Source organism: Pipistrellus kuhlii, unplaced genomic scaffold (genome assembly GCF_014108245.1).
Source record: "Pipistrellus kuhlii isolate mPipKuh1 unplaced genomic scaffold, mPipKuh1.p scaffold_m20_p_3, whole genome shotgun sequence".
In the NCBI taxonomy this organism is placed as follows: Eukaryota; Metazoa; Chordata; class Mammalia; order Chiroptera; family Vespertilionidae; genus Pipistrellus; species Pipistrellus kuhlii.
In genome coordinates this window covers 96,570,812-96,714,990 of record NW_023425529.1, presented here as the reverse complement: position 1 = coordinate 96,714,990, position 144,179 = coordinate 96,570,812, and the positions used below count along the sequence as shown (strand labels likewise).

Here is a 144,179-nt window from a genome sequence, read left to right as displayed (position 1 = left end):
GGCCCGGCTACTCCGGGCCTGGCAGCTCCCAAGCTGGCTGCTCAGGGCTTGGTTGCTGCTGCTCTGGACCTGGCAGCTCCCGACCCGGCTGCTCTGGGCCCAGCTGCTTCGGGCCTGGCTTCTTCGGGCCTGGCCGCTCCCAACCTGGCTGCTCCAAGCATGGTTGCCGCTGCTCTGGGCCTCGCTGCTCCTGACCCGGCTGCTCTGGGCCCGGCTGCTCCGGGCCCGGCCCCTCCGGGTCTGGCTGCTCCTGGCCTGGCAGCTGCTGCTCTGAGCCTGGCTGCTCCCAACCCGGCTGCTCCGGGCCCGGCCTCTTCGGGCCTGGCCGCTCCTGACCTGGCTGCTCCAAGCATGGTTGCCGCTGCTCTGGGCCTTACTGCTCCCGACCTGGCTGCTCTGGGCCCAACTTCTCCCTGCCCAGCCACTCCAGGCCTGGGTGCTCCTGGACTGGCCACCCTGGGCTTGGCCGCCTCCGCCTCAGGCCTGGCTGCCACTGCCCCAGGTCTGACTGCTCTAGGTCTGGCTGTTGCTGCTCTGGTTCTGTCTGCTGCTGCTCTGGGGCCTGGCTGTTGATGCTCTGGGCCCAGCTGCCACTGCCTTGTGCCTGGCCACTCTAGGCCTGGCTGCCACCGTTCCAACATTCTGTCCTTTTATTTTTTGAAACGCATTTATGTCGCAATGTTGGCTGGTGAATTGAGTTCTGACTTAGTCTTAGATTTTTCAAGATCTTCTTTGTATTCTTTCTTAAGTAATTTTACTATCTTTTGCTATCACTTGATTTCTTCACATTGAAAACTTCTTCTATTTCTTCCTCCTTGTCCTGGAAGCTCAGCAGGTTGGCCTGCGTGGGTACCCCTTTGTTCTCCGTGGGCTCCTGCACGGTTGCAGCCTGTTGCCGGGGTCGGTGCTGCCCAGGAAGCAGTCCCCGGCCTCGGCTCCGTGGCCCGCGCTCAGCGGTTGAAGGCCCAGGGGCACCCTCCCCCTGGGGGCCCCATTGCCCGGCTCCTTGCTGGAGCCCAGCTGGCCGGTGTCCGGCAGGGGCTCCTGCTCCTCGTCGCGTTCCTCCCAGTCTGGAGCTATTTTTCTCCTTCCCAAGAGGGCAGTCTAGCATCAGAGTCAACAGACTGTCCTCTACGCGCAATGTGCGCGACACTGGGGTTTCTGATTTTCGCCACTCCCCTGGGATTCTGCCTCACAGCCCCGTCTCCCCCTGCCTCAACCTGGGTCCCCAGGGTCTGGCTTAGAACTGGGGTTCAGAGCAGTTGAAACTGGGGCCCAGCACTGCCGGAGCTCCTGTTTCCTTCCCACCAGGGCAATCCAGCATCAGAGTCAATATTCCTTCCCTTGCGCCCAATGTGCGCAACTCCGGGGGCTCGACCTTTGGCCCCTCCCCCAGGACTCCACCTCACAGCTCCGTCTCCCTCTGCTTGATCCTGGGTCCCCAGGGATTGGCCTAGAACTGGGGTTCAGAGCAGTCGGGACTGGGGCTCAGCACCGCCGGAGGTTTTGTTTCTTCCTGCCAGGGCAATCCCGCATCAGAGTCAACATTCTGTCCTCTGCGTGCAATGTGCGTGACTCCGGGGGCTCTACTTTTCGCCGCTCCCCTGGGATTCCACCTCACAGCCCCATCTCCCCCTGCCCAAGCCTGGGTCCCCAGGGTCTGGCCCAGAACTGGGGCCTAGCGCTACAGGTTCTGGGGTTCAGCCCAGTCCAGAGCTTTTATTTCCTTCCTGCTAGGGAACGCCAGGCAGGCACCCAGCCTTCTCCTCCACTCCGGCTGTGTCCTCTCGGCGAACGCACGCGTGCGTGCGCGCAGCATGTCTCCGTACCTTAGGCTTTTTCAGCTCCTCTGATTTTCCTTCTGGTTTTCTCTTTCCTTCTTGTAGAATTTTCAGTCAGTCGACTACCTGTAGCTCTGGGCGATGTCCACTCTACATTTTAGTTGTATTCCCTTGAAATTGTTGTGTGCTGCTGCAGTTAGATGTCTACCTGAGCAGCCATCTTGAATCCTCTCTCATAAAGTCCCATTTAAAAAATTTTTTTTGCTTATGTTTCATTTGCACAAGTGTATATAACTAAAAGAGTATTACTAAGACTGGTGTCATACAGTTTGCTACCTATGTTTTCTTCTAGGAGTTTTATGGTTTTAGGTCTTACAGTTAAGTCTTAAATCTATTTTGAATTTATTTTTGTAGATGGTGTAAGAGAGTGGTACAATTTCATTTTTTCCCATGTAATTGTTTAGTTAATCAGCACCACATATTGAAGAGATTGTCTTTTCTCCATTGTATATTCCTGACTCCTTTAATTGACCACACAAGTGAGGGTTTATTTCTGGGCTTTATTCTTTTTTTTTTTTTTTCCATCTGTCTTTTTTTTTTTTTTTTTAATCAATCTTTATTGTTCATATTATTACAAAGGTTCCTCATTTCTTCCCCCCTCCACCAGGTTCCCACCCCACCCTCGGCCCCCTCCCCATCCCCCATTGTCCTCATCCATAGGTGCACAATTTATGTTCAGTCTCTTCCTCCCTCCCTTTCTCCGATAGTAAATCCCTTTTCAGATAGTGAATCAGTTACTTAGCATTTTCTCATAACAATAATACCTCCACATGCCCAATGATACACTTCACACAAAAGACATTTCCAAATAGGTCAACCAGCCTCATCTAGGCCCCACCCAAGGCACTCACAGATCAACACCCCAGCACTATACTAACTCAACACATCCAGATCTAAGCCTTCATCACTTGATTCAGCATACCCTCAAGTTACCACAAAAGTTTCCAGCCATGTCTGAGAGGCAGCCATGGGGCAGCTTTATTCTATTGCATTTATCTATTTGACTGTTTTAGTGTGAGTACCACACAGTTTTATTTTTAAAATATATATTTTATTGCTTTTTTACAGAGAGGAAGAGAGAGGGATAGAGAGCCAGAAATATCAATGAGAAAGAATCATCCACCAGCTGCCTCTTGCACACCCCCTACTGGGGATGTGCCCGCAACCAAGGTACATGCCCTTGATTGGAATTGAACCTGGGACCTCTTAGTCCGCAGGCCAACGCTCTATCCACTGAGCAAAATCAATTTCGGTGAGTACCACACAGTTTTAATTATAAGAACTTTGTAACATAGTTTGAAACCAGGGAGTGTTATATTTTCCACTTTGTTCTTTCTCAAGTTCACTTTGGCTATTTGTAGTACAATATACATTTTAGGATTTAGTGTCCTAGTTCTGAGAAGAATGTCATTCATAATTTAAAATTTTTTTATCCTCATGTGAGGATATGCTTATTAATTTCAGAGAGAGAGAGAGAGAGAGAGAAACATTTAGTGAAATAATTTAATCAATTAATTGCCTCCTGAACACTCCTCTACTAGGGAATTGAACCTGTAATCTAAATATGTGTCTATTCATATTTTGATAGGAATTTAATTAAATCTTTAGATTGCTTTGAATAATTATGGTCATTTAATACTATTAATTCTGCCAAGCCATGAGCATGATATATTCATTTATTTATTTGATTCTTCTTTGATTTCTTTCTTCCATATCTTATAGTTTTCAAAGTACAGGCCTTTTACCTTTTTGGTTAAATTTATTCTTAGGTATTTTAATCTTTTGATGCAATTTATATATATAAAAAGCCAGTCAGGGTTGGGGCCAGCCAGCCAATCGGCCCTGCCCCTGATTGCCCCCCAACCCCAATAGGGGTGGGGCTGGCTGGCCAACTTCCTGCAGCCCCTCCCCATAGCCAGCTGACCCCCATGGGCCCCCACCATCCCTCCCCATGCTATAGATCCTGGTTATGTTCTAGGAGACTGGATACTCCAGTCCTGTGGTGGAGCTGTCTCTATTTTCTTTCTTCTTTTGGCTTTGTCACCATCCCAAGAATTACTTCTCCTCTGACCTTATGCCATAAGGCCATCTCCTCTGATATGAGTGCATGTGTCTGTGTGTATCCCCAGAGGAAATGACCCCACATGAGGTTGGTGGTTGGGTGTCTCTCATCTCAAAACAAATACCATGTGCAGAGCGAAGCCCTGGTTTAGGAAAGCCAAACTCTCCCTTCATGTTAGCATTCTGCCTCTGAGTAGCCTGAGCCTATCCCTGCCCCTCTCTGGTCTTCAGTTTCACAATTGTGCATAAATGCATTGAGCAAGAAACTGCAGAAACTTGCACTCAGTGGATAGGCAGTCCAGACTACCAGATCTCTGGGAAAGGTGTTGTTGGGAGTGCCAGGAGCATCCTCTGACCTTCCTCAGAGGTTGGTGGTGCTCCAACAATTTTTTAGGCTCCCCTTCTTTGCAGCCATGAGAGGATTTTAGCATCACTTAACCTTGTAAACAAGAGAGGAGAGGTAGTTGCTCCAAGAGAAACTGAGGCTCAGCAATACTAGAAAGTGAAATGTATGTGGAATGGGTAAAGGTATGGGGTGTTTAGAATACTATGTGTGATGTCACCATTGCATCCACCATGGTGGATATGAGAATGTCCCCCAGGGATGGGAAGTTACTCATCTAAGTTCACAGAATTTGAAGGCAAAGCTAGAAATTTCCTTAAGATTGGATGATTCAGGTACAAAGAAGTGGTAGATTGCTGTCACTCTTGTTATGCCCAGATTTCATGATCCCAAAGGACCACCAGGGAGCTGAGTCTGATGCAATAACAGAAAGCCTTTATTCCATGCTAGCATGGGCTCTGTCCCACTTACACCAACAATGGCATGGCGGAAGATCCCGAGCTTCAACAGATCAAGGGGTTTATAGGAGTAGTGATGTCACTGCTTTGGCTGACCCTGATTGGTTGGGTGAGGGCTAGGGTGTAATGCCCAAGTGTCATAAACCCCAAAAACTACCAGGGAGCCGAATCCAATGCAATTGCAGAAAGCCTGTATTTATTTCGGACTAGTCCGAGCTCAGTCCCACTGACACCAGTGAGGGCATGGTGAGAAAGAGAAAGAACTTAACATATCAATGGGTTTTATAGGGAGGGTGGTGCCACTACGTTGGCTGACCTGATTGGTTGGGTTAGGGCTAGGGTCCAGTTACCGGGAACTGGCCCCGCCCCACCCTGCCCTCTCACCCCGCCCTGCCCTCTCATTCCCCCGTTGTCTTGAGACTTAACAGGCCCAATCATGGGACCGTTTGCACTTCTGAAGGGTGCATAAAGTTCCTCCTTCCCAGTGCCCTGATCTGACATTTTGGGGGAGTCCACAAGATGTGTCCAGTGGAGACACAAGACTACACAGCGGGGTCGGGAGTGTCCAGGGCAGAAGTGAGTCTTCCCCTGCCCCCCCCCCCGCCCCCAAACCAGTGTATGGGGTGTGGGGACTCCTGCAGCTAGAGTGGCCACAAACAAAATTTCCAGTATCAGGCAGGTTGAGTACGCCGTAACTTGAGCTTGAGGGGGTTATCTCGGTCTCGGTCGATGCTCCATCGGTTGGCGAAGTCTTCCCGGATCGCAGAGGAGTCAGCTGGCTGAACATGGGTGTGGTGGACCCAGGTCGCAATGCTGTGCACTTTGAGGGCGGTGGGCGTCGTCAGCACCACGATGTCCTTTCCAACGTGGCTCAAGCGTCTCTCGGCACTGTCTTTTGACAAAGACCCAGTCTCCCGGCAGGTATTGGTGGGGCGTCTGATCGGGCCAGCCCCGTAGATGGCCTGTAGGCATGGCCAAATGTCCTCATGCACCCTCTGGAGCAGGTGTCTTCAAACTACGGCCCGGGGGCCACATGCAGCCTGCAGAGGAGTCTGATACGGCCCGCCAGGTTTTTTGGGCAGTGAGCGCAGCCGAGGTGTTACAGTAGGAATTAGTTCATATAGTCCGGCCCTCCAGCTCTCTGAGGGACCATGATCTGGCCCCCACTTTGAAAAGTTTGAGGACGCCTGCTCTGGAGCCTTCTTAAAGAAAAAGATATTTCTTGGTTGTCAAATTCAGTTAGCAGTTCTGCCTTAAGATTGGGAATGATAGGCAGGGGCCTACCAAACATAATTTCATAGGGAGTGAAGCCTAGTGTATAAGGTGAATTCCTCACCCGGTAAAGAGCATAGGGAAGGAGAGCCACCCAGTCCTTGCCAGTCTCCATGGTTAGTTTAGAAAGGGTCTCTTTTAATGTTCTATTCATTCTTTCTACCTGTCCTGAGCTCTGGGGCCTATATGCACAATGTAATTTCCAATTTGCCCCTATAGCCTTGGCTACTGCCTGTGTTACCTGTGAGATGAAAGCCGGGCTGTTGTCCAATCCTATCATAGCTGGGAAACCGTACCTGGGTAGAATGTCCTCCAGTAGCTTCTTAGCAACCGTCTGGGCTGTTTCATGCTTAGTTGGGTATGCTTCTACCCATCCAGAAAAGGTGTCTACAAAAACTAGAAGATATTTATAGCCATACTTTTCCAGCCTTACCTCAGTGAAGTCAATCTCCCAGTGCACCCCGGGCTTTGTTCCTCTGAGCCGGGTTCCTTTTCCACTTGACCCGGCCCTTGCATTTGTAAGCTGGCAAGTTTTACAGGCTGATACAATTTGACTTATTTTGGCATCCAGTTGGTGAATTTTGATCTTAGCATGCCGGACCAAATCCTTTAGTTTCTGGGACCCTAGGTGAGTCGATTGGTGTATGTGTTTCAACATCGGGATCCCAAGCTAGTCTGGTAGCAGGAGCTTCCCGTCTGGAGCATACCACTAGCCTCTGACTTCCTTGTTCGTGGGGTGGCTTTTGATTTGCTCTAATTCTTCCTGGGAGTATCCGGGCTGATCCGGCAGAACTGGGTTCCCTGGGCCTGGCAATTGCAGGGCCAGTGCAGGGACTGCAATGAGGGCTACTTCTTTGGCCACCTGATCAGCCTTCTGGTTGCCCCTGGCTACAGGATTGTTGGCTTTCTGGTGTCCTGGGCAGTGGATGATGGCTAACTTGGCTGGGAGCCATAAGGCAGCCAGCAAGTCAAGTATTTCTTGTTTATTTTTTATAGTCTTTCCTTCTGCACTCAATAGCCCTCTCTCCTGATAGATTGCCCCATGGATGTGAGCTGTGGCAAACATGTATCAGCTATCTGTAAAGACATTGAGTCGTTTCCCGGCCCCTAGTGTCAATGCCTTTGTCAGAGTGATTAATTCTGCCCACTGGGCTGACGTTCCAGATGGCAGAGCCTCTGCCCATAAGGTGTCAGTCTCAGTTACTACTGCCGCCCCCGCGTACTTGTGCCCGCTTCTCATGAAGCTGCTTCCATTGGTGAACCATGTGGCCTCTGCATCTGAGAGGGGCTGGTCCATCAGGTCCTTCCGGAGTCCATGCACCTGTTCCAAGATCTCGGCGCAGTCATGTAGCTAGACATCTAGGTCGGGGTCAGGCAGGAGAGTTGCGGGGTTGAGGGCTGCACTGGGGCGGAACCGCACTCTGGGAGGATTTAGGTGGAGGCACTGGTAGTGAGTCATGCGTGCATTACTCATCCATCAGGTGGCTGCTTTAGAACTCCCTCAACCACATGGGGGGTTGTAATCCAGATTTCTTGCCCTAGAGTTAGCTTGTCAGCATCCTTCACTAGGAGTGCTGTTGCCGCAATAATCCTCAAGCACGGTGGCCAGCTGGCAGCCACTGGGTCTAGTTTCTTAGACAAGTAAGCTACTGGATGGCTCCAAGGCCCAAGGCTTGAGTTAAAATCCCCTTCGATACCCCTTTGCACTCATCTACAAAGAGGTAAAAGGGCTTTGTAATGTCTGGCAGTCCCAGAGCCGTGGCATGTAGGAGGACCTTTTTCAACTGATTAAAGGCAGCCTCCTCTTTCTCTGTCCATTCAAATGTTTTCCCCTCTCTGGTAGCTTCGTACAGGGACCTGGCAATCTCAGCAAAACTCAGAATCCAGAGACGGCAGTAGCCGGCCGACCCTAAGAATTCTCTCACTTCTCTTCGAGAGGTGGGTGTGGGGATCTTTAGGACAGTTTCTTTTCTGGCATCTGATAATCGCTACTGTCCGCCCTCTGAGATGTACCCTAGATAACTTACCCTCTCTCTGCATATCTGTGCCTTCTTCGCCGATGCCCGATACCCCAGCAATCAGGATGTCATCTACGTATTGTAGGAGGGTGAGGCCAGGGTGCTCCCTTCTGTACTCACCCAGGTCTTTGTGTGGTGCCTCATTAAAGATGGTGAGGCAGTCGTGTCCAGGTGAGTTGTCCGCTGTAGCCCTCCTCTGGATCATGCCACTTGAAAGCAAACAAGGGTTGGCTTCTGGGTGCTAGCGGCAGACTGAAGAAGGCATCCTTTAAATCTAATACAGTATACCAGATTATGGTGGGCACCAGGGAGCTCAAGAGAGTGTATGGATTGGGGACAGTTGCGTGTATGTCCATGACTCTTTTATTTACTTCCCGTAGGTCTTGCACCGGTCAGTAGTCATTTGGGTGAGGCTTCTTGACCGGCAGTAGGGGGGTGTTCCAGGCAGATTGGCAGGGAACCAGCACCTCTAGACTCCGCAGTCTCTGGATATGTAGCTGAATTCCCTCCTGGGCCTCCTGAGACATGGGGTACTGTTTGATCCTTACCGGACCTTCTCCCGGCTTTAGCTCCACTAGGACTGGGGTCCTATGAGCAGCTAGTCCTACCCCTCCTGTCTCAGCCCAGGCTGTGGGGAATTCTCGTAGCCATCTATCCATGTTATCCCCCCTTGGGAGCGCTTCCTGGTGGAGGTGGTACTCATCCTCTAGCCTCAGAGTCAGAACGTGGATGAGGTGGCCCTCGCCATCGGTGACCTGAGGCCCCCCTTGTCTGAAAGTTATCTGAGCTCCAATCTTGGTCAGTAAGTCCCGTCCTAACTGTGGGTAGAGGCATTCTGGTATTACCATGAAGGAATGGGTTACCCGGCCCATCCCTAAATCCACTGTTCTTCGGGTAGTCCATGAATACTGGTTCATACCAGTTGCCCATTGCACCCAGGACTTTTTTCTAGTTAGTTTTCCTTGTGGAGTGCAGAGGACCGAATGCTGCACTCCGGTGTCAACAAGGAAGTCAACAGGGGTCTCCTCCACAGTAAGAGTTACCCTGGGCTCAGGGAGGCGGTCCAAACCCTGACTCCCCTAATCAGTTCATCAAGCCCCAAGACCTTTACTCGGTCTGTCTTGCTTTCCTTCTCACTGCCTCTCTTAGGACATTCTTGAGCCCAATGCCCTATCATCTTGCAGTATGCACATTGATCCTTCTGCAGTTTCCACTTTCCTTCCCCGGAGGTCTCCTTACCCTTCTTTCGATCGTTTGCAAGCTGTCGGAGGTGGAGGTCCCGTTTCTCAGGGGAGTCCGTAGTGGTGGCCAACAGGATCCTAGCCAGGTCTAGGGTCTGCCTGTGAGCCTGTTTATCTTCTGGGGGCTCCCAGTTATTATACACCTTTTCAGCCACCACCACCAAGTCCTGCAGACTCTTCTCTTCCAGTCTATCTATTCTTTGCAAATTTCTCCTAATATCTGCAGCAGACTGGTTTTCAAAGGCTACAATAACAGCTGCCTTACTCTCAGGAGCCTCTGGATTCATGGGGTTATAGGAGCGGAATGCCTCCATGATCCGCTCTAAAAAGGCTGCTGGAGATTCATCTTTCTCCTGCTGAATGCTCCCTACCTTAGCCAGATTAGTCGGCTTTCTGGCAGCCGCCCGGAGACCCCCCATTAGAGCCTGGCGGTAGACCTGGAGCCTCTCCTTACCTTCTGCTGTGTTGAAATCCCATTCAGGCCTAGTCAGAGGAAAAGAGATATCTATCTGAGCCTGGTTGGTGGTAGGATTCCCATCCATGCCTGGAACCAGCTTCCAGGCCTCATTAAGGATCCTCTCCCTCTCCTCAGTGGTGAACAGGACCTGCAAGAGCTGCTGGCAGTCATCCCAGGTTGGCTGATGGGTAAAAATGATAGAATCCAACAGATTAATAAGTCCAGCTGGCTTCTCAGAAAACTCAGGATTTTGAGCTTTCCAATTATAAAGGTCGCTAGTGGCGAAAGGCCAGTAGTGATGGGGCTGATTGCCCCTCTCATCTCGGGGACCAGTGGCTCACAGGGGTAAAGTCTTAACAGTGGAGTTGGCGACAAAGGTGGATTGTTCCCTCTGGGCTCTTTGTCTGGTATACAGCGGGCTTCCCACTCTCCTTGTGGCGACTGCTTCCCTTAATGGGGGAGGGTCAGGTCTCTCCCCCGGCACCCTAGGGAACTGATACGGGGGAGGAAAAATTAATTCTTCTTCAGTTCCCCCCTGCAAGACAGAGTAGGGGGGAGCTGATGGCAGGGTGATTTTCTTCTCTGTCCTCTCGGTTCCCTGTGAGGCAAAAATAGGTTCTGGCTCTGAGGGGCACAGAGCCACGAAGGGCTTAAGCAAAAGGGTGGGTTCTCCACAAGGTCCTGCCCATTATAATGTATGGGAGCTGATCGGGGTAACCTGTCTTGGGTTGAGAGATGACACTCTGAACCCGGAGAATGGTAGGGAGATCGAATGTTCCCTCTGGTGGCCATCCAACATTGAAAGCTGGCCACTCACTTGAAAAACAAGTCTGCCATTTGTTCTTCCAGACCTCCATACTAAAATTGTTAGCTCTTTCCTCTACTTCCTGAAAATGATTAATCACAATGCTCAAAGGAGTAACCTGAGTCTGTCCCATAACATCCATACAGTGAGTCCATAAAATAACACATAAAATTACAACAGCCACCAGGAGAAGAACTCCCCACATCAACATTTTCAGTATTATAACAATTCAATACATTCAGATTTAAGTTTTTATAGCAAATTTACAAACAAGAGCAAACTGAAACCTTTCCCTTATACAAACAAACAAACAAACAAAGAACACAGGAACAGACGGGGACCCCCAAGAACAGCCTTCCAACTCCGTGGAAGCAGCGCCTAAAACTAAACAACGGCCTCATGCCAACTACCTCATCCTGAGAGGGAATTCTATGTCCCTCTTAAAGGAGGATCAAAACGTCTTTTGATCTCTCCGGCCCGTGGCCTTCAATAGTGAATCCACCAGACCTTTCGGGCACTTCCCACAGGGATCTCTTCACACACTTCTACCGCAGCCAGACAGGCTCTCCGGATTCAGAGTCCCTCAGTCTTGGAGATTCCGGACAAGGCCCCATATGTAATACCCAAGTGTCATAAACCCCAGAAACTATTAATACCAGGGAGCCAAATGCGATGCAATTGCAGAAAGCCTGTATTTATTTCGGATTAGTCCGAGCTCAGTCCCACTTATACCAGCGAGGGCATGGTGAAAAAGAGAAAGAATTTAACATATCAATGGGTTTTATAAGGAGGGTGGTGCCACTACCTTGGCTGACCTGATTGGTTGGGTTAGGGTTAGGGTCCAGTTACCGGGAGCTACCCTCCCCCCGCCCCGCCCTCTCACCCCGCCCTGCCCTCTCAAGGGTCCAGTTACAAAATGTAGGACCAGGAGTTCCACCCTGCCTTCTCATTCCGAGAAGTTAGCCCCGCCCTGCGCTTTCACTCTCACATAAGAGAAGCACCCTGTTTCCCCGAAAATAAGACAGTGTCTTATATTAATTTTTGCTCCCAAAGATGCGCTAATTCTTATTTTCAGGGGATGTCTTATTTTTCCATGAAGAAGAATACGGTACACATTTATTGTTAAATGAAAATAAAGGAAATTTATTACCTGTATATGGTACGGTAGTATGATAGTTGTCAATACAAACCAGACAAACTGAATCCTACAGTATCAAGAATTTACTCATTTATTCATTGACAATCATGTCATCATCTTCTGGAACATCATCATAACAATCCAATTCCTGAATTTCCTGGTAAATTTCTTGTGACTCCATTTCTTTCAGAATCACTGGACCAAATCTCTCATGTTTAGCCTAGGGGGGCCTTATTTTCAGGAGATGCCTTATATTTCACTCAGAAGGAAATCTGTCAGTAGGTCTTATTTTCGGAGGATGTCTTATTTTCGGGGAAACTCAGAATGTATGTGAACTGTTGGGAGTGATTATAGGGTTAAGCCTCAGACTGACCTGCTGGCAAAGTCACAAACAAGTCCCAACTTGGAGGGTACAGTCCTCTAAACATAATTAAGTTTGATCTTGTGACTGCTCTCTAGATCTTTCCTGGGTAGTTAATGGGCTGTGGGAGGTGCAGCAAGTGCTGCTAAAATAAGTGAAACTTACAAGAACATTGTAAATTACTGGGTTTACCTATGACTATAAAATAAACCATCAGCTTGCAGTCTGGATCTGTTCTGTGGCCTCAGCCAGGCACAGAAGATCCACTAGACCCAGCTTATTCTCTTTGTTTGTCTTCATCCTTCACCTGCCCTCCCTCAGGCTCACTGAATCCTTGGCTGTGCTGGTGCCCAAAACAGGGCTGAGTTCAGCCCAAGTGGCATTCAATGCAGACCTTGTTGTGGGGTCGAAATCTGGGTTCAAAATAAGACCACTGGAGGCTGATGATTAATTTAAAAAGCAGGCAAGGATTTATTGAAATAACTGGCCAGGACAGCCGTGAGAGCACCACATGCAGGTGGTCTCATACGACTGCATTGTTTCAGGGGTAGGCAGTCCCTTTTAAAGGTTCAAACCACAGGAATTTTCCTTTGTTCTAAATTCTAAATCCTAAAGACTAAATTCTAAAGACTGGGGATAGCCCACAGGGTTGGTTCCCAGTCACATTCTGCTGGACATTGGCATGTGGCCCTATCTTGCAATAGCCGATAACATAGAAGCAGAGCTCAGCGGTTAGTCTCTAAAGGTTATCTACAATTTCTATCCCTGAAGCTACTGAGTCAGTAGGAATAAATCTCCTGTGGTCCTGTTCCCAGGCAAGGGAAAATTGCCTTAGCCTCCAGGTCTCCATCCAGTGTTTTAATCAGATGCAAGAGCCAGACTTAGCAGGGTTAAAATTCAAACAACTGTTTTTACCAAAGTATGGTTGCCACTATATTTCATTCCCCACTGGTTTTATGTGCATAGTCAAATCAGTGACTCATCCTATTTCCTTTAAGGGCATTCTCTACTCTTTAGTTCTTTAGTTTCATAGCACATTTAGTCTTACTTAGCCCTGAACTTTCTCACTGGCTAGCAAAAAAATGTTCTTAAAGTTACCAAAACCCCTAGTACCACAGTTCCCATTAGTACTGTCCCACTGAAGTCCAATTCCCCTCCTGCAGGCATCAAGTCTCCTCCTGGCCTGTGTGGAGCCCAGGCTAGGGATCTCATGGGTGAGGCTTCTGGTTGCCAGGATCCAAGTTGTTTTCTGTGCAGGAGCTGGGAATGGTGTAGCCAGGTTTGAGTGCTGTTTACTTCAACAGCCGTGGGTGTGTTCAGGATAACAGTGTAGCATCCCTTTCAGGTTGGGGTGAGTCCTTGGGCAGTGAACTTCTTTACCCACACAGAGTCTCTGGGCTGGAAGGGGTGTACAGGGTCCACGGGAGCACTGGCAGTGTATCTGGAACAATGCATTTATGCGTGGCTCTCTGGGTAAACTGCAGAGCCTGTAAGGACTTGAGCAAGGGAATGGTTATGAATTCTAGCTTTTAGTTTCTTCCTGACCCCAGGAAGGATGGAGGGAGGTCTATCATACATGATCTCAAAAGGGGGGGAGGGGATCTCTCTGGGTAGAGTGTACACATGGCCCATAAGAGGGCGAAGGGTAGGGGGTTGGTCCAATTTTCACCAGTTTCCAGGATAAATTTAATTAAACTTTTTAGAGTACTGTCCATGTGTGTCCTAAGGCTTGAGCTATATTTTGATATACCTTGCTACAAAGGCCGGGCTGTTATTTGATCCTATGACTACTGGCAGCTTGAATCTAGGTATAATCTCCTGGAGTAATTTCTTGACTACTATAGAGGCAGTTTCTGCCCTATGCTTCAACCTAATCTGAGAAGGTGTCTATAAAAACTAGTATGTACTTGTACCTCAATGCTGGTGGCTTAATATCTGCGAAATCCACCTCCCAATGCTTTCCTGGGGAATTTCTTTGGGCCCGAATTCCCAGGGGGACCCTCTTAGCATTTACCTTGTTTAGCATTTACCTGTGCACAGACAGTACTTCTAGTGACTATACTTTTACCTTACCTAAGCTTTGTAGTATCTGCCTCACAGAAGTTCAAAAGTCTTGGTGACACCTAAGTGGGTAACCTGGTGTAACTGGGCAGCTAACGTCTGACCTAGAGCCTCTGGGACCAACAGTCTGCATCTGGTAGGGTCCACCAACCATCTGGTCCTTTGATGGCTTGCTTCTGTTCAGCCAATTCCTTCTCTTGTTTGGTGTAGGTCGGGGTCCAGCAGGGTTACTAAGACTTGTAAAGGCCCCACTGGTTTTGGGCATCTTTCTTAGCAGTTTGGTCTGTGACTCTAGATATTTCCTCTGGCTTCAGTTGTCTCCCCTTTCTGATGTCCTTTGCAGTATACTATTGCAACTGCTTTTGAAAGTCAGATGGCCTCAAATAAGGCTAAAATAATGTCTTTTCTGGCTGGAGTTGGTAACCCTCTTTCCCGGTGGATGGCACAGTGTCCCCATCAAAGGGCCTAGATTAAGGCCAAAAGTTTACTGATGTTTCTCTGTTCAGGAACTGTGCCCAAATGGTGTGGCCCATGGTGACTACTGCTGCCCCTGTATATCATATCCCATCCTGAACATAACTGCTCCCATCAGTGTACAGTACCTCATCTGGTGATGACGGCAGGACATCTGTCTGTACTGTGTCTGTTAGCTCTTTGCAATCATGAATGGGTTCCTCTGGATCATCTGGAAGCAGGCTGGCAGGGTTGATGGCCAGTGTCTTATGGAACTGGATGCAGGTCTGGTCCAGGAGGAGAGCTTGGCACTGAGTGATTCTGGTGTTTGACATCCATCTCTCTGGAGCACTTGAAGGAGGGCCTCAACGGCATGGGGTGTTGTTAGGGCTAGCTCCTGGCCCAGAGTCTGCTTATCTGCCTCCTTCACCAGCAATGCTGTGGTGGCCACTGCCCAGAGGCACACTGGCTACCCTGCTGCCACATGGTTTAGCCTCTTAGACAGATAGGCAACAGGTCTCTTCCAGGGACCTAGAGTCTGAGTGAGAACACCTTTGGCAATGCTCCTTACCTCACTCATGTAGAGGTGGAAGGGCTTTGCGACATCTGGCAAGGCTAGGGCAGGTGCTGAGACGATAGCCTTCTTTAGCTCCTCAAAGGCCCATTGTTCCACTTTGGTCCAGTTCAGCGGCTGTGTGCCTCCAGTACGTGTTCCTTCTTAGGTCCACAGTCCTTCTTGATATCCAAGGAAAACAGTCAGTTTGTCTGGTGGCTCCCTGGATTGATATCTTCCTAGAGGTCCCATCGGCTCTGTCAAGACTGAATAAACTGCCCCAGTGCTCACCAGGAAATTAATATGTTTGCCTCTCACTTGTAAGGTTACCCATGGGGGCTTAATGGAAAGGAGCCCTGGTCCTGTCAGTCCTCTTCCTCTAAGTTAGAAAAAAAAAAAAAAAACATTTGGAGTCTAAGTCTCCCTTCTTGCCTCTCCAGTTAACCTGCCAGGATGTCCTCCCTTCCAGTGCCTTATTGGCTGCTGGCTTTCTCTTCCTTTCAACCCTTTCCTATTTCCCTTCTCATCACATGCACAACTTTCACAAAAACCTTCACTATTTCAAATTAACCTTCAAACCTTCTTTCTATGTTCTTAAAAAATGCATAACCATGCCTCAAAAATCTCCTATTATTTTTAAATATTTAGAAAAGGCAGAGGGAGGAGGGAGCAGGCTCAGTACCCTGTTCCCAGGTCTCCAGCTGCTTGAAATTTAAAATGACACATTTTTTCTACAGATAAGGATCTCAGTTTCTGAAAAGGGGAACAGAAGAATTTCTAGCTGCGCCTTTAAGCCCCCTAACAGAACACGGTGAAAAGTGTCCAAGCAGTCACCAGGGGTTTTGGGGTCTCATTGGGGTACAGGGGGTCACAGGGGAATTTCTCCCTTCACCCACACACAGCGCAGCCGCTGCCTCCAGCTACTCTAAACACCCCCTGGAGGGAATAGACACCAGGTGGGCGGAGGCAGGGAGTGCAAGGGTCCCAGGTGGCGAAGGAGGTGCTCCACCTAGGCGAGGCATTTTCATCTGGCAGTCCTCTGGAAAAATCGCTTGCCTCCTGCCGATGCAGGACCTCTATACTGCAATCATACTCCCTGACCTTTCTGAAAAGCTCTTACTGATTTTAAAATTATAACTTAAGAGTTGACACACACACAAGGACCAAGTGGCCCACAAAATATTTTCCTTTTCTTTTAAAGATTTTACAATGTACTGTAATCATTAATTACATTAAACTTAAATGGCCAATTGAAACAAACAGTTCTGAGACCATTCCTCCACCACTGATCAAGACTGGGTGGCGGCAGAAATAAGAGTCATTTAGTTTTTTGAGCTTGCTGGGCAGACTTGGTGACTTTGCCAGCTCAAGCTTCCTTCTTGTAAATAGTTAACTTTAGAATTTGGCTTCTGCTTTTAACTTTTTGTACCACAATTATTACAACTTCATACCTTCAAATTAATAAACATATAAATCCTGTTAGGTGGGCCGATTCCCCTCTGACAGAAAGCAAAGCACCCCAGGGAAAAACGAATCCCAGTGGCCACTCGGGGCAGTTTGCTAGCCGTCAGAGCACTCAGCTTTAAACAAATTAAAGGTTTCTTTCTTTCTCTTTTTTTTTTCTTTTTTTTTTTTCACACATACATAAACAAATAATTATACCCAAGCAGACAAACAAAATATCAAACAAACGTTTGTACTTATACCCTTTCAATAAACAAGTAACATTACAATGTTTCAGCAAAACAGAAATGGCACTCATGTTGGACAAAGGAAATAAGACTAGGAACTGTGAGGGAAAGTTATCCTACAGACCCGCATTGACCTGGGAAAAAGAGTAGTTAAATCAAAAGCATTAACATTTGTCCACCCGTTTCTTGAAGACCTAAAAATTTTTCAAAAAACATTGTAGTGGGGAACACAGAGACATAAATGAACCTTGAACATTTTGACAGAGACCAAAACACAAAACAAATAGGCCTGACACAAACATGACAAAACACAAGACAACCCGTCCGGACACCTAGGGCCGAGGACACCACACCATAGTGTCCCCCCTGAGCCGAGGACACCATTGTGTCCTCCAACTAGAGTCTGGAGGGTAAGCTGTGTCCAGCCCTCCAAGGACCCTTACCCGTTTTGAGATCTCAACCATAACCTGGGTGCCTTACCTTATGAGACCAGTCTCCCCGATTTCAATAAATCCTTGCGGCTTCTGTCTCCAACTAAGGTCTCCAAAAGGAAGGAGAGCCTCCTGTGGAGGACAAGCCTCCTGCCCCTTCTGGGGGGTCCCTCTCTCCTCTCTTTCGGATATCTCGCTGGGGCCTCCAAATGTTGTGGGGTCGAAATCTGGGTTCAAAATAAGACCACTGGAGGCTGATGATTAATTTAAAAAGCAGGCAAGGATTTATTGAAATAACTGGCCAGGACAGCCATGAGAGCACCACACACAGGTGGTCTCACACGACTGCACCATTTCAGGGGTAGGCAATTCCTTTTAAAGGTTCAAACCACAGGAATTTTCCTTTGTTCTAAATTCTAAATCCTAAAGACTAAATTCTAAAGACTGGGGACAGCCCGCAGGGTTGGTTTCGTCACATCCTGCTGGAAATTAAAATGTGACCCTATCTTGCGATAGCCGATAACACAGAAGCAGAGCTCAGCGGTTAGTCTCTAAAGGTTATCTACAGTTTCTATCCTTGAATCTACTGAGTCAGTGGGAATTAATCTCCTGTGGTCCTGCTCCCAGGCAAGGGAAAATTGCCTTAGTCTCCAGGTCTCCACCTGGAAGCTGAGGAAAGTACCCAGTGTTTTAATCAGATGCAAGAGCCAGACTTAGCAGGGTTAAAATTCAAACAGCAGTTTTTTACCAAAGTATGGTTGCCACTATATTTCAACCTGAGTGTGAGGGAATTGCAAATGTCAGGTGAAAGGAGGCCCTAAGGCATGCACACGCATTAAATAAGGTAGGGGTGTAGTACTAGATAGGTTTAAAAGATGGGAAATTCCGAATCCAGTGAAAGAATGTATGCATATCCATGCTTAAGGCTATGCTCCAAGCAAGGGGCTGTTCTGTGAGGTATTAACAAATTTTCAAATTTTTGTATTTTGTGAGTAAAACCTGCACGTGGTTTTCTGAGGAAGAAAAGGTAAATATAGAGGCATGGGAGAAGGTAGGAAAATAACTTCATGATTATTATTAGCTGAAGGTTCAGAGGAAATGCCTGCCTCTACTTTCAGTCTGTGGTCCCTGATTCAGGACTGCCCAGAGTCCACTTTAGAAGGGGAGTGGAAGAATGTGGCAGGGAAGTGCACATCTTGGCCAAATTGAGTGATTAGTTATTACTTCAGAAAGCAAAAAAGAAAGAAAAAAAAGTAAGATCTGTCTTTATATATAATATTAAGCATGAAAAGAAATTTGGCCAGATCTGTTGCTTTAAACTTCCCCTGAAGTAAGCAGAATGTGGGGGAAGGGAAACATGTGGCGATTCAATATGGAAGCCCACTCTCTCAGTAGGCTAATTTAAAGTTTCCTTTTTCGCCATGAAAAATTCTTAAAAATTTAGAAATGTGTTTGGAATTTCTGTGCTCATGGGGAGAGAATCTAGCTGTAAGACAGAATGTGCATATGGTCTGATTTCAGACATTTAGATTGTCTTAAGCTGGAATCTCTCTGCAAAAGCTAAAGAAAATGAAATACCCAGAACTGGTTTATTTTTCTAAGAAAAAACGGTAAAAAAGTCTTCTCGAAAGAAATTCAAGCTAATTTCAGCAACAGGATTCACATTTACATAATAAAGACTAGTTTTCAAAATGCTAATGAAACTTGTTAAAATTTAACTTTTAAGGCCTTCAAGAAAACCAGTAAATTCTGTTATAGAATTTATCCAAAGTAGATGCCTTAAAATCATTGGAATTTGAATCTCAAAAAATTGCTGAAATATAAATACTGTAATGTATTAATTATAAAGATCTAAATAGCCCAGGTAACTGGCTGTGCTCTTTGTTAATGGAGAAAGTGGTAAACACCCTTCCCCCAGTAGACAGGTAATTCAATAGTTTCCTGCCAGGAACCATCTTTGAAAAATGTGGTAATTTACATTTGAATAAACCAAACTGAAATAAGACACTAAGAATATTCATCTCAGGTAAAAACTGCTATTTGAATTTTAACCCTGCTATTCTGGCTTCTGCACTTGCTTAAATAATAGGGTAGTTGCCTCAGCTTCCAGATTGAGACCTGGAAGCTAAGGCAATTTTTCTGTGCCTGTGGACCAGAACTACAGGAGATTGATTCCCATTGACTCAGTAGCTCCAGGAGTTGAAACTGCAGATAACCATTAGAGATTAATTTGGCTCAGTTCTGCTTCTGTACTATCTGGTTTCGCAAGATAGGTCCAAATTCCAGCCTTTAGAATTTAGAAATTAAAACAAAGGAAAATTTTTTGTGGTTTAGACCTTTAAAAGGACTGCCTACACCTGGAACTGTGCAGTCGTGAGTGTGAACTCTACCTACGTGTAGTGTTCTCGCAGCCATCCTGGCCAGTTCAATAAATCCTTGCTTGCTTTTTAAAAATCAATTAGCAGCCTCCAGTGGTCTTATTTTTGACTCCAGGGTTCTACCCCCACTGGCAAATAATAAGTAAAGTTTAAATTTGTCTCATAAAAAAACCTAGAGAACAGAATTGAAGCTACTGATAGATTAAATAGAGAAGGTAGACTGCAGATCGGGATAGCAGGACACACACAGGCTTTATTGGAGGGAAAGGTACCCCTGCAGGCTGCTTCCACAGAGAGGGGCAGAAGAGAGCAAGCGCCAGGTGTACAAGCACCTTTAAAGATAGGGGCGGGGCTTAGGGCACTCAGCACACGCTGATTGGTGATTAGGGACCTAGGGACTTAGGAATGGGGGGGGGGCTTAGAGTATTTGGCAGGTGCTGATTGGTGGTTCAGAGCTCAGGAATGTCTGGCCACAGGTGGGGTTTACGTCTGTCCATCAACTGGAGGAAGGGAGGATCTATTGTAAGGTTGAGTAAAGCCAGAATGTAATATTTTATGACAAACATTAAAGCAGGGCTAGGTCCCAGGGAGGGTTTCATCCTGTAGGTGCAACATCTCATGATACTCATCTTATGACGATCTACTTGACCGCTGTGGAATTCTCCTCCCGGGAACTGAACTGAGCTGACCACCACGGAATGCACCTCCCGGGAACAGACCAGCCTTACCTGTAATTACGAGAGATGACCACCCCGGAGTTGCCGAAATGGCAAAAGAGGACTTACACAAGAGAACGGGGAGGGAAGAGCCAAAGGGTGCTTGCTTGCATAGCTGGGCTAGAGTATAAAACAGAAAGAAACAGTGCGGGGTCCTAGTTTGGAACAGGTGAGTGCCGCTGCGCTGGTGCCCCGGCTCGGACCCTAACCCGGGTTAGCTTAATAAAGACTTTCTGCATTTGCATCGGACTTGGCTCCGTGGTGGTCTGTGGGTTCCAGAATTGACTGGCCAGATCACTATCATTCCAGGCTTCTGGTAATACCGTGTTTCCTCGAAAATAAGACATTCTCCGAAAATAAGACCTACTTCTAGGTTTCCTTCTGAGTGAAATATAAGGCATCTCCCGAAAATAAGGCCCCTCCTAGACTAAACATGAGAGATTTGGTCCAGTGATTCTGAAAGAAATGGAGTCACAAGAAATTCACCAGGAAATTCAGGAATTGGATTGTTATGATGATGTTCCAGAAGATGATGACATGATTATCATTGAATAAATGAGTAAATTCTTGATACTGTAGGATTCACAGTTTGTCTGGTTTGTCAAACTATCATACTACTGTACCATATACAGGTAATAAATTTCCTTTATTTTCATTTAGCAATAAATGTGTACCGTATTCTTCTTCATGGAAAAATAAGACATCCCCTGTAAATAAGACCTAGCACATCTTTGGGAGCAAAAATTAATATAAGACACTGTCTTATTTTCAGGGAAACAGGGTATTTAAAAAAAATTGAGAGTACAGGCAAGGTCAGAGGGCGAAGGTCAGTCTTCTATAGCTACTTCCAGCTGTGAGGGGGCGACGTCTTTTAGAGTGTCTACCCGGGGTGTCAAAGATTCTGGTGTTCGGTTCTGAATTCAGTGCCAGATAGATCTTTCCCACCTTCTGGTTGGTGAATGCCTTCATTCTGTTCTGCAAGAAACTAGTGAAATAACACATGAGACATGGACCAAGAGCAAGCTTAAGAATATAGATACCAGTGGGCCTATTGTAGGAGGAGCCATGGAGTAAGTGAGTGAAAAACAGGTAGTATTTCCTTGCTGGACCAAGGGTACAGCAGCATGATTTCCCAAGAGACTGGTTGGTGATGTCTTGAGAGTGATCCTGTTGAGTCACTGGGGAGGTAAAAGCTGGTCCTGAGGCTGTCATGGTATCACTTGTCTGGTTTTGCTGCTTTTCTGGGCCTGGAGCTAAAAGACAACCTGGGGGGTAAGATTCTTAGGGAGGTAAAAAGGTGGGGCTCCTTGGTGTAGCCCGGATTCCAGTCAGGACCATGGGCTAGGAGCTGCGAATTTCTAGAGAGAGAGAGTTTAGTTAGATGGTCTTTAAGAAAGCCATTGCTCTTCTGGATCTTACCCCCCACAGGGTGGTAGGATATGTGCAGTTTCCAGGAGATGCCACAGATTATATATGTTATCCTCAGCAGTTTCCTTGAAGGTAGGGAAGGCCTCTGCCACCCTGTCAGGGTGTCTACCATGGTGAGCAGATATTTGGTCTTCTTGTGGGGAAGGCATATAGGTAAAATCTACCTGCCAGTCCTGCCTTGGGAGGTGTCCCCTTCATTTTATGGGTAGGAAAGTTGCTGTGCATTCCTCCCTGGAGTGAGGCAGCTGCACAAGTGGAGCAGGAAGAGCAGGCACTCGTGACTGCCTCTCATAGTGTGGGCAAGGTGAAGAGGGATGAAGGCCATCTCCAGGGTCTGCTCAAGTATTACAATCACGTAGGAAGCTTTCTGATGTTCCTGGGGGTCTAGACAAAAGCTTCCATTCACAAACAGAGTTAAATCAGGATTAGAGAGAGGAATCTGAGAGTCCCGCCCGAGGTTGAGTGAGGGCCTTTGAAAACTTCGAGGCAGGAGTGCTTTGCTGCAGTTTGGGTAGAGGCAGCAGGAAGGAGAGTGGCTGGATTCAGGGCTGGGGTCTGGGTTAGGGAGATGTCAGAACTCTCGAGGAACATGCGAGAGGGGGTAAGGAGAGATCAGGATCGGTGTGACAGAAGATTGTATAGTCTATGGGTGGAGAAGACCCGTAAGGGTTGCCTCCTTGATGAGAACAGCAGCTGCAGCCAGAGCCCAGAGGCAGGGCTGCAGTCCCCAAACTATGGGATCAAGCTGTCAAGACAGGTAGGCTATTAGAGATGTCCGGGGGGGGGGGGAGAGAGAGAGAGAGAGAGAGAGAGAGAGAGAGAGAGAGAGAGGAAGAGAGAGAGAGACCGAGAGCAGAAGGGTGTCCTGGAGTTAGAAAAAGCTTGGCGAATGAAGGAGTGTGAGAAGTCCTGGTATAAGGGCTTAGCTAGGAGAGAAAATTTGAGAGCCAATGATGGAGAAATTCTACCAGTGGAGGCCAGCTGTATGCCTTTGAGACATGTAGTCCTGGGTTCTAACAAGCATTCTTGGAGGTCTCTGAGAAAGGCCTGGCCAAACAGATGACTGTCTCTGAACCCCAGGGGCAGGATTGTCCAGGTGAGTGGGAGAAGATCTGGAGCTGAAAGATAACTGAGACCTAGATGTTATTTTTAGGGGGGAAAGAGTAGGGGTCTTAATTGCCTCACTGGTGATATGAAAGGGGAGAATAGGTTACTGTTAAAAGTAGATTCTTGTTTTTCCATTTTTGTCCCTTGCTGGGCATCCACATGTTTCTTGTAGTTCCTGAGACAGGGTTTCATAGTAGATAGAGCAGTGGTTAAGCTCCCTTTGGCAGTTCCAACTCCTGCTGTGATGTTAAGGGTTAGAAGGAGAGGGATGATCTGGACTCCTCTTTTGTCAGATATGATGGATACGGGGACAGGTAAAGATTGATTATTGAGGCTGCATTTACATTGTTGAGAGATAGATGAGAGTACAGGTTCCTGTCCAGCTGATGGGGGACAGATGTATGAGTTTTCCCCACAGAGGAAGAAAAATACCTGATGATGGAGACAAACTAATAGATGTAAGGAGAAGAGGTGGACTAAAGGGTATGAGATTCCTTTTTCTAGTTCTGAACTTCAAGCTGAGAGAGTAGTCACCATGGCACTAAGAGGTGACAGATGAGTGATTGAGACTGTATTGCAGTGAAAGTGGGAGGGAAAAGGAAAGGAGAGGAGTAGTGAAAGCCAGGGACCTGGATCCTGGGTGGTTGGATAAGAGGTTAGATACTGAATATTCTGGTTTAGCTTAAGAAGTGTCCAGCAACCTTGTCCTATCAGGCTTGGAGACTGAAGCCTCACTTTCTTGCCGAGAGTACCTTCCTTATTCTTTCTTTCTTTCTTTCTTTCTTTCTTTCTTTCTTTCTTTCTTTCTTTCTTTCTATCTATCTTTCTTTCTTCCTTTCTTCCTTTCTTCCTTCCTTCCTTCCTTCCTTCCTTTCCTTCCTTTCCTTCCTTTCCTTCCTTTCCTTCCTTTCCTTCCTTCCTTCCTTCCTTCCTTCCTTCCTTCCTTTCTTTCTTTCTTCCTTTCTTTCTTTCTTTCTTTCTTCTTTCTTTCTTTCTTTCTTTCTTTCTTTCTTTCTTTCTTTCTTTCTTCTTTCTTTCTTTCTTTCTTTCTTTCTTTCTTTCTTTCTCCTTCTCTTCTCCATCTCATCACATGCACAAACTTTCACAAAAACCTTCACAATTTCAATTAGCCTTTAAACCTTCCTTCTATGTCCTTCAAAAAATGCATAACCATGCCTTAGACCTTCCATTAAATATTTCTAAAAGACAGGAGTTGAAGGGAGAGAGGGAACAGGCTCCACAGCCATTTCCAGGCTAGGCAGGCCTCTAGCCGCTAGAGTTTTTAAACCACCTGTATTCTTCCTAGAGATAGAAGAGATAAGAAGATTAGGGGCTTACAGTCACAGGAATGGTTTGGCCTTTTGGACTGAGAGTGAAACTGAGGTAGGTGACTGAGGTTTAGGAAAACTGGGTTTTATGAAGGGATGCATGATAGCCATGGAGGGGCACCGAGGTAGAATGAGAAAAGAGTGAATGGGGAAATTTGAGGTGGCTAATGACTGTGAGACTGATCTGTCAATCTCCATAATAGAGACTGAGGAGGGCACAAGGGTCCCAGCGAATTCAGAGAGGGCAGAATGAGTGGCCACAGTGTCAATGAAAAAGGAGATCAGCTTACCTGCCACCACAGTCATTACCTGAGGCTCTGTGCTGGTGATGTAAGTATGTGGGGCCCTGTCAGGACCTGGGCAGCTTCTTCGGCTGAATACAGAGAGTGGCCATGTTGGACTGGCTGAGGCCAGACTGGAGGGCCAGACAACAGTCTGATTTCCAGTGGCCTTCCCTCCGCACCTTGGCAAGGCCCAGGCAGCGATCTCAGGTTTGAGCAAAACTTGGCTCAATGTCCTTCCTTGCTCCATGTGAAGCATGGGCCTGGAGGAGGCTTAGCCCCTGAATTAACTGCAGTAGGACTGGCACTTTGTTTGGGGTTGGTGAGAATGGTGGCTAGGAGCTGGAAGGCCTCCTAATGGGCCTCAGCTTTGGCTTGATCTCGCCTTGTTGTTGGATTTGGGTGTTCTTGTTTCTATTATTAAAGACCTGGAAGGTCATGTTAACGAGGTCTTTTTGAGGGGCTTGGGGAACCTGAAGTTGTGGCATATGTTGGGGACTAAAGGTGGTCAGTCAGTGGAAAAAGAGCATGGAAGAGAGCACGAAGGAGGTGGCTGCGGTTAGAATTCTCAGGTAGGAATGCCCTACCCTACAAGGGCAGGACTTGGAGGGACTGCTTAGGGAGAGGCCTACAAACGCAGCTGCTTTCTGGCTCTGCTGCCACATGGCTGAAGATCAAAAAAAAAGTTAAAACTGCTCCCAGAGTACACGCCAAGGACTGCAGCACTCAGGGGCCTGCGTGACCTGGGAAAAAATGTTTAGTTAGAGAGGGACAGGTTTAAGGTTGTAGAGAAAGGGGTTTTAGAACAGATTTGAGAGTGCAGAGAGGATTTACAGCTGATAGAGGAACATGAGTGAAATACAATGTCAACCATACTTTGGTAAAAACTGCTGTTTGAATTTTAAACCTGCTGAGGCAAGTTTCCTGTGCCTGGGACCATAACCTTTGGAGATTAACCACTGAGATCTGCTTCTTCAAGATAGGGCCACATTCCAATGTCCAGCAGGATGTGACTGGGAAAGACCCTGCTGGCTGACCCCAGTTTTTAGAATATAGTCTTTAGGATTTAGAATTTAGAACAAAGGAAAATTCCTGTGGTTTGAACTGTTGCAGAGTTCCCGGTTGATGGTGCAGGGGGAGAGTTTGGAGAGACTTGCTTTGTTCATTGAGCGATGGGTTTAGGGAGGATGAATTCAAATTCTAAGCAAGGTTACAGGCAGAACTTCCTCCTTTTTTATTAAAAAGCCAGCCCTATGTGCACTTAGTGGTTATCTCAATGCTGGCCTTGAAAACAATACAGGTCTATCCAATTGAAAAAGTGCACCTGGCATGGTATTGAGATTGTGGGCATATCTGGTCTCTGGCCTACAAGGTCAGGCAGCTAAGTTTACCTTCATCATTCTTCAAACGGGCTAAAGCAAACTAGAAAGCAACATTTTGTCTAGGAAGAACAGCAGAAAATTCCAAACAACAGTTTGTTGCAAAATAGGGATTTTCCTTCTCAGAACCTTTAAAAAGAACTACATGCCCCTGAAGCAGTGCAGTCATGTGGAGTCCGCCTGTGTGTGGTGCTCTTGTAGCTGTCCTGGCCAGATATTTCAATAAATCTTTGCCTGCTTTTTTAAATAAATCATCAGCCTCCAGTGGTTTTATTTTGAACCCAGGGTTCGACCCCACGACAATGAGGAGTAAAATGAGGTGGGAGAGTGGGGGTAAGAGGGGAAGGAAAGCCTGTTTGTGGGGTCTGAGGCTTCCTTGTCTGGTGGCAAAATTATCTAGTTCAGAATACTGGAATGCCATTTTACGAGGCTGTTTGGCAGAGGATAGACCAAGGGTCGAGAGATTGGTGAAAAGACACCTTAGGGGCATCTGGATTGAGAGGTTCCCATGACTGAAGGGGAAGGGCCACCGAGAAGTTGGGGAGGGAATAAGAAGCATCTTTCTTTTCCCCCTAGTCAACCTGTAGATAAAGAGATGAGAAAAGGTCCCAAGGTTGTCACCCTAAAACCTTTCCCGTGGAGTAGAACAGAGTTTTCTCAGCCAGGCGCCTGGGCTTTCGTAGAACGTAGGATTTAGAATGTGAATGTAGAACATACAATGTTAGCCGAGTAGACGAGAAAACTCTGAGGCCCTTCCAGGTCAAGGGAACAGGAGTGGGGAGGTGGGGAGGTCCCTGAGGCCTACCGGTAAGAAAGCAACAAGATTCCCATGTGTCCTGGTACAGCAGGGTTCCAGAAGTGTTCTGAATGGGCCAATCAACTCAGGACCCTGCCACCGAGCATGGCCAGAGGATTTACCACATTCACCCGAGTCTGAGGCACCATCATGATAGATTAAATAGAGAAGGTAAATTGGAGATTGGGATGGCAGGACACACACAGGCTTTATTGGAGGGAAGGGTACCCCTGCAGGCTGCTTCCACAGAGAGAGGCAGAAGAGAGCAAGCTCCAGGAGTATAAGCACCTTTAAGGATAGGGGCGGGGCTTAGGGCACTCAGCACACCCTGATTGGTGATTCAGGACCTAGGGACTTAGGAATCAGGGGCTTAGGGTATTTGGCAGGTGCTGATTGGTGGTTCAGAGTTCAGGAATGTCTGTCTGCAGGTGGGGTTTACATCTGTCCATCAACTGGAGGAAGGGAGGATCTATCAGCTATAATTGATTATGTCTTGTATTTTTCTTAAAAAATGTAAAATGTTATTAATCTAAGAAATGCTAAATATATTTAACCTGCCAGCTTTAAAAATTCAAAGTGCAAATTAAATTGGGAGAAATTATAGTTGTGGATATTAAATTCCTAAAGTATGAAAACTTAATTTTGAGAAAATAAAATGTGTTTTCTCTAATAATTAGGAATTCAAAATAAGTTGCTTATTATTGGTCTAATTGAAAAAGAGGATTAATTCTGTGATCTCAACCAAAATTTTTCTACACAAAAACTAGTTTAAAATATAATTGACATCTTAAGATAATTAAATTGTAATATTTAAATCATATATAGATATTTGTTTGATGTTTTCTTCCATGTTAAAATTTCAATGCTTGGTGGAAGTAAAATGGCAGCAGAATAGATGGATATGTCCTGAGCCTTGTCCCAGAGCTAATAGAGGGAGCAGCTGAAATGAGTGGAAACCAGCCTGAATTGGCGAAGGAGACACAGCTGGTGAGACAGTTTGCAGCCAGGAAGGGCAGAGATCCCCTGGAAAAAGAAAAGGTAAAATCAAGGATCTGGGCAGTAGAATCTGTGGGACCTCTATGCCCAGAAGGTCAGGGAAAAACTACACAGCACCAAGCTGAGGACAGGCAAAGCATCTGTGAGAAAAAGGGTCCACAGGACTGTGGAGGTAGTGGATTTTAGACCTTGGAGTCTGGATTTGGGATCTGAACTCAAAGACAGCCCTGAAGGGCTAGCTGCGCAACCATGCAGTGCCGGCAAGAGAGGAGCTTGTAAAGACGCGTTTCCTCCTCACACTGGGTCCTGTGTCTTTCTCCACTAAACCTAGTTCATAGGACCTTTCGGAGACAGACACTTACCTGTGGCTGAGGTGCAGGAGAAGGGGTGGAGCTGTGGAATCTATGGAGTATAGGTGGTGGACAGTCCAGGAGAGGTGGAAGCAAGTCTGGTGCTGAGTCACATCTGGTTCCCTGGTCACCATTTTCTCCTGAGAGATAGCCTCTCCCTCCAGTCTCCAGGCAACCAATATAGTCACATCCAGATTCCACCCTGACGAACACCATGGAATCTGAATACTCCCTGAGGCCATAGGTACTGCACAAAAGAAAAATCTTTAGAAGCTAGGCACCTCAATTACACGGTTACACTGCCAGGGCCCTTCAGAGTGCTTCAGTGTGCCTTGCTGGCAAACTTACCGTGGGTGCTCCTGTGAACCAACACTGGGAATAAGTGCCTATCCACCACAGGTGAAGCAGCAAAAGTTGAGTCTGCTCACCCCACAACTACATAATTCTGGGCAACACAGTCATGCTTTTCCAAAGTTCAGGTGCCCTGAGTCACATCACCCCAACAGACAGTTTCTACGTGCCACTGTGAGTCCCCACTGGGCATGCGTGATTTCAATTTAGGGTGCAAGAGAGCAAAAATTGGGGTACTCCCCTCCACAATTGCTGACTTATAGACACTGTAGTTGTGCCTCTCAAGCTCGCAGGCCTACATAAAAAGTACCCAAATAGCTCAAGTAGGGAACTATACTAAATTACCGATTCCAGAAGAACTGAGAGATTACATCAAAAGCAGCACCATCAAAAGAAACTGGGTAGCAAAGCAATTGGATCTACAATTAAAACATTACTGGAAAATATGGGGAGACCAAAAAAAAAAAAAATCCAGAAAAAGAGGAATCAACAAAAAAGGAGTTAAATGAACTTGAGGCTAGCAGCTTAACAGAGAGAGAATTTAGAGTAATGGTTATAAGGATGCTTAAATGGGTGGATGACAAATACATATGACCCAATGAGAATTCTAAGGATCTGAATGAAAATGTCAACAACATGAAAAAACAACAACAACAACAAAAAAAAAAAAAAAAAAAAAAAACAAGAGCAAATGAAGAATGACATAGCTGTGGACCTCTTTCAGAGCTATGGACTCAGAGGGAAAACTACTCCATCTTACAAGGAAAAGTGGATCTTATCAGAAGCCTGAAAAATGCAAAACAGTGGAGACCACCAAACAGCTGTAACGCCCCAATCAACGCAAACATGTGGATTCAAGAGAGTTCTTCAATCACCCATGGAAAGGAGAGAGAGAACTACATAACCAGACATCCTGAAAAGATGGGGAGACAAAGAAATAGCACACATATGAAAGAAAAGCAGGAAACACCAGAAAAGGAAGTAAATGAATTAGAGACAAGAAACCTATCAGAGCAATAATTCATAGAAATGATCATAAGATGGCTAAAAAGAATAGAGGGCAAATTTGACATTATGAATAAGAAATAAGAGGAAATGAAGAAGAACCAAGAGAAAATGAAAATGAACCAAGAAGAAATGAAAAATGACATTACTACTGTAAAAAAAAAAAAAACTCAATAAGAAGCATCAAGAGTAGACTAGAAGAAGCAGAGTACCACATCAGTGAGCTAGAAGACAAGATGGGAAAAAATACCCAAATAGAGCAGCTTCTAGGAAAAAAAAATTAAAAATTAGGAGGAGAGCCTAAAGGAAATTTGGGACAAGACAAAACAGAACAATATTAAAATAATAGGGTATACAGAAGGAAAGGAATCTGAGGAAGACATAGAAAACCTGTTTCAAGAAATAATGACAGAAGAAAAAACCCACACAAATTCAGAGTCCCAAACAAAATGAATCAAAAAAGACTGATGCAAAGGCATATTATAGTTAAATTGGCAAACACCAACAACAAAGTAAGAATCTTAAAAGCAGACAGAGGGAGACAGAAAGTTACATATAAAGGAACCCCCATCAGGCTAGCAACTGATTTCTCAACAGAAACTCATCGGGCCAGAAGGGAATGGGATGAAATATACAAAGTCATGCAAAGGAAAGGTCTGAATCCAAGTATACTGTATTCAGCAAGGCTATCAATCAAAATTGAAGGTGAAATCAGGAGCTTCACAGACAAAAAAAGACTAAGAGACTTTATCACCACCAAACCAGCAATGCAAGAAATTTTAAAGGGTCTACTTTAAAAATAAAACAGAAATAGGAAGCGAAGAAGGAACACAGAGGTATAAAATCAAAATGGCAACAAATAAGTACTTATCAATAATAACTTTAAATGGAAATGAATTAAATGCTCCAATAAAAGACATAGGGTAACAGATTGAATAAGAAAATAACCCATATATCTGCTCTCTACAAGAAACTCATTTCAGGAAAAAAAAACATACACAGACTGAGAGTGAAGGGATGCAAAAAGGTTTTCCAGGTGAATGGAAATGAAATAAATAAATAAATAAATAAATAAATAAATAAATAAATAAAAGCTGTGGTAGCAATATTTATATTTGACAAATTAGATCTCAAAGTGAAGGACATGACAAGAGATAACAAAGGCCACTTCATAATACTAAAGGGAGCAATCCAACAAGAAGAAATAACCCTGGTAAACATATATATACACCCAATATGGGAGCACCCAAATACATTAAAAAAAACTGCTGGAGGACATTAACAGAGAGATTAATAGCAATACAATCATAGTAGGAGATTTTAATACCCCACTGTCACCTTTGGACAAATCATCTAAACAAAAAAATCAGCCAAGAAACATCAATCCTAAATGGCTCACTGATGGAATTATTGACATCTTCAGAACATTTCACCCCAAAGCCACACAATATACATTCTTCTCAAGTGCACATGGGTCATTTTCAAAGATATACCACATGTTGGGACATAGGCAAAGTCTCTTCAAATACAAGAAGACAGAAATCATATCAAGTATCTTCTCAGATCATAGTGGCATAAAACTGGAAATCAACTACAATAAAAATAATCTAAAGAAATCAAACACATGGAGACTAAACAGCATGCTATTAAACAAGGACTGGGTTACCAGAGAGATCAAAGAAGTAATAAAAAATCATCCTGGCAACAAATGACAATGAAAACACAACAATCCAAAATCTATGGGACAAAGCAAAAGCAGTCTTGAGAAGGAAGTCCATAGCTCTACAAGCCTACTGCAAACAAATAACAAAAAGGGTTAATAAATAATCTAACTCAACAACTCAAAGAATTAGAAAGAGAACAACAAGAAAAGCCCACAGTGAGCAGAAGGAAGGAAATAATAAAGATCAGAGCAGAAATGAATGACATAGAGACCAAAGAAACAATACAAAAGATCAAAGAAACCAAGAGCTGGTTCTGTGAAAGGATAAACAAGATTGATGAACCACTAGCCAGGCTAACCAAGAAACAAAGAGAGAGGACCCAAATAAACAAAATCAGAAATGAAAGAGGTGAAATAACAACAGACCCCAGAGAAATACAAAGGATTATTAAAAAATACTATGAACAACTCTGTTCTAAGAAACTAGACTACCTGGAGGAAATGGACACATTCCTAGAAAAATACAACCTTCCAAAACTTAATCAAGAAGATACTAAAAATCTCAATAGGCAGATAACTATGGATGAAATTGAAGCAGTCATCAAAAATCTTCCAGCAAAAAAAAGTCCAGGACCAGATGGCTTCCCAGAGGAGTTTTACCAGACATTCAAGGAAGAACTAAAACCTATCCTCTTCAGACTATTCCAAAAATTCAAGAGGAAGGAACACTTCCAAGCTCCTTCTATGAAGCCACATCATTCTAATACCAAAACCAGATAAAGACAACATAATGAAAGAGAATTTCAGGCCAATATCCCTCATGAACATAGATGCCAAAATCCTCAACTAAATTCTAGCTAATCAGATCCAACAGTACATCAGCAATATCATACACCAAACCAAGTAGGATTTATGCCAGGAATGCAAGGATAGTACAATATCCACAGATCAATAAATGTGATACACCATATAAACAAATTGAGAGATAAAAATCATAAAGTCATATCAATTGATGCAGAAAAAGCATTTGATAAAATCCAACACTCTTTCCTGATACAAATTCTCAACAAGGTGGGAATAGAAGGATCATACCTCAACATAATAAAAGCTATATATGATAAACCCACAGCAAACATCATAGTCAATAGGCAAAAACTAAAATCATTTCCTCTAAGAACAGGAACAAGACAGGGATGCCCACTCTTACTATTCCTGTTTGATATAGTACTGGAAATAATAGCCATTGCAATTAGACAAGAAGAAGAAATAAAAGGCATCCAAATTGGAAAATAAGAAGTAAAGTTGTCCTTATTTGCAGATGACATGATATTATACATAAAAAACAAAAGACTTCATCAAAATCTAATAAATGAATTCAGCAATGTAACAGGATATAAAATTAATGCCAAGAAATCTATGGCCTTTCTGTAGACCAATAGTGAACTTACAGAAACAGAAACTAATAAAGCAATCTCATTTACAATTGCACCAAAAAAATTAAGATACCTAGGAATAAACTTAACTAAGGAGGTAAAAGACCTATATGCAGAAAACAGAAGGACACTGAAAAAAGAGATAGAGGAAGATATAAACAGATGGAAGAACATACCATGTTTGTGGATTAGTGGAATCAACATCATTAAAATATTTATATTTTCCAAAGCAATTTATAAGCTCAGTGCAATCCCCATTAAAATACCAATGGCATATTTCACAGACCTAGAAAGAACTCTCCAAAAATTCATCTGGAACAAAAATAGACCCCAAATAGCCAAAGCAATCCTGAGAAAGGAGGGATCCCAATACCAGATTTCAAGCTGTATACAAAGCCACTGTTCTCAAAATAGCCTGGTACTGGCACAAGAACAGACATATAGATCAATGGAAAAGATGAGAGAATCCGGATACTGACCCAAATCTCTATACTCAATTAATATTTAACAAAGGAGGCAGGAACATACAATGGACTCAAGACCGTCTCTTCAATAAATGGTGCTGGGAAAATTGGACAGATACATGCAAAAAAATGAAACTAGATCACCAACTTACACCATTCACAAAAATAAACTCAAAATGGATACAGGACTTAAACATCAGACAGAAAACCATAAAAATACTAGAAGCATCCACAGGCAGCAAAATCTCAGACAAATGCCAAAAGAACTTCTTCACTGATACTACCCCTAGGGCAATGGAAGCTAAAGAGAAAATAAACAAATGGGACTACATCAAAATAAAAAGCTTTTTTACAGCAAAAGAAACCATCAACAAAACAACAAGAAAGCCCACAGTGTGGGAGAACATATTTGCAAATGTTTGCATGATAAAGGTTTAATCTCCAACATCTACAAACAGCTTATACAATTTAATAATAGGAAGATAAATAATCCAATTAAAAATGGGCAACAGACCTAAATAGAATATTTTCAAAAGAAGACAGAAGGAAGGCCAAAAGGCATATGAAAACATGCTCAAAGTCACTAATTATCCGAGAGATGCAAATCAAAACAACAATGCGGTACCATCTCACACCTGTCAGAATGGCCAACATCAACAAATGAACAAACGACAAGTGTTGACGAGGATGCAGAGAAAAAGGAACCCTCGTGCACTGCTGGTGGGAATGCAGACTGGTGCAACCACTGTCGAGAACAGTATGGAGCTTCCTCAAAAAAGTAAAAATGGAACTCCCATTTAACCCAGTAACCCCACTCCTAGGAATATATCCTGAGAAACTAGGAACACCAATCAGAAAGGATATATACACCCCTATGTTCACAGCAGCACAATTTACAATAGCTAAGATTTGGAAACAGCCTAGGTGCCCATCAGCAGATGATTGGATCAAAAAACTTGGTACATCTACACAATGAAATACTATGCTGCCATAAAAAAGAAGGAATTCTTATCATTTACAGCGATCTGGATGGAATTGGAGAACATTATGCTGAGTGAAATAAGCCAGTCAATGAAAGAAAAACACCACATGATCTCACTCATTTATGGATAATAAGAAACATTACAGACTGATGAACAAAAAGATAGATACAGAGACAGTAAAGAAACAAACAGACTGTCAAATTATAGTGGGGAGAGGAGGGAGATCTGGGGGAGATAATAGATCAACCGAAGGACTTGTATACATGCATAGAAGCATAACCAATGGACGAAAAAACTCTGGGAAGGGAGGGCATATATGGGAGTGGGAGGGGTGGGGATTGTTAAGATATATACACATACAATACCTTAATAAAAAAATGAGAAAGAAAAAAATGTTTTAGGATTAGGACATGGAGGTAGAGGGGGGCATGAAGGTCACTCCTCCATTTTTTCTTTCTGCTCCTCTTTAGAAGTGAAGAGCACAAAAGGAGAAGGTTTATCCTCTTTTGCCTCTCTAAAAGGTTCTAGAAAAATGTAATACCATGTTCTAAAAGGAGAAACAATTTGGAGGCAAGTTTTTTCCCTGATGATGAGCTTTTTTTCAACATTCAGCATCTAATGTATCCTCTTCAGTAAACCAAGGATTATGTTCTATAATAATATGCAGAAACTATAAGAGTATACCTTCTGACACTTTAATTTCTTTATCCTTGAGCATGCAAGCCAAGTCTACAATAAACTTTTCCCCCTTTACTTGAATTCTGCCCCATTATAGCCTGGCTAAAATAAAAGATGTTCCTGCCCAATTATGGATTGTGACTTCAGAAGCTGGAATGGGCTTTGTACACAGTAAATTTTCCCCACCTTTTTGGTTATTCTTCTCACTTTTCCAGTGAACTTCGTTTTTCACTCTGACAAATCTTCTTCTCCAGGTGTTGTTCTTCAAGGTGTCAGATGTGAAAGCCACAACCTACACTATTATGATTCAAGATCTGGAGAAGGGCCATGCACAAATTAATACACTAGACAAGAAATACAAATCATGGGGTTCAGGAGGAGAACCCTTCTTCACTAGGGCCTGGGCCCCGTTAGTTTTAATCCAATTTTAGAATACACATCTTGCTCTTAGTCAGGCAGGCAATTCCAGCAGCAGGAAGACTATCTTAAAGGTCAGTAAATATTAGTAAAGATTCACTTTGAGACTATTATGTCAGGAAGCTGCTGGAGCCACCATTGTCTCAACAGAACAATTGGTGCATAGCTTTTAGCCTTGCTAAAACTCAAGGTCCATCAGCCTTCCAGGTTTTCTATTGCACTTTCATGACAGTATAGAGTAGATGGATAGCTTCCAGCAGCCGGGAATCAAAGATGCAACTTAGGTACATGCCTTTGACCAAGAATTGAACCTGCAACCCTTTGAGGTTCAAGCCAATACTCTAACCACTTAGCAAAACCAGCCAGGGATGGTGTACAATCTTTTTAATATCTTGCCAGATCTGGTTTGCTAATATTTTGTTGAAAATTTTAGCATCTATGTTCATCATGATATTGGCCTATAATTTCTTTTTCTTTGTAGTGTCTTTATCTGGTTTTAAAATTATAATGGAGGCCTGAAATATTTCTGTTGATAAATCAGCTAACAGTCTTATGGGAGCTCCCATGTAGATAACTGTCTTTCTCTTGATGCTTTTGGGATTCTCTTTTGTATTTAACCTTTGCCATCTTAATTATGATGTGTCTTGGTATGGAACTCTTGGAATTCTCTGGACTTCCTGGACTTGTGTGTGTGTGTGTGTGTGTGTGTGTGTGTGTATGTGTGTTTCCTTCACCAAATGTCATGGGCAAGCTCCTCAGCCAGGGACTCGACCCTTCTGGGTGCAGAATATTGGAAGAACACTCAGATGCAAGCAAGCAAGTGGGACATGCTTTATTACAAACAAAACAGCCAACAACTGGCTGGTCAGTGGCAACTTAGGTACAAGCTCAAACAAAAGAGGCTTCTTGCCAAATAGTAACATCAGTATTTGGGTTATAAAATGGCATGCCTGTGCAGTGTATACAGTAATATTGCTGTGTCCTTGCTCATATTGGTCTTGAACATCCGTCGTATTCTGGACAGGGCCCACACACCACGTTAGGTAAGTTTTCAATCATTATTTCTTCAAATAGGTTTTCAATCCATTTCTCTCTTCTTCCTCCTTTTGGTTTCCCTGTGATGCAAATGTTATTCTTTATCTTGTTGTAGACATCCCCTTAACTAATCTCATTTTGTAAAATTCTTTTTTCTGTTTTGATTGGAAGTTTTCTGTTACCTCTTATTCTGAATTGCTGATTCAATCCTCTGCTTCATACAACCCACTGCTTATTCCTTCTGGCATATTCTTAATATGCTTTTTTTATCTCCCTTTTTTTAAGTTCTCAATGAGTCCATCCATTCTTTCTCTACATTCCTTTAGCATTCTTATAACCATTTTTTTAAAAAATTCTGTGTCTAGTATATTGCTTGCCTCCATTTTATTTAATTGTTTTTCTTGGGGGGAAATATCTCTTGTTATTTCAATTGAGGCATTTTTGTCTCCTAATTTTGGCTACCTCTCTGTAGTTGTTTCTCTGTGTTAGGTAAATCTTCTATGTCCCAGACTTGGTATAGTTTTTTATAGTAGGTGTCTTGTGGGACTCACTAGCATATTCTCCTTTATTACTCAAGCAAGGCACTACAGGAATGCCCTTTGTGTGGATTATGTGAACCTTCCTGTTGTAATCTTGATTACTATTTACCCATCCATGTGTGGGGTCAACCCTCAGATAGCTGACTGTGAGGATTGATTCGCAGCACAGTATACAAGCTGTTGCATGGGTGCTGACCACATGAAGTGAAATTTGCTCCAGTAAGGTCTGGTGCCTACCAAAATCTTCCTTGAGAATTAATTGGGTCCTGCTCTAATGTGGTTCTGGAACCTCATGGGAAGTATTCTGGTGCAAGTTAATGTCAGATGCTGCCTGTGTCACATCTTGAGCTACCTATTTGGAGCTATAAAGGGATACACAGTTTATGGGTGCCTCTGCTGGACCTTGGTGTGCATAGGAGTGGCTAAGGTGCCCACCAAGGCCAGCTTCCACCTGTACCAAGCCTAGAGAGTCAGATCAGCAAAAGGCCCACAGCAACCTGAGATCTGCCTCCACTTGCCTTTGCCTGCCAGCTGTCTGTTAGTCTCAATCACTGAAAGAGCCTCTGGCAGTATGTGAGTTTCATGGGGTAGTTTCTCAGCGAGTCACCAGGTAGGCAGAAGTTGTGTACACCAGATTGATAAAGATTCAAATTTGTTGCCACTTGTGGGACACAGCAAAAGTTCCAGGGTACACCAAGGCCAGCAGCTGCCTGCCAGGTGCCCAAAGACCTTTGTGATGGGGTAGTGGGGTCTCAGGGAGTTGTTGGCAGAGCTCATCAGGTCCAAACAGACCAAGATTTGGCCTTGTGCAAAGATGGCTCTGCACAGGAATGTGGCTTTAGTTGGGCAGGCAAGGGAAAAATGCCCCCTAACCTAGAGCTACACAATTCAGTCTGTCCCTGATTCTGGTCAGACATTCTCAAGAGCCCCAGCTCAGCAGGACAGGACAGCTAGGAGTCAAGGAGGTAGGGTTAGTGGATTTCTCATGGAAAGGCAGGATCAATCAGGCTCTCGGGGATAGTGGGGGCAAGGAACCCCAGAGCTACACAACTCAGTCTCTGATACCCTCTGATTACACCTGGACTTCTACACCACTGCTCTACCACAGAGTATGAGCTTGGCAGGATAGGGCCACAGGGAGTTGGGAGAATAGGGCTTGCTGGAAACCAAATCTTATTCAGCTGGGAAAGAGATGTTGACAGGAAGCCAGGAAGGCTGGTCAACAACCTCAATTGCTTTAAACCTTTAGTTGAGATTATGTTAAGTTGAAGCAGCTGTTAAGCCTCAATAAAAGGGGATGGCAGGGCCAGAGCAGTCGTAGTTCTCCCACTAGAGTTGGACTACCGCCTGGCCCCCCAAGTCGCCAAATTAAATTTCTTTAAGTCTCTTCATTTGTGTGCGGCCCTTCTCCAGAAGCTGAACCCTGAATTGGAACTCTTTCTATGCCGGCTGGGAAAGAGAGTCCTATATCTGGCGCCCGAACAGGGACTTCTGGAGGAGAAGGTATTTTTCGCCTAGAGCGAAGGAGGAAAAATACACCGAGAAAAGGTGTGGAAAATTCACCAGAAAAAAGGTGAGGGAAAATTCACCAGAAAAAAGGTGAGGGAAAATTCACCAGAAAAAGGTGAGGGAAAATTCACCAGAAAAAGGTGAGGGAAGATTCACCAGAAAAAAGGTGAAGGAAATTCACCGCACTCAAAGCCCACGGCCAGCTACAGAGTCGCGAACTGTAAGCAGGGTGGGAACGTCTTTTTTCAGCCAGGCTAATGGGGAAGAATTAGGTTATAAATATTAAGTAAACTTTATTATAGAATTTTGGTTTGTATGCTTAAAGAATGTGGTTTCTTGTTCAAATTAAAATCTTAGTCTGTATTTGGAATTTAAAATCTGTAATAATAAATGAGACTCCACTGCTGAAACTGCCTCTAGTGCGGAGAAATTCAAAGGTGGCAGGAGAGGGCAGAGCCATCTGCTCTCCGAAAATGAGATTACTTAATGCTTTGTTTAAAAGTTATAAAAGAACCTGCAAACTAGGTGTTATCTTGGCCAAATTGGGTGATAGTTATTACTTCAGAAAGCAAAAGAGAAAGAAAAAAAATTTTGAGATCTGTCTTTATCTATTAAGCATGAAAAAATGTGTGGCCAGATCTGTTGAAACTTCTCCCAAAGTAAGCTTGATGTGGGGGAAGGAAAGAGACACAAGGCAATCCTATAAGGAAGACCACTCTCTCAGTAAGCTAAGGAATGTGGTAACTTGCATTTGAATGGCTACAAACTTCCTCCAAACTCCTGTGGCAAAATTTTTGTGGAAGTTTGCTTAATTATAAAAATAAAAAAGTAAAGTTTAAATTTGCCTCATAAAAAATCTAGAGGACAGAATTGAAGCTCTTAATTGATTATGTCTTGTATTTTTCTTAGAAATGTAAAATGTCATTAATCTAGGTCATGCAATATATATTTGATTTGCCAGCTTTAAAAGTTCAAAGTGCAAATTAAAATTGGAAGAAATTATATAGTTGTGGTAATTAAAATACCTAAAGTATAACTTGTTTTTGAGAAAATAGAAAGTGTGTTTTCTCTAATAATTAGGAATTAAAATTAAGTTACTTATTGGTTTAATTAAAAAAGAGGATTAATTCTGTGATCTCAACCAAATATTTTCTATGCAAAAACTAGTCTAAATTTAATTGATATCTTAAGATAATAATAAAAGGTATTATAATATTTAAATCATATATGGATATAGATATTTGTTTGATGGTTTTTTCCATGTTAAAATTTCAAGGCCTTAATAGAGATGATTCTTGGAAAGCTCCAAGGGCCCGGAGAAATACAAGAAATTTATTCTCTTCTTAAATGATTTAAAACAGATTTAATAAACTTGAAATTGCATGGAAAGCCTTATCAAATAAAAATTAATAAATATAAATATTTTAGAAGGTTTATAGGTATGTATTGTTAATGGCAAAGGAAAGCAGTTAACTTTCCTGGCGCATGGTGAAGAAGACGGTACAGACGCCTGACACCTGAGAATGTCTTTCTTGCCATGTTAGCAGTAATCATCTGTACGGTAATATTACCTGGGACAAATGTGGAAGTGTTTAGAACTTATGTTCCTGGCCCTTCATGGGTAAAAGCCCTTATGTGGGCTGATCCCTTGCCCAATGTAGTCACCAATAATACTAAACACCTTGGTCATCCAGGAGGAAAATGGGTGGGGCAAGGAAGTATAATTACACAGGTATTGCCACCCAGCTTTCCTTTTTGTATAACACAAAATCAAACCAATGCTCCTTTGTGTATAAAACTAAAGAGAGGTTTCTGGCTTGCACCAAAGTAGAGGAATATCACTACTTGCTCCTGGGAGAGGTGCAGAGAATATAACTAAGACCTTGTCTATACAAAAAGAAATTGACAGCCAGTTTAAATTTGAATTGCCATTGGCTTAGAACAAAGAATATCCTTGCATGGTATTATTCTACAATGTCATTTATAATTTTTGATATTTTACAACGGCATATTGTACAATTATTCCAAACAAAATTAAAAATCTAATTTTTGAATGTTTGGCAGCAATTTAAAAAGATGTGAAAGGATTTAATCCCTTCCACTGTGTGGAAAGCCTCACTGGGAAGGTACTTGAGCATTCTATATTGGCCTTTCTTGCCTTATTTGCGAAGAGGGACCCTCTCGTCACAATAATTGCCCACAGCTGTTGCTTGAGTTTTCAGTTCATGCTGAGGTTAAAACCTCATGGTGGCTGGTACCATGGATCCGTCTCTCACACAATGGGGTGAGCTGGATCCTCCCTGGAGAAGAAACCTGGGTTCCCTAAGATCTGTGATCAATGCCGGGGCCCCGCCAGCAGGCGAGGGGATCCCAAGGCAGGTACTGGGCATGGAGGCCATAGGGGCATAGGCTACAAGGAGACAGAACTGAACCTCACATCACCCTGCTTGGCCCCGGAGGATGGCTGGTTAGCCAATGACGGGTAAGATTCCTCACGGGAGGGACAACCTAAGACAGGCACAGCCGCAGAGGGCCATCAGGAGAGGACCTGGGGGCCAACAGAGGTGGGGCACAGATCCTCACCCCCCCCCCACGCTGCAGAGGCTTGAACACTCGCCCTTTTGAGGGATGCCTCCTGCCCCATGGCTGCTTCATGCTTCCCATACCCAGCTCAGATTGGGACCCAGGCAACAAACAGAGTTGGTCCAGCTCAGATTGAGACCCAGCTACAAACAAGAGACTTGGCACGGCTCTTATTGAGACCTAAGCAACAGAAAAGTGGCTGATGGCGACTGTCCTAAATCTAGATCCAGCCTAAATCTACGAGTGCTCAGAGCTTTCTTAAGGATGCATATAATCTTTTCCATTAATATTTACAGAGTAAACTAAAAATGTTGTTAAAGTATTAAATTTGACAGTAAAATAGTCAAGTTTTCAAATTAATTTAAATTGGCTAAATGAAATGAGTTAATATTCAAGAAAATTTAATTGTACAACAGGCTGTTCCTAAAGTATTAACCAAAATTTCTATTGGTAGTCCATTTCATGGTAAAATTGTTTAACATACAATAAACCCTAAAGCAGTCATAGTTTTTGTACAAAAAATTAAAAGTTAAAAGTTATCAAAACAGCATTATAAAATTTTTCCAAAAGCCTCCTAATAATTAAATAGAAAAAAGGGGGATAGTGGAAAATACCATGTAAAAAAAAAATGTCCTGTAAGTAAATTACATTTAGAAAAATTTTTCTTCTTTTGAAAACCAGTTTTCATTTGTAATAACAGTAAGACAGCCATGAAAAACACATAGTACCAAAATAAGTCAAAAAAAAATAAGAAAAAAAAAATTGTTTGGGCAAAAAATTAAAAGTATCCCAAGTAAAATTTATAGAAAAGATTCCTTTATTAATTTTGGTCGAGATATGTTTGTATATTTTCAGAAAACAACTCCAAGACCATGTGGATTCCTGCAACAGAGAAGAATTTACAGGAATACTCCAGCCGTAAAGACAAGAGTAAAAACAGACCAGAGATGGAAGATGCTGACGACGCCTTGCCATACTAGCAGTCAGCAGATGTACGTCGCTGCAGGTTGTCCAGGACCAAATCAGAGGTCGGACCTGCATTGACACCATTTTTCCACCATCCGGATACCATTGCTGTCATGGACTCAGAACTCTTGGACATTAAAATTTGGACTCAAAAAACTGTGTGACACTGAATCTGGGATTCAAAAACTGTTGGCCCAGAAAGAAATGTACTGCAGACTGATTTCATTTGACTCTCAGCATAGCCATTGTTGCTTATTTCATTGTTTATTTGTAGTCTGCTTATGTAAAATTTTTTAGGGAAAGAAAACGGGGGAGATGCTGGAAACCAAATCTTATTCAGCTGGGAAAGAGATGTTGACAGGAAGCCAGGAAGGCTGGTCAACAACCTCAATTGCTTTAAACCTTTAGTTGAGATTATGTTAAGTTGAAGCAGCTGTTAAGCCTCAATAAAAGGGGATGGCAGGGCCAGAGCAGTCGTAGTTCTCCCACTAGAGTTGGACTACCGCCTGGCCCCCCAAGTCGCCAAATTAAATTTCTTTAAGTCTCTTCATTTGTGTGCGGCCCTTCTCCAGAAGCTGAACCCTGAATTGGAACTCTTTCTATGCCGGCTGGGAAAGAGAGTCCTATAAGGGCTATTACATTCCCCAGGCTTATACCATATGAAGGGAAGTGCTCAACCCAAGAAAGATGGTATCTGTGGGCAGTGTGGGAGAGGGACTCAGCATAGGTACTCTGGCAGTTGTCCCTTCAGCTCTCTTCCCAGAGCCACACAACCTGGTCTCTCTTCACACAATTCTAGTCCACTTCAAGCTGCCCTCCTTTTTCAGAACCTAATGAGGCTTCAAATGAGGTTTTATGCACTGGCCCCTTAAGACAGCAGGAGGGTTTCTAGCAGAATTTGTCTCTCCCTCTGGCAGATAGAATCCATGCTGATTTTCACAGCCAGATGTTATGTGAGCGCCTCCTCCAGGCTCTGATGTTCTGGGCTGGGGAGCCTGCTGTGGAGTTAAACCCCCAAGATTCTCAGGAGCAAACCTTTGCAGCTAAGCTATCCCTCCAGATTCTCAGCTGCTTCATGTGAGCCCTTCCTACCAGTCAAAATGTGACTTCTTCTATAAATCCTTGATGATAAAAGTACAACTCAGCTAGTCTTCATTTGACTATTCAGGTTAATTAGTCTATATTTCAGTTATAATGCCAGGTTAGTTTTGGAGGAGATAGGTGTAACTTCAACATATTCTGCTGCCATCTTGGATTCTCCCAAATGGCAGAGAATTTCATCCTCAGGCCTTGATATCTAATCAAGTTTGGCTAGAAAGACATTAAAACTACCTTGATCAGTTTTTCTCAGTGATTAGAGTGTCTGTAGACTCAAGGGTAATGATTCAATTTCAGTCAAAGGCACATACCTTGGTTGCAGGCTCAATCCCTGGCTCTGGGCGCATGCAGGAGGCAACCAATCAATATTTCTCTTTTAAATTGATGTTTCTGTGTGTGTGTGTGTGTGTGTGTGTGTGTGTGTGTGTATCCTATCCACTCTCTCTCAAAATCAATGGAAAAAATATCATTGGGTGAGGATTAACAAAAATAAAAAGAAAGACATTAAATCTTATTGTGGGGCAAAAGTCTAATAGCCTCCATAAAAAAAGTTGATGAAGATGAAGTTGTGTTCTTCATCTTCAAATCAAAAGATGAAGAACACAACTTCATATAAAATAACAGAATTATAAGGTAATTTACTTATAGGAAGATTGGGTCAGAGTGACTCAACATTTTTTCTTAAGTTATTATTCACTACCAGACTCTTGTTACACTACTTCTTTTATAGTATAACTCAGGTATAATGATTGACAAGACAAAAAATGCAATAGTGGCAGGGGGCATCTTTCCTGGTGGTCTTGTGATAAATGATTGCTTATATTTGATACTCTTACCAGTTTGATATTTATCTCAGTTGTCATGCCATTCTGGCTGTTGCTAACAAAAATATTTAAGGCCACATTTTAAGGAACACAGATGAACATTAACTAGAAGGTTTGCTAAGGACAGTGAAGTTGGTCAAAAGTCACAGCATGAATTTTGAAATAAAATCTTGTCACAGAGAGAGAATTAGTTTTGTTCATATGTACATGTACATACTTATGAACCATTAACTCCTTTTACTTTCCATCTAACACCACCCCTTTTTAAAACAGAAATGTCTGTGATCCATGCCTTGTCCCTCCACTGTGTGCTAGGAATGTTGGGTGGGTAGTTTCTTCAGTATCATGGGTCTATAGATGAGGAAGATATGTGCTTAAAAGCTGTATTTAAATAGTTATTGTCTTAGCTGGTTTGGTTCAGTAGATAGAGCATCATTGGCCTGCCAACTGAAGGGCCCCAGACTTGATTCTGGTCAAGGGCACATGCCTGTATTGCAGGGGGCATGCAGGTAGCAGATTCTCCCAAGTGGCAGAAAATTTCATCCCCAGGCCTTGAGATCTAATCAAGTTTGCCTAGAAAGATATTAAAATTGCCTTGGCCAGATCCTCACTCATCATTGATGTTTCTATCTCTCTCTCCCTCTCCCTTTCTATCTAAAATCAATAAAAAATATTTTTTTAAATAGTTATCACTAGGAAACTTATTCTCACCTGACTTTGAGAAGTTAGATTAAGAGATTTTGGACTTTGAGGTGATGAGATAATGATATTTAGATTTAGATGATGATGTTGGTTCACAAACCAGCCCCCATACATGGAGGGCAAGAAGAGATGGAAGAAATAAGCAGACTACTCCAGATAGGTAGGTGGCAAGTTTAATAAACAAGGCAACTCATTTGACAATCAGAAGACTCACTTCCACCTGCCAAAATCTATATAGAGGATATACCTAAGCTCAGTCAAATATACCATCTAGAATCTAGTCTAGATCGTCTCAACAATACCTATCTCTTTCACGGCTGCATCCTTGAAACAGCTTCCACTGTGGGAACAGTTGGCAGAGTGTACAGTCCAAGGTCAGGGGAGAGGTAAAGAACGTTCAATTGCTGAAGTCCAGCTCAGTGATCAACTGGAGATTATGTCCTATTGATGACCTCCACCAACAGATAAGAATTTGTATTTTGTGTTGATACTGTATAGGAAGAGACTCGGAAACCTTGGGATATAGTGAATAATCTTGCATTTAGGAAAGGTACCAGTTATTAGAGGACAGAGGTTGGACCCTGCTTCTCCTTGACCCATAATTTCCTGCTGCTGAGTTGAGGAGACACTTGATGAAGAGATATCCTCTCCTTGATTATGCCATGCTGTATTGCACTAGTGAGTTACAGAAAGAGATATTACCCTTAATATTCATAGAAGATGGTATAGATGACTATATCAGATCTTGAAAACAAGTTGGCAATATTTGGTGTTATTATGTAAACAACTGACCTCTGATGAACTAGTGCATATTCCTGGGTCTATCTCATAACTTCCTGACGACTCTGTCACCCAAATGGGAACCCATGGATAGAGGGAACTTATGTACCTTCTGCTTCCCCTATTAGCATGGGTGTTCTTTTCACCCCCCTCTTCATATTGTGGTAACATTTACCAAGATGGTGTAGTTGTTTCATCTACATTATTTTTAAGTAGCTAAGTGGAAATTGGTTCTAATTATGATTAGACTTCCAGTTCATACTGCCTTCTTGAACCTAACACCAGCTTCTGCAGCTCCCCATGTGGCGCAAGGCCGTCTGAATACGGATCAGTGCATTTCACCGACCCCCAGGAGGCGGTTTCCCAGCTGCCCCCGCGTGATGGCCAAGGTGCTGTCCGCTCCATCTGATGGCGAACGCTGGGGTGGGGGTTGCAGGTCCAAGCTGGCGGGCAGCCTACGCCCTGGCTGTGGCCCTTTTCTGGCTGTACCCACTACTGCTGCACACCCAATCTGCAGGGACCACCGCCCAGTCTGCTGGGACCAAAGCCCAGCCTGCGAGGACCACTCAGGCCTGGGCTGGTGAGTGGGCAGCCAGGGCAAGGGAGCCCAGGGAGCCCACTTTGACATGTCACACCCTCAATAGCAGCTGAGTGGGAGGAGGGGTTGGGCTCTAAGGTCCCTGGGTTTCTGCAAAATATAAGCGGTGGGGCCATGGAAAAAGAGGAAGGGGAGATCAAGGTATGCCTCTTCCCTGCAGCTCTTTCCCAGTAGATTTCAGTATTCTAGGCCAGGAATAGAGGTCCTGCACTAGCCTGTCTCTGTTGGCCCCCCAAACCCTCTTCATTTCAAGAATGGGAAGTGCTACATCAGGAGGGAGACTATCAAGCAAAGTATGTTTCATTTGGCCTCAGGGTCCCTAGAACATTGGACTGAGGTGGGAGGTGTGTAAATAAGTCATTATCAGTAGCCTTGAGCAAACATCATCCCTCTGTAAGCCCTCAGTTTCTGGGACTTCAAACAGTTATGTATTAGTAAGTGAAATAGGTCTGGGGAAGGGCCTGGGGAAATGCCACTGCCCAGCCCGGACCTCCTCATTTCTGTTCTGATCTGTACCTACCTGGCTGCCCCGCCCTCCTCCTTGGCCCCTTCTCCAGACTCACAGGCTGCTTCCTTAAAGCTCCAGTGAAGCCAGGTGACCTTTGTCACATATGCTATGTCACTTCCCTATGGGTTTATGGAGGCAGCAAGGCTGTGCCTCATGACTGGAACTGTCTACACAGTGTGTGGGAGGCCCGTGGTGACTGGGAAAATCTTCGGTGGCAAGAATGCACCTGACCAGCGGTGGCCATGGCAGGCCAGCCTGCTCTACCATGGCAAACACATCTGTGGAGCAGCTCTCATCGATGCCTTCTGGGTGATCTCAGCTGCCCACTGTTTCCAAAAGTGAGTCTTCTCACAGCGGTGCAGCTGCTGGGGTGTGAAAGGGAGTGAGCACAAAATGGCCAGAAAAGAATGGGACAAGGGAGGTTGCAGCTTTTTTTTCTTCTTCTTCTTCTTCTTCTTCTTCTTCTTCTTCTTCTTCTTCTTCTTCTTCTAGGCTTTGTTCTGGGATAGTTTCTGCCACCAGGTGTCTCTGGGTGTTGTTGCAGTCCTCTCTACCTGGAATACCATGACGGCTCACCACCTGACTCTGGTCTTTTGACTGTCTTGAGTCATTTCTTCTAGGACAGAGACTAATTCCTTCGTTTCTCCTAATGGAGATATTCTTTTCACCCCTTCTTCATATTGTGGTAATATATACCAAGATGGTGTGGTTGTCTCATCTGCATTATTTTTAAGTAGCTAAATGGAAATTGGCTCTAATTATGATTATAGTAAATACTGGAAAACAGACTTTATTTCCAAAATAATTGCCTCCAGTTCATTCTTTATTTTTTTGTAAACTTTAGGAATTGAAATCCTGTTCCAACTCAAGGTGAACTCTGGTTTCTATATGTTGCCCAGCTCTATATAGCCTCAAGATTCCAATGTACCTCAGTTTTCTTTTGTGCAGATGGTAGTTGATATGCAGTGTCCCTTGCCACATTCAGGCACAGGCTTCATGCTGTAAGTCAGAATGATAGTACCAAGGCTGGTGGTGGGGATCATCAGTCAGGGGCCATTGTGAACAGGTATTTTGCCCCCCTTCAGCCAAAATGTCTGAAGGATATTTCCAGCACAACTGCCTGAGGCTTCCCTGGGTCCTGACTACCTACACACTTAGCAGTTCTTCTCTATAGACATGCTGGGACTCTGCATACCTAACTAGAACTCAGCTCTTTCTTCACGTCTGTAGAACTGTGTACCTAAGAATAGCTGTTGTCACCACTGTCCTCACAGACTAGAGTGAGAAATAAAGAAAATGGTCTCTGTCCCAGGAGATGGGTGCAGATAGTAGAGTGGGTATCCTGGGCTTACTCTGTGCCCAGAGGGAATGGTAAAGACATCATGCTCCATGTAATGAAGACAAGGCTGCTTTGAGACCCCACTTCTGTTTATTTATTCAGTACCCATGGGTGCCAGGCCCCATGTGAAGTCCACTGTAGGTGATGTAGAGATGCAAGACTGCACTTGAAACTTCTCATCCTATAAGAAAAGTAAGACACAGTCCAACTACTGTGATACAGGATAGAGAGTCCATAATGTGTGAGAGGGTAGATGCTTAGCCAGTGTCAAGGGAGGTGCTGTAGGTCTCATCAGAGATTGGGGCTTGTGGAAGAAGGATTCAGGCATGGGGAATCTGGGTAAGGACAGCATAAGCAGGATACCACACACACCTCTATTGGCTCCACAAAGACTTGTTGAGTGCCTGTCACCAGATGGGGATCAGCCTTTAGAGAAGTTGGTGTGTCTGGACTTGGAAGGAAGAGGATGGATCATTCTAGGATGAGAAATGGGGTCTTTGAGAATCACTCATGGCTATGGGACCTTTCAAAGGTTCTGGTCAAAGTTGGGAATGAGCCAAGTATTCTCTCCTGTAAAAGAAGGGGTATAACTTCATGTCTCCAGCACTAAGATTCTCTGCTCCTTTCATTCTGGGGCATGCTGGGAAAGACATCAGTAACTTTCAAAGGATAAATGTACTGAGGCTATGGACAGCAATCAAACCACCTCAAGAGAATGTTAGGAAGGGAGGAGAAAGAGATCACTGGAATAATGGTGGAATCTAATTACTAACCAGGGGGTGGGGGAAGCAGTCAGAGTAAGGGTGCTGGTCCAGCACTCAGAAAAGATGGGTGATAATGGAGCCTCTCCATTATAGGTCCCATGAACCATCAGACTACAAGATCCTGCTAGGGTACCATAAGCTACAGCATCCCACTGAGCACAGCCTTCAGATGACGGTATACCGACTCATTGTCCACGATGATTTTAATAAGTTTCACATCATGGGGAGCGACATCGCATTATTGCAGCTTCATCGGTCTGTGAATTTTACTTCCCACGTCCTCCCTGCCTGCCTTCCAGAGCCTAATGCAACATTGCCACTTTCTACCTCCTGCTGGATAACTGGCTGGGGAATGATCACTGAGGAAGGTGAGCAGAATAGGGCAGATGAAGAGAATAAGGCTGAGGAGGAGGGAGGTGCAGTGGCCACCATGAGGCCCTGACAGCATGTCCTTCTAAAACTTAAAGTTTCCTTTAGTTCGTTGTTCAAAAAAAATCTGAGTATCTCTAACTTTTGGAATCAGAAATTTGGGCTGTTTGACTTGAGCCATTCAGGATTCCACCCTGACTCCCAGATCCTCCTTGGGTCAGGCTCCTTCAGAGCTTGCTTTGTCAAAACCTCTTGAAATCCTACTGCCACAGAAGGTACTTGGGCAGCAGTCAGGAAATGAAGCAGGCTTGCTCTCTGGTCTGGGTAGTGGAATTGCACATTTATAGCTTTTACCTCTGTTAAATTTACTTCCCTTTAATTCTAACTGAAGTAAAAGTTGCCCATTTTGCCTGCTTGATAATGGAGAAAAGAGAAATATTGGGCAAAGATTTTGTACAAGAATGAATGCTTTTGTTTTAAACATAACATTGAGTGAAAAAATAGGATATAAATTTGGCAAAGCATCCCAGTGAAGGCATTGGGGGCAGGACTTTCTTTTCTGTGCATGCTAGTGCCAATATCCTTGCTCCTGTCCACTGTCAGTCACACAACATTTCCAAAGACACTCTCCTGGGATGGACTCATTAAGAACCACTGGCATACCAAATAAGATTTTCCGAGCTGGTCAGAGGATGGGAGTTGGGGAATGAAGTGAAATGAGCTGCCAGCAGGACAGGGAGCAGCTGACATCAAAGAGGGACTCAGCTGTATTTCTTCCTTCACACCGCCCCCTCCCCTGGGGACTGCAGTTGCTGGTCTGGGTTTCCCCTAAGAACATGTGAGGGCTGTACACAACTGGTACTCCATAAGAGTGTGTGGTCACTGTAACTCTGTGCTGTTTCATGAGGACACCAAGTCAGATCTGTAAGCAGTATCTGGAAATAGAATCTTTAGGAAAGGTGTTCACAAACCAGATGCTCATTGAGGCTAGGCCATATTTTATTTTTCATACCACCTAACTCCATCTAGCATCTGATATGTATATTACTGCTACTCCTTGACTCATAGCTTCCACTCTCTGTGCCTCTAGTTCTGTCCCCACATAGCAGTCAGATTAATTGTTCTTAAACTTTAAGTAGAGCCTCCAGTAATTTCCCAGAATGATTAGAATGAAATCCAAACTTCACATCTTGGTGAGGAGGCCTTGCTTGTTCTGGATCCTGCTATGATTTTTTTTACCCCTATAACAACCACACTGACCTCCATCTTGGTCCTTCCAACAGTATTGTGCTCACTTTTGCTCTCTTGTCTGCCTTGAACATCTCCATGCCCCCCTCCCCGACCCCCCCCCCCCCTTTACACATCCTCTGAGAGGCTTCCTTAATCCTCTTAGCCAGAATGATGGCCTCTTCTTCAGCAGACAGGTTAGGGAGGCAGCTGGCTTTTAACCCAGGCTATACTTCATATCTGACCAAACTACCATTCCCCTGCAGAGTTCCTGCCTCCACCTTCACAACTGCAGGAGGGAGAGGTTGGCATCATGGACAATGAGATCTGTAAAATTTATTTCCAATCACCAACCAGTAAATACTCTCTACATGAGGATATGCTGTGTGCAGGGAACCTCATTACTGGAAAGTCCATCTGCAAAGTAAGTAAGACCAGCTCTATATATTCAGTCAGGGCTATCTCTCCTCTCCTGTGGCATCTGTTCTCTCTCTCTCTCTCTCTCTCTCTCTCTCTCTCTCTCTCTCTCTCTCTCTCTCTCTCTCTCTCTTCTCTACCCTCTCTCTCCTTCCTCAGCCTATGGTTTTTTATTTCTAACCCACCCCAGTTGCAAGTGTCAGAGCCAAAGGACAGAAACCACTATAGAGCCCACTCCATCTGTTTTCTTCATTTTTAAAAAAAAAAAGCTTTCTTGAAGTATAGCATTCATAGGAAAGGGCACCATTCACAAGTGTGCCATCTGATGCATTTTAGAAATTGATACATGCCTGGAACCAGCACCCAAAGGGTCCTCCTTATACCCCTATCTTGTCATTAACTTCCCCCAGCTATCCCTGATCCCTGGCCTGGCTTGTTAAACACCATGAAATAGTGTCAGGACTTCTATACATGGAATCATACAGGACACATTCTCATTGGGTCTCTTTTAGTCAATGTCATGTTTGTAAAACTTATCCATCTTGTGTGTGATTTATATTATCTTTTTATTCTTTATTGATAAAGGTATTATATATGTGTCCTTATCCCCCTATTGCTCTCCCACCATTCTACTCATGCACTCACCCCTCTGTTGTCTGTGACTTTTGATTAGGATTATATTCATGCATACAAGTCCTTTGGTTGATCTCTCCCCATCACCCCCACACTCCCCTACATTCCCCAGAGGTTTGACGGTCTTCTCATGCTTCCCTGTCTCTAGATCTGTTTTTGTTCATCAGTTTATGTTGTTCATTATATTCCATAAATGAGTGAGGTCATGTGATATTTATCTCTGACTGGCTTATTTCACTTAGCATAAGGCTCTCCAGGTCCATCTAAGCTGTTGCAAATTGTAAGAATTCCCTTTTTTTTTCTTCTTTTTCTTTTTTTCCTGCAGTGTAGATGTGTAGATGTACCACATCCATTGTGTAGATGTACCACAATTTTTTAATCCACTAATCTGCATATGGGCACTTAGGCTGTTTCCAAAATCTTAGCTATGGTGAATTGTGCCGCTATGAACATACAGATGCATATATTCTTTCTGATTGGTGTTTTTAGTTTCTTGGGATATATTCCTAGAAGTTGGATCACTGGGTCAAATGGGAGTTTCATTTTTAGTTTTGTGAGGAAAACTCCATAGTGGCTGCACCAGTCTGCACCAGCAGTGCACGAGGGTTCCTTTTTTTTGCATCCTTGCCAGCACTTGTTTCTTGATTTGTTGATAATAGCCATTCTGACAGGTGTGAGATGGTACTGCATTGACATTTTGATTTGCATCTCTCGATTGATTAGTGACTCTGAGCATGTCTCTTGGCCTTCGTTATGTTTTCTTTAGAAAAGTATGCACATTTTTTTATTGGATTGTTTATCTTCCTTTTATTAAGTTATATGAGTTCCCTGTAAATGTTGGAGATTAAAACCTTATTGGTAATAATATTGGGAAATATGGTCTTCATGCAGTGGGCATTCTTACTGTTTTGTTGATGGTTTCTTTTGCTGTATAAAAGCCTTCATTTTACTATAGTCCCATTTGTTTTCATTGCCCTAAGAGTGGCATTGGTGAAAAATTGCTTCAGTATATGTCTAAGATTTTGCAGTCTTTGAATTCCTCTAGTACATTTATGGTTTCCCATCTTATGTTTAAGTCCTTTATCCGTTTTGAGTTTATTTTTGTGTATGATGTAAGTTAGTGGTCTAGTTTCATTTCTTTGCAGGTATCTGTTCAATTTTTCCAGTACCATTTATTGAAGAGACTGTCTTGACTCCATAGTATGTTCTTGCCTCCATTGTTAAATATTAATTGAACATAATGGTTTGGGTCAATTTCTGGGTCCTCTATTCTATTTCATTTATATATATATATATATATATATATATATATATATATATATATATATATATATATATATAATCTGTTCTTGTGCCAGTACCATGCTATTTTGAGAACAGTGGCTTTATAATACAGCTTGATATCTGATATTGAGATCCCACCTACTTTGTTCATCTTTCTCAGGATTGCTTCAGCTATTTGGGGTCTTTTTTATTCCAGATGAATTTTGGGAAGTTCATTCTAAGTCTATGAAATAGGTCATTGGTATTTTAATGGGGAGTGCATTGGATCTATAGATTGCTTTGGGTAGTATGGATATTTTAATGATGTTGATTCTACCAATCCATGAACATGGTATGTTCTTCCATCTGTTTACATCTTCCTTTATTTCTTTTTTTCAGTGTCCTGTAGTTTTCTACGTATAGGTCTTTTACTTCCTTGGTTAAGTTTATTCTTAGGTATTTTAATTTTTTTGGTGTGATGATAAATGGGATTGCTTTTTTAGTCTCTCTTTCTGTAAGTTCACTATTAGTGCATAAAAATTCCATAGATTTCTTGGCATTAATTTTGTATATTGCTACATTGCCAAATTCATTTATTAAGTCTAATAATTTTTGATGGAGTCTTTAGGGTTTTTATGTACAGTATCAAGTCATCTGCAAATAAGGACAGTTTTACTTTTTTTTTTTTTAATTTGGATGCTTTTTATTTCTTCTTCTTTTCTGACTACAATGGCTAGTACTTCCAGTACTATGTCAAACAGGAGTGGTAAGAGTGGGCATCCCTTCCTTGTTCCTTTTTTAGAGGAAATGGTTTTAGTTTTTGACCGTTGAATATGATGTTGGCTGTGGGTTTGTCATATATGGCTTTTATTATGTTGAGGTATGATCCTTATATTCCCACCTTGTTGAGAGTTTTTATCAAGAAAGGGTACTGGATTTTGTGAAATGATTTTTCTCCATCAATTGATATGACTAAGTGATTTTTAGATCTCAATTTGTTCATGTGATTTATTATGTTTATTGATTAATGGATATTGTACTATCCTTGCACCCCTGGGATAAATCCTACTTGGTCATGATGTATGATCTTTCTGATGTATTGCTGGATCTCATTTGTTAGACTTTTATTGTAGATTTTAGTATCTATTTTTATTAGAAATATTGGCATGTAATTCTCTTTCATTGTGTTATCTTTATCTGGATTTATTATTAAGGTGATGCTGTCTTCATACAATGAGCTTGGAAGAGTTCCTTCCTCTTGAACTTTTTGAAATAGTCTGAGGAGGATAGGTTTTAGTTCTTCCTTGAATGTTTGGTAAAACTCCCCTGTGAAGCCATCTGGACACTGACTTTTTTTTGCTGGAGTTTTTGATGACTGGTTCAATTTCTTCCATAGTTATCGGCGTATTGAGATTTTTAGATTCCTCCTGATTGAGTTTGGAAAATTATATTTTTCTAGGAATTTGTCCATTTCCTCCAGGTTATCCAGTTTGTTGGAATCAAGTTGTTCATAGTATTTTGTAACAATCATTTGTATTTCTGTGGGGTCTGCTGTTATTTTGCCTCTTTCATTTCTGATTTTGTTTATTTGGGTCCTCTCTCTTTGTTCTTGGTGAGCATGGCTAGAGGTGGTTCATCGATCTGCTTTATCCTTTCAAAGAATCAGCTTTTGCCGAAACCGGTTTGGCTCAGTGGATAGAGCGTCGGTCTGCGGACTGAAAGGTCCCAGGTTCGATTCCGGTCAAGGGCATGTACATTGGTTGTGGGCACATCCCTGATAGGGGGTGTGCAGGAGGCAGCTGGTCGATGTTTCTTTCCCATCAACGTTTCTAGCTCTCTATCCCTCTCCCTTCCTCTCTGTGGAAAAATCAATAAAATATATATTTTAAAAAAAAGAATCAGCTCTTGGTTTCAAGGATATTTTGAATATATATATTCAATATATATATATTCAAACATATATATATATATTCAAACATATATATATATATTGGTTTTCATGTCATTTATTTCTTCTCTGATCTTTATTATCTCCTTCCTTCTGCTCATTCTGGGCTTTTATTGTTGCTTTTATCTATTTCTTTATGCTGTAGAGTTAGTTGATTTACTACAATTTTTTTTTGAGGTAGGCCTGTAGAGCTATATACTTCCCTCTCAGGTCTGCTTTCATTTTGTCCCATAGATTTTGGATAGATGTGTTTTGATTGTAAGTAGTTTCCAGGATGTTTTAAATATCTTCGTTGATTTCTTTATTTTATAGCAGGCTATTCAGCTTCCAAGTGATTGAATTTTTTGTATTATTTTTATTGTAGTTTATTTCTAATATTATGCCATTGTGATCTGAGAAGATGCTTGGTATGATTTCAATCTTGAATTTGGGGAGACTTTGCTTGTGACCCAATATGTGTGTCTATTTTTTAAAATGTCTCATGTGCACTTGAGAAGAAAGTATATTTCATCACTTTGGGGTGAAATGTTCTGAAGATGTCAATGAAGTCCATCTGATCTAGAGAGTCATTTAGGATTGCTGTTTCTTTGCTGATTTTATGTCTCACAGATTTATCCAATGATGTCAGTGGTGTATTAAAGTCCCCTACTATGATTGTATTGTTGTCGATCTCTCCCATGATATCTTCTAGGAGTTTTATTGTGTATTTGGGTACTCCTCTTTGGGTGCATATATGTTTATCAGGGTTATAATCTCTCTTTTTTGGGGGGGGTGTTTTGAGCAACAAGTTGGTATTTTATTTTATTATTACTACTTTTTCAAATCTTTATTGTTCAGATTATTACATATGTGTTCCTCTCCCCCCTCCCCGTCAATTGCACCCCTCCACCAGGTTCCCACCCCACCCTCTGTCCTTTCCCCATCCCCCATTGTCCTCATCCATAGGTGCACAATTATTGTTCAGTCTCTTCCCGCACCCCCACTCCCCTTTTCCTGAGAATCATCAGTCCACTCCCCTTCCAAACCTTTGATTCTATTATATTCACCAGTTAATATTGTTCATCATATTTTTTAATTCCCTTAATTTTTAGTTTCACTTGTTGATAGTTATGTATTTATTGTTCATAATTTTTATCTTTATCTTCTTCCTCTTCCTAAATAACCCCCTTCAGCAATTCATATAATTCTGGTTTGGCAGTGATGAACTCCTTTAGCTTTTTTTTATTTGTGAAGCTCTTTATCTGGCCTTCAATTCTGAGTGATAGCTTTGCTGGGTAGAGTAATTTTGGCTGTAGGTTCTTGCTATTCATCATCTTGAATATTTCTTGCCATTCCTGTCTGACCTGCATAGTTTCTGTTGAGAAATCAGCTGACAATCATATGGGTGCTCCTTTATAGGTAACTACCTGCTTTTCTCTTGCTACTTGTAAGATTCTCTCTTTGTCTTTTGCTCTTGGAATTTTAATTATGATGTGGTCCTCTTTGGGTTCCTTTTGTTTGGGGTTCTGCGGGCTTCCTGGACTTTTAAATCTATTTCTTTCCCCAGGTGGGGGAAGTTTTCTGTCACTATTTCTTCCAGTATTTTTTTGGTATCTTGCTCTCTCTCTCTTCTTCTGGGATCCCCATAATTCTGATGTTGGTTCACTTGAAATTGACCCAGAGGTTTCTTACACTATCTTCAACTTTCTGGATTCTTATCTTCTTGCTTCTGCAAAGGAGTGTCCTCTGGCTCTTTGTGTTCTAAATCTTTGACTTGATTCTTGTGATCTTCCAGTTTTTTCTTAGGACTCTGTGTAATATTTTTTTATTTCAGATAATGTTTGCTTCATTTCTAGTATTTCCCTTATTATTTCTAGTTGCTCCCTTTTCATATCCTCATAGGTCTCATTTATTTTATTGGCCTTTTTTAGGATATTCTTGAATAACCTTATAACTAGTTTTGAACTCAATGTCCAATCTTTTCTTTTCCTCCATCTCCTTCTTTTATGTCCTGCCTCTTGTCTGCATTTTAGTTGTTTCCCAGATTTGATGGAATAGTTTTGTGTGCTAAGTGTTCTGGTAGAACCCAGTAGCACAGCCTTCCCAGTTACATGCGGTGGACAGTCTTGGTGTAGCCCTTTGTGGGCTGTGTGCGCAGTCTTGTTGTTAAGCCTTGCTTATTGTTGGTATCACTGGGAAGCGTTGATCTCCAAGCCAATTGGCTGTGAGGATCAGCAGTGTCTCAGCTAGGAAGGCTTCTGTACTCCGCTTGAATGGAGTGGGATCTCAGGGTGACGCAGACAATCTTTGGTCCCCTGTCAGTCTTGCCTTAGAAAAGTCCTGTTCACAGTGAGTTTCAGAAGATTGGTTGCGGGCATGCGCACCTCTTTGGTAAAGGTACAGACAAGCTTTGGATTCTGGCCAGTCTCTCCTTAGAGAAAACAAGCCTCTGGGAGAGCTTCTGTGCTCAGCTTGGATGGGGCAGAGTTTCGGGTTGATACAGACAAGCTTTGTTTTCCAGTCGGCTCCTCGCCAAGTCCCACAGTAATGGCCTCTGGCTTCACACACTTCTGAGAAATGTCTGCCCGCTGCCTGACAGTCTGGCCGCTCCCTGACTGGGGCTGTCTATCAGAGCAATAGGGTGATTCTGTTTTCCTCTCGAACAAGAAAGCCAGCCGCATGTTAGCTGTCCGCCCTCTCTGCTCACCGGGAGTTGGCCAGCAGCAATCTCGGTCTGGCCCTACCTCTCCGCGTGCCGGGAGTAAGCCAGTGCCTTTTTGGGTGCACAGTTCTCTGTACCTTCACAGTTTCTGAGGATCAGCGTACCTTCTCTCTCCTTCTCAGATGGCAGAGCCTCCTCTCAGCTAGCCGTCCAGTGCTTCAGGGCAATGCCTCTCCTGTTTTCCAGTTCTAAATTCAAATTTGTTGTGGTAGGCTGCATTCGGGTGTCTACCCTATGCCGCCATCTTGGTTTCTCCGGTTATAATCTCTTATTGTATTATGAAGTTGCCTTCCTTGTCTCTTCTTATGGCCATCACTTTGACATCTATTTTGTCAAATATAAGTATTGCTACCCAAGCTATTTGTTTCATTTCCATTTGCCTGAAAGGTATTTTTCCATCCATTTACTTTCAGTCTGTGTGAGTCCCTTGTTCTGAGATGTATCTCTTGTAGACAGCATAAATATGGGTCATGTTTATTTATCCATTCAGGCACTCGATGTCTTTACATTGGAGCATCTTGTCCATTTATATTTAAAATTATTATTGATGGGTTTATAGGCATTTTTATTTTTTGTACATGTGTTCCTTCTTACCCTTTTATTTCTTTTTTTCTTTTACAACAATCCCTTTAGCATTTCTTGCATTGCTGGCTTGGTAGTGATAAACTTTCTTAGCCTTTTTTGTCTGTTTGAATCTCCTTATTTCCCCTTCAATTTTGAATGATAGCCTTGCTTGATAGAGTATTTTTGGATTTGCCATCATTCTCTTTTTAAACTTTCCCCTTTTGATGTCCTGTTTATCTTACCCCTTTCCTGCTTTTGATTTTCCCTATTCTTTCTGTTTATCCCCTGTTAAAATTTCACTCTACTTATATACCTAATTTCCAATCCCCTGGTCCAAATTCATACACACCTCTCTCCTTGCTGTTTTAACTATACAAAAAATTATTTTTCTCTCTGTCCTTTTGTTGTTGTTTGCTTGAATGTTGATTATATCTAATTTTTATGTTTTTTTTTGTGAGATTTTTTTTTGCTTATTTTTGTTTGTTTGTTTTTTATTTGCTTTTGTTTGTTTTTTGCTTCTTTTTTCCCTCACCTCGATTGATATTAGTTGGTGTTGTAGTTTGTATTAAACTCCAGGTACTTGTTTCTGACATTTGCTGTGATTAGTGGTTATTCTATTGGAGTTTTCTCCCCATATATAGTTTGTTCCCCTTTTCTTTCTTAGTTTCTTGCTTATCTCTCATACTTTCCTTTCGTTTCCCAATTTCATTTTGACACTACTTTTTTTCTTTCTCTCTTTTTCCTTTTCTTCTTTGTCTCCTATCCCCTAATTAGCCCTACTCTTGTGATCATCTTTATTGGAGGTTATTAATATAATGAATACATTTCTGTTCAGTGCCTTCTGTGTTGTACCTGGTTGTGTTGTATTTTGCGCCTTTAAAGAAATGCAAGAGAGAGAGGACTACATAACCAGACATCTGGAGACGAGAGACCATGGGGAGACCAAAAAAGCAGCCCGCATATGAAAGAAAAGCAGGCATCACCAGAAAAGGAAGTAGGTGAAATAGAGGCAAGCAACCTGTCAGAGGAAGAATTCAGAGAAATGGTCATAAGGTGAAAAGAATGAAAGACAAATTAGAGAATATAAGTAATAACCAAGAGGAAATGAAGAATCAAGAAGAAATGAAAAATGACATCACTGCTATAAAGAACTCAATAGAAAGCATCAAGAGTAGACTAGAAGAAGCAGATGACTACATCAGTGAGCTAGAAGACAAGATGGGAAAAAATACCCAAGTAGAGCAACTTCTAGAAAAAAAAAATTAAAAAGCAGGAGAGCCTAAAGGAATTTTGAGACTACACAAAGCAAACCAACATCTGCATAATAGGGGTGCCAGAAGGAGAGGAATCTTAGCAAGGAATAGAAAACCTGTTTGAAGAAATAATGAGAGAAAACTTCCCTGATATAGGGAAGAAAAAATCCGCAAAACTCCAAGAAACTCAGAGTCCCAAGCCAAATGAACCCCACAAGACCGATTTCAAGGCACTTTAAAATTAAATTGGCAAACACCAATTTAACAAAGTAAGAATCTTAAAAGAGGCCGAAACTGGTTTGGCTCATGAATAGAGCATCAGCCTTTAGATTGAAGAGTCCCAGGTTTGATTCTGGTCAGGGGCATATACTTTGGTTGCAGGCACATCCCCAGTGGGGGGGTGTGCAGGAGGCAGCTGATCAATGTTTATAGCTCTCTATGCTTTTTTCTTCCTCTCTGTGAAAAATCAATAAAATAAAATATTTTTAAAAAATAATCTTAAAAGTGACTAGAGAGAGACAGAAAGTTATATACAAAGGATTCCCCATTAGACTAGAAACTAATTTCTCAATAGAAACTGATCAGGCCAGAAGGGAATATACAAAGTCATGCAAAGGAAGGGTCTGAATCCAAGAATACTGTACCCAGCAAGGCTATCAATCAAAATTGAAGGTGAAATTAGGAGCTTCACAGACAAAAAAGGACTAAAGGAATTTATTACCACCAAACCAGCAATGCAAGAAATGCTAAAGGGTCTGTTGTAAAAAATAAATTATATATATATATATATATATATATATATATATATATACACACACACACAATATATATACACACATACACATATACATATACATATGAAGCGAAGAAAGAACACAGCGGTAAAGAATAAAGATGGCAACTAATAAATATCTATCAATAATAACTTTAAATGTAAATGGATTAAATGCTCCAAATGAAAAGACATGGGGTAATGAATTGCATAAGTAAACAAGACACATTTATTGGCTGTCTACAAGAGACCCACCTAAGAACAAGGGTCTCACACAGACTGAGGGTGAAGGGATGGAAAAAGTTTTCCAGGCGAATGGAAATGAAAAAACAAAACAGCTGAGGTAGCAATATGTATATCTGACAAATTAGATCTCAAAGTAAAGGACTTAACCAGAGATAAGGAAGGTCACTTCATAATACTAAAGGGAGCAATCCAACAAGAAGAAATAACTCTGGTAAATATATATGAGTCCAATACAGGAGCACCCAAATACATTAAAAAAAAAACAAAACCAATTCCTGAAGGATATCAAAGGAGAGATTAACAGCAATATAATCATACAGTAGTAGGAGATTTTGATACCTCACTATCACCATAGGACAAATCCTCTAAACAACAACAAAAAAATCAGCAAAGAAACATCGATCCTAAATTACTCACTAGACCAGATGAAATTAGTAGACATCTTCAGAATATTTCACACAAAGACACAGAATATACATTCTTCTCAAGGGCTCATGGTCATTTTTATAGATAGACCATATATCGAGACATAGGCAAAATCTCTTCACATTCAAGAAGATAGAAATCATATGCCACCACAGTGGCATAAAACTGGAAATCAACTACAATAAAACCAATCCAAAAAAATAAAACACATGGAGACTAAACAGCATGCTATTATACAATGACTAGGTTACCAGAGAGATCAAGGAATAAATTTAAAAATATCATGGCAACAAATGACAATGAAAACACAACAATCCAAAATCTATGGGACCCAACAAAAGCAGTTGTGAGAGGGAAGTTCATAGCTCTACAGGCATACTGCAAAAAGCAAAAAACAATGGTAATAAATTTCCTAACACTACAACTCAAAGAGTTAGTAAAAGAGTAACACAAAAAGCCCAGTGTAAGCAGAGGGAAGGAAATAATAAAGATTAGAGCAGAGATAAACGACATAGAGACCAAAGAAACAATACAAAGGATCAACAAAATCAAGAAAGGATAAACAGGATTGATGAAGCTCTAGCCAGGCTCACCAAGAGGCAAAGACAGAGTACCAAAATAAACAAAATCAGAAATGAAAGAGGTGAAGTAACAATAAACTCTGCTGAAATACAAAGGAATGTTAAAAAAAAAACAAAAAAAACAAAAAAAAACTATGAACAACTCTATTCCAACAAACTGGACAACCTGGAGGAAATGGATATATTCCTAGAAAAATATAACCTTCCAAAACTCAATCAGAAAAAATCTAAACAGCTCAATATGTCAGTAACTATGGAAGAAATTAAAGCAGTCAACAAAAAGCTTCCAGCAAACAAACGCCCTGGGCCAGACGACTTCACAGGGGAGTTTTACCAAACATTCAAAGAAGAACTAAAACTTATCCTCCTCAGACTATTTCAAAACATTCAAGAAGAAGGAACACTTCCAAGATCATTTTATGAAGCCAGCATCACCCTAATAACAAAACCAAGGTAAAGACAACACAATGAAAGAAAATTACAGGCCAATATCCCTCATGAACATAGATGACAAAATCCTCAACAAAATCCTAGCAAATAGGCTCCAGCAGTACATCAAAAAGATCATACTTGACCAAGTAGGATTTATCCCAGGAATGCAAGGATGGTACAATAACCACAAATCAATAAACATGACACATCACATAAACAAACTGAGAGCTAAAAATCACTTAGTCATATCAATTGATGGAGAAAAAGCATTTGACAAAATCCAACACTCTTTTCTGATAAAAACTCTCAACAAGGTGGGAATATAAGGATCATACCTCAACATAATAAAAGCTATATATGATAAACCCACAGCTAACATCATTCTCAATGGGCAAAAACTAAAACCATTTCTCCTAAAAAAAGGAACAAGACAGGGATGCCCACTCTCACCACTCCTGTTTGACATAGTACTAGGAATATTAGCCACTGCAATTAGAAAAGAAAAAGAAATAAAAGGCATCCAAATTGGAAAAGAAGTAAAGCTGTCCTTATTTGCAGATGACATGATATTGTACATAAAAATCCAGACAGTCTCCATCAAAATACTAATAGACTTAATAAAGGAATTCAACAATGTAGCAGGATACAAAATTAATGTCAAGAAATCTATGGCATTTCTATACTCCAATAGTGTACTTACAGAAGGAGAGAATAAAAAGCAATCCTATTTACCATTGCACCAAAAAAATTAAGATACCTTAACTAAGGATTAAACTTAACTAAGGAGGTAAAAGACTTATATGCGTAAAACTATAGGACACTGAAAAAAGAGGTAGAGGAAGATGTAAACAGATGGAAGAACATACTATGTTCATGGATTGGTAGAATCGACATAATTAAAATGTCCTTATTACCCAAAGCAATCTATAAATTCCATATACTCCCCATTAAAATACCAACAGCATATTTCATAGACTTAGAACGAACTCTCCAAAAATTCATCTGGAATAAAAAAGACCCCAAATAGCCACAGCAATCCTGATAAAGAAGAATAAAGTAGGAGGGATCTCAATACCACATTTCAAGCTGTATTACAAAGCTACAGTTCTCAAAACAGCATGGTACTGGCACAAGAACAGACAGATAGATCAATGGAATAGAACAGAGAATCCAGAAATCGACCCAAACCACTATGCTTAATTAGTATTTGACAAAGGAGGCATAAACATACAACGGAGTCAAGACAGTCTCTTCAATAAATGGTGCTGGGAAAATTGGACATATATATGCAAAAAAACAAAACAAAGCCATACACAAAAATAAACTCAACATGGATACAGGACTTAAACATAAGACAGAAAACCATAAAAATACAAGAGAAATCTATAGGCAGCAAAATCTCACACAAATGCCAAAAGAACTTCTTCACTGATACTGCCCCTAGAGCAATGGAAGCTAAAGAGAAAATAAACAAATGGGACTACATCAAAATAAAAAGCTTTTTTACAGCAAAAGAAACCATCAACAAAACAACAAGAAAGCCCACTGTATGGGAGAACATATTTGCAAATGTTATCACTGTTAAAGGCCTAATCTCCAACATCTATAGACAGCTTATACAACTCAATAAAAGAAAATGAATGATCCAATTAAAAAATGGGCAATGGACCTAAATAAAATCTTTTCAAAAGAAGACAGAAGGAAGGCTAAGAGGCACATGAAAACATGCTCAAGGTCACTAATTATCTGAGAGATGCAAATCAAAATGACAATGAGTTACCATCTTACACCTGTCAGAATAGTTATCATGAACAATCAACAAACGACAAGTGTTGGCGAGGATGTGGAGAAAAAGGAACCCTCGTGCACTGCTGGTGAGAATGCAGACTGGTGTAGCCACTGTGGAGAACAGTATGGAGTTTCCTCAAAAAACTGAAAATGGAACTTCTATTTGACCAAGTAATCCCACTCCTAGGAATATATCCTGAGAAACTAGAAACACAAATCAAAAAGGATATATGCACCTCTATGTTCATAGCAGCATAATTTACAATAGCTGAGGTTTGGAAACAGCCTAGGTGCTCATCAGCCGATGACTGGATCAGAAATACACAATGGAATACTATGCTGCCATAAAAAAAAGGAATTCTTACCATTTGCAGCAACCTGGATGGAACTGGAGAGTGTTATGCTAAGTAAAATAAGACAGTTTATGAAAGAAAAATACCCCATGATCTCACTCATTTGTGGATAAAAAAAAACAAACCATTATAAACTGATGAACAAAAAGGTATATACATAGGCAGTAAAGCATCAAACAGACTGTCAAATTAAAGCAGGAAGGTTAGGGAGAGGTGGGGGAGATAGATCAAATGAAGGATTTATATGCATGTATATAAGAATAACCAATGGATAAAAAACATTGCGGGAGGGGGGGAGTAAGGGCATGTATTGGAATGGGGTGCGGGGTGCAATTGTCAGATATGTACACATATAATACCTTAATAAAATAAATAAATAAAAGAAATAACAAATAAAATAAAATGATAGAAAAATAATGCAAAAATATAAAATAAAGAAACAAAGAAAAAAAAAGAAAAAAGAGATAACAAAATAATAATAAAATAAAATTGAAAAAGTGAAGTGTTGTTCCTTTGGCTGGCTTAAGATTCCAGTCTTCTGTACTCTGTGTGGTTTCTCAGTTTCCTGTTGCTGGAACCAAAGGCCTCTCTTTAAACCAATCCCTACGGACAGGGACTATTCAGATTTTTTTTTTAATCTTTTGTACCAGTCAGGGTATATTCTGTGTGTGGCTGTATTGGTTACCTGGAGACTGGACAGAGGGGCCATCTCTTCATGAGAAAATGGCTGCCCAGGTCCTGGGCTCAGGTATTAATCAGCTCCAGACTCACTGCCACTTCTCCTGGACCCTTTCCCCTTCCCAGCCTCTCCCCAGACTTCACAAGTCCGAACCTTCTCCTGCACCTCAGCCATGGGTGAGTGTCCTTATTCAGAAGGTCCAATGAACTGGTTCAGTGAAGAAAACAAAGGCGATAGAGAGGGCCTCTGTGAGCCCCTCTCCTGCCAGCACTGTGTGTTCTGATCAGCCCTTCAAGCTGCCCCCTCTGGGCTCAGTTTTTCATGACTGTGTCTGGGTCTGGGGTGTTATTGACCCTAGCCATCAGTAGTCTTGTGGACCTCCTTTCCACAGTCAGACACTGTACCTATTCCAAGGGAAATAAGTAGGTGTCATGCAGTTTCCTTCTGACCCTCTGGGCTTGGAGGTCTGGCAGATCTCTCCAGACCAGATCCTTGATTTTAACTTTCTCCAGGGGTCTTCTGCCCTTCCTTGCTGCAAATTGTCTTACCAGCTGAGTCTCCTTTGCCAATTTGGAGTGGGTGTTACTCATTTCAGCTGCTTGTTCTATCTGGTCCGGAACAAGGCTTGGTACACATCCATCTATTCCATCGTCATTTTGTACTCTCTCCTGGTTTATATTATCTTATTGCTGAATAGTGTTCCACTGTGTGAATATAGTATCATTTTATATATCCATTCTAGTGTTGGTGGCATTTAGGTAGTTTCCACATGAGACTATTACAAGTAGCAATTCTGTGAACATCCTAGTGTATGTATATTGGTGCACATGGGTTCACACTTTGGTTGGGAGCAGAATTACTGAGCCATATAATAGGTACATGTTCCTGCCATAAATACTGTAGGGCAGATTTACAACCTATGTGTTCCAATCTGACTCCTATATCAGGTAAAAGTTTAGGTTGCTCTACATTACCACCAGTACTTTATATGGTCCACAATTTTCTTTTTAAACATTGCATGTGATTTTTAATTCTCATTTTTCTGGTGAATGATGAAGATAAACACTTTTTTTTATATGTGTGTATTGCCTTTTTGTACAGTGTATATTCAAGTTTTTTGCCATTATTTCTATGGGACCTTCTGTCTTTCCTATTGAATTAGCTATTATGGATTTATGTATTATGAATGTCTTCTCTTACTCTGTGCAATCTTTCCATTTTATGGTGGAGAAACCGAGGCCCAGAGAGGGAAGTAGATAGTCCAATGCAAGGTAGTGAGACCACAGTCAAACTTGGAAAAGCCATGCCCTCCTTTGGAGCTGTGGCCACTACAAGATTCCTCCTACAGTCTTTTCTCCCTCTCTTGCACCTTCTTTCCAGCTTTCTCTCTCTCCCTAGCCATCTCCAAACAGCTCAGATATATACTGCCATGATTCCCACCTTAAAACACCTTATGTGCATCTTCTTTCCTCCCCTAACCCCCTGCCCATTGTCATGATTCTCAGGCCACTACCCCAGCAGGGCTCACCACAGGGCTGTCTGCACTTGCCCTCTCTTCCTTCCACATTTCTCCTTCTTACCTTAGCCCATCACATGAAGTTTTTGTGCCCTTCTCTGTCTCACAGGGCTGCCATCCAACATCAGACCTCCTTCCCCTGTGGTGCTCAGCAGCACACCTTAGTGCTTCCCTCAGACTCCAAGGGTGGCTCTTCCTGTATCTCATGCTTTCCTCCTCTTTCTGACCTCCAAACACCAAGGAGCCACCACTCAGCACTCATTCTGGCTTCTTGTGTTGCTCCTTTTTTTTTTTTTTTTTTTTCTTAGATGGAGATAAAGGGTTAGTTATTGCCAGTCCTGGGCCTAACCATTTCTTTTCTGTCTCCATAAACCTTTCTGCTACAGTAGCATCCTGACTGGTCTCCCTATGCTGATTCATGCCCTGCTACTGGTTGTATTTACCCAGTCTCAGAACCATCCTACCATTCTTTTAGAATCTGTATCAGGTCACATCACTTCCCTGCTGAGTGTCATTTAGTATACCCTACACACACACACACACACACACACACACACACACACCACTCATGAAGGCTGGTCTGTCCACTGCTCCGCCTTCTGCACACCAAGCACACTGGCTACCTCTGCCTGCATCTCACAGAGCCAGGCCTTGCTCATTTCTCCAATCTTAGTTCAGAGAAGCTCTCTGATGGCCCAGTTAGAGCAGCCCTTTTCCATCCACTAGATGCTTTTGTTCTACATCTTGCATCTGCATATATGTGATATATTGTCTGTGTCAGTATTATATGCCACCTCTCTATGTCCTGAACATACAGGGTGCTCCATCATGTTTATTCAACAGAAAGCTGGAGAGCTACTGTGTTCCTTTGGTTCCCACTTTATGGCCTGTAAAATAAAAGGATTACAAGTACCTTGCATTTGAGCCCCCAGAATTCTTCTAGAACTCTTGGGCTGTCCTGAAACTCCAACCAAGGCAATATCAGAGGTTCAGGTGGGTTCAGTAACTGGCTGAGTATTTAGCCAGAGGTCTGCAGGCCAGGCCCCCAGGCCTGCCACAAGTTGCCCCTTGGAATCTCAGATGATACCTTCTCCCACATAGAGTTGGGAGGACAAGAGGGTTTCCAGAGGTCTCCATGAGCTATATATTGATATATAAAATTTTTTATTGATTTCGGAGAGGAAGGGAGAGGGAAAGAGAGATGGAAACATCAATGATGAGAGAGAATCATTGATTAGCTGCCTCCTGCACACCCCACACTGGGGATTGAGCCCATAACCTGTGCATTTGGCCTGACCAGGAATTGAATCTTGACCTTCTGGTTCAGGTTGATGCTCAACCACTGAGCCATACCAGCTGGGATCCATGTGCATTCTTATAGGTTTATGACTGCCAATGTAGAGGGAAGCTCAGGGTCTCTTCCAAAACTTTGTGAAATAAGCTCCAGGCCTCACTCTAAATTTATTTATTTATTTATTATTTATTTACTTATTATCCAGGAGGTCTGCAGTGGGACCCTATATTTGGACTTTTCAAATCGCCCAAGTGATTCTGATTAGAACAACTTAAGTGTGAACCCATCTTGACACATGCCTCCTAAACTCCACTCTGGTGAAGGACAAGTATAGTCTCTTCACATGCCTAAACAATGTGTGTCTCTCTATGTCTTGTGCCCTTTTTTTCCTCAGGGAGATTCTGGAGGTCCCCTTGTCTGCAAGCTGAACAATACCTGGTTTCTGATGGGGCTGTCCAGCTGGAGCTTGGCTTGCTGCCAGCCCATAAGCCCCAGCGTCTTCACCAGACTCACCCACTTCTCCAGCTGGATCAGTAAGAAGCAGGAAGCCTCACCAAATCCTGATCCTTCTTCTGCTCCTCCTCAGAGCAAACCTCCTGCTTTGGATGACTTTAATTCTCTGGGCACTGTTCACAAGCCCAGGAGCTGCACAACCCTGGTGTTTTCACAGACTTTCCCTCTGCTGCTGATTTCCTTCAGGACTCTGTAACAGACCACATGGTGCTCCTTTCCAGTTGTCATCCACAAGCATGTTTGCTTTAGTGCCAATAGGCCCTTCATTCTCTTAAATCTGTCCATCTTTGAGCTCTCCTGCCCACCTGAGGCCTACTTTAGGATTGACAAAATAAAAATAATTTAACAGGCTCCTGCTCCTGTTTCTGATCTATCAGAGCTACACACTAACCCCACCCTATTGGGCTCGAAGCTCCTCAGTACAGGAAGGTCTCCCTTCTCTCTAGACTGAGGTGGAAAAATACATACTAAGACAATGGGTGGCTTACTGGCCATCTAGAGATGAGTCATTCTCCTCAGGAAGACTCCCAGAAGAGCTAGCAGTCTCTGGGGCCAAGGCCTCACCCTGTGAAGGAAATGACATTCCCTAAGACATATAGGGCACTGATGGCCAATATAATGGAAACAGAGTCCTCCTAGAGATGGACTCTGAGTTGGCAATGAAGAAGAATCTTCCAGGCCCAAAAGTCACAGAGGCTCCATTTGAGGTAGACTGTTCAGGATCCCAGCCAGCAGTTTTAAGAACTTTGCTCTAGGAACCAGGTCTTAGCCAATCCCTCTATACCAATAACCTTGTTCTCCACACGTCTCCAGAGACCAGGCCCACCATCTCCTGTGAATTTGCCATAGCCTGTAGTGGTTGAGGGTTATCTAACCCAGTACTTACTGATCCAGCACTGAATCCATAAGTCATTTCCTAAGCTTCCCCCTGCAAACATGTCTGGGTCACAGACTCTTAATTAGTTAGCAGAACTCTCATAAGGGCCTCATGAACATAGCCTCCATCCCCTTGACAATGTGGGAGCAGCCTCTAGTTACTTAGTGTCCAAAGTGCCATCAGGTATTCTGTGCAAATTCTTTCCAACCCTGTTGTCACTCAAATAGTCCAGACCCTTGCCAGTAGATGAGAACAGCTGAAGTCACATGCACACAATCACCAGAATCTTGCTGGCTCTAAGCCCTCTACCCCACATATAGATATTTTATTTCCAGCTCAGCAGTGTCTGGAAGTGGGAAGAAAAGCATTCCTTCTTTGATGGTAGCCTCAGTTATGAGGCTGGTCAACATTTGGTCAGTTCCGATTTGGAGCATTGGCCACTCACTCTCCCTAGAATGACCACTTTCCTTGGAAAGTGGTCATTCTAGGGAGAGTTGGTGGTAACCTTTATGCTGGATTCCTTTCATAGTTACCTCTGCCTGTTCATCAACAGCCATGCTTCTTTGTAGAGCATGGAGTGATGTGAGTGCTTGCCCCTTGATAGAATTACTTGGGCACCCCTAACTCAGTGAATGAAAATACATTTCCCATCCACTCTGCAAATATGCCAAATCACAGCTCTACTTCTCTGGTGCCGGAGACAAGCCTCAATGCTAGTACTTTTATATAGGTTTGGTCTCTTTATAGATCTGGACCCAAGGCCTAGCATGGTTAAGTAACTTGTCTGAGGTCACATGCATAGGAAACAGAAGAATAGGAATTTAACCCAAATCTCTTGAGAGAGCTCAGAGGTCTTTGTTCTTCCTTGTAATGCAGTCCATTCCCAGGTGCTTCAGGCCCATTCCCAGGTGCTCTTAGGCTATTTTTGAGAGGTTTGAGCTAACAAGTCCAAAGTGTGGCCAAGAATTTCTTCTGGTTCGTGGCAAGGAAAGACCTCAAATAATAAAACTGAGGTCAGAGTGCAGAGTGTATGGGAGCCAGCCCATTGGGAGTTCCTGATGAAACCCATTAACAGAGAAGGAAGGTAGGTGAGAAGGCCCACTCCCTATGCCCTGGTTCCTTCCCACCCCCAAATTATCATAATAAATGCTGCCTGATACTTCTCAGGTGCCATGTGCTAGCAGGGACGCCTAAGACCATCAGAAAACACAGATATTTACATTACTATTCATTGACAGTAGCAAAATTACAGTTATGAAGTGGCAACAAAAATAATTTTATGGTTGGGGGTCACCACAACATGAGGAACTGTATTATAGGGTCGCAGCATTAGAAAGGTTGAGAACCACTGCTAAGGCTTTAATGTTGAAGCCCAGGAGTTACCTGAGGGTGGAAGCATGGAGAAAAGATTTAGCGGCTCTTTTGTGTCTGAGGCCCTCTGCTCTCAGGTCATCATTCATTCTCCTTGAACCTACAAGGACTTCAGCTCTTCTCCAGTGCACTTTACCAGTGACAAATTAGCTGCTAACCCATAGGGAATATGAGCACACACACCAAAATAACTACACACCTAAGGAGTTTTATCACCATATGAGAAATACAACAGATTGAACACTATATATTATTTGACATAGAGTTATTGGAAGTGACAGACCAAAAAAAATTTAATAAGCACAATAAATATCCTTACAGGTTTAGGAAAATATTGTTATCAATAAAACCCAAGGCAAAGAAATCACAGAAAAGAACCAAATTAAAATATTACATATGAAAAATATAATAGTTGAATTAAAGATAACAATAGATTGGGTTAATGGTAAGATAAACACATGAAAAAAGAATGCAATTGCTAACTTTGTATGAACTTTACAAAATATGGGCTTTGGAATTGGCACAATTAGGTAAGGTAATTTATACACTGTTTATTTGTGAAAGAAACGAAAAAAAGAAAGAAAGAAAGAAAGAAAGAAAGAAAGAAAGAAAGAAAGAAAGAAAAAAAGAAAGAAAGAAAGAGAAAGAAAGAAAGAAAGAAAAATTGGAAGGATATTTGATGCATGTACAAAGTCTGAATCTTAAAATTTTATTTATTTTAGATAATGGGACCAAGGTCTTTCCCTAGTTGTTTAGGAAGGCAGCAAGTAGGACAGGTGGAGGGAGGAAACAGATTGTTGTTTAAATGTCACACACTCTTGCAGGTCTTGCTAAGACTTTGTAGGGGTTTTTGTGTGTGTGTGTTTTTCAGAGGGATTTTGTTTTTATTATGGAAATTTATTTTTAGTTTTCAAGAAGTTATTCAGAAATAAAATTATTTTAAAATATGGACATAATTGAACATAACAGCACCAAAATATATAAAGCAAATCTGATAGATATAAAGAGAAAGACCAACAGTAACAGAGTCTGCACTCTAAGGAAGTGCTTGCTTTCAACAATGAACCAGACCTGTGGCTATTCAACCTGAAAAAACAGATGAAAAATGTTAATCAGAAATAAAGGAGTGAGGAACATGGAGAAAGATGTGGGTGAGTCAAATATCATAGCTGCTCAGCATGTGTGAGAAACTGGAGGAAAGTTACCTCAGTGCAGTTCCTGTCCTCTGGGAGCATGGGGTCTCAGCTACAGGCAGATAGTCCCAAACCAGAGCAACAAGAAGCGCAGGGGAGCCCACATAGCATTGAACAATGGAAATCAGTGGTAATTCAATCCACAGGGGATAGTGTGGGGATGCTTAGACCACCTTATCCCAGGCAAAAAGTTCGTGCTTCTCAGGTAGACAACTGCAGTTTTAACTTTAACTTTAACTCTGCTATTTTTGGTTCTGTACTTATTTGCTTGTTAAAACATTAGAAAAGTTATTTTGATTTTCTGAAGTTATTTTGATTTATATTATCATAATCGATTGAATACTCCATGGATAGTGGTTTGAATATCCATTCATTGTGATCTTACTGGTTATTGAAGCACATTCTTCTGTGCCTGGGAACCAGGACAGCACAATTACCCTAAATTGTCTCAGTAGCTACAGATAATGCATTCTGGTTGACTCAGTGGTCCTGAGACCAGGACAGAACAATTATTCTAAATTGCCTCATTGGCTCCAGATAATGTGTTTCTATTGATTCAGTGATCCATAGACCCAAAACTATTCTTAATCTTTATAGATAACAAACTTGCTCAATTTTGATTCTATAACTGCTTTGTGCAAACCAGGTTCCTCATTCCAAACCCAAAGATGTAGTTGATACCTTTGTGATATTCTACCTACATAAGCCAGATGAAGCCAGCGTTTCAGGGTTGTGATATTTGGAGTGCTGTTGCCCCCTCATAAGCTGCTGGCTTTGAATAAATGACTCCATAATTCAGCTTCTTGATTGAGGTGTCTTTTATGAGATTCAGGGTACACTATAACAGTTACTGGAAAACTTCCCCATCAGTATCTGTGGAAGGGTCCATTCAGCAGAAATACTTATCAGCAGAGGAGTCTGAGGGGACCACCCAGCATTGAATCTTCTGAAATAACATTCAGTAGGAGCAGGATGAAGACCAGTCAGGGTATTCTGAAAAAGAAGCCAAATCCTTACCATTTCAAGTAGAAAGGAGGCACCCATTCTCCAACATGTTGAAGGGCTCTGGGCTGGGAATCTGCAACCAAGCAGCTGGGCCTCTGGCCTGATAGAAGCCTGGGCTGAAGCCCTACCCAGTGAGAACCAGCTATACTGAAAATTAGAGAGCCAAGCATAGCTGTTTTTCTTTCTTTCTTTCTTTTTTAATCTTCAACTACTATAGGTGGCAACAAAGGGGAGCCAGGCAGAGCAGAGGTATTGGAAGGAGAGGAAGCGCACCCCCCCCCCGCCCCCCGCCCATCCTACAAGCTACAGGCACTAGTTCCAATGTAAATGTGCTAAAACCACCTAAACCAGGGCAAAATACCCCAGAGATTCCAGTTCCACAGAGAAAGGGAAAGCAGCCCAGAACAAGTATATTCAAGGGACCAACCCTGAAGCGAAAAAAGCCTCTAAGCTAGGGAGGCCCTGCCCACTAGAATACTTGGGGTTCGGCCCTGCAAGGCTTCAGCCAGGCTTCCTAGAACCAGATAGAGATAGCAAGACACATTGGCCTGCACCAGAGAATTGTCTGGGAAAACTGGGACCCAGATACCAAAAGGCCAGAAACAACATCTAAGCAAAGTCCAGTGAGCTCCACAAATAATGATAACAAATTTTTGGACTGGAACCCAGATTCTTTGTCTGCTGGAATTGAAGAATGAATCCACAGACAGAAAGTGGTATAGCAAAGGTGGAAATTTATTGAGGAACAAGTACAGACACCCACATGGGAAGAGGGAAGAGTCCCACAGAACTGATTCCCAAGTAGGAAGGGGAAAAGGGTACCACTGGGTTTTTCTTCCCAACGGCTTATAAAGGCTGCAGATCCTGGTGCCTTGATATCCCCTCTGATTGGTCACTATTCCCTTAGCTCACATGGGACATTTGAAGTTCTCTTCCCACCTCTTACTCCTTCCTTATTGTTTTCCTATTTCCTTTGGGCTTTCTTCCTCTCCTTTTGAATGAAGGGCTTCCCTCTCTTTATTTTGTAAATATAGACCTTTCTTGGCTACTTATAGTTCCTTGTCTTATGTAAATACTGGAGGCCCAGTGCACAAAATTTGTACAGGGGGTCAGGATTGTCCCTCAGCCCAGCCTGCACCCTCTCTAATCTGGGACCCCTTGAGGGATGTCCGACTGCCTGTCTAAATGGGCAGTCAGACATCCCTCTCACAATCCAGGATTGCTGGCTCCCAACTACTTGCCCGCCTGCCTTCGTGATTACCCCTAACCACTCCCCTGCCAGCCTGATTGATGCCTAACTGCTCCCCTGCCAGACTATTTGCCCCTAACTGCCCTCCCCTGCAGGCCTGGTCACCCCTAACTGCCCTCCCCTGCGGGCTTGGTTACCCAAAACTACTCTCCCCTATAGGCCTGGGTCCCCCTCAACTGCCCTTCCCTGCAGACCTGGTCACCCCCAACTGCCCTCCCCTGCTGGCCTGATTGCCCACAACTACCCTCCCTTAAAGGCCTGATACCTCCCAACTGCCCTCCCCTGCTGGTCATCTTGTGGTGACCATCTTGTGTCCATATAGGGGCAAGATCTTTGATCACATGAAAGCAGCCATCTTGTGTGTTGGAGTGATAGTCAATCTGCATATTACTCTTTTATTAGATAGGAGAGAGGCCTGGTGCACAGGTGGGGGCCGGTTGGTTTTACCTTAAGGGTGTCCCAGATCAGGGTGGGGGTTCTCTTAGGATGTGGGGAAGCCTGGGCGAGGAGCCTGTGGTGGTTTGCAGGCTAGCCACACCCCCCAGCCACCTAAGCAGAGGCCCTGGTATCTGGGATTTATTTATCTTCTATAATTGAAACGTTGTAGCCTTAAGCAGAGGCCTGGGCTGGCTAGGATAGGTGGAAATCTTGGCTTCCTCCATCTCCAGAGGCAGTCCTAGCCTCTTGTTCTCTCCAGCTCCATGGCTGCCACCATTTTTGTTGGGATTTATTTATCTTCTATCATTGAAACTTTGTAGCATTGAGTAGAGGCCTGAGACAGCAAGGGCAGGCGTAAAGCTTGGCTTCCTCCATTGCTGGGAAAACCCAAGCCTCCCACCTGCTCTCTGGGGCTGCAGCCATTTTGGTTGGGTTTATTTGCCTATTTACTCCTGATTGGCTGCTGGGCATGGCTGGTGGGCATAGCTTGTGTGTATAGCAGAGGTACCACAATTTGCATATTACTCTTTTATTAGATAGGATACCTGTTGCTGCCTCATTATGTTATGGAAATGTAACTGCATCTGGCTTTTTGTATTATGGAAACGTACCTTCTTCTAGTCTGCAACCCCATGGTTTTCCTGGACCCCAATTCTAAAAAAATCCCTAAGCCTTCCTATGTTCCCCCAAAATTCCTGCTTCAATAACAAACCCAGGGAGATCCAAGATGGCGGCTTAGGTAAACACACCTAAACTGTTGCCGTGCACAACAATTTCAAAACTACAATTAAAAGACAAAATGTCTATCGTCCAGAACCATGGGAAAACTGGCTGAGTGGAAGCTCTACAACTAGACTGAAAGATAAAGGAGCATTCTGGGCATAAGCGCTAAAAAACTGAGGTACGAGGGCATGCACTCGATATGGGCTGGCAGTGGATTCTGGCTGGAGGAGGAAATTGCTTTCTTCAACCCGAAAAAAGATAAGCTCCCGATCTCTCTGAAATCCAGTTTCTGGAAAAAATCTGGACTGTCTGCCATTGGGTTGGAAAGTGAGGGTGGCTTGCTTGCTGTGCTGGGGCACGAGATACGGGGACATGGTCAGAGAGGCAGAGATGGCTGACTGGCAGCCATCACTGTTGGCCATGCCCTAGCCTAGTGACACCCTGAGACTCTGCCCTGAAACTCAGTCCTGCACAATCTGCAAACACACCCAAGCTCCAAACAATGGCTTTTGCATATGAATGGCCTTCTCTATTGCAGTTTAACCTAACAAACTTGCAACCTGGTGCAGACAGCTCCAAAGCCTCCAAGCTGCAAGCAAGGAGGAAAGGGCTGTGGTTCTCACTGTAGTTCCTACAGTGTGGCCTCAGACAGTAGCTGAACTGCACCCCATTGGAGATCCAGAAGCCAGTGTATCTAATGGTCAGTGTGAGACACCAGATTGCAAGTCCTCACATCCATAAGTGACACATTTGGGAGGCCGGCTCTGAGCATCAAAGCCCCACTGAAACAAGGCCTGTACTATAAGATTGTCTCCAGTGCAGCAGTTCGTCCATTATAAACACAGCGGGTCCTCACAGCCAGTTGGCCTGGAGGTCAATTTCTCCCAGTGTACCAACAGCAATCAAGGCTTAACTACACCAAGACATTGCACTCAGCCCACAAAGGGGTATACCAAGAGCAACCACCTCGGCTGATTGCGGAAACTTAGCTACTGGCCCCTATAGGTCACCTACCACACAAAGTTACTCCATCAACACAGGGAGGCAACCAAAATGTGGGACTCAGAAGCATGTCATGAATGGGAGAGATAGAGGAAAGTAAACTACTGGACAGCACAGAGTTCAAAATCACATTTTTAAGGTTACTCAAGAATATTCTAAAAACTTCTGAGAAACTTGAAGAGACCTCAAGGATCTTAAGGAGAGTACAAAAAAAAAAAAAAAAAAAAAAAAAAAAAAAAAAAAAAGGAAAAGGACCAGTCAGAAATTAAGCATACACTGTCTGAAATAAAGAATATACAGAAACTCAACTGTAGATCAATGTACCCCAAGAGTGAAACCAAGGATCTGGAGTATGAGGAAGCAAAAAACACCTAACCAGAGAGGCAAAAAGAAAGAAGAATCCAAAAGTGTGAGGATAGTGTAAGGAGCCTCTGGGACAGCTTAAAGCATACAAACATCCGAATTTTGGGGGTGACAGAAGAGAGCGAGCAGGATATTGAAGGCCTATTGAAAGAAATAATGACAGAAAACTTTCCTTACCTGGTAAAAGAAATAGATTTACAAGTCCAGGAAGCACATAGAACCCCAAACAAGAGGAATCCAAAGAGGACCACACCAAGACACATCATAATTAAAATGTCAAGGGCAAAAGACAAAGAGAGAATCTTGAAAGCAGCAGGAGAAAAACAGTTAGTTACCTACAAGGGAGTACCCATACGACTGTCAGCTGATTTCTTAACAGAAACTATGCAGGCCAAAAGGAAGTGGCAAGAAATATTCAAAGTGATGAACAGCAAGAACCTACAACCAAGATTACTCTACTCAACAAAGCTATCATTCAGTATTGAAGGTCAGATAAAGAGCTTCACAAAGAAGAAAAAGCTAAAGGAGTTCATAACCACCAAATCAGGTTTACATGAAATGCTGCAGGGTATTCTTTAAGATGAGGAAGAAGAAAAAGGTAAAGGTAAAAACTATGAACAACGAAAGGACATCAAATACATACCTACCAACAAGTGAATCTAAAAATCAAGTGAATAAAAAACCTGAAGAACAAAATGGACTGGTGAATATAATAGAATCAGGGACATAGAAAGGGCGTAGGCCACATGTGTCAAACACAAGGCCCGCGGGCCAAATCCGTCCCGCCAGGCCTTGCAATGTGGCCCGCACCGCGCTGTCATCACTGCACTCCGCTGCGTTTCCATCACAATGACAGTTTATGACTGTTCAGTAAACCATTCGGCCCGCAATTTAGGCTGGATTTTAGATTTTGGCCCCTTCTCTGATTGAGTTTGACACCCCTAGCGTAGACTGACAATTCTCAGGGGGAAGGAGTTCTGAGGGGTGCGGGAAGAGATTGGACAAAAATTTTACACCTATAGATGAAGACAGTGGCAGGGTGTAAGGGCCTGGGGTCGGATGGGGAATTACGTGGAGGAGATCGATGGGGGAGGGGAAAAAGAGGAACATCTGCAATAATCTGAACAATAAAGATTTATTATTTAAAAAAAAAAAGGCAAACCCAGAAGTTGATGTGTTTTTGTTGTTGTTGTTTTTGTGGTGTTTTTGCTTTTATTTGTTTTTGTTTGTTTATTCCTTTGTAAATTCTTTATTGTTGAAAATATTACATATGTCTTCTCCCCCTGCCTTTTTACCTCTCCCAGCCTGCTCCTGTCCCCATCCTAGACATTCATCACCCTGAAACATGGAAGCCACACTGAAATTCATGTTTTCTTCCTTGGGGAGGATGTAAAGATGGTTTCTTTCCTGGTTCTTGTCCAGGTGGATTCGAACAATGAAGCCATAGACAAAAGATGGTATATAGAAAGATGAAAATTTATTAGAAACAAGTACAGACCCCCACATGGGGAATAGGTTCCAAAGGGGTAGACTTTTTTTAAGGTTTATAAAGGTTGCAGTTCTTTGTGTCCTGATATCCTCTTTGATTGGTCACTATAGCAGCTTCAAAGCTCAAACCCCACAAGGGGTCCCTCTCTTTTCCTACCCTTCCTGTGGTAGATTTCCCTATTCCCTGTGAAAATCTCTTTTCCTTTTTCTCCATTTTATTTGTACACTCCCTGTGGTTTTAGCATGTCTTCTGTGAATGGATGTATTCCTCTCCCCTTATCCTGTGGCATCTCTTTTCTCTGTGAATGTATGCCTTTTGGGAGCTCCCAGCCCCCTAGCTTTGCAGTCTTCCCCCATGGACCTCTTTATTTCTAAAACTCCCTAAACCTGACTATTTTACCCCTAAAAACTCCTTTCAATCCTATTGTCTGCGTCCATCTGTTATCATATATGCATACAAGTTCATTGGCTGATCTCTGCTCATCTATCCATCCTCCTCTTCCTTCCCTCTGAGGATTGACAGTCTGTTCGATGCTTCTATGACTTTGTATCTATTTTTGTTCATCAGTTTATGTTGCTCATTAGATTCCACATATGGGTGAGATCATGCAATACTTAATCTTTCTCTGACTGGATTATTTCACTTATCATAATGCTCTCCAGGTCCATCAATGCAAATGTTAAGAGTTCATTCTTTTTTACAATTATATAGTACATTATATAGATGTATCACTGATTTTTTAACCAGTCATCTGCTTGATGGGCACTTAAGCTGTTTACAATCTTAGCTATTCTATATAATAAAGAGGGAATATGCAAATTGACTGTCACTCCACCACAAATATGGCTGCACCCACAGCGGAGACAGGATTTTCGTAACACAAGATGGCTGCACCCACAGTAGAGACCAAGTTCCCATAACCAGCCTTAACAAGCAATCAGCAGGGACCTGGGGCAGCACCTCCCATCCCCCCCAATCCTCTGTGGGGCTTGACAGAGGACCTCAGGCCACACCACTTTATTAGATAAGTTGCTTCTATAAACACTAGAGCCTAGTGCATGAAATTTGTGCACACAGGGGGTGTCCCTCAGCCAAGCCTACACCCTCTCTAATCTGGGACCTCTTGAGGGATGTCCAACTGCCCATTTAGGCCCACTGGGATCGGGCCTAAATGGGTGGTTGGACATCTCTCTCACAATATAGGCTGCTGGCTTCCAACTGCTCGCCTGCCTCTGCCTGATTGCACCTAAATGCTTCTGCCTGCCAGCCTGACCACCCGCTAACCACTCCCCTGCCAGCCTGATTGAGACCTAACTGCTCCCCAGCCATCCTGATTGCCCCCAACTGCACTCCCTTGCAGGCACGGTCCCCTCCAACTGCTCTCCTCTGCAGACCTGGTTTCCCCCCCCCCCCAACTCTCTTCCCCTGCAGGCCTGGGTCTCCCCCAACTACCCATAACTACCCCCCATTCAGGCCATCTTGTGATGATGACCATTGTGTCCAGATGGGGACAGCCATCTTTGACCACAAGGGGGTGGCCATCTTGTGTCTTGGAGTGATGGTCAGTTTTCATATTACTCTTTTATTAGCTAGGATAGGGTGTATATATTCTTTCTGATTGATTTAGGATATATGCTTAGACGTGTGATCACTGGGTCATATGAGAGTTTCATTTTTAATATTTTGAGGGAATTACATACTTTTTCCACAGAAGTTACATCAGTTTGGATTTACACAGTGTATGAAGGTTCCCTTATCTCCACATCTTTGACAACACTTGTCATTTGTTGATTTGTTAATGAAAGCCATTCTGACAAGTGTGAGGTGGTACCTCATTGTCATTTTCGTTTTCATCTTTCAGTGATTTTTGAGCACTTTTTAATATGCCTCTTGGCCTTCTGTATGTCCACTTTGGAGAAGTGTCTATTTAGGTACTTTGCCCATTTTTTTTAAATATATTTTTTATTGATTTTTTACAGAGAGGAAGGGAGATAGAAAGATAGAAACATCAATGAGAGAGAAACATTTACCAGCTGCCTCCTGCACACCCCCTACCGAGGATGTGCCTGCAACCAATGTACATGCCCTAGACAGGAATCGAACCTGGGACCTTTCAGTCCACAGGCCGACGCTCTATTACTGAGCCAAACCGGTTTTGGCTACTTTACCCATTTTTAAATTGTATTGTTTTCCTTCCTTTTGTTAAGTTGTATGAGTACTTTATATATTTTGAAAATTAACCCCTTATCTGATATATCATTGGCAAATATGTTCTCTCATACAATGGTTCCCTTTTCATTTCAATGTTGGTTTTCTTGCTATGCAGAAGCTTTTTATTTTGATGTTTATTTTTCTCTTTGTTTCTTTTGACCTAGGTGATATATCAGTGAAAATTCTGCTATGTGACATTTCTGAGGTTTTCCTGCCTATGTTTTCTTCTAAGATTTTTATGGTTACATGACTTACATTTAAGTCTTTTATCCATTTTGAGCTTATTCTTGTGTATGGTGTAAGTTGGAGGTCGAATGTTTTTCTTTTTTCTTTATGCACATATATGTCCAATTTTCCCAACACCATTTATTCAAGAGACTGTCATGATTCCATTGTATGCTCTTGCCTCCTTTGTCAAATATTAATTGAGCATAAAGGTTGGGTTGATTTTGGGTTCTCTCTTCCGTTCCATTGGTCTATATGCTTGTTCTTGTGTCATTACCAGACTGTTTTGAGTACAGTGGCTTTGCAGTGTAACTTGATATCTGGTTTTCTGGTCCCGCCAACTTTGTTTTTGTTTCTCAAGATTGCTGTGGCTATTCGAGGGTCTTTTTTTTTTCTTTTCCATATGAACTTTTGGAGAGTTTGTTCTATAATACATCTGTAAAATATGCCATTGGCATTTTAATAAGTATTGCATTGAATCTATAGATTTTTTGGGGGTAGTATGGACATTTTAATGATGTTTTACCTTTTGTTTTGTTCTTGTTGTTCAGTTTGTGCTTTTTCTTTGGTTTGGATTTTTTGTCTCTCTCTTCTCTCTTTTTTTCCATATTTTCCCTGTTATTTTAGTCTAATTTTGTTTCTTTCTCATTCTCTTTTTGTTAATTATTTTTAATACAATTTTTCTTCTTTTCTGTTCTTTTTTCCTTTTTTAAATAGTCTATATTTTATTTGTATTATTACTTTTAAAAATTATTATTTTATTTTTATTTTCTATCTTTCATTTTTATGCTTTCCCTACTTCTTTGCTTTTATATTTTCTTTCATTTATTTAATTTAGGTTTTTGTTTTTTTTCCCCTTTCCTCCCCTAAATCTCTGGTCTCATATCTTCTAGTATTTTTTTTTTTTTTTTGTCTGGTTTGTTTGGTTGTGTTTTTTTTGTTGTTGTTTTTTGTTTTTTTTAGGTTTTTGGTTGAGACTGTTATTTTTACTATTGTTGGTGTTTTCGGTTTTTATTTTGGTTTGTTATTGTTTGTGTGGGTTTTTTGCTTTTTTGTTTGGTTTTCTTTGTGTTCTTTTTATTTGGTCTGTTTTGTCCTGTTTTATTCCATTAGCACCTTTATAATCATGATGTAGTAGTCTGAGTGGAGATTCACAGTCAACAGGCCTGCCTCCTGAGCCCAATCACAAATGGGACACCAGCAATCAAGGCTCAATCTCCACAACAGGGCCCACATAACCTATACTAGGGTCATTCCTAGAGCACCCAGCTCAGACATTCAAGAAAACTACACCACTGAGTCCCACAAGAAGGCTACCCTACCAAGACTTGGAGGCATAGCAATTTTCCAACACACAGAAACAAACACAAAGAAACAGAAAAAATGGGGGTGGGAAACAGTCTCCAAATGAAAGAACAGGAGGGATATCAAGAAAAAGAGATAAATGAAATGGAAGGAAGAAAATTATCAGATATAGAATTCAAAGTAATGGTTATAAATATGTAGAAACAACTTAGTGAGAACTACAAGCAACTTAATGAGAAACATAAAAAATAGTGGAAATCGACATGAAAACAGAAATAGAAATCATGAATAAGAATTAATGGGACATGAGAGAAACCAAGATGGCAGCATAGGTAAATGCCTCACACAACAATTTCAAAAAACACAACTAAAATACAAATTGGACATTATCAGGAACTACAGGAAAGTTGATTGACTAGAAATTCTACAACTAGAAGGAAAGAGAAAACCAGAAGGAAAATCAAAGGAGCTGTAAAAGCCTAAGAGTCCTAAAAATAGAATGGAAGATCACAAGAATCAAGTCAAAGATTTGGAACATAAAGAGCCAGAAGACACTCCTCTGCAGAAGCAAGAAGACAAGAGAATCCAGAAAGTTGAAGATAATGTAAGAAACCTCTGGGACAACTTCAAGCAAACCAACATCAGAATTATGGGGGTCCCAGAAGAAGAGAGAGAGCAAAATACCAAAAACATATTGCAAAAAATAATGACAGAAAACTTCCCCCACCTGGTGAAAGAATTAGATTTACAAGTCCAGGAAGCACACAGAACCCCAAACAAAAGCAATCCAAAGAGGACCACACCAAGACACATCATAATTAAAATTCCAAGAGCAAAAGACAAGGAGAGAATATTAAAAGCAGCAAGAAAAAAGCAGGTAGTTACCTATAAAGGAGCACCCACACGATTGTCATTGATTTCTCAACAGAAACCATGCAGGCCAGATGGGAATGGCAAGAAATATTCAAGGTGATGAATAGTAAAAACCTACAGCCAAAAATACTCTACCAAGCAAAACTATCACTCAGAATTGAAGGACACAAATAAAGAAAAGCTAAAGGAGTTCATCACCGCCAAACCAGAATTATATGAATTGCTGAAGGGGGTTTTTTAGGAAGAAGAAGAAAATAAAGATAAAAGAGGCACTGGCTGTCAGAGATAAGGCGGAAACCCAAACACTGCCCTGAGCCGGGGGCGTTGGCCCCAGTCCTCTCATCTGTGCAGTTATTTTTGGGTTGCGGGGAGTTGTGGCCTGGGCAGGCACTGCTCCTGGGGCTGGAGGGGAGAGGCAAAAAAAAAAAAAAAGATAAAAATTATGAACAACAAATACATAACTATCAACAAGCTGAAACCCGGTCATGTTCCCTGACCAAGAATGGAACCAGCAAACCTTTGGTGCAGGAAACAATGCTCAACCAACTGAGCCTCACCAGCCAGGGTTTAGGCATTGTTATATATGTCAAGATACAAGAAAAATTTAGAAAGATCAGGAAAGGGTTGTTGGTTTTTCATTTGCATTTTAGATGTAGGGTGGGGTCAGACATTAAACACATAAACTATAGAATAACAAGAACACAACAAACAATTAGAGTACTTACTCTCTGAAGAGGCTTTACATATAACTATAATCCTGTCAACAACTGTGTGACAAAGATGGTATTGTTATCTCTACTTTATAATGGGAAACTAAGACACAGCGGGTAACCAACATCTAGTAAATGTTGGAGCTGGGATTTGAACCTAGGTAATCTGGTTGTGATAAATGCTATGAAGAATAGTCTGATTGGTTGGTTGATTCTCTATCCTCATATCCCATACCTATTTTCTTGTCCCCTGCCCTCATAGTCAACTATTTTCACATGGCATTATCCAGCTTCCTAGTAGTTGCCAGTATATTAGGGGTGAAGTAAAATCTCATTGTTTTAATTATAATTTGCATGTTTCAACTTATTAATAATTAAGCATCTTTTCATATGCTTGTTATCCTTTTTGATTCCTTCTTTTGTAAATTGCCCATTCATATATTCCTTTAGGGCTGATGTCTTAATCTTTTCTTTTTTTAAATATATTTTTATTGAGTTCAGAGAGGAAGGGAGAGGGAGATAGAAACATCAAGAATGAGAGAGAAGGGAGGATCCAAGATGGCTGCTCGGGTAGACACCTAACCGCAGCAGCACACAACAATTTCAATGGAATACAACTAAAATGTAGAGTGGACATCGCCCAGAGCTACAGGTAGTCGACTGACTGAAAATTCTACAACAAGAAGGAAAGAGAAAACCAGAAGGAAAATCAGAGGAGCTGAAAAAAAGCCTAAGGTACGGAGACATGCTGCACGCGCGGACGCACGCACACGCAGAGAGGTCGCAGCCGGAGAGGAGGAGAGGGCTGGGTGCTGCCTGGCGTTCCCTAGCAGGAAGGAAATAAAACCCCCAGCCTGGGCTAAACCCCCAAACCGGCAGCGCTGACCCCCAGTTATGAGCCAGACCCTGGGGATCCAGGCTCCGGCAGGGGAGACGGGGCTGTGAGGCAGAATCCCAAGCGAGCAGCGAAAAGCAGGGCCCCCGGAGTCGAGCGCACATTGCGCGCAGAGGACTGAATGTTGACTCTGATGCTGGATTACCCTAGTCGGAAGAAACAAAGCCTCCAGTGGCGCTGAGCCTCAGTCCGGACTGCTCTGAACCCCAGTCCTGGACCAGACCCTGGGGACCCAGGCTCGGGCAGGGGGAGACGGGGCTGTGAGGCGGAATCCCAGGGGAGTGGCGAAAAGCGGAGCCCCCAGAGTCGCACGCACTGCGCGCAGAGGACAGTCTGTTGACTCTGATCCTAGACTCCCCTAGCGGGAAGGAGAAAAAAAAGCTCCAGACTGGAGGAATGCGACAGGGAGCAGGAGCCCCTGCTGGACACCAGCCAGCCGGACACCGGCAGGGAGCCAGGCGACGGGGCCCCCGGGGGGAGGGAGGTGCCCCTGAGCCATCAACCTCTGAGCGCGGGCAACAGAGCCAAGGCCAGGGGCTGCTTCCTGGGCGGTGCCGACCCCGGCAACAGGCTGGAGCAGCGCAGGAGCCCGCGGAGAACAAAGGGGTGCCACAGGCCAACCTGCTGAGCTCCCAGGACAAGGAGGAAGAAACCAAAGTTCTCAATGTGAAGAAATCAAGTGAGAGCAAAAGATAGTAAAATTACTTAAGAAATAATACAAAGAAGGTCTTGAAAAATCAAAAACTAAGTCAGAACTCAACTCACCAGCCAACATTGTAACATATCATAAATGCGTTTAAAAAAAAAAAAAGGACAGAATGTAGGAACAGCAGTGGCCAGGCCTAGAGTGCCCAGGCACAAAGCAATGGCAACCGGGCCCGGAGCAGCAATGGCCAGGCCCCAGAGCAGCAGCAGCCAGAACCAGAGCAACAACAGTCAGCACTGGAGCAGCCAGACCTGGGGCAGTGGCAGCCAGGCCTGAGGCGGAGGCAGCCAAGCCCAGGTTGGCCAGTCCAGGAACACCCAGACCCGGAGTGGCCGGACCCGGAGAAGCTGGGCCCAGAGCAGCCGGGTTGGGAGCAGCCAGGCCCAGAACAGCAGTAGCCAAGCCCGGAGCATCCAGGCTGGGAGCGGCCAGACTCGAAGCGGCCGGGCCCGGGGCAGCCGGGCCCAGAGCAGCCGGGTCTGGTGCGGCCAGGCCCGGAGCAGTGGCTGCCAGGCTGAGAGCGGCCAGGCCTGGAGCAGCCAGGCCTGGAACAGCTTGCTCCTCGCCTGCCCCTGCCCCACGGCTGCCTCTCAGACATGGCTGGAAACTTTTGTGGGAACTTGAGGGTCTGCTGAATCAAGTGAGGAAGGCTTAGATCTGGATGTGTTGAGTTAGTATAGGGCTGGGGTGTTGATCTGTGAGTGACTTGGGTGGGGCCTGGATGAGGCTGGTTGACCTATTTGGAAATGTCTTTTGTGTGAAATGTATCATTGGGCATGTGGTGGTATTATTGATATGAGAAAATGCTAAGTAACTGATTTACTATTTGAAAAGGGATTTACTATCGGGGAAAGGGAGGGAGGAAGAGACTGAACATAAACTGCACCTATGGATGAGGACAATGGGGGATGGGGAGGGGGTGGAGGGTGGGGTGGGAACCTGGTGGAGGAGGGAAGAAATGAGGAACCTTTGTAACAATATGAACAATAAAGATTGATTAAAAAAAAAAGAAGAAAAAAAAGAAAGAAAGAATGAGAGAGAAACACTGATCAGCTGTCTCCTGCATGCTCTACACTAAAATGAAACCTGCATCCTGGACATGTGCCCTGACTGGGAATTGAACCATGACTTCCTGGTTCATAGATTAACACTCAACCACTGAAACACGCCAGTTGGGCCAACGTCTTATTCTTGTTGATATGTCAGAATTCTTTGTATGTTCTAAATGTCTGTCCTTTGTCCATCCTGAACATTGCAAAAATCTCCCATTTTACCATCTGTATTAACTGTGCCTATGATGTTTTTTGTTGTTATTTTCATATGATTAAACTTATCTCTCCCATTTTTGCTTTAGAGTTTGTTTTTGAAATTTTGTTTTAAAAAAATCCTTTCCTATCCTTCTCAGAAACTGGTCTTGTAGAACTTATTATAGAGGCCATAAAACTGAACAGTGCACTGCCCTGAAGGGAGTGTTATTAACGCTGGCACCAGGCCAGATCATCAGATATGTCCTGGAGACCCCCAACACTTGGGAGCCTTCTTGCAAGGCCCATGAAAAGGACCTTAATTCATATTTGCTGGGCAAAGACTCCAGGAGGATATAAAAGAGAAGCCCCCAGCATGTTACTTTACTCAGATTTGGAAAGTTATTTCCTGAGTCCACTGATGTAAATAAACAGTATCACTCCTTTTCTCCAGAAGCATTTCTTGTTTTTTCTTTGGTCTTCTGAAACAAACAGAGAGGGAGCTGAAACCATGTAGCTGAAAAAAATCCTGTGGCTTTCCCTGTTCCTTCTCTCAGTGTCTCTGTGTGGTTGGTTCCCTTAGTCACTAAGAGTTAGTGAGAGTTCACATATAAACAGTGCAGAATGGAAGAGCTTATTGTTTTCTTCAAAGGGAGGTTCTCTCATGCTCTGTCAGAGAGAGCAAAACCAGGGCTGTGAGAAAGCCTTGGAACAGGGCAGCTCTGAGATAGTGGCCTAGGAAGGCTGTCTTCATCTGTTCTCTTCAGCATCAGGGGACAAACAAGGTATATTACACATTTATTTAAATATGCAAACCATGAGCTCAAGGCCCTCTTTTGTCTCCTAAGAAGTTTCTACTTTTTTATGATCTTTCTAGACACCTGGGGTGTCATTTACAGAAAAAATACCCTTTATCCTCAGTTTCTCTAAGCACTACAGAAAAAGCTGGCAGATTACTTTTCCCAGTTCCTGGATGAGATTTTATGTTCTTTTAGAGCTAGGTAGGTGAAGCTTTCTTAGTTGGTTAATTAGTTAGTTAGTTAGTTAATTAGTTAGTTTCTCGTATAGGTGAATAGATAGATAGATTAGATAGACAGAAATAGATAGATAAAAGGGTTATTTTGTTTTATGTTTATAACCAGGAATCATTCTATTAGGAAGATCCATAATTCTGGTTCCTAATTATCTACTTAAAAAGTAAATGAGTATTTATATCTTATATAGTCACATGAATAATCAACCAACATGTGTTGGTTTTTCTTTTTCCCACAATTGTTGCCTCTCAAATGTGGAACAAATCTCTCGGTCCAGTTTCCTAAGTGCAGCCCTTGAAAATAAGATTATGTGTTTTTTTATCCACCTATGTTTTTCAGCACACTTCATCTTATATAATAAAACCCTAATATGCAAATTTACTGAATGGTGAAATGACCAGGTGTTATGATGCTCACTGACCACCAGGGGGAAGACATCAATGCAGAAGCTGCCCTTTGAGGGGTCTCGGACTGCAAGGGGGCACAGGCTGGACTGAGGGACTCCCCTCCAGTGCATGAATTTCATGCACTGGGCCTCTAGTATTGATATAAAAGTGTAGAAGATAGGCATTTTGTAAACATTCCACATATAGTATAAACATATTCATCAAGTTCTTCGAATAAATTTACTAAGTCCATTAGCTGTTTGTTACTATAATAATTATGCTGTAATAAATAGTACTGCTCAGAATGCACTTGAAACTATTTAAACACAACTTTGATATAAAAAATCATTATTGCCTAGAGATGTCTCAAAATTTGAATATTTTTCATGTTAACCCTTTACTAAAGTCTATCTCCTTTTTAAACACTTATTAATATTATACTGAATTCATAAATTCAGCCAAGTATTAAAAAGTTTAAAATGAAAATAAACTATTTTACAATATAGATTTTTTTTAAATAATTGTATTACAAAACTTATGAACTAAAGTGGATTTTTAAAAGCTGAAAAACTAAATGGAACTATCTATTTGAAGTGAATGCTTTCAAAGTAGACATTCTAAACATCGCAGCTTTACATGAACAGGCCTTTCTCATCATAACTGGAGTCTCCAGCATGTTGGGCCCCATTCTAAAGGACTTCAAGTTACTGAAAATTTTAGCATTATTTCACTTCTCTTTCTGTCTGTTTAAAGAGCTGTGCCACTAAGCACAGCTTATAGTGGGCTTCAAAATATATCTGTTAAACTGTGTGTGTGTGTGTGTGTGTGTGTGTGTGTATGCACATATGCTATACAGAGCATTAAGATAGCAAGTAGCTTATTTAATTCAACATGACTTCCTATCTCAATGGTCAAAGTGAGAAATCTCTATTAACCTATATTTGTAGTGTCATAGCAGCCATGTAGTCAAAACCATCCTTCTATGCAGCAAAAATCTCTCCAGTTCATACAGTTTTATATCACACTAATGATCCGGTGCACAGATTCATGCCCATTGAAAGGAAATTAATTAGAAAAAATATTTTAATATCACTATTTGCCCTTTCTCTATAATAGAAGTGTCAACCAAATTCACAATCGACAATGACAGATTGAAACACACGCAAGTGATTGGTACCAGTGAGAGCTTTATATTATGTATCAGACATGTGGGAGTCAACACAGCCTTTTATATATACTACTAGAGGTCTGGTGCATGAAATTTGTGCACTGGGGGAGTGAGGAGAGGGGTGTCCCTCAGCCCAGCCCAGCATATTCTCCAATCTGGGACCCCTTGGGGGATATCCAGCTGCTGGCTCCTATGCCTGCCTGCCTGATTTTCCCTAGCTACTTCTGCCTTCCAGACTGATGGCCCCCTAAATGCTCCCCTACTGGCCTGATTGAGATCTAACTGTTCCCCTGCCAGCCCAATCACCCCCAACTGCCCTCCCCTGCAGGCCTGTTTGCCCCCAACTGCCTTCCCCTGCAGGTCTGGTCCCTTCCAACTGCCCTCCCCTGCAGGCTTGGTCACCCCCAAATGCCCTCCCCTGCTGGCCATCTTGTGACAATGTGGGGGTGGCCATCTTGTGATGATGTGGTAATAGCTATCTTGTGGCAGCCATTTTGTGATAATGTGGGGGCAGAAATCTTTTGACAACATGGGGCAGCCATCTTTGTGGTGGCCATCTTGTGATGACATGGGACAGCCATCTTGTGACACGATAGTGTGAGGGTCAATTTGCATAATACCTCTTTATTATATAGGATATATAATAAACTTGCTTAATTAAATCTGCTTTCTGATTTAGCTAAACTTTTTCCAGCCCAGTGAAGCACCCCAACTTCTCTTTCAAGTAATGGTCAGCAACACAGAAGTAAATATCAACAAAAAGCAGATTATTATTGTAGATCACACAGGGAGAAGAAATGGTAAAATATTTAACTGCAGCAGTGTTTGACTATATTCTGCACAGTGAGAAAACTTAAAGTCATTTTCAAGGTCTACCATTTCTTACTTCTTTTCACTTGAGTCAAGTGTCTAAACTTTCTAAGTCTCCAATTTCTGGCTAAGGAAAAGTAAATAGGATTCCATCAAGTCTCCTATCTACCTACTCCAGGACTTCTGTGAGGATCAAATGAGATGAGGCATGGGAAAATGCTTCACAGACATTTGGTTAAAGTGTAAAATGTTTCCACCTGGCTATAAAGCAAGTCATGTTCCTGGGCTGAAAAAACTCCAAGGAGGCCAGTTGCTAGGGAGAGGAAGCTGGGCGTTGCTACATGATATCATTACCCGGCACGCATAGCCACTGTTTCTGGGATGGGATGGACTATGGGCTGCATTTTGCTCCATAAAGTCACAGCATTATTGTCTGCGATTTAGTAGGCTGTTGCTCCAGGGAGGCAGCAGGGCCTATGTCCCACTTTGGGGGAAGCTGAGTGTTGCTTTGTCTGTGCCAGGTCCGCGGTGCTGTTTCTTTCTAAATGGTCAGTGAATGTCATGGCATATCATGCATTGAGTATTTGATCCCTGGTGCTCAGTATGTGTCATAGCGACCAGTTGGAAGGTCAGAGGGACACATAGCATATTAACCTTTTATATATATAGATGGGCAATAAATCCTGTAATGGCATGTACACTGAATTCAGCTTTGAACATTATAAGGTTTATAAAAGATCATTTTTTTTATCAACTAATTTATTAATTCAGGCTGTATTAGCTATTTCAGAGTCATTTTCTCTCTCATATTTTATTCTTGTTTACCTAAATAATTAGTAATATTCTTGTCTTCATTCTTCTTCATTTCTAGTTGTGGTACCTTTCCAAACAGGACTATGACTGATAAGCAGAGAGCTAAGATACTTGACAGATCAAATTTAGAAATACCTGACTTCCAAATACAGTGTGATTGACAGGAAGACCAGTCATTAAGTCCCCCTTTATTTTCCCTGAGTTCTTTATAGGAATTTAGTTTCTTAGAGTTCAGGTTTGGTGGCTTGCCTGACTGGCTGTCAAGAGATGACTGAATCCTCTTACAGGTTATATAACTTATTTTGGCTAAATTATCTCCCTGCTTTGCCTTTATAATGGATTCTGCTTTGTAGACTCTTCCCCTTTTAAAGAGCTGTTGGTGATAATCTCAAGAAATGCTAATTGTCCTGAAAAGGTTGTTACAAAGAGAAAGAAGCAGGTCCCTACAGCCTGGCCTTCCTTCACCTATGGCAGCTTCTTATCAGACACAGAGCACAACAATATTGGGGACACACCTGTCCCCCAATGACTTAGAGGGTAGTGAGGAGATTGACAGTGAACAAAAAAACAAAAGACATGAGATGCTGCAGCATGTTATCAGACCAGTCACACAGTAGTCACCAGCCAAATAACTGTAAGATTTCATGAGAAGAAATGCAGTTTATAGCCAGCAGATAAGGACACACAAGGGGAAGTGAATGCCACTTCTCCCAAAGCAGCTGTCCCCAAACAAAGGATAGGATTTGTTTAGTAAACGGGGGGAAAAGGCCACATGCTAACCTGACTAGCTCAGGGAAGGCCTGCAAGGTAGTTTGGCAAACTCAAAGACCTAAAGAAACCAAATGATGGTCTGAAATTAAAAATTTAACTAAAAGCAGATTATAGTGGGTAGTCATGTCCTAAGCCAGTATTTTCCCTGACAAAGATCAACTTCAATCTTTACTGATCTAACGTCTTTTTGCATTTAATATAACATACCTGTGGAATGTCAGGATAACTTGTAATTTCCCTTTTTCTGGATCGCTCAGGGCACAACAAATGGTAGCAGGGTGGAAACCACAATTCCCTCATTGTTATTGTTATGCTGTTAGTTGTCAACTGCTAACTATCCTGTACCCATTTTGTAAAAGCAGCATGTATCCATCATTTCACTTTTTATCCAGTTCCAGAGGTAACCCCTTGCTTTCTCCCACCTCCTTAATCTATCACCAATGGATTTCACGTAACCCACTTACATCTCCTCCTTTGATTGTGATGTATAAAACAAGGTAAAGGGCCACCATTTTCTGGAGCATTATCCCAATCCGCTGAGATTTTGCTTCCCGGCAATTGGCAGTTTGACTCAAATAAACTCACAAAAATTCTTTATATGTTTGAATGTTTTTATATTAACAGTTTTTATTCAGGAAAGTCATGCATAAACATTGAGGAGAGCTTCCTCATTGCAGGTAGAGGTGGGGGCATTCCTGCTCATGTGTAGTTAGAAAACATGTTTATACATACATCACATGTTCATTCAAAAATGGCAGACAATCTCTACCTCTGGGAAGATATTTTAGTATTACAATGAGGATATAATGAGAAAAGTTCATGAAGGGGTCAGTACAGAGTCCTCCAGGCCACTTTGGCCAGATCAACCCCCTGGTTCTGCAAATCATCCTAAGCTTGTCTCTGAAAAGACAGCTCTGGCAATCGTCAATGTCAGGGATGGTATAGGTATGGAAAGAATTTTAACCAATTAAGACCCTTCTGTTAAACTCTTAGCAAATTACAGGATGTGGGTACACAAACCTTATAAAACCTAGGGTGTTCTTAGTGGGTTTACAGGTTAATCTAAGCAAAGAAATGCTTCTGAATTCTAAATAAAAGTTAGTCTGTGCTAGGCTGCCTGCATATATCAGCAATTTACAGCATCTATTTAGGTTAGGTTACAGCATCTCTAGTGCATCTACGCATGGGGGCTAGGGATGCTGGAGAGGAGTTGTTATTTGCCTGCTCAGTCTACTCTGAAATCACAGATGATGTAGGGTTGAAGAAGTCCCTGCCTCTAGTGTTTACTCATGTAAGCAAAATCATGTATCTAGAAATAAGGCTTAGGGAAGCAAAAAAGGCTCTTTCATGATAATGTTTATTAATAAAAATAATTATATAATACTTTGGTTTATACAAAATCAAGCAAATATATTACTTACAAACAGAAAACTAAAGAGGATGCACAAGACATGCTTTCCCAACAGATACAGGGACAGTAAGGTCCTGCTGGTGTATATTTTGAATCAGACCTTTGTAGGCCAGGCAGCAATCTTTCCTTCACTGATGATGTATTTCAGGAGGAAGCAGGGTAGGAGGCTAAGAAAGACCAGCAAGCACTGTGTGCTTAGTCTAGTCGAGTATGAGGTGAGAAATTCCTTCAGGTCTGAAAAAAAACAATACCAGAAAATGTAAGACATTCTGTTGCAGACTGAAACAGGGTTTTGTATATGCTCTGATAAAGGTCCTTCCCTGTTTGGTCTCCTAACTAGGCTTTGCCTGCATTAGGGCTGGATGGGAGTAAACCCAGAGCCCATAGCACAGGCTCACCAGAGGTCACTGCACTCGCAAAAGGAAGTCAGCCTTTGGGGGCACAGCTCAAGAAATAGGTGCTTGCCTTTAGCTTTTTTACTCTTTTTTTCTGTAGCCTAAAAAAAATGGGATTTTTTTGCCAAAACCGGTTTGGCTCAGTGGATAGAGCATCGGCCTGCGGACTGAGAGGTCCCGGGTTCGATTCTGGTCAGGGGCGTGTGCCTTGGTTGCGGGCACATCCCCAGTGGGGGGTGTGCAAGAGGCAGCTGATCGATGATTCTCTCTCATCGATGTTTCTAGCTCTCTGTCCCTCTCTCTTCCTCTCTGTAAAAATCAATAAAATATTTTTAAAAAATGGGATTTTTGTGAAACCTGGGATTTGTTGAAGAATTCACTGATTGTCATTAAGGCAACAAATAAGTGACTCTGCAGCCCCTCTCATTTAGCACATGAGCTGACCAAAGTGATCTTTCAGAGTTCCAAACCAAGTCATTTAGCAATTAGGGGCAAATATATCTGATTTAAAATATAACACTATTTTTTTTAAACTAGGGACAATTTAGTAAACAGAAGAAAAGTGCCCACCCCTAAAGAAATGGCAAAATACCACAAGAAGGTAACAACAATAAATAGCTCCATAGCATTGTGGCACCACACACTACAGTGCTCACCTCTCCTGCTGTCACAATGTGGATCCTTGACAGCAGACCTCACTCTGAGCTCTATGAGTCTGGCTTTCTGTATGGCTGAGCCTCCAGTCTAGAGGTGCTGATTAGAAAGAACTGTCAATTTCCCCTAGTCTGGGGTACTGAAGCTAGGCAGGGATCTTGGCTAAAGTCGCTGGTAGTGAGTGATTACCAAGTAAAGCTGGTAAGCCCCAGCTTTATGGTCACAGGCAGGGATGCCAACTCCACCAAAGCATTCTCACAAGCAAATTGGGGGTTGGATGTGGCCTTAGTAGAGGAACTTCTTCCTGGGCTAGCCAGCCCCCAACCACCTGCTGCTCCTGGAACAGGGCTGCCAGCCCCACACTCTATGATACCTCTAGGACAGTGGTCGGCAAACTGTAGCTTGCCAGCCACATATGGCTCTTTTGCCCCTTGAGTGTGGCTCTTCCACAAAATACCACTGCCTGGGTGAGTCTATTTTGAAGAAGTGGCATTAGAAGAAGTTTAAGTTTAAAAAATGTGGCTATCAAAAGAAAGTTCAATTGTTGTACTGTTGATATTTGGCTCTGTTGACTAATGACCACTGCTCTAGAAGATGCCCTATGAGAACCTGTGGTAAGCATGAGACAGTAGGATGATTAAGTAATAATAAATACAACCCACTGTAGAAGGGTCCCACTCTACTTGCTCACAGGTGAGCCACTGTGGGCAGTCTAGGAGGCCAGACTCAGGATGGGACCAAAGTCAGGCCCACTCTAAACCTAGTTGCCTTCCCCATACCACCTCACCTTGTGAGAGTGATGTTCCAGAGTACTATACCCCACAAAACAGGAACCCTAACATGTAGGCACAGTGAAGGCTCCAGAAGAGCTGGTGAAAGATAGGGGTTCCCAAAATAAGAAGCTATTCAGGTGATAAAAGGGTCAGTAAGTACTGAACTTGAGAGCTGATTTTCCCTTGAGAGAAGGAAACAGGCTGCCCAAAAAGAAGGATTCAGACCCCATGAATTGTCTTTTCTTGTATATAAACTTGAAGGTCATTGTTTCAGTCAGTTTTGTGAATTAGGTTAGATTGAGTTAGCCCCTCAGCAGGAGTCCCAAAACTGAGGCTGTGAGCACCATGTAGTATCCCTTCAAGGGAGCATAAGGTTACCCTTTGAGCTAAGAGAGAAAATATTAGAACTTCCATTACATATTTATAGAAGCATTACTAATGTTTACTGTGTATATTTAAATCTAGGAAATCAGTAGTTCTAAGCCCACCATTATTTTATGTTATGCCAAACACACACACACACACACACACACACACACACACACACACACACAACTCTGCTACTGATTATTTATTATAAGCTAGTAGGGGCCTGGTACACGAATTCGTACACTAGTGGGTCCCTCAGCCCAGCCTGTAGTGATCAGGCCAAAACCAGGTCTCCAACATCTCCTGAGGGGTCCCGATTGCAAGAGGGCACAGGCCAGACCAAGGGACCCCAGCAGTGCACGATTGGGATTGGGGAGGGACACCAGAGGATGGTGGGGCTCCAGGGTGTGTCTGACCAGTCTTGCTCAGTCCTAACCTACTGGTTGAAGCATCTGCCCCCTGGTGGTCAGTGCACATTATAGCAAGCAGTTGAGCAACCTTAGCATATCATTAGCATATTATGCTTCAATTGGTTGAAAGGCCAACCGGACACTTAGCATATTAGGCTTTTTGTTATATAGGATGATTTTTATTATATACTTATTGAATGGCGTTTTTTAGACTTTAGTCAGACATAGCATATTTTTATCATGTACACTAGCCTGTGCATACGTGAAAAGGAAGCTATAAGTGAAATCAAGTTTGTGCATGCTCAGCATGGCCACTGTGTCATCACCACTTAATGGGGAAATGGCTCAAATTTTTTTACTGGTGGGATGGGAGATTTAAAAAAAAAAAAAAAAAAAGTTTTGGCCTGCACCCTGGATGAGAATAACATCATGCTTCAATGTGAGGTCCAGAACCATAATTCTCAAAACACTCCTATTTGCAGATACTCACAGATGCCCTTGGGAGGCAAATGGCTTCCTATCCTATTGTGCAACCCATTGGACCAATACCTACCATGAGAAAACATTCTGGGAGGGCTTAACAAAGTGTCTGCTCTCTCCCAAGCAGCACACCATGGTCTCAGTGCTGGTTAGGGCCAAGACCTCTTTAGGTCATCCTCCCCACAGGTCACAGCCCCACAGATTGCAGCCTCACAAGCCACAGCCCCTCAACCCCCACAGTCCCACAGGCTGGCTCTGTCCCACAGATATTTATTTGCTTGTTGCTAGGTTGGTTGATTGTTTTATGTCAGAAATGTAATTTTAAAAATTGAGTTTGAAGTAAGAAGTGAGGCTTGACCTGATAGTATTCTGAAATTTGCATTTTTTGTTTGTCTTTGAAGGCATTTGAGTTTTCTACTTCATTTTGTCATTATTTAGAGCATTAAACTAGTTCTTGATACTAATAAAATATATTTAATTATTTCGGGCTATGTGTAAGAAGAACCAACCTCTGTATAAGGATATCTTGGGCTGGCTCAAGGACTAAGTAAAACCCCCTCCTAGCTGAAAGCATACCCTTATTTAACCCTATTTTACTTAATGTCCACCAACTATTAGAGGGTGTTGTTCATTTCACATTTCAGCAAATTTACAATTAATGCTAAATTATGAAGTAATTCTAACCTCAAGGTATTGATTAAAATACTTTGATGATGTTAATAAAGTAATAATAAGTTATTTTGTGCATAATATGTAACAGGTCCAGTGCCTTTGCATCTTAACAAACAATGGACAGTATTCAGCTCCAATTTTGCATCTGTGGTGTCTGAAGCACAAACAAGTCCTTTAACCTTTTATAAAGATTATAAATATTATAAAAAGTATTTTTGGAATTTGAACAAGTACTTTGGGGGATTTTTCATGCTATCTCTATTTTGCCACATTTTCTCTTTAAATGCAATATTAACAAGTGCAAATGAAGAAAATGGTAGAATTATAGTTACCTGGCTAAAGCATATTGTTTTTAGAACACCAAGAAAGGATTATTTGATCTGTAATATAGTAATAGATAATGGCTTATATGGTATTTATTCTTTGGAGCTATATTTGTAACTAAGAAGCCAATATTTATTTAGAATTATTATGCACAAAGCATTATTTAGATCCTAAAGCAGAAAAATTACAAAAATAGCCCACACCAATAAACAAAATTATTTTGCATAAATTTTATCCTTCAACATTTGTGTGAGGATGAAGGGCAGGGCTATCCTCATCTGACATGAGAAAATAAAAGAACAAATCATGTTCTTCTAAGTCAGAATGGAAAAGCATGCCTTGAAAAGGTATTATATGTGAGATTAGGAAAGCTTGTCATATTTGGACTCTATAGGGCCCTTGGAGATCCTTTGGTAATGGGGTCTCTGGAGGAGCCAGAGAGCCACAATTTCATAGTACACTGGGATTAAAAGAAGGCTGAATAAAGCAGAGGACCAAATCAGTGATATGGAAGACAAGGTAGAAATAAATACCCAATTAGAGCAGCAAACAGAAAAAAAATAATTAAAAAGCAGAAAGATCACTTAAGGGAGCTCTAGGACAACATGAAATGTAAAAACATTCACATTACAGGAATACCAGAAGGGGAAAAGGATGAGCAAGGAACAAAGAACCTGTTTAAAGAAATAATGACAGAAAACTTCCCCAACTCAGTGAAGGAAAATGCCATAGAAGTTCAGGAGGCAGTGAGTTCCATCAAGAGAAACCCAAAGAGATCCACACCTAGACACCTCATAATTAAAATAGCAAATGTTAAAGACAAAGAAAGAATCCTACGCTGAAACTGGTTTGGCTCAGTGGTAGAGCGTCGGCCTGCGGACTGAAAGGTCCCAAGTTCGATTCCGGTCAAAGGCATGTACCTTGGTTGTGGGCACATCCCCAGTGGGGGGCGTGCAAGAGGCAGCTGGTCGATGTTTCTCTCTCATCGACGTTTCTAACTCTCTATCCCTCTCAATTCCTCTCTGTGTAAAATCAATAAAATATATTAAAAAAGAAAAAAGAAAGAATCCTAAAGGCAGCAAGAGAGAGAGAATAAATTACATACAAAAGAGTTCACACTAGAATGGCAATTGATTTCTAAAACAAAACAAAACAAACAAACAAAAAAATGCTTCAAGCCAAAAGTGAATGGCCTGAAGTACTCCAAGTAATGAAAAACTGGTGACTAAATCCAAGACTACTGTACCTAGCAAGGCTATAATTTAAAATTGAAGGTAAAACAAAAAGTTTTGCAGACAAAAAGAGGTTAAAGCAGTACATTACCACCAAACCAGCAATGTAAGAAATGTTAAAGGGACTTCCTTAGGAAGAAGAAAAAGAGAGAGAGGATCATAGGCATAAAGAAACTAAAAATGGCAATAAATTAATATCTATTAATAATAACCTTACGACTCTTAGCGGTGGATCACTCGGCTCGTGCGTCGATGAAGAACGCAGCTAGCTGCGAGAATTAATGTGAATTGCAGGACACATTGATCATCGACACTTCGAACGCACTTGCGGCCCCGGGTTCCTCCCGGGGCTACGCCTGTCTGAGCGTCGCTTGACGATCAATCGCTCCCCCCGGGGTGTTGTGCACCCCGGGGTGTGTGCGCGGCTGGGGGTTTCCTCGCAGGGCCGCCCGTACCCGGGGGGCCCTCCGTCCCCCTAAGTGTAGACGAAACGGTGAAGGGAGAAAGACCCGAGGTCTGTCGGAAGGCCCGCCACGGCTTTCCCTCTCGGGGGGGGGCTTCCTCGCGCCGCACGCGGCCCATGGGGAAAGCGAAAAGGGGGTTTGGGGTCGCGGGGGCCGTCGTTAACCGGCGGGCCCCCCTTCCCCGACTTCCCGGCCCTGCCGGGGTTCCGTGGCTCGCGCCGAGGCCGAGTCGCGCGCGGGGTCGCGCCCCGGGGACGCGTGCCCCGGCGGTGGCCCGCGGGACGCCGCGAAAAAAAATAAAAATAAAATAATAATAATAATAATAATAACCTTAAATGTAAATGGACTAAATGCTCCAATCAAAAGATATAGGGTGACTAGATAAGAAAACATGACCCATATATAAGCTGTCTACAAGAGACTCACCTCAGAACAAAAGATACACACAGACTGAGAATGAAAGAATGGAAAAATATATGCCATACGAATGAAAAGTAAACAAATGCTGGAGTAGTAATATTCATATCAGACAAAATAGACTTCAAAATGAAGGCCATACCAGAGATAAGAAGGCCACTTCATAATACTAAAGGGAATGTTTCAATAAGAAAATATCTCTTGTAAACATATATGCATTCAATATAGGAGTACTCAAGTATATTAAAAAACTCTCGAAGGACATTAGGAGAGAGATTGACAGCAATACAGTTATAGTGTAGGACTTTAACACCCCACTGACATCACTGGATATATCTTCCAGACAAAAAAATTAACAAGAAAACAGAGGCCTTTTTGACACAGTAGATCAGATGGATCTAATTGATATTTACAGAACATTTCACACCAAAGTAACAGAATATACACCAAGTGGCCAGATTATTATGATCTCTAAACACATAGTAATCTGGCCACTCATTGTCGAAACCAGTTTGGCTCAGTGGATAGAGTGTTCGATTCTGGTCAAGGGCATGTACCTTGGTTATGGGCACATCCCCAGTGGGGGGTATGCAGGAGGCAGCTGATCAATGTTTCTCTCTATCCCTCTCCCTTCCTCTCTGTAAAAAATCAATAATCTGGCCACTCAGAGAATATCATATATATTTTAAAAGGCTAATATGCAAATTATCCCCTCCATCAGGACCAGGAGTTCGACCAGCAAGCAGGCCAGCCAACTGCCCACGTCCTCTCCCCCTGGCCAGGCTGGCCAGACCCCACCCATGCATGAATTCATGCACCAAGCGTTCAGATATCATAATAATCTGACCACTCAGTGTACATTCTTCTCAAGTGCACATGGAACATTCTCAAAAATAGACCGCATGTTAGGGCACAAAGCAAGCCTACACAAATTCAAAAAGATTGATGTAATACCAAACATCTTCTCGAATCACAATGGCATGAAATTAGAAATAAACTACAATAAAAAAAATACTCAAATACATGGAGACTAAATAGCATATTATTAAGCAATGACAGGATTACCAATGAAATCAAGCAAGAACTTAAAAACTTCCTGGAAACAAATGAAAACAAGCACACAACCACTCAAAACCTATGGGACACAGCGAATGCAGTTCTGAAAGGGAAGTTCATAGCACTACAGACCTAACTCAAATAAAAAAAGGACTAATACACTATCTAAACCTAAAATTAAGTTAATTAGAAAGAGAATAGCAATAAAAGCCCAGAGGAAGTAAAAGGAATGAAATAATAAAGATCAGAGCAGAAATAAATGACATAGAAACTAAAAAAAATAAAATAAGTGTACAAAAGATCAATAAATCCAAGAGCTGATTCTTTGAAAAGAATCACGCTGATCCCTCTGTTTGCTGACTCCCCATGACCCTAGCTAGACTCATCAAAAACAAAGAGAGAGTATTTATGGATAATAAAGAACATTATAAACTGATGAACCAAAAGATAGATATAGAGACAGTAAAGCAACAAGCAGACTGTCAAATTACAGCGGGGAGGGTAGGGAGATCTGAGGGAGATAAGAGATCAACCGAAGGACATGTATACTTGCATATAAGTACAACCAATGGACACAAAACTCTGGGGAGAGAGGGCATGTATGGGGGGGGGGGGGCGGCAGTGGTTAGATATGTACACAGATAATAATTTAATAAAAAATAAAATAATAATAATAAAACAAAGTGAGAGGATCCAAATAAATCAAACAAGAGATGAAAGAGCCAAGATAGCAACAGATAACACAGAAATACAAAGGATTGTAAACAAATACTATATGCCAACAAACTAGATGAACCTGGGTGAAATGGAAAAATTCCTAGAAATATGCAATCTTCCAAAACTCAATCAGGAAGAATCAGAAAACCTGAGTAGGCCAATAACAACTGATGAAATTGAAGCAGTAATTCAAAATAAATTGAAGCAGTAATTCCAGAAAATAAAAGTCCTAGATCAAATGGATTTACAGGTTAATTTTACAAAACATTCAAAGAAAAACTAACACCTTTCCTCCTCACACTATTCCAAAATATTCCAGAAGGCACACTTCCAAGTTTGTTCATTTTTTGAACAGATGAAGCCAGTATTTTTCTAACTCCAAAACCATATAAAGACACTACACAGAAAGAGAATTACAGGCCAATGCCCCTGTTGAATATATATGCTAAAATTCTCAACAAAACATTAGCATATCAGATCCAGCAATATATTAAAAAGATCATACGCCATGATCAAGTGGGATTTATTCCAGGGATGCAAGGCTGACACAATATTTGCAAATCAATAATTTGATATATAACATAAACAAATTGAAAGATAAAAACCACATAATCATATAAATAGATGCAGAAAAAGCAAAATACCGCATTCTTTTCTGATAAAAACTCTCAGAAAAGTGGGAATGGAGGGATCATATCTCAACATAATAAAGCCCATATATGACAAACCTACAGGAAACATAACACTCAATGACCAAAACTAAAAGGGTTTCGCTTAAAAACAGGAATAAGACAAGGATGTCTGCTTTCACCACCCTTATTTAACATAGTACTGGAAATCCTAGCTACAGCCAACAGATGAGAAGAAGAGATAAAAGGCATCTAAATTGGAAATGAGGAAGCAAAATTGTCATTATTTACAGATGACATGATATAGAAAAACCTAAAGATTCCACCAGAGAACTACTAGACTTAATAAATGAATTCAGCAAGATAGCAGATACAAAATCAACATGTAGAAATCAATGGAATCTTTATACACCAATAATGAACTCTCAGAGAAAAAAATTAAAAAACAATCCTATTTACCATTGCAACAACAACAACAACAAAAAAGATACCTAGGAATAAACTTAACCAAGGAAGTAAAAGACCTGTACTTGGGAAACTACAGGACATTGAAAAAAGAAATAGAGGAAGATAGAAACAAAAGGAAGTGTATACAATGTTTCTGGATTGGAAGAATTAACAACATTAAAATGTCTATACTATCCAATGCAATATATATTATAGATTCAACACAATCCCTACTAAAATCCAAAAGGAGAAAATAAACAATTGGGACTACATTAAAATAAAAATCTTCTGTATAGCAAAAGAAATAACCATCAAATTAAAAAGGGAACCCACTGAATGGAAGAGCATATTTGCCAATTATAGATTTGAAATGGATTAATATTCAAAATATGTAAAGTACTCATACAGCTCAACAAAAAGAAGACAAACAAACTAATTAAAAAATGGGCACAAGACCTGAATAGATATTTCTCTATAATCATCAGAGAAATGCAAATTAAAACCATAATGAGATATCACCTCACACCTGTCAGAAAGGCTATAATTAAAAAATCAACAAACAAGTGCTGGTGAGAATGTGGAGAAAAGGGAACACTAGTTCACTGCTTATGGGAATGCAGATTGGTACAGTTACTATGGAAAATAGTATGGAGTTTCCTAAAAAATTAAAAATGGAACTTCCATTTGATCCAGAGTTCCCATTTCTGGGAATATATTCTTAAAACACCAAAACTCCAATCAGAAAGAATATATGCACTCCTCTGTTCATATCATTATTTACAGTAGCTAAGATTTAGAAACAGCCCAAGTGTCTAGTTGTAGATGAATGGGAGGAAAAAAGCTGTGGGATATTTACACTATGGAATACGAGGCAGCTGTAAAAAAGAGTGATCTCTTACCCTTTGGGACAGCAAGGATGGACCTGGAAAATATTATGCTGAGTGAAATAAACCAATCTGAGAAAGGCAAATATCACATGATGTCATTTATTTGTGGAATCTAATGAACAAAATGAATTGACCAATAAAATAAGACCCAAAGCAGGGAGGCATGAAACAGACTGACAAACCTCACTGTGGGGTTGGGGAATGAGAAGAAATAAACCAAAGAACCTATATACTTATATGTATAGCCCACTGACACGGACAATAGGGTAGTGAAGAGTAAAGACTTCTAGAGTGGTTGGGGCTGGGAGGAGGGGGAGAAAGGAGGAAAAAATGGAAGATTTTCTGTAGTATCAACTATTAAAAAATTTTTAAAGCAAAAAATATCTTCTTTATTTTGTATCAATGCTTATTCTTTTTTAAAATATATTTTATTGATTTTTTTCTTTTACAGAGAGGAAGGGAGAGAGATAATTAGAAACATCAATCAGCTGCCTCCTGCACACCCCCTACTTGGGATGTGCCCACAACCAAGGTATGTGCCCTTGACAGGAATCGAACCTGGGACCTGTCAGTCTACAAACTGACACTCTATCCACTGAGCCAAACCAGTTTCAGCTCGATGATTATTCTTATAGGTAGAGTATAGAAATGGCACAGTGTTTGAGAATCAGATCCTGAACCCTTATGTACTGCTATTGGGAATGTAAACTGACACAACCATTATGGAAAACGGTATAAAGGTTCCACAAAACATTAAAAAGAGAACTTCCATACAAACCAGCAATCCCACTTTTGGATATTTGGAAATCCAAATCACTAATTCCAAAAGATATTTGCATCCCCATGTTCACTGCAGCATTATTTACAAATAGCCAAGATATATAAGTACACAGGTATACATCAGTGGATGACAGGATAAAGGGAATCTATATTAATAATAGAGGAATATGCAAATTGCCTGACAGTCACAACAACAGTAACAACAAAACAGCAGGCTGCCTGGACGACCAGGAAGGCAGGGGTGTTAGTAAGGGACGACCAAATGACTGAGCAGGCTGTATGGGGGTGACCATGCCAATGGGGGAGGGGGCGCAAGGTGGGGAGCAGTTGGGGTGATCAGGCAGGCAGGCAGATGAGCAGTTAGGAGCCAGAGATCCCAGATTGTGAGAGGAATGTCCGACTGCCAGTTTAGGCCAGATCCCAGAGATTGGGCATCCCCCAAGTGGTACCAGATTGCAGAAGGTGCAGGCTGGGCTGAGAGGGCCCTTCCCCTACCCTTCACCCCCAAGCGCAAACTTTATGCACTACTGGGCTTCTAGTATATATATGTAAAAGTATTCAGACATAAAAAATGGGAAACCTTACCATTTCTAATAGCATAGATGGACCTTGAGGGATTATGCTAAGTGAAATAAGTCAGACAGAGAAAGACAACTGCCATATGATGTCATATATGTTGAATATTAAACAGCAACCAAAAAAAATGGGGAACTTATAGACGCAGAAAACAGATTTGTGGTTGCCAAGTTGTGGGGGCAAGGTGAGAGGGGTGGTGAAATGGTTGACATACAAGCTTCCAGTTATAAAAATAACTCACAGGGATGGCCACTACAGTACATAATAATACTGCATTGTAAATTTTTAAATAATACACTATGTGATTCACAATAAATGTAACTTTCCTGAATAATGAATCAACCCAGTATCTGTGTCGCTCTATGGATTGTATATAAAGGAGCCATTGTTTGCATGTGTAGACTATGAGCACAGGATATGTATGCCCTTACCGCAGTGGCTGGGTGTCTGGCGAGGAAGGCAGTACAGTGCCCCGAAGACACACCTACAGAGCCGGCAACCGCAGAGGGTCCAGGATCCGTGCACCAGGTTGCCGCACTCGCTTAAGAGGCCGAGATCCCGCGTTAGTACAGCCAGCGTGTGCATCCCACCCCTCACCTCTCACCACGGTCCGCCATCCCGCTCATCTCTGCACTCACCTGTGCCTCAGGTCGTGCTCGCAGTAACGGCCGGTGAAATGGACGGAGCACACGCAGAAGCTGCCCAGCACACAGGTGCCGCCGTTCATACAGCAACGCTGGGGCGGGAATGCACCTAGGAGGGTCGCCAAGGCGTCAGCTAGGAGCTTAGTGAGCTGCCCGCCGGAAGAGGGCATGAGGAGATTGCCACAGGGAAGCAATAAAATTAGCTCCCAGATTAGTGTGTTTGCTCAGGTAAACCCTGCTTGTTAATTGAAGGATTAAAAACAAACTACCTTGGGTGAAGTTGGGTTAGGAACAAGTAGGATGACAGACGTGAAACCCTGCCCCCAGCAGTAGGGTTTTTAGGGTTTTCTTTCTCCCTTCTTCCCTACCTCTTAACATTCTTTCTTTCTTTCACATGTTAAATTCGGGATGTGACTTTCCTGACAATGATTGAAGACGGCCTCCCAGGCGAGGACCACCCACGGTGCAATGCTGCCTCCCTACCCCACCCCCCCCACAACCTCTCCCCTCACCCCCCCTACCTCCGCCAGAGGGCCCCCCCTGAGAACGTGGGATCTGGCGCCTGAGAGTCTGCAATAAGCGGAGCAAAGTCTTGGGTTTGGGATATTTGTTTTAAATACGTTTCAATCATCTTTCTGGACCTGAGAAAAATACCCACTTAAGAGCAAATGCACATGGACAGTAGGCCTGGGGTGGGGGAGAGGGAAGCGAGGTGGAAGGAGTCAATTAGGGAGGGGAGAGATAAACTTCAATAATACTTCAAACAATAAAGATAAAATTTTCAAGAGCAAATGCAACGTTTTACAATGAAATAGTAAAACGTTTTTTCCAGAGTAAAAGAACACTTCACTAGGAAAAAATTTATTTTATAGTGTATCTTCATTTGAAAATGATAAAATGTTCTCTATTGGGTTTCTTGTCTTATCTTTAATATATCTCAGGATTTTTCAGACCCTAAACTTGGAGTTCAATGACTGAGCTGATTGCAAAGGCTTTAAAACAGCCTGGGGACTTACGCTCTTGGAAAGCCCTGGAATGGGAAAATAAGTCCTGAGACCTCCAGCTCTCCAGGCTCCCATTCATCTCCCTAAAATTATTCAAAGTCCAGTTGAGTGTTTTCTGTTGGAGCTTCTGAACTGTAGCGTTGTTGACTTCTTCTCTACTGCCTTTATGTTTCTCTCTTTGATAGCCTTGTAAAAACATTGAAAATATGAAGCTGAAAATGATTGAGAAACAAATACACAATAAAAACTAAAAGACTGTAAATAAATGCTTACTGTTTCCCAAATGGATGATCTGTAACACTAAACTGATCATAAGCAGAAGCCTAGAATATTTAAAGAAAAGTATTGAAGTTTAAAATATAAAAAGTATAAACAGAAATGTACACATATTAAATGTAATACAATCATATTATAAAGTAATATTTAATGAATAAATATCATGCAATCATTTTGTAACTTGTAGATTTTGATTAATGTTGTAATCGCTAGAAAGATTTTGAGACCAAAAAAGCATAGAGTATCTTAATGAGAAGGAACAATCATGCCTGTGTTGCAATTTATTATGGAGGCTTTTAACAGCCCCTCTTGACTCTAAGATCTAGATGGTCTGTCCTTACCTAATAGGGTGGCTCCATGTCATTTTCTCACTGACAGGTCTGGTATGAGAGTATCCTTCTCTTATCAATATATTGAAGATCAATTTCCAAGGAAGTTGAATATGATGGTTTTTGTATTTGAAGGTCCTAGAGTAACTGCATCAGGATACAAATGGATAAGTACTGTAGACTCAGGTATTTCCTACCCTCTGCCAAGGCCACAGGAAACAACAATGAGATCTCTGAGTTCAGATGTGGAAGCTGTTAGGCAATTGCCTGTTGTGAAGCTGGGCCATACAGAGCCTCAAGGACTATCCTCTCAATGAGACTCAGCTGGGAGAAGGGGGGTGGAGACATGGCTGAATATCTCTCCGGGACAGTTTACAGTGCTGACAGCAGCAAGAGTAAACTAACCCCAATGTAAAACATTGATGACCAAGGCAACAAGTATTTCCCTCACTGGAAAAAAAAAAAGTTAAGACCCCAATGTGAACAAATTTGTTTTCATAGGAAAATTGAGTTTTTATATTGCTAACTCTATACTGGGAGATGAAAGGAGTCCAGCTAGAAAAGAGAGTTGTTATGTGGGGAATAACCAGCAGGCTTAGATCCCAAAATTCTTAAATGGGGAGCATGAATATAAAGGGAGACACTTCAACACCTGCTCTCTGAGGATTTGTCAATATTTTCACAGACTGAGCCTTTTCTCTGTGCCCAGCATAGTGGTAAATAAGTCATATGCATTATTCATTTCATATAGCCCTGCTCTGGGGAAGCACTATTATTAATCCCCCAGGTAAAAGATGAAGAAACTAAGGCTTAGTGTTTAAGACCCTTGTGGCAGCTAGATATTTGAAAAACATGAAATATATAGATAGTATGAGAAGAAGGTTTTACGGTGCTCAGCATGCAAATACCTGGGAACAGTGGAGTAATTGCTAACCACCATCATCTGAATCCAAGAAGGGAGTGATTTAGGAACCTCTTTTGAGACTTTGAGTCTCAGTTTTTCTAATTGCTAAAATAGTGATCCTCGGAGCTCTTTTATGAACACTACAGAGGACACCTTGCGAGTTTGGTGCAAATTGTTCTGTGATTTTGATATAAAAACTGCTTTCTAAAAATAGCATGCTTCTTTCAATGACGATTTTGTCTTTTTACTGATTTACATTTTTAAACCTTTAAATGTGAGGTTTATTGAAAAGGTTGTTAAGTAAACCAAAAGTGAGTCAGTGAGCCTGGCTGCAGTGAGGCCTCCCAACCACTGGTTCTGTGAGCTGCCAGGACCAGGTTGGGACCAGCAGATCCTAGTGGTCAGGACATGCTGAGGATGACACCTAGCACCTTTATGAAACATCTGTAATTGAAATCATGACAAACACATATTAAATTTGTTACTTCTTGTTAATTCCATAATTTAGTTCCACATAAAAGTAAGTACATTTAGCCGAAGCCAGTTTGGCTCAGTGGTAGAGTGTCGGTCTGTGGACTGGAAACGTCCCAGGTTCAATTCTGGTCAAGGACATGTACCTTGGTTGCGGGCACATCCCTGGTAGGGGGTGTGCAAGAGGCAGCTGGTCGATGTTTCTCTCTCATCGATGTTTCTAGCTCTCTATCTCTCTCCCTTTCTCTCTGTTAAAAAATCAATAAAATATATTTTAAAAAAAAGTAAGTACATTTATTACCTTAAATCAGTAGAAACTTCTATACAACCTAACTGGCTTATGTACTAAAATGAAACTGGGTATAAGCTAAAGGATTATATATACTTGAATAAGAAGTATAAAAACTGTTTCATCTACAGGATGACATTAAATCCAATCCTAATATTAAATATTAATATTTAGTATTAATATATTAAATTATCTAACATTAGCATTTTAAAAGTGGTAGCTGAAATCTAACTTTCCCCCACAGTTATTTTTAATTAAATTTATATTGTGGACTTCCAAATTTACACAAAAGCTAGGACAATGCTCCCATAAACCTGCCTAGGTTCAACAAATATCAACTTTTGCCAATCCTAGCAAATTTATTTCCCACATGCTTTTGCTTTAAGTTTTTAAAGCAAATCTCTGACATCATGATATTTCTTAAATCAAATAAGGTTTTGAAAATATGCACTTTATAAATGGAAATTATAGAAATAAGAAAGAAAATGTTTTGCCAGAAAGACAGAATTGAGAGGCTAGAAATAGCCATGGAATGTCCCACCTCTTAAGGTTGTTTGCTTAAGATCTAAAGTCAGCCCCTAAGGAGAGAAAGAGCTGATGGCCTAGAGGTGATAAAGTTGCTAAATCTCTTTTTTCAGCATTCTGTCACTTGCTCTTATTTACTTAAAGGTCTTATAAAAAGAACTTTGCATTTCACTGCAGAAGAACCCAGGTTTGCTTGGTTAATGAGTCCCAGCTGGAAGGAGTTGCTTAGGAGCAGCTGGAGATCAAGTGGTGGGCCCCCAGACTCCCAGGTCTTGTTATCAGTTATAAACAGATAAGATTTGGAGCCAACTCACTCATCAGACTTTCAGGGGAACTTCTGACTCATTTTGAGCTGCCATAAGGTGTGTGGGAATGGGGACACCCTATCTCAGGATTGGAGATTTCCTTAATACAGTGGTCGGCAAACTCATTAGTCAACAGAGCCAAATACCAACAGTACAATGACTGAAATTTATTTTCAGAGCCAAATTTTTTAAACTTAAACTTCTTCTAACGCCACTTCTTCAAAATAGAGTCGCCCAGGCCATGGTATTTTGTGGAAGAGCCACACTCAAGGAGCCAAAGAACCGCATGTGGCTCGCGAGCCGCAGTTTGCTGACCAGGGTCTTAATACATCAGTCAACAAATTAGGTGTGAAGGAATTTTCTGAAAATGACTGTAGAGCAATGTTGGTCAATGTGTGTTACTAGCTGGGTTTTCCTTTAAGCCGTACCTCAGACCTTTTTCACTCAGAAATCCCAGTCAAGGCTGAGAACAGCATCAAGATTTTTAAAAATTTTTTTCACCAGTCCAGGTGACACTGGTGTGCAGCAAGAACTGATTCTATGTCTATGTTCTGCTTGACTATATACTCCCAAGGATGGGATACTCCTTTCAAGCCTTTGCATTCCACCCTGAAGCACATTCCATTCTAATGCACCACGGGGTACCAGGCACCATACAATGAAGTGTTAATTGTGTAAATAAAAGAATAAGTGATTATACTTAGACTCACTTTTTAGTGAGGAAAGTGAAATCTAAGAAGAAACTGGCTTGTGGCTATATAATGTGGAAGAAGACAAACTGCTCTCTCCCCCAAGGTTCTTCTAGCTGGTCTAATAATAAGATAGACATGAAAGAGATGAGCAAGAGAAAAATAACCAAATGTAATACATACATATGTATGGGAACCTTGAATACATGGGACAGTCAGAGACCCCATATACAGGAGAGCTTCAGAGATAGAAAAATTTACTGAGGTATATAAAACAGTCTGAGCTTGGGATGAAGTACCTTGGAGGCTTCAAAGGGTCATTGCAAGATATAAGAAGAGCAGGTGTTTAGTAAATAGGAAATTTGTCCTGCTTTATAGATAGGTCAAAAGAGGTTATCTCTCATAATTACTTATTATGGGCAAGACACCTAACTCAAGTTATTATATGTACTTAAGGGAGGGGGGAAAAAGTTTCTCATAAGCCTGTAGCTGAAGTTGCCTTTAGGTCAAAATAATCTGCATACCACAGAGACACATCTTGGGGTGACTTATTCTGAATCCCCAAAATTTCCTCTTTGGAAATTCTCCTGGGAATTTCACATTTCAGAAGTTAGATTGGTAGAGTATTCTTTTTCTAAATATTTTTTTTTCAATTATAGTTGATACACAACATTATATTAGTTTTAGGCATAAGCATAGTGGTTAGATAATCATTTACTTTACAAAGTGAAGTTTCCCTGATGTTTCTAGTATTCATCTGGCATAATACATAGTTATAATTTTTGACTATATTCTCTATGTGGTGTTAGGTCTGATCAAATAATTGAATTGGCCTTTAGACCACTTCACCATGAACACTCCCTTTTGCTTAGATCACATTCCACTTGCTAAGACCACCTTCCATTTCCTGAGACCATTATTTCTTCCCTCTAGACTTGCCCAGATCCAGACCAGTCAGAGAATTCTCTGCCCAGAAAAAGCTTGCCTAGAGTCCTATAAAACCTCATGGCTCCCCATCCCTGAATGCAGATGCCATTTTGGAGCTCAGTCTATTTATTATCCATATGATCTAATGCTATGTAATAAAAGGGTAATATGTAAATTAACCATCACTCCATCACAAAGATGACAGTGCCCAGTCCCCTCAGCCCCACCACTGGAGGGTCTGATCCTATCAGCCCAACAGGGGGGGTGGGGGGAGTGAGGGCTGAGCGGTGAGGCTGGATCTACCACCTCAGACGGATCCAGCCTTTTGGCTCAGCTGCCACTAGAGTGTCTGGTCCTGTCAGCCCGGCCAGGGGGGCAGCTGGAGTTCCAAGTTCTTTTGGTTTCTGCAGCCCCTGGACTGGAAACAGAAACTAAGAGTGCAGGGAGCATCAAGAATTCTGGGAATCGTAGTTCTGCTGGCAGCTCCTGGACTGGAAGCAGAAGCCCAGAGCGTGGGGAATACCAGGAATGCTGGTGGCAGACACTTTGTGTGATCTCCTAGACACTTGAGCAAAGTGAGTCTGGAACAAGTTACTATTGCGGGTGGGAGATGAGAGGAAAGCAAAGGTGAGAGACCTAAGTAAAGTCAGAGTGTTGAGGAAAAATTAAAAGGAAGATATCCTGCAACTTCTAGGAAATCTCCACCAATGGAGCAAAGAAAAAAATAATAATAATAAGAGCTCTATTATTCTGTGAGCACCAAACCAGATTGGGCTGGGGTCTCAGACAATTCGCTCATATGATTGCAAATCAGACAGAAACTTCACTCTTTTATGTACCCAGGCAGATACAATGCACAACATGCATGTTTTCATGGAAGAGGACTTAACAGCACTGTTTGCTATACACCCTTTGGTAAGTCACCATTTTGGTGGCCATCTGTGTTAGTTAATTGCCATAATCAACAGTAAAAATTAAAACTTTTCTATCTCTATGATAAGCAGGTCCTTACAGCTTAGAGCAAGGCAACTATTTATAATAATAAAAGTGTAATATATTAATTAGACAGGATAAATGTCCAGATGAAGTTGTGGTGACAGGGCCAAGGCAGAGGCAGTTAGGGGTGATCAGGCAGGTAGGCAAGCAGTTAAGGGCAATCAGGCAGATAGGCAGAGGCAATTAAGGGCAATCAGGCAGGTGAGTAGTTGGGGCAATCAGGCAGGCAGAGTGGTTAGGGGCAATCAGGAAGGCTGGCAGACAAGCATCCTAGATTGTGAGAGGGTAGAATGGCTGAAGGACACCCCCCCATGCATGAATTTTGTGCACTGGGCCTCTAGTCCTATATAATAAAGAGGTAATATGCAAATTGACCCTCACACCCTCACAAGACGGCTGCCTATGATCAGGTCAGCAAGGGAGGAGGTTAGTGAAGGATGACCAAATGACTAAACAAGCAGGCTGCATGAGGCAACCAGGCCAGAAAGGGGGTTAGTGAGGGACGACCAAATGACTGAACAGCAGGCTGTGTGGGGTAACCAGACCAGGGGGGAAGAGGCAGTTGGGGGCAACCACGATAGCAGGGGGACAGTTAGGGGCAACTGGGCCAGCAGAAGGGGTGCAGTTGGGGGTCACCAAGCTGGCAGGGGGGAGGAACAGTGGGGGCAATTAGGCCGGCAGGGGAGTCATTGAGGGGCAAATAGGCCAGTGGGGGGCAGTTAGGGGTAATCAGGCTGGCAGGGGGAGCAGTTAGGAGTGACAAGGCAGGCAAGCAGGTGAGCGATTAGAAGCCAGCGGTCCAGGATTGTGAGAGGGATGTCCAACTGCCAGTTAGGCTTGATCCATAACGGCAGTTGGATATCCCCCAAGGGATCCCGGATTGGAGAGGGTGCAGGCTGGGCTTGCCCCCCCCCCTCAGTGCATGAATTTAGTGCACTAGGCCTCCAGTAAATTTATAATCCCTTACAATCTGTGGCCTCTTGCATTCCTCCTTTGATGACCCTAACATGCCGTACTTCATATATCTCCATCACTATTTTATAGCTATGAGTTTAAATCTTAATCTATCCCTATTTTTTTTTTTACCTATCCCCATCCCATCTGTCAATCATCAGAATGTTCTCTGTATTTATGTTTGTTTCTATTATCTTTGTTCATTTTCTTTTTAGATTCCACATACAAATGAAATTATATGGAATTTGTCTTTCTTTGTCTGACTTATTTCACTAAGTACCATACCCTCTAGATTCATCCATGTTGTTGAAATGGCAAGATTTCATTCTTTTTTAATGGCTTAGTCATATTCTATATGCACCACTTCATATATATTATATTATATTATATTATATTATATTATATTATATTATACTATTATATACTAGAGCCTGGTGCACAAAATTTGTGCATGCGGAGAGAGTGTCCCTCAACCCAGCCTGCACCTCTCTAATATGGGGCCTTTTGAGGGATGTCTGACTGTCTCTTACAATTCAGGACTGCTGGCTCCCAACTACTTGCCTGCTTGCCTTCCTGATTGCCCCTAACTGCTTCTGCCTGCCAGCCTGATCACCCTCTAACCACTCCCCTACCAGCCTGATTGATGCCTAACTGCCCTCCCCTGCAGGACTGGTCCCTCCCAACTGCCCTCCCCTGATGGCCATCTTGTGGTAGCTATCTTATGTCCATACGGGGGCAGCCATCTTGTGTGTTGGAGTGATGGTCAATTTGCATATTACTCTTTTATTAGATAGGATAGAGGCCTGGTGCATGGGTGGGGGTCTGCTGGTTTTCCCTGAAGGGTGTCCCAGATCAGGGTGGGGGTTCCTTGGGGTATGAGGCAGCCTAGGTGAGGGATCTGTGGTGGTTTTCAGGCCTGCCAAGCCACCCAGAAACCCAAGCAGAGGCCCTGGTATCTGGGATTTATTTATCTTCTATAATTGAAACTTCGTAGCTTTGAGTGGTGGCCAGGGCCAGCCAGGAAGCTTGGCTTCCTCCATTGCCGGGGAAACCCAAGCCTCCTGATCACTCCATGGCTGCAGTCATCTTGGTTGGGTTAATTTGCATACTCGCTCTTGATTGGCTTATGGGTGTGACTTGTGGGCATAGCGGAGGTACAATTTGCATGTTTCTCTTTTTTTAGTGGAATAGAACCCAGGACCCTTCAGTCCACAGGCCAATGCTCAATCCACTGAGCCAAATCAGCTAGGGCTGTACCACTTCTTTATCTAGTCATCTACTAATGGACACTTAGGTTGTTTCCATGTCTTGGCTACTGTAAATAATACTGAAATGAACATAGGGATGTATATATGAATTTTTTATTTAGTGTTTGGTGTTTCTTTGGATAAATACCCAGAATTAGAATTGCTGGGTCCTTCTTTGTCTCTTATCATAGCCTTTGTTTTAAGTGTATTTTGTCTGGGATAAGTATTACTATCCCAGCCTTCTTTTTTTTTGTTTTCATTTACATGAAATATATTTATATATTTCTTTACTTTCAGTCCATGTACCATTTGATCTGAAGTGAGTTTCTTGTAGACAGCATATGTAAGGGTCTTGCTTTCTTATTCAGTCTTTTGATTGGAGAATTTAATTCATTTGAATTTAAAATAATTACTAATTGGAAGAAAAAATGGCACCTATTCGATGTTGTGCACCTCGTCCCAAACCAGATGGAAAATACAGCTAAATTGGAGGGTATATTTCCGGAATTAACAAGGAAGGGCAGAAAACACCTAAAGATTGGTAGGAATGGAGACGTGGATTTGAGAAGGGCAGTGGTTAGGAGGCTTAAGGGGAGAGGAAGAAACTGCATTGCTCCAAAAGCATGTCCCTTGGCAACAGGCTCAACATCCAACTATGAAAAAGAAAAGCCAGCCGAAACGGTTTGGCTCAGTGGATAGAGTGTCAGCCTGCGAACAGAAAGTTACCAGGTTCGATTCTAGTCAAGGGCATGTTCCTTGGTTGTGGGCACATCCCCAGTAGGGGGTGTGCAAGAGGCAACTGATCGATGATTCTCTCTCATCGATGTTTCTAGCTCTCTATCCCTCTCTCTTCCTCTTTGTAAAAAAAAAATCAATAAAATATATTTTTAAAAAAGAAAAGAAAAGAAAAGCCATAGGGCTGCTGCTAGCTAGGGAGTCCGGACCCAAGACCACAGCTGCAAAAGGCTGCCCCTTGAAAGGTGGCCCCACATGAGGGGAAAATAGCACAGTGCTGGGGAGGGGGGGGGGAGCCATGGTTTCATTGTTTTGTTTTGTTTTGTTTTCATTTTTTTTTTCTTTTTTGTCTTTATTTTTATTCTCTAAACTCAGAACACAGGACTTTTCAATTGCAATCACTCACCCAAGGCTTTGGCACTGGAAGAGAGACAAAGACTTGAAGTGCCTGAGGAGAGGCTGAAGAGGGAAGCAGGGTGGGAGGCTTGGCCAGGAGACTTGCATTTGCATATTCTTAAGCTTCCAAACCTAAGCAGCCATTTTTCCCCAGAAGAGCAAGCCCCTCCCAGTAGCCTCAAGACAGGTAATACAGCATGCCATGCCCTACATATTGAGCTTTACAGAGGAAACAAAGTCAGAGGCCAAGCTTATGGGTCTGAATAGGCCCAAGGAGCCCTCAGTAACTGCATTGAAAGAGGAACTAGTCCATCCCACTATTCTGGGAACCAGAATGATAAAAACTCCAGGTTGCCAGCCAATTCCATTGGTTTCATACAAGGATCTCTGACCAGTCAAGGGCAGAGTAATATTTTTGGGCCACTCATGGAGGAGTAGCACTGGGTAAGGAAAAAAAAATACCCATCTTATTCTGTGAAAGCAAAACAGCACCAATCCCATGTAAAGCCCTATCAGAAACAGAGGCTTGAGTGATTAAGATTGACAGATGGCAGACAGGCAAAGAGTATAGACTGGCCCCACCTGCTTGCAGCCAAGGCCTGTGTAAACAGACATAAGCAGAGGACTGGTGGATCGCTATACACCAATAGTGAACTTACAGAAAGAGTGACTAAAAAAGCAATCCCATTTACCATCACACCAAAAAAAAATTAAGATACCTAGGAATAAACTTAACTAAGGAGGTAAAAGACCTATACGTGGAAAAATACAGGACTCTGAAAAAAGAGATAGAGGAAGACATAAACAGATGGAAGAACCTACCATGTTCATGGATTGGTAGAATCAACATCATTAAAATGTCCATACTACCCAAAGCAATCTATAGGTTCAAGGAGCTCCTGATTAAAATACCAATGTCATATTTCACAGACCTAGAAAGAACTCTCCAAAAATTCTTCTGAAATAAAAAAAGAATCCGGATAGCCACACCAATCCTAAGGAAGAAGAGTAAAGTAGGAGGGATCTCAATACCAGATTTCAAGCTATATTACAGAGCTACTGTTCTCAAAACAGCCTGATACTGGCACAAGAACAGACATATAGATCAATAGAATAGAATAGAGAATCCAGATATCAACCCAAACCACTATGCTCAATTCATATTTGACAAAGGAGGCATGAACATACAATGGACTCAAGACAGTCTTTTCTGGAAATGGTATTAGGAAAATTGGACAGATACATGCAAAAAAAAAAAAAAGAATAAAAAGAAAGAAAGAAATTAGATCACTAACTTAGACCATATACAAAAATAAACTCAAAATGGATACAGGACTTAAACATAAGATGGGAAACCATAAAAACACTAGGGGAATCCACAGGCAGCAAAATCTCAAACATATACCAAAAGAACTTCTTCATTTATACTGCCCCTAAGTCAAAGGAAGCTAAAGAAAAAAATAAACAAATGGGAATACATAAAAAAAAAAAAAAAAAAAAAAAAAAAAAAAAAAAAAAAGCTTTTGCACAGCAAAAGAAACCATCAACAAAATAACAAGAAAGCCCACTATGGGAGAACATATTTGCAAATGTTATCACTGAGAAAGGTTTAATCTCCAACATCTATAGGAAACTTATACAACTTAATAAAAGGAAAATAAATGATCCAATAAAGAAATGGGCAATGGACCTAAATAGAATCTTTTCAAAAGAAGACAGAAGGAAGGCCAAGAGACACATGAAAACATACTCAAAGTCACTAATTATCCGAGAGATGCAAATCAAAATGACAATGCGGTACCATCTCACACCTATCAAAATGCTTATCATCAACAAATCAACAAACGGTAAGTGTTGGCCAGGATGCGGAGAAAAAGGAACCCTCGTGCACTACTGGTGGGAATGCAGATTGGTGCAGCCACTGTGGAGAACAGTATGGAGCTTCCTCAAAAAACTGAAAATGGGACTCCCATCTGACCCAGTAATCCCACTTTTAGGAATATATCCTAAGAAAGTAGAAACACCAATCAGAAAGGATATATACACCCCTATGTTCATAGTAGCACAATTTATAAGAGCTAAGATTTGGAAATGGCCTAGGTGCCCATCAAAAGATGAATGGATCAGAAAACTAAAGTACATCTATACAATGGAACACTATGCTACCATAAAAAAAAAAAAAAAAAAAAAAAAAAAAAAAAGGAATTCTTACCATTTACAGCAACCTGGATGGAATTGGAGAACATCATGCTGAGTGAAATAAGCCAGTCAATGAAAGAAAAACACCACATGGTCTCACTCATTTATGGATAATAAAGAACATTATAAACTGATTAACAAAAAGATAGATACAGTTACAGTAACTAGGAAACAGACTGTCAAATTACAGTGGAAGGGTAGGGAAAGGTGGGGGAGATAAGAGATTAACCTAAGCACTTGTATGCATACATATAAGCATAACCAATGGAGGCAAAACTCTGGGGGGTGAGGGCATTTATGGGAGTGGGGTGGGGCAATGGTAAGATATGTACACATATAATACCTTAATAAAAAATTTTTAAAAAATAGCCGGGACCGGTTTGGCTCAGTGGATAGAGCGTCGGCCTGCGGACTGAAAGGTCCCGGGTTCGATTCCAGTCAAGGGCATGTACATTGGTTGTGGGCACATCCCCAGTAGGGGGTGTGCAAGAGGCAGCTGATCAATGACTCTCCCTCATCAATGTTTCTAACTCTCTATCCCTCTCTCTTCCTCTCTGTGAAAAATCAATAAAAAATATATTTAAAAAAAAAGTAACCGCTAAAAAAAAATTTTTTTTAAATAATAATATTTATAAGAAAATAAAGAGTAAAAAGATGGGGGAAATTTTATGCAAATGAAAACAAAAAAGCTGAGGTTGCAATACTTAATCAGACAAAATAAACTTTAAACAAATTAGGCTACAATGGACAATAAAGGACATTACAAAAGAATAAAATGTTCAATCAACAAAAATAATACACCCCTTGTAAACATTTATGCACCTATACCTGTTAATAATGTGGATTTTTTAATCAAAGAAAAGATGATAATTTCAAGAGAAACATCAAAAATGTTTTATTCAAAGTAATGACCATCTTTAGCTACACACTTCTCCCATCTTTCAGGTAATTTGTGAATACCGTCCCAACAGAACTTTTCTTGTTTTGAGACAAACCATTCAGCGATCCAATTTTCCACTTCTTTGTACATTTTGAAGTGCTGCTCAGAAAGTGCATGTGCCATCAATTGGAACAATGGTAATCTGAAGGAGCAAGGTCTGTTAAATATGGCAGGTAGGTTAGTACTTCCCAGGCAAGGTCTTTTAATGTGTCTTTGTTTAACTGGTTTTGAAGTGTGTGATGGTGTGTTATCATGAAGCAAAATTACTTTGTTGTGTCTTCTGGCACATTCTGGTTGTTTCACCATCAAAATGTGGTTCAAATTGATTATTTGTTGTCCATAGTGATCAGTATTAACAGTTTCACCTGGTTTTAGAAGCTCATAATACACCATACCTTTCTGATCCCACCAACCGCAGAGCATTGTCTTCTTTCTGAAGCAATTTGGCCTTGCAGTTGATGTTAATGGTTGACCTGGATTGACCCATTATTTTGTGCATTTGGGATTTTCAAAATAAATCCACTTGTCATCACCAGTCACAAGTCAATGCAAAAAAGACTTTTTTTTTCGTGCCATTGAAGCAATATTTTACTGTCTTTTCAATTTTCCATTTGTCTTCGTTCAGTTGATGTGGTACCCATTTTCCTTCCTTTAAAATCTTTTCCATTGCTTGTAAATGATTGAAAATTGTTTGCAGAGCAGTGTTTAATCTTTCTACAAGTTGCTTTTGAATTTGACACACATCTTCATCCAATAATGCTTATAATTGTTGGTCTTTAAACTTTTTCGGTTGACCTGGATGTTCTTTGTCTTTCACATTGAAATCATCACTTTTAAAGTACTTAAACCAGCATTCACAAGTATCTTGAGATAGAGCATGTTCATCATAAGCTCCCCAAGTATATGATAACTTTCAGCAGCACTTTGCTTCAAAATAAAGTAATGAATTAAAAATTCCTACAATGCTCTTTTTTTTGGCATGAAATTTGACATTTTTAAATGTAAAAATATCTATGATCTGAACACCTTCAGAAAGTTTGACATATGAAGTTTTGAAGCTTGTTGTCAATACAACAAAATAGCATTCATATCAAATCATATATATATATATAAAATCCATCTATTGAAAAAAATCTGCATTATTAAACAGTACAACTATCGATAGTAAAGGAGCATCTAAATATGTTAACCAAATATTAATGGGCATAAAGAGAGAGATCCAGAGTAATACAGTCAAAATATGGGACTCTAACACCTCATTGACTTTAATGCATAAATCTTCTACACAGAAAACCAGTAAGAAAAGAGCAGCTTCAAATGATGTGTTTTACTAGCAGGATGCAATTGATATTTTCAAAGTATTTTACTCCAAAGCAGCAGAATATCCATTCTTTACAAGAGCACATAGAACATTTTCCAGGATAGACCACACAAAGTCTCAATAAATTTTAGAACATTGATATTACATCAAGCATCTTCTTTGGTATGAAAATAAAAATAAATTAGAAAAAAAAATACAGCCATACAAATACATGATGTTATCAATATATAACATGTTACTAAACAATGAAAAGGTTAACAATGATATTAGGAAATAAACAACCCCAAATCTATTAAATATACCAAAAACAGCCCTACGAGGGAAATACATAGCAAGAGAAGCTTGTCTCAAGAAATAAGGAAAATCTCAAATAAATAATCTAACCTTACATTGAAAAGAACTAGAAAACACAGAAATAATAAAACACACATACACACACACACACACACAAAATGAGTGGAAGGAAATCATTAAGATCAGACTAGAAATAAACAAAATGGATTCTAAATAAATTACAAAAGATCAATGAAACCAGAGCTGGATCTTTGAAAAGATAAACAATATTGATAAACCTTCAACCAGACACATTAAAAAAAAAAAATGAGAGAAGACTCAAAGAAATAAAACCAGAAAAGAAAAAGGTGAAATGACAACTGACACAACAGAAATAGCAAGGATCATAAGAAAATACTATACAAAATTATATAGCAAAAATTGTGCAATATGGGAAGAAATAGATAAATTACTAAAGCACACAATCTGAATCAAGAGAAAAACAGAGAATCTGAACAGAACAATTGCTAGCAAAAATTGAATCAGTACTTAAAAAACTCCCAATGAACAAAAGTTCACAAGTGAATTTTACCAAACATTAAAAAAAACTAACATCTATACTTCTCAAACTATTCTAAAAAAGTAGAGGATGGAAGATTCCCAAACTCATTTTATGAGGCCAGCATTATACTGATTCTAAAACCATATATCAACATTAACAAGAAAGATTATAGAGCAATGTCTCTGATGAACATAGATACAAAAATCCTCAGCAAAATATTAAAAAACCAAATTCAGCAATACCTTTAAAAGACTATACACCTTGATCAAGTGATATTTATTTCTTGGGTGAAAAGATGGCTCGATATCCACAAATCAACAAGATTTGCCACAGAAACAAAATGAAAGCTAAAAATAACATAATCATACCAATAGATGCAAAAAAAAAAAAAAAAAAGCATTTGACAAAATCTAGCACCCATTTATGATAAAGACTCTTAGCAAAGTAGGAATAGAGGGAACATACTTCAACATAATAAAGGCCATATACTACAAACCCACAGCTAACATTACATTCAACAGGGAGAAACTGAATGTATTTTCCTTAAGAATACAAGATAACATTGTCCACTTTTACCATTTTTATTAAACACTAGTGGCTTGGTGCATGGATTCATGAACATTGGAAGGAAATTAATTAGAAGAAATTCTAATTCTTCACCCTTTCTCTATAATAGAAGTGTCAACCAAATTCATGTTCGACAATGACAGATTGAAACATGTGTGCAATTGGTGCCAGCAAGAGCTTTATATGTACCATACATGTGCAAAACAATTTAGCCTTTTATATAGAGAATAAACTTTTTTAATTACATCTGGTTTCTGATTTAGCTAAACTTTTTCCAGCCTAATGAAGCACCCCAACTTCTCTTTCAGGTAATTATCAGCAACATAGCAGTAAATATCAACACAAAGCAGATTATTATTGTAGATCATGCAAGGAAAACAGAATGTAAAATATTTAACTACAGCAGTATTTGACTATATACTGTGCAGTGAGAAAACCTGAAGTAATTTTCAAGGTCCACCATTTCTTATTTCTTTTCAGTCAGGCCAAATTTCTAAGCTTTCTAAATCTCCATTTTCCAACTAATAAAAAGAAAATAGGATTCTACCTAGTCTCCTATCTACCTATTCCAGGACTTCTGTGAGGATCAAATGAGATGAGGCACGGGAAAACACTTCACAGACATTTGATTAAAGTGTGAAATGTTTGCATCTGCTATAAAGCAAGTTGTGTTCCTGGGCTAAAGAAACTCCAAGGAGGCTAGTTGTGGCTAGGGAGAAGAAGCCAGGCATTACCATGTGATGTCATTAACCAGATGGACACTTAGCATATTAGCCATATATATCATATATGATATATAAACTACAGGCCCAATGCATGAAATTCATGCAAGAGTAGGCCTTCCTTCCCCCAGCTGCCAGCATCGGCTTTCCTCCTGCACCCGGCACCTGGGCTTCCCTTACAGAGGGAGGCCCCACCCACCTGCTGCAGCCTGCAGTCTGTGGCCTGGGCCTCCCTCTGCAGGGTGATCATGGGGTGATGGCCGGGCTCCTGACCAATTGCATCGCACCTACCTTTGCTGGCCTGGTGCCAGTGGGTGTCATAGCATGGTCTAGGATGGTTGTCCAGGTGGTCGTTCTGCTGTTTGGCTGTTCAGTCAATTTGCATATTATGCTTTTATTATATGCAAATTGTAATGCCCAGCTTCCTCACCCTATATAATAAAATTTTTATTATAAAATTGTAAAAGATATTATATAGGATGGCTTGTAAATTGAAATCTTCCCCTTACTATTCAGTTCACAGCCTATACAACCAAACCCCCTTCACCTAGTGTCAGCATTATAATAAATATTTTTATTATATAGGGAGAGGAAGCTGGGTGTTGCTACGTGATGTCATTACCCAGTGCCCATAGCCACCATTTCTGGGCTGGACTGGCTATGGGCCATATTTTGTACCATGAGGTCTTGGTAGCATTAGCTGCAATTTGGTGGGCTGTCACCCTGTGTTGGTAGCAGGTCTCTCCACTTGGGGGAAGCCCAATGTTGCTTTGTCAGCACCAGGTGTGTGGTGCTCTTTCTTTATAAATGGCCAGTGCTTGTCATCACATCACAGCAGCTCCTGCATTGAGCATCTGTCCCCCGGTGGTGAGTGTGCATCATAGCAAAGGTTGAATGATTGGACACTTAGCATATTAGCCTTTTATATATATAGATGTTACTGTAAGTTCTATCCACAGTACTTGAAAGAAGAAATAAAAGATATCCCAATTGCATGTGGCCAATGTGGTTTAATGTTGAGTATTCAGTTATGAACCAGGAGATCTTGGTTCCATTCCTGGTCTGGGCGCTATGGACCCAGGTTTCAGGTTTGGGGCAAGGGAAGGACCTTGGGATGATGAAAAGGTGGGTCGGATTAGCCTAGTTGTTTGGCTTCCAATTAAGAAATAGGCACTGGCTACTAGTATGGGTCGCAGAACGGCCTTCTGGTCCTCGCCATAATGGTGTGCTACCAGGAGGTAAGTCTAGTACCCGGACAGAAGTCTGGGTCCTGGGAGGGCCTTTGTGGCCAGGGAGGGTCATCAGACCACCCGGGGGCAGTCTGGTATCACACCTGGGCCTCTGAGTTATGGAAATGGTGGTCTTGCTTACCAATTGAGAAGTACAACCCAGGATCCAAGTCTGGAAACTGTGCTTGAGGCCTGTGCCCTGGGAAAATCTTCTCAGCCCCACCATGATAATCTGTGTCCCAGATATAGGTGTGAGCCTCAGGTGGAGGTCTGGGTCCTCTGAGGGTAGTTCGGGTCCAGAGGAAAGTCTGAACCTCCAAGGCGGTCTGGTACCTCACCTGAGCATCTGGGTTATGGAATAGTTGTTTGGATTACACAGAGATCTCTTCTGCTGATACAACTCTGTGTTCCAGGTTTGTGGCCTAGGCCCTGGGTGGGCCAATTAGACCTGCCATGAAGGTCTGGGACCCAGATGTAGGTCTGAGCCCTGGATGTAGGTCTGGGTGCTCAGGCATGGTGTGGTCACTAGGGGGCACTATCGGCCCAAGTGTGAGGTTTGGGGCAAGGGGAGGACCTTGAGATGATGGAAAAAGGTGGATAGGATTAGCCTGGTTAATTGGCCTCCAATTAAGGAATAGGCACTGACTGCTAGTATGGGTCCCAGAAATGGCTTTCTGGTCCTCGCCACAATGGTCTGCGACCAGGAGGTTGGTCTGCGCCCCAGACGGATGTCTGGGTTTTGGGAGGGCCTTTGGGGCCAGAGAGGGTAGTCTGAGCCCATGAGGGCCATCTGGCACTTCACCTGGACCTCTGAGTTATGGAAATGGTGGTCTTGCTTACCAATTGAGAAGTACAATCCCGGACCCAAGTCTGGAATCTGTGTTTGAGGCCTGTGCCCTGGGAAAATCTTCTCAGCCCTGCCATGATAATCTCGGTCCCAGATGTAAGTGTGAGCCCCAGGTGGAGGTCTGGGTCCTCTGAGGGCAGTTTGGGCCCGGAGGAAAGTCTGAGCCTCCGGGATGGTCTGGTAGGAATAATTGTATGGATTTCACTAGAGATCTCTTCCCCTGATGTAACTCTGTGTTCCAGGTTTGTGGCCTGGACCCCGGGTGGGCCAATTAAGCCCCATCATGAAAGTCTGGGACCTTGATGTAGGTCTGAGCCCTGAATGTAGGTCTGGGTGCTCATGCATGGTGTGGTCACTAGGGGGCGCTAAGGGCCCAGGTGTGAGCATTGGGGCAATGGCAGGACCTTGGCATGTTGAACAGGTGGGTAGGATTAGCCTGGTTAATTGGCCTCCAATTAAGAAATAGGCACTGGCTGCTAGTAGAGGTTCTAGGAATGGCCTTCTGATCCTGGACACAATGGTCTGTGACCAGGAGGTTATACTGGGCCCTAGACAGATGTCTGGGTCCTGGGAGGGTCTTTGGGGACAGGGAGGATTATCTGGGCCCCTGGGGTTGGTCTGGCACCTCACCTGGACCTCTGGGTTATGCTTACCAATTGAGAAGTACAACTCAGGATCCAAGTCTGGAATCTGTATTTGAGATCTGTGCCCCAGGAAAATCTCGGCCCCAACATGAAAATCTGGGTCCCAGATGTAGGTGTCAGCCACATGCGGAGGTCTGGATCCTCTGAGAGCAGTTCTGCCCTGGAGAAAAGTCTGAGCCTCTGGGACGGTCTGGTACCTCACCTGTGCATTTGGGTTACAGAATACAGTAGTTGTTTCGATTACACATAGAGATCTCTTCCCCTGATACAACTCTATGTTCCAGGTTAGTGGCCTGAGCCCCTGGTGGGCCAATTAGGCCCCGCCATGAAGGTCTAGGACCCGGATGTAGGTCTGAGTGCTCAGGCTTGGTGTAGTCACTATGGGGCACTATGGGTTCTGGTGTGAGGTTTGGGGCAAGAACAAAACCTCGGAATAATGAAAAGGTGGGTAGGATTAGCCTGGTTAATTGGCCTCTAATTAAGTAATAGGCACTGGCTGCTAGTATGGATCCAAGGAATGGCCTTCTGATCCTCGCCACAATGGTCTGTGACCAGGAAATTGGTCTGGGATCCAGACGGATGCCTGGGTCCTGGGAGGGCCTTTAGGGCCAGGGAGAATATTTTGGACCCCTGGGTGGGTCTGGTACCTCACCCGGAACTCTGGGTTATGGAAATAGTGCTCTTGCTTACCAATTGAGAAGTACACCCACGAAGCAATTCTGAAATCTTTGTTTGAGGCCTTTGCCCCGGGAAAATCATATCTGCCCCATCCCGTAAATCTGGGTCACAGTTGTAGGTGTGAGCCCCAGGTGGAGGTCTGGGTCCCCTGAAGGTAGTTCGGGCCCAGAGGAAGTTCTGAGCCTCCCAGGCGGTCTGGTACCTCACCTGAGCATCTGAGTTATGAAACAATTGTTTGGATTACACATAGAGATCTCTTCCCCTGATACAACTCTGTGTTTGTGGCTTGGGCCCTGGGTGGGCCAATTAGACCTGTCTGAGACCTGGATGTAGTTCTGAGCCCTTGATGTAGGTCTGGGTGCTCAGGTATGGTGTGGTCACTAGGTGGCGCTATGGGCCCAAGTGTTAGGTTTGGGGCAAGGGCAGGACCTTGAGATGATGAAAAGGTGGGTAGGATTAACCAGGTTAATTGGCCTCCAATTAAGTAATAGGCACTGGCTGCTACCGGGTTTCCCCGAAAATAAGACATCCTCCGAAAATAAGACCTACTTACAGGTTTCCTTCTGAGTGAAATATAAGGCATCCCCTCGAAAATAAGCCCTCCCCCCACCAGGCTAAACATGCCCTCCCCCCCACCAGGCTAAACATGAGAGATTTGGTCCACTGATTCTGAAAGAAATGGAGTCACAAGAAATTCACAAGGAAATTCAGGAATTGGATTGTTATGATGATGTTCCAGAAGATTGTCATTGAATAAATGAGTAAATTCTTGATACTGTAGGGTTCACAGTTTGTCTGGTTTGTGTTGACAACTACCGTACTACTGTATCGTATACAGGTAATAAATTTCCTTTATTTTCATTTAACAATAAATGTGTACCGTATTCTTCTTCATGGAAAAATAAGACATCCCCTGAAAATAAGACCTAGCACATCTTTGGGAGCAAAAATTAATATAAGACACTGTCTTATTTTGGGGGAAACAGGGTAGTAGGAGTCCCAGGCATTGCCTTCTGGTCCTTGCCACAATGGTCTGTGACCAGGAGGTTGGTCTGGGCCCCAGATGGATGTCTGGGTCCTGGGAGGACCTTTGGGGCCAGGGAAGGTTGTCTGGGCCCCCGGGGGCAGTCTGGTACCTCACCTGGACTCTGGGTTATGAAAATGTTGGTCTTGCTTACCAATGGAGAAGTACACCCAGGATCCAAGTCTGAAATCTGTGTTTCAGGCCTGTGCTCTGGTAAAATCTTCTCGGCCTCACTGTGATAATCTGGGTCCCAGTTGTAGGTTTGAAAGAGGGAAATAATGAGCTGTCAGAGAGGTAAACTATGAATACAATCCCATTTATAATTGCATTAATAACAAAAACAAACAATAACAACAACAAAACTCATTAGGGAATAAATTTAACCAAGGAAGTAAAATCTTATACTCAAAATTATATCATATTGAAGAAATAAATTGAAGAAGATATGAATAATGGAAGCTCATACCATGAACATGGACAGGAGGAATTGACAACCTATAGATTCAATACAATTTTTATCAAAATATCAATGGTATTTTTCAAGAACTAGAACAAATAATTTAAAATTTATATATAACCACAAAAGACTATGAATGGACACAACAGTTTTGAGAAAGAAGAATAAAATTGGAGGCATCAAGCTTCCTGATATGAAACTATAGTAAAAGACAATAATAATGAAAATAGCATTGCACTGGCATAAAAACAGACACCTAGATTAATAAAATAGAATAGAGAACCCAGAAATATATGGTTTATTAGTCTATGAAAAATAAGACAATAACATATGATATGGTAAAGACAGTCTATTCAATAAATGGTTTGGAGAAAATTGGACAAATACATTCAAAACTATAAAAGAAGTCTACATTCTTAAACCATATATAGAATAAACTCAAAGGATTAAAACTGGCAGCAGAGTAGAATACTGCATGGACATGCTCTCAGGAACAAGTTGTAATTACAACTGACATACAGAAAGGCTTTATGAATAAATCAATAGAAAACCCACAGGAGAAAACCCTGATACCCAAGGACTGAAGGTGGAGACCACATAGAGATGGGTAGGAGGGAAAGAGGTATAAAAGGGCTGGCTGGGAACCCACAGACTGCATCTGAAGTCCCAGAGAGATATCTCAGCTCTGGGGTTGGGGTACCACTGAGAACTCTGGGATCTAATCCCAAAACTGGACCTCCCAGAAGAAAGCACCAAACTGAGGAGGGTACCCACATAATATCTAGCTGTGAAAAGCAGTGGGGTACTGTCTGCCAGAAAGTTTAGGTATTCTCTCAAAGGTCCAATTTACAAAGTTCCCTGTGGAGCCATCCACCTTTATCTGGCAGAGGGAGGGTGAAGTGGAATGGAGTTGTGAAAGCAAAACCCAGGACTCAGAGTATAAAGCCACAAGGCAGAAATCCCAATATTCCTGGGCTGAGTCATTCCCTCACACAGTGAACATCTTTCCCACATAGACAACTGCATGCCTGGGGAGAAGACAGTAAACACACCCTATTGGAAAACACCTTATTCTGAAGCCACTTAAGAGATTAAAAGTAACAATTAGCCTCCAGGCAGAAGCAACTGCTCCACCTTGTAAAAATAAAAACAAAAACAAAAACAAACAAACAAAAACTCTTGTAGTGTGTGTGTGTGTGTGTGTGTGTGTGTGTGTGTGTGTGTGTAAGGAGAATTGGCTGGGGGCAATTCTAGTGTGAATCCTATTAATCTGTAGACAGTTTGTTACTGGAGGCTTTGAGTCTTTGACTGATCCAATTAGTCAGAAATAGTCTTTAACACTGTCCTGCATTAGAGATTGAGAGGTATAGAGTATTTACCTAAAACAGTGGTTAGCAAACTCATTAATCAACAGAGCCAAATATCAACAGTACAACAATTAAATTTCTTTTGAGAGCCAAATTTTTAAAACTTAACCTTCTTCTAATGACATTTCTTCAAAATAGACTCACCCAGGTCATGGTATTTTGTGGAAGAGCCATACTCAAGGGGCCAAAGATATGAGCCACAGTTTGCTGACCATTAACCTAAAACATAGTCATAAACTCAAATAGACATCTCAAAGAAACAACCCCCAGCCCCTCGGTGCCTGTGTATGCAAATTAACCCATCTTGTTGGATTAATTTGCATACTCAGTCCTAATTGGCTAGTAGGCATTGTGAATGTACAATACAATCAATTTGCATCTGACTCTTTAATTAGAGTAGATTATTTTTTTATTGTTTAAAGTATTAAATATGTCACCTTTCTCTATGATTGATCCTTCCCCTGCCACTCCAACCCTTCAGGAAAACCATCACCTCCCCAGTGTCTGGTCCACTGTAATGCTAATATGCATTCATACAAGTCATTTGGTTAATCATATAATTAACCAAATTTGGTTAATTATATCACACACACACACACACACACACACACACACACACACACACCATCTCCTGACTTCCCTCTGAGGTTAGATGGTCTATTTGGTGTTGCTTCATGTTTGGACCTATTTTTGTTCATCGATTTATGTTTTTCATTATATTCCACATATTAGTGAGATCATGTGATATTCATTTTTTTCTCACTGGCTTATTTCACTAAGCATAATGCTCTCCAAGTAAATCTATGCTGTTACAAATGGTAAAAGTTCCTTCTTTTTCATAGCAGCATAGTATTCCACCATGTAGATGTTACACATGTTTTTTTTATTTTCTTTATTGATTAAGGTATTACATCTGTATCCTTATTCCCTCATTCCCCCTGATCATGATCTCACACCCCCCCCCCATGTCTGTGTCCATTTGTTATGCTTATATGCATGCATACAAGTCCTTTGGTTGAACTCTTCCCCATTCCCCCACTCTCCCCTGACTTACCTCTGAGAGAGTTTGATGGTCTAATCAATGCTTCACTGTCTCTGGATCTGTTTTTGGTCATCAGTTTATATTGTTCATTATATTCCATAAATGAGTGAGGTCATGTGATATTTATGTTTTTCCAATTGACTTCCATTTAGCATAATGCTCTCCAGGTCCATCCATGCTGTTGCCTATGATATGAATTCCTTCCTTTTTACAATAGTATTATATTCTATTGTGTAGATGTACCACTGTTTTTTAATCCACTCATCTGCTGATGGGCACTTAGGCTGTTTCCAAATCTTAACTATTATAAATTGTGTTGCTATGAATATAGGGTTGCATATATCCTTTCTGATTGGTGTTTCTAGTTTCTTAGAATATAGTCCTAGAATTGGGATCACTGGGTCAAATAGGAGTTCCATTTTTAGTTTTTTGAGGAACTTTATACTGTTCTCCACAGTGGCTGCACCAGACTTCTTCCCCACCAACAGTGCAGGATGGTTCCTTTTTCTCCACATGCTTGCCAGCACTTGACATTTGTTGGTTTGTTGATGATACCCATTTTGACAAGTGTTAGATGGTATATTATTGTGATTTTTATTTGCATCTCTGAGATTATTAGCGACTTTGAGCATGTTTTCATATGTCTCTCAGCCTTTTGGTTGTCCTCTTTCAGAAGTGTCTATTTAGGTCCATTGCCCATTTTTTTATTGGGTTGTTTATTTTCCTTTTTTAAAAAGTTGTATGAGTTCTCTGTAAATATTAGAGAATAAACCCTTATCAGCAACAGCATTGGTAAATATGTTCTCCTATGCTGTTAATGGTTTCTTTTGCTGTACAGAAGTTTTTTATTTTAATGTAGTCCCATGTTTATTTTCTCCTTAGTTTCCATTGCCCTAGGAGTTCTATTAGTAAAGATATTGATATGACATATGTCTGATATGTTTTGGGATTTTTTGTGTGTTTTTTTTGCCAGATAAATACAATTCTTTATTTTTCTCCCACGTTCCACAAAAACAAAGACATAACCTGCTAAATGGAAGGTTACAAAATCATACCTTATTGAAAGATATGGGGAGGAGAATCCAATCTGCTCAGGTAGGCAACTAGCCGCAGCCGCACACAACAATTTCAACAAAATACAACTAAAATATAAAATGGACATTACCCAGAACTACAGGAAAGTCGACTGACTGGAAATTCTACAACAAGAAGCAAGGAGAAAAACAGAAGGAAGCGCAGAGGAGCTGTAAAAGCCCAAGGTACGGAGACACACGGCGCGCGCGGAGAGGACAGAGCCGGAGAGGAGGGAGGCCGAGTGCCTGGCTGGCGGTCCCAAGCAGGAAGGAGAGAAAAGCTCCGACTGTGCTGGGCCCAGCTCCAACTGCTCTGAACCCCAATTCTAGGCCAGACCCCGGGGACCCAGGCTCATCCATAGGGAGCCTGGCTGTAAGGCGGGACTCCGGGGAAGCGGCAAAAGGAGGTCCCGGAGGCCCGCACACTGAGCGCAGAGAAGGGATTGCCCTGACAGGAAGGAGACAGGGGCTCCAGACTGCTCTGAACGCCACCTCCAATCCCACTACCAACTGAACTGAACCCCAATACCGGACTCATTGGGGGAGAGCATAGACAGTTTGGCAGCAGGCGAAAATCGAGGGCACTTTTCTCTCAGAGGTGCTTGCAACAAGTACTGAAGGACCCTGAGTCTCAGGAGTCGCATAGGGCGGGGCTGACGGAAGCCAAGGCTGTAGGCTCCACCCTGAAACCCCGCCCCATCAGGAAAGCTGCCTGCAAAAATGCCTAAACCAAATAGATCACAAACGAAAGAAATGGAGGACAAAAAGCGACTGGATATAGAGTTCAAAACCACACTTATAAGGTTGTTCAAGAATCTCCTAGAAAAGGCTGATAAAATAAACAAGACCTATGAGGATATGAAAAGGGATCAACTAGAAATAATAAGGGATCAACAAGAAATAAAGAATACATTGTCTGAAATAAAAAATATTTTATGGAGTCCTAAAAACAGAATGGAAGATCGCAAGAATCAAGTCAAAGATTTGGAACATAAAGAGCCAGAAGACACTCCTCCGCAGACGCAAGAAGGCCAGAGAATCCAGAAAGTTGAAGATAATGTAAGAAACCTCTGGGACAACTTCAAGCAAACCAACATCAGAATTATGGGGGTCCCAGAAGATGAGAGAGAGCAAGATATCGAAAACATACTGAAAGAAATAGTGACAGAAAACTTTCCCCACCTGGTGAAAGAATTAGACTTACAAGTCCAGGAAGCGCACAGAACTCCAAACAAAAGGAATCCAAAGAGGACCACACCAAGACAAATCATAATTAAGATTCCAAGAGCAAAAGACAAAGAGAGAATATTAAAAGAAGCAAGAGCAAAGGAGGTAGTTACCTATAAAGGAGCACCTATATGATTGTCAGCTGATTTCTCAACAGAAACCATGCAGGCCAGAAGGGAATGGCAAGAAATATTCAAGGTGATGAATAGCAAGAACCTACAGCCAAAGATAATCTATCCAGCAAAGCTATCACTCAGATTCGAAGGTCAGATAAAGAGCTTCACTAATAAAAAAAAGCTAAAGGAGTTCATCACCACCAAACCAGAATTATATGAATTGCTGAAGGGGGTTCTTTCAGAAGAGAAAGTAAATAAAGATAAAAATTATGAACAACAAATATGTAACTATCAACAAGTGAATCTAAAAACCAAGGAAACTAAAAAAAAAAAAATCTGAGGAACAATATTAACTGTTGAATATAATAGAATCAGAGGTATGGAAGGGGAGTGAACTGTTTATTCTTGGGGAAAAGGGGAGAGGGGGATGTGGGAAGAGACTGAACATAAACTGTGCACCTATGGATGAGGACAATGGGGGGTGGGGAAAGGGCAGAGGGTGGGGTGAGAAGGGGGGGAAAGGAACATTTGTAATAATATGAACAATAAAAATTTATTTAAAAAAAAAAAAGAAAGATATGGGGCAAAACATTCGACACACCCTGCTCATGTGCCCTGCCTCTCTCAACCAACCAGTCTCTTTAAAAACATGGTTAGGATCTATAAAGATTACTGTTAATTAGAAACAAACCAGACACCTTATATCATCAGTAGACAGGAAAGTCCCTTTTCTGTCAGTTCTAAAACAAAATTGGTCAAATCCAACTTCAAACTGCTTTCAATAAAGAATATTTAAGTCATGCTAATACTAGCAATCTGTTCATCGTAGGAAATATCATAATTATCTGGATCACTTTTGAATAAGAATGACAATACTTATTTCATGACTGTTAATGGTATAACCACATTCTTCTTAAGAATACCATTATAAGCAGCTTTCTAAAATTGAATACCTGCCTTATTGACTTAAAAAAACAATAAGACACAACTCTGTGAAGTCATAATCCTCGACATCCTGTAGCAGAATGATAATTCTTGATGCTTAACCAAGAGCAAATATCCCACTGCCATTTTCTGGAGACCACAAAATACCTTTGTACATTTATCTATACTTGTACACAAGTCATCCCACTTTCTTCTTCATGATTTTGCAAGGTGTTTTGATAAACAGGCTTTCCCACTCATTTTAAATCATGCTCTGAGCATTACATAAAATGTTTAAGCCATTTGACTTCTATGACAGTATCACTTGTTTGTATTAATGGAAAGTCAAGATTTCTCCTTGCTTTTTCCCCCTTAAATATTCCTTCAACACTTCTAGTCAAGCTCATCTTACCAGTTCCAACAAGAATGGAATTTCAAAGGCAATTATAAGTTTTGATAACCCAAGCACATGCTGATTCTTCCTAAAAAATTACTGTTTACTTAGGCTTCTCAAGTCAAGAAAGATGCCCTATGAAAAAACAAAACAAAAAGTTTATTGTCTTTCTTTGTTCATCATTTTTAATTTTAAAAAAGATGTTTCAAGGTCTTGTCAGGAAAATAAATATTGGGTGGAAAATAACTATACCTTTAAAAAGTTTTCAAATCTCCCTAAAATATAAACAAAGAAATAACAAAAATGGGATCACAATGCATATGCTACCTTCTGCCCTCCATAGCACATTTTTTATGTAGAAGTTATAAATAATAAAAGTTACCCATTAATTATATGGCATGCATCAACAGTGCACTGGTGGGCTTAACCTTGGTTTTAGTTAGATGTATATAACTGGAATCTCTCAGTTATGTGTATATACAGATAAATCTCTTCCTGAGTTGAGCTTCCTCTTCAGTTGAGACCCAAACCATTTGCTTTCCTATTTTTGGCAAGATACTTGACCATGCGGTAAGGCAATCAAACATTTCAACCTCCTTCCCTTTTCACCAGCATGGCCTTCTCCATAACATCACCAAAGTGCCGGATACGAGGGTGGGCTCTAGACTATGGTCCTGTAAAACTAGAGAGCAGGATTCTTTATTCATCAGTCTGAACACTACAGCACAGTCTTCTCATATATTTGGAGATCTTGAGGATTTCAGTTGAACAGATTCAAAATGTTCTTTTTCCTGCAATCCTCTCTTGTAGGCGTCCTCAATCTCATGGAAGTCATGCTCTGTGGACAGAGGGCAGGCTTCGGCACTCTCCCACAGGAAGTAAAATGTACACCCATCACAGGTGCCTGCTGGACACTTGCTGCTCAATTCAGAGATCTGGAGAAGGAGTCACCCATATAGACTCCTAGAGGCTAGACCCAGAGAGATTAGTTGCTAGGTCCAAAAAGGATCTTAGAGGTGCAAGAGAGAATGAGCAATCTAACATATGTCTGATATGTTACTGCCTATGGAGTCTTCTAAAATTTTTATGGTTTCTTGTCTTACATTTAAGTCCTTTATTCATTTTAAATTTATTTTTGTGTATGGTGTAAGTTGATGGTCTAGTTTAATATTTTTGCATGGATCTGATCAATTTTCCCAACACCATTTATTGAAGAGACTATTTTGACTCCATTGTATGCTCTTACCTTCTTTGTCAAATATTAATTGAGTATAATCGCCTGGGTCAATTTATGGGTTCACTTTTCTGTTCCATTGGTCTATATGTTTGTTTTTGTGCCAGTTACCAAGCAATTTGAGAACAGTGGCTTTGTAATACAGCTTGATATCTGGTATTGTGATCCGTCCAATTTTGTTTTTCATTCTCAGGATTGCTGTGGCTACTCAGGGTCTTTTTGTGTTCCATTTGAATTTTTGGAGAGTTTGTTCTAGGTCTGTGAAATATGCCATGGTATTTTACTGGAGATTTGTTTCTATAAATTGCTTTGGGTAGCAGGACATTTTAATTGTGTTGATTCTAGCAATTCATGAACACAGTGTGTTCTTCCATTTGTTTATATCTTCCTTTGTCTTTTTTTTCCAATGTCCTATAGTTTTTGAGTACAGGTCTTTTACCTTCTTAGTTAAGTTTATTCCTAGGTATCTTAATATTTTTGGTGCAATGGTAAATAGGATTTTTTTTTTTTTTTACTTTCTTTTTCTGTGAGTTTATTATTACTGTATAAAAAAGCCAAGATTTCTGGGCGTTAATTTTTGTATCCTGGCACATTGGCAAATTCATTTATTAAGTCTAGTAGTTTTTGATGGAGTCTTTAGGGTTTTCTATGTACAATTTCATGTCATCTGAAAATAATGACTATTTTACTTTTTTTTCAATTTGGATGCCCTTTATTTCTTTTTTGTATTGATTGCTATGGCTAGCACTTCCAGTATTTTTTCCCCCTCATTTTTTATTAAGTATTTTTTCCTCATTTTTATACATATTTTACCAACCCCCACCTCACTCCCACTCCCACACATGCCCTCCCTCCCCAGAGTTTTTGTCCATTGGTTATACTTATATGCATGCATACAAGTCCTTCAGTTGATTTCTTATCTCCCTCATATCTTCCTACCCTCCCCACTGTAATTTGACTGTTTCTTTTACTTTCTCTGTATCTATCCTTTTGTTCATCAGTTTATAATGTTCCTTAATATCCATAAATGAGTGAGATCATCTGGTGTTTTTCTTTCATTGACTGGCTTATTTCACTTAGCACAATGTTCTCCAATTCCATCCAGGTTGCTGCAAATGATTAGAATTCCTTCTTTTTTATGTCAGCATAGTATTCCATTGTGTAGATGTACCATAGTTTTTTGATCCAATCATCTGCTGACAGGCACCTAGGCTATTTCCAAATCCTAGCTATTGTAAATTGTGCTGCTATGAACATAAGGGTGCATATATCCTTTTTGATTGGTGTTTCTATTTTCTTAGGATATATTCCTAGGAGTGGGATTACTGGGTCAAATGGGAGTTCCATTTTCAGTTTTTTGAGGAAACTCCATACTATTCTCCATAGTGGTTGCACCAGTCTGCATTCCCACCAGCAGTGCACAAGAATTCCTTTTTCTCCGCAACCTTGCCAGCACTTGTTGTTTGCTGATTTGTTGATGATAGCCATTCTGACAGGTGTGAGATGGAGCACTTCCAGTATTATGTCAAACAGGAGTGGTGAATGACAGCATCCCTGTCTTGTTCCTGTTTGTAGGGGAAATTGTTTTAATCTTTGCCCATTGAGTATGATGTTGGCTGTAGGTTTGTCATATAAGGCTTTTATTATGTTGAGGTATGATCCCTCTATTCCCACCTTCCTGAGAGTTTTTATCAAGAAAGAGTGTTAGATTTTGTCAAATGCTTTTTATGCATCTATTGATATGATTATGTGATTTTTTTTTGTCTCTCAATTTATGTGGTATATAGCATTTATTTATTTGCAGATATTGTACCATCCTTGCATCCCCAGAATAAATCCCATCTGGTCATGGTATATGATCTGTCTAATGTAATGCTAGTTCTGATGTGTTAGAATTTTGTTGAAAATTTTAGCATCTATGTTCATCATGGATATTGGCCTATAGTTAATATTTCTTTGTGGTGTCTTTATCTGGTTTTGCAGATAAAGGGTAATACTGACTTCATAGAAAGGTCTTGAAAGTGTTCCTTCCTCTTGAATTTTTTGGAATAGTCAGAGGAGGATAGGTTTTAGTTCTTCTCTGAATATTTGATAGAACTCCCCTGTAAAGCCATCTGGACCAGGGCTTTTGTTTGCTGAAAGATATTTGATTACTGCTTCAATTTCATTAGTAGTTGTTAGCCTATTCTGTGTTTTTTTTTTTTTTCATTCTGATTGAGTTTTGGAAGCCTATGTTTTTCTGAGAATATGCCTATTTCATCCAGTTTGTTCAGTGTGTTGTAGTAGAGTTGTTTGTGGTATTTATTTTTATATATTTTTATTTTTTTTACAATCCTTTGTATTTCTGTGGGGTTGTTGTTACTTTAGCTCTTTAATTTCTGATTTTGTTTATTTGGGTCCTCTCTCTTTTTTCCTGTTGAGCCTGGCTGGAGTTCAATCAATCTTATTTATGCTTCCAAAGAACCAATTATTGCATTGGTTTTATTAATCTTTTGTTTTTTTGTGCTTTTTTTTGGTCTCTTTGTTGTTTATTTCCCCTCTGATCTTTACTCTTGGCTTTTCTTGTTGCTCTCTTTCTAATTCTTTAATTTGTAGGGTTAGATAATTTATTACCATTTTCTCTTGTTTTTTATAGTAGGTCCCTAGAGATATGAACTTCCCTCTCAAGGCTGCTTTCACTGTGTCCAATAGATTTTGATTGTTGTGTTTTCATTATCATTTGTTTCCAGGATGCTTTTTATTTCTTTTTTTATCTCTTTGGTAATCTAAGCATTATTTAACAGCAAACTATTTAGCCTCCAACTGTTTGATTTTCTTTGTTTTTATTGTAGTTGACTTCTAATTTTATGCCATTGTGATCTGAGAAGTCTATTTTCTTGAATATGAAGAGACTTTGCCTGTGTCCCAATATGTGGTCTATCTTTGAAAACGTCCCATGTGTAGTTGAGGAGAATGTACATTCTGTAGCTTTGACATGGAATATTCTGAAGATGTCAATTAATTCTATCTGATCTAATGAATCATTTAGGATTGCTGTTTCTTTGTTGATTTTTTGTTTAGAGAATTTATACAGTGGTGTCAATGGCATATTAAGTTTTTTTTTTTTTATGCATTTAGTGCATATATATTTACCTGAGTTCTTTTGTGTAATTGCTCCCTTTAGTATTATGAAGTGGCCTTTCTTATATCCTGTTATGGCCTTCACTTTGATGTATATTTTGTCAGATATAAGTATTGCTACTCTGTTTTTTATTTTTATTTTTTTGCATTTCTATTAGCCTGAAAAAAATTTTCCATCCATTTACTATCAGTCTGTGTGAGTCCTTTTTCTGAGGTGGGTCTTCTGAAGACAGCAGATATATGGCTCTAATTTTCTTATCCATTCAACAACCCTATGTCTTTTGAAAGTAGCACTTAAGCCATTTACATTTAAGGTTATTATTGTTAGGTACTTGTCTGTCGCCATTTTTATTCTTTATGCCTGTGTTCCTTCTTCTCTTTCTATTTCTTCTTTTTACAGCAGTCCCTTTAGAATTTCTTGCATTGGTGGCTTGGTGGTAATAAACTCCTTTATCCCTTTTTGTCTGAGAAGCTCCCATTTCACCTTCAATTTTGAATGATAGCCTTGCTGGGTATAGTATTCTTTGATTTAATCTCTTGCTTTGCATCACTTTGTATATTTAATCTTTTCCCTTCTGGCCTAATGTGTTTCTGCTGATAAGTCAGTGGATAGTTTAATGGGAGATCACTTGTAGATAACTTTCTGTATCTTTCTGGCAGCCTTTAAGATTCTTACTTTGTCATTGGTGTTTGCCAATTTAATTGTGGTGTGTTTTGTGTCAATCTTGGGTTCATCTTGTTTTGGATTCTGTGCTTCTTGTACTTATATGAGTTTTTCCTCTTCAATGTCATGGAAGTTTTCTGTCATTATTTTTTCAAACAGGTTTTCTATTTCTTGCTGTTCTTCTCCTTTTGGCACCCCTATTATGTGGATGCTGTTTCATTTTATTTTTTATTTTTAAAATATATTTTATTGATTTTTTACAGAGAGGAAGGGAGAGAGATAGAGAGCTAGAAACGTCGATGAGAGAGAAACATCAACCAGCTGTCTCCTGCACACCCCACACCGGGGATGTGCCCGCAACCAACGTACATGCCCCTGACTGGAATCAAACCTGGGACCTTTCAGTCCACAGACCAATGCTCTACCACTGAGCCAAACCAGTTTTGGCTGCTGTTTCATTTTATATTGCTGCAAAGCTCCCTTAGCTCTCTCTCCTACTGCTTTTTAAGTTTTTCTTCAAATTGCTGCTCTGTTTGGGTGTTTTTTTTTTTTTTTCTACCCTGTTTTCTAGCTCGCTGATGCAGTTGTCAGCCTCTTCCAGTCTATTGTTGATACTTCCCACTGTGTTTATTGAAGCTATATCATTCTTTATTTCCTCCTGGTTCTTCTTCATTTCATCTTGATTCCTACACATGCTGTTGAATTTGTCTTCCATCCTTTTCAGTGTCCTTATGACTATTGCTCTGAATTCTTTCTCTGACAAATTCTTACCTCCATTTCATTTATTTCCTTTTCTGGTGATTCCTCTTTTTCTTTTTGTATGGAGGCTGTTTCTCTGTCTCCCCATTTTTGATGTTCCTTTGTGTTTTTTTTCTATGAATTAAACCAAACTTCTATGCCACCCGTATTTTTTTGTGTTTATCGTACATACTAGATGTTTTGTGGGACCCATTGGTGCAATCTCTCAGTTCTTCTGTGTTGGGTATTCTAGGGATGCCCTTTACTTGGGATATTTGGGTTCTCTTGGTGTAGTTAGGTCTTGAGTCTTATTATATCATAGATGGAGTCTCCTCTTAGTTGTCTAGCTTGTGGTCATTACCATGAGAAAAGAGAATTGGGAGAGAGAAGAGAAAGCAAAAATGATATTGAGAAAAGAAAAAATGGTAAGAGAGAAAAGAAATAGAAGAGAAAATATACATATATGGGGAGAAAACTCCACAAAAACAAATAAACCAAAAAATGCAAACAACAGTCACCTAGAAAAAAACAGGGAAAAGAATGTGTAGAGGCAGAACTTATTTCCAGAACGTAAGGTAAAGGAGTTAAATGAATAGTGGGATGGCCACAGTTCAGTATAGAGGAGGAGGTAGAAAGAGAATGAGGGTGGGGCGGGGGGAGAAAAAAAAACCCACATAAAAAACAAAATAATCAATAAAAATTAAAAAAATAAAAGGACAAAATAATGTTTCTTTAAACTATCTATCTATATACTCATCTATTTTTAGAAGAGTAGAGGAAAGAACAGATTAGCTTGAGTGAAACTAAGCAATTAAGAGAAGAAGAGAGGAGAGAAAAAACAAAAGCATTAAAAATTTGACTAGGGAAGAAAAGAGGAAGGTATAGGGACTTGTAGCAGGGGAAAGGATATTAGATATATGAGTAAGACAACAGAGACTACACTAATAATAATGCATCAATAAATCAGATGGAGCAGATCATTTTTTAACAAGGAATAAAAAGAAAGAATAGAGAAGATCTAAAGAATAGAAGAGAAACAGGATGAAAAAGGAAGAGGTGAATTAAAAAAGGGTGGCAAAGAAGAAAAAGCAAGATAAAGTCAAATAATGATTAAAAAATAAAAATGGAATGAAAAATGGTTCTTTATGGTTGGAGCGATTAGAATGTCCCAGTGCCAGATTCATGTTCACCTCTCCCTGTCCTACTCTTCCCTACAGCCTCTCCCAGCCTCAACAAAACTGCCTTCCACCTGCACCACAGCTTTGGTGAGTGTTTATAATTGAAAGGTCCTATAAACTGGGTTTAGTGAGTAAAAACAAGGACCATATAAAGGCAAAACAGCCACACTGCTGTGAGTTTCCCTTCCCCAGGTACCATGTGGCTAGGGAAGTTCTTCAGGCTGCCTTTCTGGGCAGAGCCTCTCACAGCCATGGACTTAAATCTAGATTCCCTGGCTGCCAGCCACCCTGTGGACCTCCTTCCACAGTTGGGTGTTATGTGTGTCCCTAAGGGACTCGGACTTGGTAAGCACAGGTTCCTCTGACCCAATCGTCCCAGTAGTTGGGCATCTCTCTCTCCAGCCCAGTTCCCTGATCCTTCTGTTCTCCAGACATCCTCTATCCTTTCCGCCTTGGATTGTCTCACCAGCTGTATTTAATTCATGAATTCTGATTGGATGTTATTTGCTTTAGTTATTTCTTCTATCTGCTCTATGAGAAGGCACAGGACACATATATCTATTCGGCCGCCATTTTGTTTCTCTCAAAATTTCTAAATCCCTTTGTTCCTGATCAACCCCCACTAATCTGAGTCTGGTTATAGAATGATTACTTTGTGCATATTTTCCTATCTCTTCACTGTCAAAGAGACTTCTCTGTTCAAGCTTCAGGCAGAATTTCTCTAATTAATTAACATATCTATAGCAGAAGCTATTTGTTTTATGACCATCAGAAAGAACAAGCATTTCATTCCCTCTCCTTTCTCTTATGACATAAACCATTGGGTTTTGGGCCCATCCTAAATCCAGAATTATCTCAAACTGCTTAACTTAGCACACCTGTAAAGACCCTTTTTCAAAATCAGGTCACCTTCCCAACATACCAGAGTTAAGATTGAGACATTTCTATTGCAGGGGAGGAGGGAGAAATATAAAACTCCCTATATTGAGAGCAGAGTTAGACTTTGGTTCTTGAGTTCAGTTAAGAAAGAAATCAGAGCCAAGAACTCTGGCATAAGAAATTTATTTAGAAATATCAGAGGTGCTGAAACCAGTTTGGCTTGGTGGATAGAGCGTCGGCCTGCTGACTGACAGGTCCCGGGTTTGATTCCGGTCAAGGGCTTGTACCTTGGTTGAGGGCACATCCCCAATGGGGGGTGTGCAGGAGGCAGCTGATCAATCTTCCTCTCTCATCGATGTTTCTAACTTTTTATCCCTCTCCCTTTCTCTGTAAAAAATCAAAATATATTTTAAAAGAAAAAAAAAGAAATATCAGAGGTAGAAGTAGTGAGCCAACTAAGCTGCATGGACTCAGGAAACAAGTTACAGAAGCAAAAGAAGGGCCCTTGGAACTTACAAGAAAGCCAGCAAAGATAACACACCCAAGGGAAGACTGAAAGGCACAGGTGTGAGAAAGAGAAGAAGAGAGAGAGAGAACTGTGTCCTTTGCCTTTGTCTTAAGGGCTTTTATGTATTTTCCAAAGGTGGAAATTTTAGGGGAGGATCACCATAGAATATTTATCATTTTTCCAGGGTGTGTGCTTTTCAGGGTTGTGGTGTCTACTAATTGATTGGCAATAGGGTAGAGGCTCATTAGTCATATTAGTAATTGCATCTGGTCCTGATGTCAGCATCTGGTTTTGCTGCTTTCCTGGGCCCAGAGCTGAAACACAACTGAGGCCTAAATGTTATCTCTAGTTGGACCAGAACTAAATCTCCATAGTCAACAAACCTGAAGTTTTGTTCCTGATTATTTGATACTAGAGGCCCGGTGCACAAAATTTGTGCATGGGGGCGGGGGGTGTCCCTCAGCCCATCCTACACCCTGTCCAATCTGCGATCCCTTGAGGGATGTTTAACTGCCTGTTTAGGCCTGATCTAAACGAGCAGACAGACATCCTTCTCACAGTTCAGGACTGCTGGCTCCCAACTGTTCACCTGCCTGCCTTCCTGATTGCCCCTAACTGGTTCTGCCTGCCAGCCAGATCACCTCCATTGCTGGGGAAACCCAAGCCTCCTGCTCGCTCCCTGGCCACAGCCATTTTTGTTGGGATTTATTTATCTTCTACAATTAAAACTTTGTAGCCTTGAGTGGAGGACAGGGCCAGCCAGGATGTGTGGGAAGCTTGGCTTCCTCCATTGCTGGGGAAACCCAAGCCTCCTGCTGGCTCCATGGCTGCAGCCATCTTTGTTGGTTTAATTTGCATACTTGCTCCTGGTTGGCTGGTGGGTGTGGCTTGTGGGCATAACAGAGGTATGGTCAATTTGAATGTTTCTTTTATTAATGTAGATAGATCAGAACCTCATTATTCTGGTAACTTAATAAAAGTTAAGGAAGTGGTTAAGCAAGGGCTTGTATGGGAGTCATATGAGGCTGTTTTCTAGCCCCTTTGTTCCTCATCTAAGAGTTGTCTAAACTTCATGACTAGAGACATGCTAGGGGAGAAAGGTCACCCTGGAAGTAAGGTCTTAGTCTTTATAACTTTTTTCCTAAAATTTTCCTATTGCTAGGCAACCAGGACATTCTACCCTGGTGACATTCTGTACCTGGTTTTCTCATGCCTGTCTAGCTGCCTATTCTATTAACTACACCTAGCAGAGATGTGTAGGAATTGAAACTCACAAAGTGAACTGGAACCTGTGTTATTCTTCTGGGCAGCACGATTCCTGGGTTCTTGTCCAGGTAGAGTTAATGAATGAAACCACAGACAAAAGGTGGTATAGGAAAAGTTGGAAATTTATTGAGAAACAAGCACAAACTCCCATGTTGGGGGGGGGGGTCCCCATCTAGTTCATTTTTCTAAAGTTTATAAATACTGCAGTTCTTTATTTCTTTATATCTCCTCTGATTAAACACTATAGCAGCTTCAGAGCTCAAACCCAACATGAGGTTCCCTTCCCCTTCTCCCTTATTGTTTTTCTATTCCCTATAGTCTTTATCTTCCCTTCCCTTTATTCTGTAAATGTACACTTTCTGCAGCTCTCAACTCCCTATCCTATGGAAATGCATACCTCTAGCAGCTCCCAGCTTTGCAGCCCTGTGGTTTTCCCAAGGACCTTTTAATTCCTAAAATGTCCTAAATCTGCCTATTTTATCCCCCAAAACTCCTTTCAGAATGATATCCAAAAATTCTGTTCAGGTGCCCTTTGTTCTTATGATTTTTACACCATTTTTACAGGGTGTGACTGACAAACTGGTTTCTGCTCACACCTACAGGGTTCAGCTGTACCTCCCCTTTACATTTCTCTCCAGTAGTCTGTCCCTAACTGCCTACTTGCTTTCAACTCCTCAGGGACCAAAGAGACTCACAGAGGACTGCTCTCCCAACATTAAATATCTTAAGAAGAAATTTGGTGTGTTATTCTAAGGCAATGATTAACATGAGCAAATAATTAGTATGGAAAGGTTAAGGAAATATGTAAGACAAGTTATCATATTTTACTGAAATTAGGAAGCCTATGAATAAATAGTGTGAGATAAACTAACTTGAACATCTATTAAGTGTCAGACACTGCTATAGGTTTGGGAAATTATTGATATAAACTCCCAAACCCATAAAAAATTTATAAAATGCTCCAAAGAATGGCAGTTTTGCAGTTTATTTTATGCTTTACAATAAAAGATTGGAGGCATAAGGAGGTTACATGAAATTCACTGGTAGTAAATAAGGGAGATGGGAGAAAGTAAAGTGGAGAAATTTATAAAATTAGGTTGAAGTCAAATAGTTCTTTTACATTGCTAGGTAAGTGATATGTTGTGATATATAATATGTATTTTATTCTTTTTCTATAGTTCTTGGCTCCCAGCTCTCAAATCCCCTGACATTTCCTAACCATATAGGATGGTCTGAAATTATAACTTCCTAACTAAAAGTGAGTCATGGGGAATAGTCATGTCCTAGGCCAATATCACCCTTGACAAAGATCAACATTTACCTTAACTGAGTCTGTATATTGTCTTTTTGCATCTAGGATATCAGACTTTTGGAATGTCAGAGTAATTTCCTGGGCTAAGTAAACAAAGTTACCTCCTTTAAAGAAAACTTTTATGGCTGAAGTCTTTTCTGAAAGGGCTTATTGAGCCAAATGCTAGCCCAAAAAGGGCAAGATCTGGCAGCCTAAACCATCAGCAGCACAGCTAGATGGGGAAGTCAATATGTCTTCTGTCCTGGAGTTGGCGGACTCTTTTACATATTACTAGAGGCCCAGTGCACAAATTTGGGTGGATCAGGCTGGGCCGGCTGGGGGGAGGGGCTGAGAATGATTGGCTGGCAGAGCCTGCCCCCAATTGGGGTGGGTGGCCGATTGGGAGTGGGGCCAGCCATGGGGAGGGGTGTGGGTGGTGGGCCAGTGGCCCTGCCCCTTTTTGGGGTCAGGGGGCCAATCTGGGGTGAGGCCAGACAGGTGGAGGGGCTGCAAGAAGTTGGTCAGGCAGACCTGACCCCTATTGAAATGGGGGCGATCAGGGGTGGGGCAGCTGGGTGGCCAGGAGGGAAGGACCATGGGGGGCTTGGCCAGCTGCCCCGGCCTCAATTGGGGTGGGAGAGACCAATCAGGAATGGGGCTGACCAAGGGGACAGGCCACAGGCTCTTCCCCCAAATTGTGTGGGTTTGCTGGCTGTAGTGGGCATTATACCGACTGGTAGTTCCAGTCATTATGGCATTACAGTTGCTGGCTACGTATATATATATTTCAGAAAAGAAAGGTGTAACTTGTTTTGAAAGAATTTGCATTGGCTAAAGATAAGGAGCTGGGAAAAGGTGAAGGGGGGCAGTTCTGGAATAGGTGTACAATCCTTAAGAAATATTTACTGCTTTTTATTGGTGCTGGACAAGTTCTGCAAGTTCATGCATAAACAGTATGTTTCAGTGTCTAGTGGCCCATTATTTCTTTTCAGAAAACCCCCTGAAATTGATTCAAAGTTCCAAGGTACATTCAGGAATGTGAGCACTCTATTGTTAGTTAGCCCATAGCTGGTTAAATATTCTTGTCTTTTCTCTCTCTCTTGCCTGCAGTAATTTAACTTAGCATACCTCAGAATTTTTCTCGTTATCTTTATTGTGAAGTTGTTCTGAAGATTACTCAGTCCACGTACATACCAAACACTCAGTGTTAGCTATGTGAGCCTGTTGAGAAAGTGGCAGGTAAAGGCTTTAATGGTCCATACTCATCACAGACACAGGAAAACTTTCTAATAGTCTGGCAGGGTACTATGTTGGGGAGAGATAGCTGGGTATCTGCCTGGGTGAACATGGCATTGTCAGATAGATAGTATTGGGAAGATCACATGGGAAGGACATCTCAGAGAGCAAAAGCAGGATTTTGGAGCATTAAGTATATTTACTCTTGTCTTTCTATTCACTTGCAGTTCTCACCAGCTTGAAGATCTGGATGGGAAATTGTTTCCTAGCTGGGTGACTCATCTGTCTATGTGTACAGATAGAGATTTGTCTGGCTTCCTGCATGTCTAACTGTCTAGATGGAGGAGTGGGGTGGGCTGGAGGGGTGTCTGTCTATTGTCTTTCTGGTCAGGGTTCTGCATACACAGGGGTTTGTCTGAGGGTCTTATGAAGCTGGGAGTCATTCTGTCTGGAGCTCATTTTTCCCACCTTAGTTAATTTACTTGGAGGTCCATGAGTCTGTCTGGCTAGGAGCTGATATGTTTGTCTGGGTCAGTTTATCTGTTTATAAGGCTAGAGGTCTGTTTTGCTGGATATAGATTTGTTTGCCAAGGTGACAATATGTCCATCTACTCAAGGGTTGGGGATCTATCTGGCAAAGGGTCTGTGTAAACAGCAAGGGAACAGTCTGGTTGGGGAGGGTCTTTCTGTCTGACTGGGGTCTGTCTAAATGGGTCTGACTTACTGGAGATCAGTCATCTGTCCATATGAGGGTCCACCCATTCATCTGGTTTGAGATGACTATCTATTAATAGCTTGGAATTTAACTAACCAATTGGTTTGATGTCCATTTATCTCTATGCCTGAGGAGAGTCTCACTGTAGAACTGAGTCCATCTGTCTAATTAAGGGTCATTGGGATCCTATTTTCCTGAGGGACTGGAGGTCCCTCTGGCTAGTAGAAAGTGTGCTTGAAGGATCTGTTGAGCTACAATGTATGCCTAGCTAGGAGGTAGTTGGGATTCTGTCTGGCTTATGTTGACTGTCTGGGAGTCCAACTGGTTGTCTTCCCATCAGGA

At 41.7% G+C, this 144,179-nt stretch overlaps 4 protein-coding genes and 1 non-coding gene across 5 annotated transcripts; 3 read left to right on the top strand and 2 right to left on the bottom strand.

The window, feature by feature from the left end:
* Positions 1-5,374: 5,374 nt before the first annotated feature.
* Positions 5,375-10,638, bottom strand: LOC118729590. The gene is given in 8 exon segments (XM_045587778.1): positions 5,375-5,665; positions 5,920-7,454; positions 7,457-7,648; positions 7,651-8,051; positions 8,053-8,148; positions 8,150-9,072; positions 9,105-10,027; positions 10,509-10,638. Coding segments are annotated over 8 exon segments (4,491 nt in total).
* Positions 10,639-46,232: 35,594 nt separating this feature from the next.
* LOC118729589 (putative serine protease 47) lies at positions 46,233-48,624 on the top strand. Its single transcript, XM_036457072.1, has 2 exons — positions 46,233-46,417; positions 48,276-48,624. Exons 1-2 carry the CDS (start codon positions 46,233-46,235, stop codon positions 48,622-48,624), a joined length of 534 nt encoding a protein of 177 aa, XP_036312965.1.
* Positions 48,625-50,027: 1,403 nt separating this feature from the next.
* LOC118730714 (serine protease 40) lies at positions 50,028-67,512 on the top strand. Its single transcript, XM_036458859.2, has 2 exons — positions 50,028-50,202; positions 67,039-67,512. The coding sequence occupies exons 1-2, from the start codon at positions 50,092-50,094 to the stop codon at positions 67,351-67,353; spliced, it is 426 nt and encodes a 141-aa protein (XP_036314752.1). The 5' UTR covers positions 50,028-50,091; the 3' UTR covers positions 67,354-67,512.
* A 2,974-nt stretch (positions 67,513-70,486) lies between these two features.
* CFC1 (cripto, FRL-1, cryptic family 1) lies at positions 70,487-104,999 on the bottom strand. The gene is made up of 7 exons (XM_045587777.1): positions 104,977-104,999; positions 104,633-104,682; positions 104,316-104,545; positions 103,877-103,925; positions 103,350-103,578; positions 103,143-103,252; positions 70,487-70,491 (listed from the first exon to the last, which is right to left on the bottom strand). The coding sequence occupies exons 1-7, from the start codon at positions 104,997-104,999 to the stop codon at positions 70,487-70,489; spliced, it is 696 nt and encodes a 231-aa protein (XP_045443733.1).
* On the top strand, positions 96,956-97,108 carry LOC118731116. The gene has a single exon (XR_004991808.1). It is a non-coding gene; the product is annotated as a 5.8S ribosomal RNA (ribosomal RNA).
* Positions 105,000-144,179: the final 39,180 nt, after the last annotated feature.

What these genes read in the sequence shown, in the direction of transcription:
- LOC118729589 (XM_036457072.1), top strand. Translation starts at nt 46,233, where the DNA reads ATGACTGGAACTGTCTACACAGTGTGTGGGAGGCCCGTGGTGACTGGG. An exon ending in GCTGCCCACTGTTTCCAAAA is followed by an intron (nt 46,418 to 48,275) that starts GTGAGTCTTCTC and finishes TCTCCATTATAG; the next exon opens with GTCCCATGAACCATCAGACT.
- LOC118730714 (XM_036458859.2), top strand. Translation starts at nt 50,092, where the DNA reads ATGGACAATGAGATCTGTAAAATTTATTTCCAATCACCAACCAGTAAA. An exon ending in CTGGAAAGTCCATCTGCAAA is followed by an intron (nt 50,203 to 67,038) that starts GTAAGTAAGACC and finishes TTTTTTCCTCAG; the next exon opens with GGAGATTCTGGAGGTCCCCT.
- CFC1 (XM_045587777.1), bottom strand. Translation starts at nt 104,999, where the DNA reads ATGACATGGAGCCACCCTATTAG. An exon ending in ACATGGAGCCACCCTATTAG is followed by an intron (nt 104,683 to 104,976) that starts GTAAGGACAGAC and finishes TAAATATTCTAG; the next exon opens with GCTTCTGCTTATGATCAGTT. An exon ending in GCTCAGTCATTGAACTCCAA is followed by an intron (nt 103,926 to 104,315) that starts GTTTAGGGTCTG and finishes CGCTTATTGCAG; the next exon opens with ACTCTCAGGCGCCAGATCCC.